Source organism: Anguilla anguilla, chromosome 11, assembly GCF_013347855.1.
Source record: "Anguilla anguilla isolate fAngAng1 chromosome 11, fAngAng1.pri, whole genome shotgun sequence".
NCBI lineage: Eukaryota > Metazoa > Chordata > Actinopteri > Anguilliformes > Anguillidae > Anguilla > Anguilla anguilla.
The window spans coordinates 36302855-36414602 of record NC_049211.1 but is presented as its reverse complement, the minus strand read 5'-3'; the positions used below and the strand labels follow the sequence as shown (position 1 = coordinate 36414602).

At 43.1% G+C, this 111748-nt stretch overlaps 2 protein-coding genes and 2 long non-coding RNA genes across 11 annotated transcripts; 1 reads left to right on the top strand and 3 right to left on the bottom strand.

Moving 5' to 3' along the window:
• The first annotated feature begins 13598 nt into the window (after positions 1 to 13598).
• Positions 13599 to 53532, top strand: LOC118208109 (sodium- and chloride-dependent GABA transporter 2-like). 6 transcript variants are annotated; one of them, XM_035382417.1, is made up of 16 exons: positions 13599 to 13762; positions 28784 to 28983; positions 32006 to 32077; positions 32204 to 32338; positions 40751 to 40891; positions 41926 to 42013; positions 42626 to 42758; positions 42855 to 42989; positions 43769 to 43872; positions 44439 to 44563; positions 44826 to 44938; positions 45579 to 45716; positions 46087 to 46189; positions 46545 to 46645; positions 50100 to 50133; positions 50418 to 50563. In XM_035382417.1, exons 2-16 carry the CDS (start codon positions 28788 to 28790, stop codon positions 50441 to 50443), a joined length of 1644 nt encoding a protein of 547 aa, XP_035238308.1. In that variant the 5' UTR covers positions 13599 to 13762; positions 28784 to 28787; the 3' UTR covers positions 50444 to 50563. The 6 variants fall into 6 exon arrangements, with proteins under 6 accessions (XP_035238308.1, XP_035238305.1, XP_035238306.1 ...); XM_035382414.1 differs by lacking the exon at positions 50100 to 50133 and adding an exon at positions 52660 to 53532 and having other exon boundaries at positions 13600 to 13762; positions 50418 to 50588; XM_035382415.1 differs by lacking the exon at positions 50100 to 50133 and adding an exon at positions 52660 to 53532 and having other exon boundaries at positions 13600 to 13762; positions 28763 to 28983; positions 50418 to 50588.
• A 755-nt stretch (positions 53533 to 54287) lies between these two features.
• LOC118207235 lies at positions 54288 to 54887 on the bottom strand. The gene is made up of 3 exons (XR_004761342.1): positions 54823 to 54887; positions 54529 to 54648; positions 54288 to 54368 (listed from the first exon to the last, which is right to left on the bottom strand). It is a non-coding gene; the product is annotated as an uncharacterized LOC118207235 (long non-coding RNA).
• A 212-nt stretch (positions 54888 to 55099) lies between these two features.
• Positions 55100 to 55675, bottom strand: LOC118207233. Of its 3 annotated transcripts, XR_004761340.1 has the most exons (4): positions 55634 to 55671; positions 55459 to 55546; positions 55291 to 55410; positions 55100 to 55156 (listed from the first exon to the last, which is right to left on the bottom strand). It is a non-coding gene; the product is annotated as an uncharacterized LOC118207233 (long non-coding RNA). The 3 variants fall into 3 exon arrangements; XR_004761339.1 differs by lacking the exon at positions 55459 to 55546 and having other exon boundaries at positions 55291 to 55458; positions 55634 to 55675; XR_004761341.1 differs by lacking the exon at positions 55459 to 55546 and having other exon boundaries at positions 55148 to 55204; positions 55252 to 55458; positions 55634 to 55675.
• Positions 55676 to 64736: 9061 nt separating this feature from the next.
• Positions 64737 to 90594, bottom strand: fkbp5 (FKBP prolyl isomerase 5). The gene is made up of 11 exons (XM_035380788.1): positions 90380 to 90594; positions 76924 to 77059; positions 75686 to 75830; positions 73239 to 73381; positions 71813 to 71927; positions 70386 to 70542; positions 69885 to 69975; positions 69702 to 69785; positions 69333 to 69518; positions 67124 to 67363; positions 64737 to 66872 (listed from the first exon to the last, which is right to left on the bottom strand). Exons 2-11 carry the CDS (start codon positions 77026 to 77028, stop codon positions 66774 to 66776), a joined length of 1365 nt encoding a protein of 454 aa, XP_035236679.1. The 5' UTR covers positions 77029 to 77059; positions 90380 to 90594; the 3' UTR covers positions 64737 to 66773.
• Positions 90595 to 111748: the final 21154 nt, after the last annotated feature.

Below are 111748 nucleotides of genomic sequence, written 5' to 3'. Positions count from 1 at the left end.
ATCATCAGGAATGGGTTTTTCCAGGTGGATTTTGATCTAGTTTTCTGTGCAATGGATTCCATTTTGTTTTGTGTTTTCGTGGCTATGAGGCATTTGATTCACTTAAAGTCTTAAGGTCTGGCTGTAAGGTTTGATCTGGGCATCATGACAAGTTTTACTTTGGAGGCCAGGTTTGAGGACTCAGGATCCAGTTCCAGGATGTTTTGTTGTTAGAGCAGGTGTGAGTGGGGGCATCATTGTTTAGGATAATCAGGTTTAAGTAGTCAGTGATGTCCCTGTGATTTCCAGCACTGTTTGCTAAGCTGCTGAAAAAGTCTGTGTGTTTTGCACTGAAATTCCCCATGGTCTCTCAAAAAATGTATCTTCCTTTCCTCCACTACCACCTCTTCTCCTCTGTGCCCCAGAAACCGATCTTTGTGTCCTCCCTCCCTCCAGTGTCCCAATATTGGAGGAGACGAGTAAAGTGGCTTCAAACTCAGCTCCACACCTCCTCTGGTGAAGGATACATCGATGTATGCTACCGCTGTAGTCTTTTCACATTTCTGGGTGACGTCATCATGCTCATACCCCCTGGGATGGATCAGATCCACAGGCCCACAATTCTGTTTTTTTTTTTGTCGTTGCCATTTTCTCCCCAATTTAGTTGTTATACCAATTCCATGTGTGTATCACGGTCCTAGTCGATGCGCTATCCTCTGTCGGTCTGGGGAGGGTGTAGATTACCACATGCATGAGGAGTTTCACTGGGAGAGCGTAACGCCTGCGGAGGTTCAAGCTATCTCCCCCAGATCCCCTCCCCGCTGAACAGGCTCCCCGACCAACCAGCAGGAGTCGCTAATGCAACGATCAGGACTCATACCCTCACCGGCTTCCCACCCGCGAACACTGCCAATTGTGTTTGTAGAAACGTCTGACCAAGCCGGAAGTACCGCTGCCGCGGATTGAACCTCTGTGGTGGTAGGCGAGTGCTTATACCTCTACACTACCCAGCCAACTTTGCCTGACCAAGCAACATGCTTTTTTCTTTTGTTCCTTGTATGTACATCTTCACTGTACAAACTGTTGGTTATTCAAGATATTACCAAAAACAAGTAAAATGACCGTTATCCCAGGAAGAAGCAGATCAGAATTTCCGGTGGGTAATTAGATTTATACAGTTTAGAGTGGGTACATTTTGCATAATGTCAAAACTGGAGAACTGCCTCTGATTGGTGATAAGAGGCTGTGCTTCATTCCGATTGGACCATTCAAATTCAAACCCATCCTATCTATTCAAACAGGTTCCATTCACATTGAAATTGAAATACAACAGGGGGGCTCGCCCCCTTCCCCCCCGGGGCCCAGCGGAAACTTCCCAAACGCAGAATACACAAAAATGTCTGTTTCCCAAGTTGCTAAGGGCAAGTAAAGTATGTGTCTTGTACTTTATCATATTACACAGAATATAGGAGACATTCCTATGTGTGTTACTATTTTATCATAAATTCTTTTAACCTTACTCCATTATTTCAGGCTCATATAGTATCCGCAGTCCTTAGGCTATTAGACCGGAAATTCAATCAGTTTATACTACTATCTACGATCATTCTATTATATTACTTAGGTTATATATTCTGTTGACTATATTGTGTACACGTCATATAACAAACATATCACGTAGGCCTAACACAACAATACGTTATTCTGCAGACATTCAAGCACTTCACCGCACACACATAACAGTTCCAAACACAAGATGCAAATTGAGCTCAGCCCATGGCAAAATAGGCCTAATGCAACAATACAACATGTTCTGTAGACATTACAACACCGATGGAGCTCCGAACAAAACAACATTGAGTGCACTTTCATGCAATCACTTGCATTGAAAAACAACTTTCACACACTTTGGCACACAGCCCAAGTTTCACAATTTACCGTGTTTTTCTGAAACACTTAGGGTACTAACAGCAACCAACATGCCCCAAAAACCAGCAACACCAAAACCTGTCCAACAAGTTATTAAACAGATGCTCCCTCGTCTGATGATTCCGAACCGAAATGTGTTTTTGTGTCCTCTCCCGACACGCACGTTACTAAACAGCTTGGAGATTATTGTGCTCCATGTCGGGTCTAACCCTTGTAAAACTATTTAATATGAAGCAATAGTGTGGTCCGGAGCCAGGTGTCAGCATCAGTGAAGTCCGGAGCCAGGTGTCAGCCGCCTTGGTGGTGTCTTCAGGTGATGGGCATGGTTTGGCCCGGGAGTGGTGGAATACCTGCAACTCGAAGGTCAGACTCAGAGGTTAATAACACTTGGTGGGGTCCTTGCCATCGGGATTGGAAGGACTTTGGATGAGGGGCCCTCATCATGACCCATTGCCCAGGTTCATATTCCTGTGCTTTCTATTCCCCCTCCTGTTGGGGAATATTCAACAAAATGGTCAGCCAAACATGTCATTCGCTGTCACAAAACACCAGCGACCTGTAAGAATTTCAAAGGAGTGAATGTGAATGTTAATTACTGGATCATCCAGTCTTCCCTAAAATGAAGAACCATTGTTAGTTCATTACTCCCTTCCCCTCCCCCATTTGTATTGGGGGCTCTGGCCTTAAGTCAGGAGTCTCCACAACCCACACCTTCAGGGGCTCAGGCAGTGGGGGGTCAGGAACACGAAGAGCAGTAATTACATTACGCTCTGGATATGGTATATTGTGCACACAACAACACATTATTCCGAAGCTTCCAGACACAAGACAAACAAACAGGCAGATACTTGCTAGCGCAGCGCTCTGATCAAAGCTGTTACACAGGGTTGCTGCACATTTTTTTTGGAATCAAATTTAATGTTTTAAGACCTTTTTAAGACCTCAACTGAGAATTTTATACCCTTTCCACAGCAAACCAAATGCACATTAGGGCTGAGCTTCATGTTTAAAAAAAAAAATCAATTTGACGATATGAGTAGGGGTATTTTTCTGGATAATTTTGTATCTCGCTCACCTAATACTCCAGGTACGGTACAACCTCCGTTCCCTGGACTAAGGCCAAAAACTCAGCCTGCCTCAGCGCAAACTCACAAAAACCTAAGTGAGAGACTACTCCCTTGTATCTCACTCTAGGCCGAGGCGTGAACCCTCACTCTCCCCGGGACATAAAAACGCAGACAAGAGTACGCTTCGTAGGTATTTCTAAACCTACTACCCAAGATATGAAAATAGTTTGTCACTTTGGACCGCGGGTTGAAATGTCAACCTGCCGCGGTAACGTACTCACAAATACTCAAGTTAGAGACACTCCCTTGTCTTTAACTCTGAGCCGGGGCACAAAAACTCACTCTCCCCGGGACTAAAAACACAGACACGATATGCGCTTCTTAGGTATACTCGACCTAATACCCAGCCGTGAAAATAATTAGTCACTCTGGGCCGCGGGGCAAAAACTCAGCCTGCCGCAGCTACGCAACCACGTATTCACCATTTTGATGTGAAAACTCACTCTCCTCAGGTTAGGATGAACTTCACCCTGTCACAATATAGCTATATTCCAAATACATATACAGCGCTGGTACATTCAAACAGTAGCTGATACAAAATCAGTTAAAACATAACATCACCATAGACACGTTACAAAAAGATGCAGCTTTTAACCACAAACAATTCATTGCTTCTACACCGGTCAAGTTATAGTATAGCTCCTTAACCTCCCATAGGGCCCTGATGTTTCTCATTTTAACCACTATGGCATACACAGCTTTTCCTTTCACCCCTTCAAAGCTACCCAGACCTGAAGTGGCAAAGGACAGCAGCTTCCCTTCTTCATCCCAATTTTTCCTCCCCTCGTGGCTCATTAAGGACCCCTGTACTGGGGGTGGCAAGGAGCTCAGCATCTCCCCCCTCAGCCTCTCCAGGAGCCTAACTGATGTCACTCCCGTCTCCTCTGAGGTGTCTTCCACCCAGTGCTCTTTGGCTGCCTCAGGTGGCCTAAAGTCACCATTCCCTCCCTCACAAAGCGGTTCCACAGAGTCCACACCAACGGTATCAGTGGGTTATGGAAGATGGGCTCCTCCCACACCCACGGCACCGGCTCTGCACCCCCCTCACGCATCGGCCGGAGCAGACGCCAGGCCTTCAGCACTGCACTGTAAAATGGAGACAGCCCTGCGGTGTTGAAACCCTCTTGTCTCATCAGGAAAAGCTGGCGGCCCAGCCCCAAACCACCAGCTAACCGTAACAGAGCCCATGCTGGGACCCTCCAGCATATGTCCACCCGGTACAGCAGCCTCTGCAGGAGAAGGTCAGATTCACTCCTAGGAAGCAGGAGAAGGTCAGATTCACTCCTAGGAAGCAGGAGAAGGTCAGATTTGCTCATAGGAAGCAGGAGAAGGTCAGATTTGCTCATAGGAAGCAGGCGAAGGTCAGCTTTGCTCATAGGAAGCAGGAGAAGGTTGGTGCACGGAGCAGCATCCCCAGAGCGAGTGAGCAGCAGCACCAGTAGGGAGATCCCACACACCACAGAGTGCAGCACTAGCAGTGTGTGACAGAGGCTCTGTTCCAGCTGACCATTAATATACAGGCTAGTGTTCGCTTGGCCCTCTCACTCACACAGAATTAAATCAAAGACAGTTTTACAGCACAGTGCTCGATTATTACCATAGCTAATGTTAATGATCTACACATGTTCTGTGGAGCACGGTTTGCTGTGAGAATGTTACTTAACACTGCTCATCATGTTATTGCCTCGCTATCTGAAAATTATTCTTAAACTGCATTGACCAGCCTCTTTTCTGTTCTCTGCTCTAAGATTCATATTCAAGCTGTTCCTTGTTCATAGAATATTCAGTCAATATGTTCATGAAGGAGTACCCACACCCTTCTGAACAGTAGTATAATTTCAGGCCACTATCTGCCATCCAGTCTTAGTAAGATAGCAGTGGTGGTATTATCCATGAACTGTTCATAAAGAGGATCATGTTTGAGTTTGTAACGTATACAGAGAAACCCAGCCAGGTTCTTCTGCATTGTTTATATGTCCAGCACAAACAGAGTAATCAGTGCCTGACTGGCCTGTAACAGGTTCAGAGTAATCGGTTAGTGACTCTGGCCTGTCACAGGTTCAGAGTAAGTGGTGACTGACTCTGGCTAGCTGCAGGTTTGCCACAGCTCCTCTGAACATATGGGACTTTATGGATGTTGCACTGACAATGGCTGGTCTGGTATTGGTTTCTGCGAGCACTGACATTGTGAGCTCATAAGTATCTAATGCAGAATCTAAAACTCTTCCATCGCTGGCTGCTGTGAGAACTGACATACTGTATCTTTTAAACAATAATGGTGATTAAATTTTTTTAATTTTTTATAAAAGAACAAAATATTTCAGCTATAGCCCGGGATCTGGCAGCCTTGTTTTCAGCCAGTGAAAATGTAGAAGCCTTTTGCCTGGGGACTCTGGAAGAACAGAGGTCGCAATATATAGAGGCGTCACTAGGGGGGTGTGGGGGGTGCGGACCGTACCGGGTAACACTAGCAGAGGGGGCTGACACCGAAATGACTGGCAATACATTTTTTGTGCAGTGTTTTGTGTAGCAACGGATTGAAACAGCTAATTTCTCTGATGCAGTTTACTGCAGCTTGATTTAATTAGCGGTACTAATGTGACGAGAAGCGCTTTGTCGTTTGAATGCATAACATGCAATTCCTTACGCCCACACCCATTTTTGTTTCATGCAAAAAGCAGCTCAAAGTGCTGTACAAAAACATAATGTAAACATAATGTAAAAACATTTCTTCTCGTGAACCATAAGTCCAAATGACACGAAATTTGCAGGGCAGGTCCACGGGATATGCATGAACCTATCCCGTGGTGAAATTATTAGGCAATCAATTTTAAAAATTTTGCAAAAACATGCTGTGGCAAACACGCCTGCCACAGGCCACCGAAGTGGCTTTCCTTGGGGCCCTCCAGCACAGAGACACAGGGACATGATGTTCCAAGCAGTCCAGATTTATTAACGAGGGTTTGGCAAGATGTTACAGCCAAAGTGAGCAGATGTAACCCAGTCATGACCGAAGCTCCCTGGTGTGGGTGGGGATGGCAGATTTAACCTGTGCGCAGTGATTACCTCACTACACACAGATGCAGCCACTCCTGTTCCTGGGTCCAATTAGCCTGGCCAATTATCCCATTGGCCAGGTCTAATTAGCTTGACCCAGGGCAGGTGTGGCTGCTTAACCCAGCCATCCCCACACCACATACCCCCAACGCCAAACTGAGACCAGGGAGAATCACTGGCCGAAGCCTACCCCCCCCCCACTCCCAACAAAGCAAAAGACAAATAAAAATAAACACTCTAAACACGCTGAAAAAAAAAAAAAAAAAAGTCAGGGTGGGTGGCCCCGGAACAGTCCAGTACATGCTGTGGCCCTCCTTCGGACGACAAGGCAGCCCTTCTTCCTCCTCCCTCCCGGAGCACGGGAAGTCCTGGGCTGCTCTGCTGGCTGGTGGGGGCGTCACCGGCTTGAGCTGTTCCAGGGGCTGTGGTGGGGTGGCTGGGCTGGTGGACTGGCCTTGTGGTGCTGGGGACCAGGAACCCTCGTGGCTGTGGTGGCCGCCAGTCGGCTCTGCTGGCGGGCGGCTGCAGGCTTATCCCCTCATGGGCCCCGGGCAAACCAACCAGGCCAAAACAAAGAACTAAAAAACAACCAAACGGACGAGAAAGGAAGCAAAACGGCGCGGCCACCGCTCGTGCGCCGCCCATGGCTGACCCGCCTTCCCGGCCAAGTCCAGCTCACGGCGCGACCACCTCTCGTGCACTGCCCGTCGCTGACCTGCCTTCTCGGCCAGGTGCAGCTCCTCAGCGTCCCAGCTGAGGATTGCTTCCTTCCCCTCCCTGGTCATCTTCCGCTCCCCATTTTTGGCCCGGAGGATCCGCCCGAAGCCCTGTCGGGAACACCTCAGCCGCCCCTCCTCCAGTGTGCTTCCTGGCTGGCCCACCTGTGCCTCTTTCTTGTGCCGGAGAAGCCCCACGTTGGGCGCCACTGTGACAAACACGCCTGCCACAGGCCACCAAAGTGGCTTTCTTTGGGGCCCTCCAGCACAGAGACACAGGGAGAAGATGTTCAAATAGTCCACATTTTATTGTACGAGGGTTTGGCAAGATGGTAACGCCAAATGAGCAGATGTAAAAACCCTGTCATGACAGAGAGCTCCTGATGTGGGTGGGGATGGCAGATTTAACCTGTGCACAGTGATTACCTCACTACGCACAGGTGCAGCCACTCCTGTTCCTGGGTCTAATTAGCCTGGCCAATTATCAAATTCTTAACCAATTATCCAATTGGCCAGGTCTAATTAGCTTGACCCAGGGCAGGTGTGGCTGCTTAAACCAGCCATCCCCACACCACACATGCAATTTGTCAGGGCAGCCAGAAACATGATGGTAAACATGTCTACCAAGTACCAATAAGCACCATCACTCTACACCTCATTGCTGCCACCCAGTTTGATCTATAGAAGTGCAACATGTTACAGACGTGTAGCTGGGGATACTATACAATGTCAACTCTTTTGTTCATTCCTTCCCATTATTATTATTATTAATTACATTTACATTTATATAGCACTTTTCCAAATGCTCAAAGTGCTTTACAGTGAAGGGGAACTCACCTCACCCACCACCAATGTGTAGCACCCACCTGGGTGATGCACGGCAGCCAATTTGCGTCAGAACGCTCACCACACATTAGCGAAGGTGGAGAGGGAGAGAACATTTCCATTCTGTGGAACCCAGTCCATGCAGCTCTATTTTATTTTGTTCTGCTTGCGTGTTTGTCTCAACATAACGGAGAAAGTGAAGCGCCACTGAAAAGCAGGGGAAGCTGGTCAGCTGAAACCGGGCAGCTATGAGCGGTGAACTGAAAAGTTGCCGCTCAGTTTTGCTTTCTTTTGTCTTTGTTATTTTAGTTTGTTGTTTTAGTTTATTGTTTGTGCCTGGAACCCATGAGGGGGAAAGGTAAAGATGTTTGTTTATTTAATTTTGTGTTGGTGTGAGTGCGTGTAACTGTGTTTCGCCCTCCCTGGGGTGTCAAGCTGGCGTGTGACAGACTTCTTCGGCCATTAATTGGAAAGCTGTCAAACAGACATAGATGTGTTATTTTTCAACTGACAGTCTTTGTTAAAAGGAATCAGTGTGTGGTCTTAAGAAATAATAATAATCTTTACCTGCAAATATATAACACCTTGCATACAACATGTGGCAGGAAGTGCTTCACAGTGGAGAAGAAGGCAAAAAACCAGTTGGGTGTACTACGAAGCAGGATTACGGGGTTAGCAAGCTAACTTAAACTCTAAACCTGGTTTTCTGTATCACAAAACTGACTAAATCAGGGTATATCGCTATGGTAAAGCTACACAGCTAACCTGGTCCCGGGCTGGTTATGTTCAGGCTATCAGATTGAAACATATAAAAGCACCTACCTTTGACCAATCAGCTCTTCAGAACAAGGCATCTCCATTTCCCTGAAATGAAACATACAAACAAAAAAAGGAATATTCTTTCCATGAATAGTTCATTTTATGTAGAAAATTACTGGACAATGAAATGCACATTCAAGGTGATTATAAAAATTCCAAAATTAAGATTACATTTCCAAAAGTATTTGGACATCTCTTCTGATTAGTGGTTTTGTCTATTTCAGCCACACCCATTGCTAACAGGTGCATAAAATCAAGCATACAGCCATGCAATCTCCATACACAAACACTGGCAATAAAATGGGTCTTACTGAAGAGCTCAGGGACTTTCACCGTGGCACTGTCATAGGATGCCACCTTTCCAGCAAGTCAGTTCGTCAAATTTCTGCCCTGCTAGCGTCTTCTTGTACGTCGCTTTGGATAAAAGCGTCTGCCAAATGAATGTAATGTAATGTAATCTAGCGCTGTCCCTGTCAACTGTAAGTGCTGTTATTATGAAGTGGAAATGTATAGGACCAACAACTGCCCTGCCACAAAGAGGCGGGCCACACAAGCTCACAGAACGGGTCCGCTGAGTGCTGAAACGGGTACCGTTTAAAATTAATCTGCCCTCGGGTGCGACGCTCCCTACAGAGTTCCAAACCACCTCTGGAAACAATGCGAGCACAAGAACCGTTTGTCAGGAGCTCCATGAAATAAGTTTCCGTAGCCGAGCAGCCGCACATAAGCCTAACATAACCACGCGCCAATGCCAGGCGTCAGCTGGAGTGGTGTAAAGCACACTGCCGTTGACATTGGACTCTGGAGCAGTGGAAACGCGTTCTCTGGAGTGATAGATCACGCTTCAGTCTGATGAGCGAATTGGCGTTTGGCGGAAAGCCTGTACTATGGAAATCTTAATACTACAACAAACAATCGCATTCTAGAGAACTGTGCACTTCCAACTTTATGGCAACAGTATGGGGAAGGCCCAAGGTTTTTAAAGCCCTCAAAGACATGGTTTGCTGAGTTTGGTGTGGAAGAACTTGACTGGCCTGCACCGAGCCCTGACCTCAACCCCATCTAATACCTTTGGGATGAATTTTAACACCGATTGTGAGCCAGGCCTTACATCCAATATCAGTGCCCTACCTCACTAATGTTCTTGTGGCTGGATGGAAGCAAATCCCTGCAGCCAGGTTCCAAAATCTACTGGAAAGCCTTCCCAGAAGAGTGGAGGCTGTTACAGCAGCAAAGGGGGGCCCAACTCCATATTAATACCCATGGTTTTGGAATGACATGTTCAACAAGTGCATATGGGTGTGATGTTCCAGTGTCCAAATACTTTTGGATAAGCAGTGTATTTACTGTATCAGGTGGACTTGTTGACTGTGCTCCTGCAGCATGCCTTTCAAAATAAAAGTAAATGGCAAACGTTTTTTTTCCCCTGGTACAATTATTGGGAGGTGGTACAAGTTTAACTGTTTCCAATATTGGGGGCAATTTTCCCCCACCCTCACCCTACAATGATGTACACTTCTATGAGTGATTTGTGTTCTTTGTATCCGTCCATATTAGTCTTTTTCCTCAGGTGAGAAATACGCTGCTCGAGCAGGCAATCCGTGCTGTATTCCTATTGGCTCATTTTTTGCCGATACAACCACTTTTATGGGAATGCGAACAGAGCCTGCGCTCTCTTAGCAAGTTGATAACAACCCACGTGATTCCAGTTAAGCCTGGTTGTGGTTGTTAGGTTTTGGGAAGTCAGCTAACACAAAGAAACCCTGGGTATGTTAGTGTTCCTTCATAGTACACTCCCTGGGTCTAATAAAACAAGAGAGGAAGGAAGACACCAGTAGCTAAATATTTTCCCCACGTGACTATTTGCTGAGGCTAAATATTTGAGTGCCGACAGTCTGTAAGCTATACCTGCCTCTAGGTTATTGAATTTTTAGGAGGTAGCTTTTTTGCTTTAAGCTTTTTTGAAGCAAAGCATGAGGGAAATATACAGTTCTTTTAGAATACAGGTTGAATCCATCTTTGTTTAGTTAAAATATCTTGACCAAATATTTTTACAAGATTCATAGTTACACTAGCTGGGTTTACATAGAGCCTAATATTCCGATTAAAATTGGTTTAAAAGCCCAAGCAGAATGAAAATGCTCCATATAAACACCTCAATCAGAATAAACAGGCCCAAACCGATTTCAATCGATTGCAGAGGGGTAGTTTAAACCTTTTCATAAACCGAACAAAAAAAAATATTGTACCATGTAAACGATGAACGGATTATCTTCTGGCTGCGTTCTTTCTGCGCATGCCCACCGTCTTGACGTAAATGCGTGGTGATGGACGTTTCTCTCCACTGATCAAACACGTGATGTAGTCATCACTTTTGCGCATGTCACACAGCTGTTCTGATTAAATACGTCGGCGCATGTAAACACCAGACCGTATTAGATCACATCCCATGTAAACAGTTGACCCAAAATCTTCAATCGGAATGATTTCAATCAGAATGAAAAAAAGTGTGCATGTAACCGCAGCTCCTGTGTGGTACCTTGGGGCGATAGATGGGGTGGGGACAGAAAAAGCTTTGGCCGTCATCCCATAGACTGGTTGGGGACCAGGGGACCAGGGATTGCCATTCTCCGAGAAGCTCATAAACTACAGTGGTCACTCGAGGTATTGCAGTTTAGTAAGCTACTGGAAAAAACTGGGCCTAATAGCCAATTTTCCCATTGTAGTCCATTCACTGCTTAGTTGAGCATACCGCGCATGAACGAGTATGAGGCTGTGATTGATTCATTGATGTTGAAAATGGATGAACTGAGGCAGCTGCATGCACAGAACTGCTGTATCAGAATAGGCAGAGTATTAAACCTTGACCGAGGATTACATGAATCCAACGTCATTATTGTTTTGATTATATTGTCATTTTGATATTATTACTATTAATATTACTAATAATAATTTTACCTGCCGTATCTTTCTTGTGCCCATTGTTCATGGTGATGAATCATGACAAATACATAAATAAGTGATAAAGCTGGCATATGTACCTTTTAAATTAAGATCCTATTACGCTGATTCCACCATATTATTTTGACTACATTGTCATTCTGATATTGCCACAGCCTACTATCATTATCTCCACCAGGCGAGAGCCTGGAGGGGATTATACGTTTGGTTGCGTGTGTGCATGTCTGTGTGTGTGTGTTTGAGTACCTGTCTGCAGCTAATCTTGCATACTACTGGGCCGATCAGCCTAATACTTGTTGTGCATGCTAACAGCAGGCCAAGGACGTGAATTCTCAAATATTTTGCAAATCGGTCAACGACAAGTATTTTATTTTAATTAATTTCCATCATTGTCCATTGAAATACATTGAGTGCTAACTCCTCACTCCTCCTCCAGGGGCCGCAAGTAATCAACAACTGCTTCCGTTTCAGTTTTTTCCCCATTTCCACTAGGGACAACCAATCATGTCTTGTTGCCACAGATTCAATGTTACAATCGTGTCTTCTTGTTGCCACAGATAAGAAAAAAATGATGAATGACGAAATGTTCTTGGAAACGGTCTTACATACAGTTTACGATCGTACGCATATTTCGTGAATGAGGCCCAGTGTGTTCATGTCTGTGAATAACTGTTACATAACGAGTATTGTACCTTACAGAACCTGTGTTTTGTAGCTGTTCCAATTACCTTCGGTATGCACTTATTGTGCGTCACTTTGGACAAAAGCATCTGCCAAATAAATGTAAATGTAAGGTATGACATCCCACTTAACCAATTGGTTAGAACTCAGACCGGAGCTTCATAAAAAATTTTTTACTCAACTGTAGGCTACGTTGTGAGTCACTTGTGACATAGACTGATACAGCTGTTTGGATTGAACAGACATTAGATGGGACCCAGAGAATAATGTAGTCTTGTGATAGATTTTCACACCTAGAACCAAAGTGAAACCACATCATCTTATATTTATTGACAGCGTGACAAACTCATGAAGGGGCACCCTAGAAGGGCACTCAATCATTTTTTTCCCATGTGAAGGGCAGTCGCAGTCGCGAGCAATGCAATGCATACATTTTTAAAATGTTTATTTTGTCGAGTGAAGTCATATGTGCATATTCTGTTCTTCACTGGATGGGAAAATGAGCTGAAACACATTGGGAATTATGTGCTGCCAGAATAATGTATTTAGTTGATGACCTGGCAGTCAAGAGCTGAGTGCTTTGCGTTCATTCACTGCTGTTTCACTAGCAGTTATAAAAGCGGAATATTTTGTCGAGTGAAGTCATAGGTGCATATTCTAAGAGCATCTTTTAAAAATCAAAATCGTATTCTTTTTGGGTAACACTAATAAATAATTAACTAAAAAAATAAGGAGATGGTGATTCGTAAATGTGCCTCTGACCTCACACCGGTGCTTGAACGTATGTAATGGAAAACTGGGGCTCGTTCAGCCCCGACAAAACGTAGCGAAACGTTTATTTAAACGGAAACGGTGGTGCCTTGAACACCCTGTTGTGTTACGCAAGCGTTGCAACTATGGCAGCTAAAAGGCCATTCTTTGCGTTTCGAGGGTGGGAATAAGTATTTGCATAGATGTAATTAATGCCGGAAGCATTTCAGAGAAGCACTGGCACTCACTGGATGGGAAAATGATCTGAAACACACTGGGAATTATGTGCTGCCAGAATAATGTATTTAGTTGATGACCTGGCAGTCAAGAGCTGGGTGCTTTGCGTCCATTCGCTGCTGTTTCCCTAGCACAGTGGTTCTCAAACTCGGGCCAGGAAGGGCCGGTGTGGGTGCAGGCTTTTATTCCAGCCAAGCAGTTACATACCTGATTCTACTAATTAGTAAAGACTCCAAAGGTTGATTCGTAGAATCAGGTGTGTAACTGCCTGGTTGGAACAAAAGCCTGCTCCCACACCGGCCCTTTCTGGCCCGAGTTGAGAACCACTGTGCTAGCAGTTATAAAAGCGGCTTTTCTTCACAATTGGCAAGCGGGCTCAGCACTTGCCGGGGGAGGAGGGGCCGCTCTTTTGAGTACGCCTCATCGTACGTGAATCCCCTCCCTCTTTTTGCCAAAACTGAAGGAGGCCTTGTTGCGTCTGTAGCTCCGCCCCCACTCTTACACACAAGTGAGCGTACACACCTCCCCGCATGGGCACTCTCGGTGCCGGACCGATAGAGACAAGCGGGTAGCAGCTAAGTTGCTAGATTCCGGAAGGAACACAGTACGTTGACCCAGTTTTTAGCGACGCACTTTCTCTTTAAGACCAAGCTCTGAGGTGAAGACAGACTGATTCCGAAGGTACTTTCTGCTTCTCGCCGTTCGTTTTTCCTGTGTGCGACTCCTTTGGGTGCTCCTTTGAGTGTTTGTCTTTTTATTTGATGCCGTTTTAGCCGGAGTTCTGGGGATGTGAGTTGAACTGTAAGGTATTTGCACAAACAGCTTTTGGAATGTTCATCACACCTCCCCTAGCCTATTTTTTCAGAAAGTTCACTTCGGCGGTGAAACTGGTGTTTGAACGGTCGCTGTAGCGAAATATAGGCCAAAGGTCACAATTTCCAGGCTCTCCGCTACTTCGGCTGCAAGTGTTTGTAAATCTTCCCGTTGAGCACCCGGTTATGTGGTCAAATCCGATGCACCTCAGCCCCGTACCGTGACCAAGTTTAGCCTGATTAAACTCGTCTCTCTGCACAGATATTATGTAGATGTAATGGATTATACACCTGCGTCTCGTGGCAGCCTTATAATCGTGTTTATTAGCTGCTGCTGCTGCTACAAAAGCCAAAGTTCTACCAAATTACTAATTTATTTATATACACAGTCATTCATATTAACTTCGATTGATGGTTCAAGCTTCAGTTCAGTCTCTCTTTTTCCAAACCTTAAAGATATCAGTTCCCAAGCCGATTTTGTTATAGAAGACGCACTATAAGTAGTTTTCAGTGATAGTCTTGCAATTAAGAGTAGTTTCCCATGCTGAGAGGGGAGTCCACAGTTTAGCCAGACTTGTCACTGGTGCGGGAGTCCAGGAAACTGAAATCTGTGAATTCTTTGCTGATGTTTAATACTTTTTTGCATTCACAAACTGCTGAAAAATATTTTAAAATGATTCTTGCAACAACAAAAAAGAAACTTATAAAAGCCTGTGCCAAAAGTGCCCTTGGTTAACTGGGTGTTCGTTATGTAAGAAAAACCTTAAAGGGTAATTACACCCTGGATCACTTATTTCATTTTTAAACTGTAAACATGTTTGTATGCCTACATTATAATGACACTTAATCCATACCGTTGTTTCACCATTTCTGAAATGTAATTTTATCAGAAAAAAGGTCAGAAACGTCTTTGTGTTGCTATCTAACGTTTTATCGATCTTTTCTGCATTCCACACTGGTCCCACCACAATCGATATGAGTCCCTCTTTTCTGAGTGGTATGTTAATAAATTGTATCCTATTCCACAATATGTTTCTGAAAACATTTGCAGCAAGAAATAGGCCATGTAATTGCTGAATCTTGATTCATATTTGATTTGCGACGCCTTGTTTGACAGTTTGATCCAAGTTTCACGAGCATGCGCTGTATAAATAATTTGCGCATAGATTACGTTATGCAGATGAGATGGACACACCTACTCCACCCACACCAGGACACATTTTTCAGAATTTTGTAGTAGGAAGAGCCAGGCTGAAACTGCGTGCAATTCAAGAGATCAGGGATTGCCTTGCTCCGTGAAGCTCATAAACTCCAGTGGTTACTCGAGGTATTGCAGTTTAATAAGCCTCTGCTGCCACAAAGCAAATTTCCCCATTGAAGTAAGAACGCATTTTTGAGCCATGGTTTCCCTTGTCAGATTTCTAATGCTTTTTCCCATAGGGATTTCGTTTTAAAAAATATTGATTGTCTTATTTATTACTTTAACTCGCAGAAATGTTACAAGCCACATTAGAAATACCATTGTCACAATGAGCCACTTTCTTAAATCCTGTAGCTAGTCAGCAGTCACAGTTCGTCAGACCTTTTGAAAGCTTTGGAGCGTGCCCCTGTCGGTTAACGTAATTTCTCTGCCTTTACCGTGAACCTTCATGTTCAGGTACCGAGTGTGCACGCTCTGGTGCAAAAAGCCCATAGTCAAACATGGCAGCCGCCATGAATTGGCTTCTTGTGCCAATGAGTAGTTTCCGTAGGAATCCATGGAACCGGTAAACGGAAGCTGTCTGCAGTTCTTGTATATCTCGATGGTGCAATTACTAAGTCTTGTGAAATCTTCTACATATTACATGTAGAAGATACATATTACATGTAAACGCTACTCTTTCCAATTTTGTGCGAGTAAGGCAAGCTAAGTTGAAAATGCCTAAGCATTGCCCCTTCTCTGGATGCTGTTTCAGACATTGGAAAAATGTTTTTATAAATCAAAATATTTGTTACTCGCCCTTACTCTGAACTGCATAGTATGTATGACATGAACCCCACCACCACCGCTACCTGAGGGACACTTAAGTAAATTACAAACTGAAAAAATGCTCTTATAATGAAAAAAATAGTTCCTGATTTTCATTATGAACTTCTGCATGCTATGAACTCCTAATAAAATAAAAAACTACTAAATGTAAGGCTAACATGTTTTGTTTGTTTGTTCATACTTTTTGCCCCCTCTTTGTTGAAGCCCCACTTTACCTTTGTTTTATTTGTATAAGCTTGGATACATTAAAAAAAAAAAAAAAATTAAAAAGCTTCCCTGGGTGGAATACATCTTCAGCTGTTATGTTCTTACTTCCCCAAGTTGTATTTTGTGAAGTCAAGCTCCTGCAAACAGGGCCGGATCATGGTCCTGTGAGACCCCTGGGCACGTCTTTTGGAGCCCCCCCAACAACAATATTAAATGATAACCACTAAACGGTGTGCTAGTGTGTAACAACACCAGAACGTGCATTTTGCGTTCTTGTTCATTTGGGCTTGCTAATAAGCTCTCAACAAGGTTTTTATTCCCAATTTGTGCCTTTTCTGCATCAATTTATGGTGGAAATGCTTCTTTCATGTTTTTATCGGGGGGGACAAATGCACATGTTCTAAATATTGAGGGGGACGTATCCCCTGTGCCCCCCCCCCCCCCCCCAAAAATCTACACCTATGAGCTAATTAATTTCTGATAACAAGCTGAATCATACGGGCAGCTAGCTAGGGAAAATGGGAAGCTAGCTAAAATAAAGGGATAGCTAGTTACGGTAAGTCAAATAACGAAGGGCTTGCCATAATATGACGCCCTTCAAACTGTCCTGTTATGCAGAATGAACTGACTTGTTGGTGAGTATTGTATCATGTCACAGCATATTGTAGCGTGCCAACCAGTGGCTCAGTTGTACACTGTACTCTCAGAGAGGCTCTCGTTTTAAGCATGCACTGTATGTACCAAGGGGCCCAGGTGTTACGCTCGATGTATGCACCGAGGAGCCTGGGGGCCCTAGTGGTCAACTCACACTGTAAGCACCCAGGGACCTGGGGGCCCTAGTGGTCAGCTCACGCTTTAAGCACCGAGGGGCCCCACATTGTAAGTGCTGCGGGGCCTGGGGGCCCTAGTGGTCGGCTCATGCTTTAAGCGCGGAGGGGCCCAGGGACCCTCACACTTTAGATGCCAAGGGGCCTAGGGGCCCTAGTGGTCAGCTCACTCTTTAAACACCAAGGGGCCTGGGGGCCCTCACACTGCAAGCGCCGAGGGGCCCAGGTGCCCTCACATTGTAAGCCTGGCCCACGCACTGCGCGCAGCCTGAGGCTTGGAGACCCCCTGGCAGTCGGAGGCCCCAGGGCACTGGCCCCACTGGCCCGGTCCATAATCCAGCCATGCCTGCACCTGAGCTGGGTGCAGTCTAGAGCAATGGGGAGACACAGCACCCCCTGCTTGTACTGAAACATTTATTGGAACACACACTTGGTGGAGGGGCAGGTCACATACTGGAGTCATGCGAGCCAGTGCTGGCTGTGTCATTAGCCAACAACCTGGGTCTGTAATGTTTTAACTATAGAAAGGCCTCGCCACAACGATGTCCAGGGCATCAGACGTATCCAGCATTACATCGTCGATCATTTCAGCGCCAGCAGTGATCTGATTTCTTAAATATTATATAACCATAAATTGCAAAACTATAAATACATTTAAAAAAGAACACAACTGAATCCATTTCAGTGTTTGTATTTTTAATTTATAGCAGTTTCCTTATATAGGCTTAGGGAAATGTATGTAGGCATATTACAGGAACACCGAGAACCGCAAAAACATGCAAGTTGTTAATGAAATACAAAGTGCAACAAAGTGCAAAGTCACTTCTTAGGTCGTAAAGAATTTAGCGCGTCTTCGTCCCTTCTCCTTGGACTGCGCCTTTACATATTTTATACACATTTTACAGCGTATAAATTCCACCGAGAACGCGCAGCTTTGGTGGTTTGCTGGGACCGCACGCACACAGATCGATTACATTTCACGCAGTTGTCATGTAGCTGCTCTATTCAGTTTATTCAACGTTTCAGAGAAACTGAAAATATGTCTGTGGTATTATGTCTGCGGAGTTGTAAGCTTATTTCTATAACTACAGCGTCCCACCCTAAATGCTTTATTAGCCTTATCACACAATTGCAGTAAATTACTTTCGTATGATTAAAAATGCTAAATTAATTTTGATAGCGCTTGATTTTGATTGACGTTTCATAACAAAGCGCCGGTCACTCGGTTGAATAGCGTGCCGGAGCAGGCAAAAACACGTTTGCACCTGGGTAAAAGCCTATTGTCTTTTGTCTGGAGGGGGGGGGGGTTTGTGAAGAAAATGGCACAAACTTGCATGCATTTCTTTACTGAGTTGTTTTTTTCTCATTTTAATAACAGTTATTTTAAGACCAAATATTTAGGAAAGTCGTGGAAGGAGAAGGACATAGCATTTACGGCATGGAGTAATTTGAATTTTAAAGTCCCCCAAGCCCGATGGCGTCGTTCTAGTGTTAAGGGAAACTGTCACACGCTCTCTAAGAGCAATTAGAAGGGAATGTACTTTAAGGCACGAATATTTTTCACCTTTACGAAAGCTTGTCATTTAGTCATTAGGGAATTATTTACCTCCAGATATGAATAGTTGTACACATTGGCAATTGTCTTGAGCGTCACTTCCTGGCACCGGCACAGGCACATTTTATATGCTGTTGGCAACGATGAAAATACCATGATAAACTTTAATTTGTTTCATAGATAAAATACAACACTAAGTGCTTCACAGTTCAGGAAAAGAATAAAAACAAAGTTAAAACAAACAACAGGATACAAGACTACACAATAAATACAGTAGTAAAAACGAGGAAATTAAAACCAGGGAGAGAAAAAGAAATACAATGAGAAACAGGCTGTCATTAAAGCCACATTACAGCCTCCCAAGCTATAAGGAAAATGTACGTTGCATTCAAAAGGCATATCAGTGCGTTTGGATTTCCTGGCCATGCAAGGGTGAACACTATCAGGGAGGTTCCCATGCAGGTAAAGTTATCATTGGCAAGAGGGTTTCACAATGGCGATATGCACACAATCACTAATAAACAAATGCTTTCATAGCGTTTCCAAATGTCCTGTGAGGTCAACCTCTAAGTTGTCCATTGCCTAATTGAAAATGTCAATTTTCAGTAAAGAGGCTACCTGTTTGCAATATATTCTTATGTTGAACTTGCTGCCAGCTCCTTTTTGAAGCTGCTGTCACATGCACTGAAAAATAATATTTAATGTGTCAGTGTGGTGGCATTATCAAAAGTCTGTATAAGGTGTGGTTTTCAGAGATGTCATTAATGCCTAAAGCATGTGAGAGAAGTGCTGCCACAGGATGGGAAAAGGAGCTGAAACGCTGATTTGGGCATCACGTGCTGGCAGTGCGTCAGAAACACAGGGAGCACACACACCATTCCAGTATATGTGCAGATCTACAAATACTGTACTTCTGAGTGCTTCTGTTGCAGCCAGCGTCAAGCCAGAGATGACTCATTTTATGGTGTAGAGCTGTTTGCGTCCCATGCAAGAGAAGTGCTCTACAAGCAAAATGATTTACTCAGCAAGTCAAATGGCTGATATTGCTTGGAAAGCTTAAATGTTCAGTAATGGTGTTGAGTACTGGTGGTTCAGTAATGATGTGAGGTGCTGGTGGTTCAGTGATGGTGTTGGGTACTGTTGGTTCAGAGATGGTGCTGGGTACTGTTGGTTCAGTAATGGTGTTGGGTACTGTTGGTTCAGTGATGGTGTTGGGTATTTGTGGTTCAATAATGGTGTTGGGTACTGGTGGTTCAGTAATGGCGTTGGGTATTTGTGGTTCAGTAATGGTGCTGGGTACTGTTGGTTCAGTAGTGGCGTAGGGTATTTGTGGTTCAGTAATGGTGCTGAGTACTGTTGGTTCAGTAATGGTGCTGAGTACTGTTGGTTCAGTAATGGTGTTTGGTACTGTTGGTTCAGTGATGGTGTTGGGTACTGCTGATTCAGTAATGGTGTTGGGTACTGTTGGTTCAGTAGTGGCGTAGGGTATTTGTGGTTCAGTAATGGTGCTGGGTACTGTTGGTTCAGTAGTGGCATTGGGTACTCTTGGTTCAGTGATGGTGTTGGGTACTGCTGATTCAGTAATGGTGTTGGGTATTGTTGGTTCAGTAGTGGCGTTGGGTATTTGTGGTTCAGTAATGGTGCTGGGTACTGTTGGTTCAGTTATGGTGTTGGGTACTGCTGGTTCAGTTATGGTGCTGGGTATTGTTGGTTCAGTTATGGCGTTGGGTATTTGTGGTTCAGTAATGGTGCTGGGTACTGTTGGTTCAGTAATAGCATTGGGTATTTGTGGTTCAGTAATGGTGTTGGGTACTGTCGGTTCAGTAGTGGCGTAGGGTATTTGTGGTTCAGTAATGGTGCTGGGTACTGTTGGTTCAGTAGTGGCGTTGGGTATTTGTGGTTCAGTAATGGTGCTGAGTACTGTTGGTTCAGTGATGGTGTTGGGTACTGCTGGTTCAGTAATGGTGTTGGGTACTGCTGGTTCAGTAGTGGCGTTGGGTATTTGTGGTTCAGTAATGGTGCTGGGTACTGTTGGTTCAGTTATGGTGTTGGGTACTGTTGGTTCAGTAATGGTGCCGGGTACTGGTGTTTCAGTAATAGTGTGACGTACTGGTGGTTCAGTAATGCGGTGGGGAGCTTCGGGTGTGTATGAAAGTTTCAGTGTTTTTTTTTTAAATGTCTATTTAATATATTATGGCTGGTAAGGCCATCTGATGTGGAGGAAGTAGTTTAGGGAAGTCGGTTGTTCATGTGTGGACAATGCGACTGGTCAGATATGTGGGAGAGATTAAAAGGTTGAAATCTATATTATGTGGTGAGTGAATTAACAGGGTGCCTTGATCCCCTTTGAAGTTGAGGCCCATTGGTTTCCTTACTTAATCTTACTGAATTACCATCTTCATTCCTTTTTAATGCATTTCTTTCCTGAGGAGATGTGTGTCTGCACTAGTTAGTCTAGTGTATACACACCCAGTGTTTCTCCATATGATTAATTTATTTGGGCAGCTCGCCAAATCAATTTCCCCTGGCCCAAAATTTTTTTTTTGGTATTTAATTGCTTATTTCTTTATGTCAATGTCAAAGTGAGGTACATTGGTTGGAAGGACAGTCGTGGACTATATCTGTGCAGGGAATATTGATGTTTTTCTAAATCTAAAATTTAGCCATTGTTATGCATGGTTTCTTCAAAAGAATGTACCCTCTGCCCTAACAAAGACTGCAAAGGTGTCAACATTATTTGGATTAATGCTAGCTAGCGTTTAGCAAGCATCAGCGTTCACCCAGTTAACATTAGCTTAGATAGCTAATGAAAACGTTAACTTTTCACTTTTGACAGAAATTAGTATAGGAAAATTATTCTTTAAAAAAAGAAGGCGAGAGGAGGAGGAGGGAGAAACTACATCTCAGATAGGTTGGCATAATTGTAACCCTTACTAACAGAAAGGCTAAAGACATTCAACCTCAATTTTTCGCTAATCCACACATTTTCATGTTACCCTAATTGACTTACCACAGACAATGTATGGTATCTACTTTTTTCCATTAGAGGTCATTTCAAATAGCTACGAGACGGATTTATTTGAGCTTTTATGTACTATATCAGATTTTTAGTGGGTCAAAAGTTTACATACACCTCCTTGTTCAGACACAATTTTTCAGTTCAGTCCACACATTTTCTATAAGATTCAGGTCAGGGCTTTGTGATGGCCACTCCAGTACTTTCACTTTATTGTCTTTAAGCCATTTTGTTACAACTTTGGAGGTATGCTTAGGATCATTGTCCTGCTGGAAGACCCAGTTGCGACCAAGTTTTAACTTTCCAGCTGATGTCTCGAGGTGTTGCTTCAGTATTTCTAGATAATCCTCCTTCCTCATGATGCCATCTATTTTCTCAAGTGCACCAGTCCCTTTTCCAACAAAACACCCCCATAACATGATGCTGCCACCCCCATGCTTCACAGTTGGGATGGTGTTCTTTGGATTAAAAACCCTACCCTTTTCCCTCCATATATAGTGCTGATTATTATGGTCAAACAGTCCAGTTTTTTTCCTCCTGGTGATTACCTGCAAACTTCATTCTGGATTTTTTATGCCAATCTTGGAGTAGGGGCTTTTTCTTTGCGCGACAGCCTTTCAGGCCATGGCGATGTAGTATTCTCTTAATGGTGGATGTAGGTACTTTGGTACCTGATGCCTCCAACTCCTTCACCAGTTTCTTTGTTGTTGTCTTGGGGTTCATTTTAACCTTTCAGACCGAAGTTCGTTCAGCCCCGGGAGTTAATTTCTGCCTCCTTCCTGAATGACGCAGTGTCTGTGTGGTCCCAAGATCTTTATATTTGCATACAATTGTTTGTACAGATGCTCGTGGTACCTTCAGTAGTTTGGACATTGCTCCTGAGGAGGAACTGGACTTGGGGAGGTCCACAATTTTTTTTTTCTGAGGTCTTGGCTAAGTTGCTTGAATTTTCCCACAGTATCAAGTGCAAAAAGACAGTGGCTCTAAAGGTAGGCCCTTAAATACAGCCACAGGTGCCAATTAACTCCCAATGAACTCCTAAGATACAGTCAACTTGGTGTATATAAACATTTGACCCGCTGGAATTCTGATATAGTGAATAAAAGCTGAAATAAATCTGTCTCTAATCGATTGTTTTAAAATTGTCTCTGATGTGAACAAAGTAGATGCCCTAATTTACTTGCCAAAATAAATGTATGATAACATGAAATGAGTTGTGAAAAACTGAGTCTGAATATTTTTAGCCTAGGTGTTTGTAAACGTTTGGCCTCAACTGTATCTGTAACTGAGGTTATCGCAGGAAAAGTTGTTTTAGTTTGGGTTCCTTTTGCATTGTGTTCATTCTCTCTGTTGCTGGTACAGCTTGATGCAAAAAGTGCCATACAGATTTAATTTTCATCTGACATGGCCAAAGTAAAAATAAATAAATAAATACAATTCCCGAACATAAAATATTAAGTGCTCAAACACAAAACGTGAACTCTGTCTGCGTAGCAATTTTATAACCTCTTGATAGTTTCAATACAATTTAATAAACAGTACAAACAACCCGCCCCCACCCCCCAACACACACGCTGGGTCAACCTCCATAAATAAATTCCCAACCTGTGGGAAATGCGGCACACCCAGTACTGGCTAGGCTAAAGTATAAAGCTAATGTACATAACAAACATTGGCTAGGCTAATGTTCAGGCCCAATACAGACACCACTAGGGTACACTGAGGGTGTCAACTGGAAGAAAAATAAAAATTGAACATTGCATTCAATATTATATTCTAATATTTATTGTAAAAGTTACATAATTATTGCAGTAAATTTACAGAAAAACAAAATTGTGTTTTACAACAACCTGAAATAAACAAAAAAGCAACATCTGCATCATAATTTATAATATTTTAGCCTAACAATTAAATCCTTATTTTTATTTTGACCACATTTTGTAGAACAACATGGGGAAAAAAATAAAGTACAGTGTGGCCATTGACAGTTTGGCAGTCTGTATTAGCACTGTCCTGTCAGAGAATATTTGGCAAAGACACAAGATGCTCCACTGGGCTAGAGTAGAGTACTGAGGGCTTTCTGTTTGCAGTTTTCTCCACCGAGGTGCAAACCCACTCTGCTTGACCAGAATCCCCTGGAGTGCTCAGGCGTTTCTGGGCTAGGTGTACAGTATTTCTGAGGACTTCCACCAGAGAGGATTCTGGTAAACTGGTGGTGGTTCTTGCTTTCCGTGCATCTTGATCTCTTGCTATACAACTTCAGATATGATTTATTTATTTTGTAAATGCACAATCTGATGGTGAAGTAATATTTTTAAATGTGGAAAACCTTAGATTTTCACGACTCGCCTATGATATCATTAAATATTCAAATGTTCAAACTGCAATTTGAAAACATTTTTTTTTCTGTCTTCTGAATATTTGAGTTCTGACTAAATATGACAGCCCAGGTGTACACATGCTGTAATGGTTGTTTACTTGATCAAGATACGTCACTTTAATCATCTCCACTGTTCAAATGTAACAGGTTGTAAGCGTGTAGCGTCTGTTTGGAACCTTTTAGTATGAGGTTACACGGATGCTATGTATTTACACATTATAATATCTAATTTAGAGCATGATCAAAAGTTTTGGCCACATGTAGCCTATTACTGCTTTTCTCTTCGCTCAGACAAACATGATGTTCAGTCCCTGCCATTTTGAGTCGTACTGCCTGGCAGTAGCACAATGGCAGCATTGAGTGCAGAATTCTAATGTTGATGACACCACCTACACCCCTGCAGTAATCTCTGCTGTGGAATGTTTCAGCGTTTCTCCAGGATGCAGACAGTCTTACTGACTGACTGACTGTAGGACTGACTGACAGACTGATTATAGGACTGACTGACTGTCAGGCCCCATTAACACCCTCCAGCTTCCTGCCTGAAGCCTGCTTTCTGACTGGGTGGGTGTGGCAGCAGTTTGTTCTTCATTGTTAGTGGGGTGTGGCCAAAACTTTTCACATGCGCTGGTGACTTGCTGTGTGCTTTGGCTTTGAGGCACATTCGTCTGAGAATTTATTTAACAAATCTGCGGCTGTTCTTTCATAGGTGTGTGAATGATCTTCTGAGGATACCTGACCTTTTGAGAGTGAGAGGCGACGCCGTTCTCCAGACTTTGCCGCAGGGTATCGTCGGTGGGCTTCAGGCTGGGGGGGGGGGGGGGGGGGGGGGGGGGCGTGAGAGAGATATAGAGCGAGAAACGTAGAGAGTGAAAGACAGAGAGAGAGAGAGAAAGAAAGAGACTCATTGACTGGGGTGTGCTTATACAAAATGACTGGTGGCAAGATCCTGTTTGTGTTTTATGCTTTTTCTTATGTTGAAAAATTTAGGAGCACACTTATGTATCCCAATTCATATCCCAAAATTATTTTTCCAGTTGGTACATTTTTCAGGAGCAATAGCTCCTAGCATGGAGGCGCTGTAGAACCCTGCCTGTACCTTTTATCTATTCCGATTACCAATTCGATTCTGGTTATCTAATCCGCTTCTTATTGAATCCTGTTTCCGATTCTTGTCGTATTGTTTCAGTACGAAAAGAAACCAAGATGTGTTTTACGCAAAAGCCACCTTAATTTTCAGCAGATTTGGGCTGTCATTTCAGCAAAAAAGTAAAAAAAAGAAAAAAAAAGAAAAGAAAAGCAAACGTGTCCTCTCGCTTTGAGGAATGCTCAACACAAACATTTACAACGGCTGAAAAGGAATGTAATCCCTTCACAGTATACATGGTCGCCATTCGGTGACATTAATTTAATAGAAACGGAGTATAACTAATCTTACCATGTATAACTTGGATGTTCGCTGTTTAGCGTTTGCTTATTTTTTAATCCTAGTTCGATTCCGTAAGACTAGTATTAGCTGATTCTGGAGCATTATGACTGACTTGGGACATCGAAAACTGCATCCTTTATACTTTATTATGCCATGCTTCGTCATGTTCGATGTACTTCGTCACTTGCATTAAATTATTATTAGCTGAGCAGTGGGGTAGCTGCTGCGCCTGTGTTTTTGGTGTGTCTAATTTGGCGTATGCTACGTCCTACAGTAGTACTTTGCAGAGGTGGGGAACTCGAGTTGCAAATTTGAGGACTTGCGACTTGCTTGACACATTGATAAAAGGCTCGACTTGACTTTGACTTGGTATTCATGACTTGAGACTTGACTTTGACTTGAGGCAGATGACTCGAAAGGACTTAACAGTTTTTATTAAGCTGAGAATAGTCCATTTGCATTTTTCTAGATATTGAGCATGAACAGTTAACGTTTTGAAACATGATTCAGTGACTTTTAGTGCAGTGCGCGCAACCCAGGCTTAAAAGACCAGCTCAGGTCAAGCAAGTCACAAGTCAAGTCACCATGAAAGAAGCCCTTAAAACAAGAGAGAAATGGGTACAATGGCAAGCCATGTCATGAGAAAACTGCACCCGTTAGTTAGTCTCTACAACTAGGGATGGGTATGGTTAGGATTTTATCAATACCAATACCACTATTGACACTGCTTATCGATACCAATACTTATCAATACTCTTATCGATACTTCCTAATTTTGAGTGCAAAATACATGTTGTTAAAAGAATTATCAGTACTACTTTTATATTAGTTTGGGCAAAAAATATTTTTGTTGATAAAATGAAATAGATTGTTTTCTCAGACAAAACATGAGGATGGGACCAATTGATACAGATACTGTAAATGTCTGGTAGTTCTTGATACTTTCTGTTTCTGTTGGTCTTCACTAACTTAATGGGAATATGACTGTAATATAGTGTGTGTCCACCAATCACTAGTTATTGCTACCTTTGTGAGCTGCAGGTATGTTTTTCTTTCAAACATCCTTCCTAAAAATATAGGCTGCTCTGGTTACATTAGGTTACACTACTGACATTTTAAAATCACTTATTAAAACAGACTGTATGATAGCATATAATATTGGTATGCTATTTCATCTCTATGCATTTTGTCATTTTTCCTTTAATTAGGCCTTCCATTGACAGTTTTCAACATAGAAGATAGTGAGTGACGATAAAATAGAGTTGAAATCACTGATTATGTTGTGGAGGGTGATTAGCATGTTTGGATGATCATGGCAGTTTTTAAATCTTTATCTAAGACCCTTTCAATGCCGAAATAGATTATACCCGCAACGGTTTCCCACAAATTGCGCGAAAACGAAACATAGTGCAGTGCAGTGATTGGTTCTTGGAGAGATGCACATGCCGGTCTGTGTATAAGTGAACCACATACCTTGGTTGCACTGAGGAAGGGAATAGTTTATTACGACACTAACACAGTTGACAGTAACTGTGTTAAAAAAAGTAAACATTTTATTTTCAAGGCAAGACCATTGAGAAAAACTAATATATGACAAGATTTACTGCCTAACAAAGACTAAGACAAAAAAAAGAAAGAAGATTGATCCATATCCAAAATGCTTGTACGAAATGACCATGGTACTAGGAGTCTGTTTGGCAGATTCTTTCTGAATGTACCTTCAGGCTCTCCTTAAATGTCATTCCTGCTAGACTTCTCACATTCTGCACTATGCTACATTTGACCATATAAGGTCTTACCTGGCCAGTATTCTGGCTCTCGCTGTCACAATCGACGGACCCCCCCCCCCCCCCCCCCCCCCCCTCTTGTAGTAACAGACCCCCCCTCCGGGTAATTTTGCACCCCTCCCTCTCCCTGCAGGTGCAGTTTTTGTACAACTGACATGCTCTTATGATTGAGTGTATATTGCATAATCACCTGTATGACTTCCTAACAGTTTCATTTGCTACATTCAGATAGGAGGATATGGGATTAAGGCTATTTCAAACCGTAATCCCAACCTTCACATATATTTGGGCATGTAGGGCTGTTCACAGAAGTCTGCCTCTTATCAGACCCCTGAAGGAAAACAGACTGTTTACTGTGCTGACAGGGAGTCAGCAAGTGTGATAGAGTGCTATGTTGCAAAACATCCTACCGTAATACAGCGTAATCATGTTTTGTATTATTGGAAAGCCGATGTCATGGATAACAAGTTGGTGTCTTGGCTACAATGGTTAACCCATTGTGTCTTTATTTGATGACTTGGTGTTTTACTTGTATATAAGGAGAGAAGTGCGATGGTTCGGGGAGACTCGTCAACATGGCTATGCGTCTAGCCATTTCACCACTTGCAAAAAAAAAAAAAAAAAAAAAAACGTTTTCAACGTACGAAGTAACGGTAGTAAAAAAAAAAAAAAAAAAAAAAAGAAAAGTAGGTAAACCGTAGAAAGGCCACAGCGGTCAGCTGTTGTCACTTTTTAAGAAAGTAAATAAATCTGCCGTCCTGAAATGCATATGGCTCCCTGTTTGTGAGTCTTGGTAAACGTATATAATTAGGATGTCAATATTACATACGCGAGTAAAGTTATGAACACCTACTTCATTAAATGTCCATGAACGGCTTTGCAATAAAAAGACGTTCTTCAATACTGTCATTTGCTTGCGCTTTGAAAGAAGGTAGCCCAGTAAGCAGAAGCCTGAATATAAATGGAATGTAGATGTGTAAAGGCCTGTAAATGTAGGTTGACATGTTTTGACATGGTTAGCCTTAGGCGGGATTCGACGCTAAGCCTTATCGGTGCTAAGGCAACAACGTTACCAATGAGCCACCAACAAAGTAGTTGCACTGGCCAATAATTTTCTTGGTGGAAATTATACATGTCCATTTTGTGTGTGTATGTGATGTTTTGATTGGCTGGTGTAGCTTAATGTCCAATGGAGATACATATTGTTTGTGGGCTTGGAGCATTGTGATGATGCAATCAGGCAGGAAAAAGAAGGAAAAAAAGGCAAAATCTCCTAAATTTGGGGGTTTATTGTACAGAGGTGAAGTTGTTTCTGAATTCTGTCTGTTGAAATGGAATCAGAATGGTACAGAAATGAATGTTTTTAAGCACTGAGAGTCTGTGGTCATTGTGGTTATTTCTGTAGGAAACCTTGAAAAGTCCAAACTGTCTGTGCTGTATAGGTATGGGGCATGCCGCCCTGCTAAGGCATAACTTGGCGGGATGGCATACCTGCCGATGATCATGATTATCGTTTGTTATTATGATTAATGTTGATGTCTTATGAGTGCCTTTAAACCATTCTGAAACCTCTAGAACCCTTCACTGTTGGAACACTGTTGTCTACATTTTCTGTTCACATATATGTAACCATAACCAGCGACTGTGTTCCTCTCAACAGCATTATGGCGAAGAACTGTGAGCTGGAGGTGAAGCTTAACCTGCCCAATCAGGTCAGCTCCTCGGCACAAGCAGTGCCCAAAATCCATGAGAGGGCTCAGTGGGGCAGTAAAGTAGACTTCCTCTTGGCTGTGGCAGGACAGATTATTGGCTTGGGAAACGTGTGGAGATTCCCATACCTGTGTTACAAAAATGGAGGGGGTGAGTGCTGGCCATCGTGGAAAAAAACCCTGAAAACAACAAACCCTGCTTTTATTCCTAGTTTCTTCTCTCTGCTCATCTCCCATCCTGGACTTGCTTTCTGCTGGCTTTGGTTTGTATCAGTATGAATCATGTCTTTTGGCGTTTCCACACTTTTTAACCTTGGCTGCCTAACATTTACTGTTCTTTTAACACTTGCGTACTCTTTCACAGGGAGTGCTCATCTAAGCAACCTTTTCTTCCCACTTTCTGAATATGACCTCTTGATGACTGTTTCAGGGCCTTTGGACAGTACACATGTTGCAAACCATTTTTTTTTACCAGATCTAACTGTGTTTTGCATTTCGTACTCTGGGTTCTAGCCTCTGGGAGCTGGGCACCTGCTGTTTTGTCCACGTGTTTAGTTTACAGCTGTCCTGCCTTCACATGTACATATGTAAAATTCTGCTTACTACCTCTGTGTTCTGTCAATGTTGGATGTGTCCCTCTTCCGTTGCTGCATGTTGGCCAACGTGGACTTTAATTTTCAATTGTCTACATCATTCTCAATGTGTTTTTCATTATGACTTTTGGTCTTCATGTTTGTCTTTTTCTGTGCCTGGTATATTTTTGTTTCTCTTTCTTTTCTTAACCCCCAATCTGTGACTTTTCTCTTCTGTAGTCATTATGGCAGTAAAGCTTCATCTGACTCTTTTCATTTGAAACAAACCATCAAAGTAGAAAAAAATTGGTATTTGGTATGTATGGAAAAATTGAAAGAGATCATATCTTCATTATTTTGCAAAAATAATTGCAGACTTGTCACTGACCGTCACAGAAAACACTGAGAAAGAAGCCCCTAACAGAAAAGATGCAGAACATCTGCAGAGCACATTTTCTCTGCCACTCCCCAGTCAGCTTTTACATTGGACAACCAATATACCAAACAGCCCAGAGATTCAACCCACAGACAGAAGCTCTAAACTGTAGGGCTGCAGTGTCTACTGCTTTTCACTGCATGTTGTGCTCAGTTAGTCATTGATGGCAAAAGATTCCCACGCCTTAATAATATCCCTCTACATAGTTGTGGATGGACTGTTCTTGCTGACATCATCTGATCACATTCTGCATTGATATTCTCAGTCACCTGAGGAAGAGTTGCTCTTCTGTTTTTCCTTACATATCGCACTAATGCATGAGCATCACTGTCATCGAATATGCGTTTTCAACCACAATTTCCGACCCTATTTGGTGATGTCTTTTCCACAGATGTAAATGCAGGTGTCTCTTTAGTCACTGTTCCAATTGAAACACTAGCCAGTTGAACAGTCTTTGTGACTGAAGTTCCTGCCATATGTGTGCCCCAATAATGAACCCTCTTTCCAAGTCACTTAGATCTTTTTCTCTTGCCATCTTGATCCAAAATTGTGGTCAGCTGGGCCTGCTCAGCATTTTAATACATGCCACAGATCATGATAGGATGCTAATTGCTTAATTGTATCATGCTGCACACCTGTATGGAAGCATCTGCATTCGTTATGTTTCTCCACTCATTTATTCAGAGTTTTCCTTTAATTTGTCACCTGTCTGTACATCAAGCACAAAACCACAATGACCGTAAACGTTTTAAAAAGCAATCAGTTTTGTGTTTAGCACAGTACATGTGCTGGGTGACAAAATTTGATTGAAGTTGGGTGTCCTTCTCAGGGGGGTGGCTGACTTCCAGGACTTCACAGGCTCAGGTTAGATGAAGGCATGCTTGACTGTCTAGTTAAACATGCACGTGTGGGCTTCACCCTAACTTGCTGCGCATGACCATTTCCGGGGCCAATGGCTGTCAGTTTGCATGTGTAAATGGCTAGAATAGTTCACCTCACTTGAAACTGAGTTGTAGTGCTCGTTGTTCCAACTTTAAATCATGTGAGTTGTGTAAACTTTAAATGTAAATTTCTCTTAACTTGGAATAATTGTTGTCAACTCAACTTTTTAAAAAGTCCAGTTGACTAAAATGGAACATTTTTTTTTTTTTTTTTTTTACAGTGCTCATGTAAACAGCTTAAAGAGTTCACCTAACTTGAAACTTTCGGTTGTGGTGCTAGTTGTGCCTACTTTCAATCACTTAATTTTAATTTCTCATCAACTCTACTTAAAATAGATCCAACTGAAATGGAATAAAATGTATTCAGAATATCTGTGTACAGTGTACCCTGTGGATACCATATTTCCTCCAAGGGCACTTCACCTCATGGCCCACCACAGTAGTGCTGGATAAAAACAAATGTTAAATGAAGGTAAAATAAAACCCTGTTAATATACAGCAAATTCAAACATTTTAAACATAAATACAATGTCATGGGATTGATGCCTGATATAATATAATATGATTTGTTAAAGGCAAACCATTTAAACTGCACAGGTGATACTGTACTAACTCCCTTGCGACTCAAAATGTAGTCTGCCTTTTTCAAACAAGTTTCAGGTTTACAAACATTTGCAGAAGCCATATCTTGTATGTATGTGTAGTAGGTATATATTTTTCACTGGAATGGAGTAATTGCTTTGTTGTAAAGGTATAGGTATTTTACAGGAATGGAGTAAATGCTTTGTTATCCTCTTTGTCACCTTGAGCAGCAGCCGTGGTCTTGTTTATAACGCGGTGCCATAGGTGAGAATCTGAACGTACTGTTGACACAGCTAACAACCCCTCACACACAAACCTCACTCTCTTCAGTGCTGCTTCGCTCTCAGGGGCGTAGCCTTAGAGCCGTACTTCAGTACTTTCATAAACAATCATTCTTTTCTAGTACAATCAAAATGCTGTTGGTGTGGATGCTTTTATAATGGCACAAAGGTATGAACCGTACACAATGTTAAAACAAGTCCATGAATTACATTGTGTGTTTATTATAAGACATGACAAAAACCACACAACCTAAGCTCAAGTAGATGTTTGTTCACTAGCCACCAATATAGAGTGCAAAATTACTTTCCAAAAATATCCAAGTTCCTAAATGTTGGCTATGTAACTATTGTTTTACTACAGGTGATTTCATTCGCTTGGAAGTAACTCGTGTTGGATTCACTCATTCCCCCAGAGTCCTTTGCTTTGATTCCAGTGAGAAATAATTATTTTGTGATACTCTGAGCTATTTATTCCTGTCTTACTTTTTGCATTTGTTTATGTTGCATTGTGAGCTAAAACCTTCAAATCTTCTAATGAGTTCTGTTTTTCTCCTAAAAGGAGTATTCCTCGTCCCCTATGTCCTGTTCCTTTTTACCTGTGGGATTCCCCTCTTCCTCCTGGAGACTTCGCTGGGACAGTACACTAGCCAGGGGAGCATCACCTGCTGGAGGAAGATCTGCCCCATCTTTGGAGGTAGCACACCCAGCATCACAAAAGGAATTTTAGCAATGAAGCTCAGTCTGAACCCCCAAACCCACTAAAGAAGCTGACCATGATTGTAACGATGCATTTCTGTGGTAGGACCTTACTGCACATCCCATGCATTTCTGTGGTAGGACCAAAGGTACAATACTTCCCCTAAAGGGAAGATATACCATTCAGAATGGCCAAGAGGGGGGCGCTCAAAGCGCAGTAAGAACAAAAATGAATGTGAGTTGATGGGGAGGATAAACCCAAAATCACATATCGTTTAAATTTGAAGAAATCCCGGGCTGTATTTTCATAAGGAGTGTGTTCATTTGTTTGTGTAATTAATTTGATATGCGCCATAGTTTCTGAAAAAAATTGCAGTTTAATTGCTTATACTGAGTGATGTCAGTGCTTGATTTATGGCAGATGTTGGTTTTGCTTTACGGTAGGTTTTAGAGCTATTTTAGCTGATCAGTTTACATAGGTATGTGTTGTTGCAAACGCGTTCAGACTCCAAAGACTAGGCAGATCTCGAGGAATACTTACTGCTTTTATTGCAAACCAATCTTCCCAATACACAGAGGATTAGACTAACTCCGAAGCACAAACTGCAAGCCCTTTTATACTGCACAACTGTCAAAATACAAATGTAGGTGTTACATAAACTAGCCCTTCTGTGCTAGCTAGCTACAGTACAGTCTATAAGACACACACGTGGACTTTATACTTGACAGTACTTAGCTAGCCTCTCCATGGCTAGCTAAATTGAACAGACTGCTTCTTACTGAACGCCTTTTGTAATCTCTCTGACTTTCATTCACCTGGTCCTGGACTGGGCTTCTCCTATCTGGGGTAGGACTTCCAAAAGTAGCTTATGAATATACTAAATAAGTCAGGTTTATTATTTATTGGAATGAGTATAGTATTGCAGCCCATATTATTGGTATTTTGTTTCCTGTCTTGGGGTCTGGGGAAGCTAAAAAGAGAGACCACTCCAGCAGTACCGGCAGTTGGATCCCAGTCTTGCCTGAGCCTGGGAAATTCAGGGCGGCCCTATTGCAGATTTTTTTTAAATAAAACCTTTTCAAATTGTGATTGGCTTGGTAGACATTGATCAATAGCAAATCAACCAGAGAATCATTGTATACTATTACTAAATTCAAAAACCCATTGTAGCAAGAGCTATTTGATTTAACCGACATACTAAAAATATTACTTTGAGTCATGATATGTTCATTCTTTTATATTCCTTATAAGCAAATATGAAATTATGAAACAATAAAAACAGAAAATCTGACAAATACAATTAAACGAGAGTGTTTCATTACCAAAATCATTATTAATGAGGCCATATAAGTGCCAAATAAGTTTAATAACCTCAAATAACCAAGCCTATAGCCCATAGTGATTGCAAATGGCTTGACCAGTGTTGCCAGACTTGAAAACTGTGAACCCACCCAAAGCCATTTATCCCTGCACAATAACAAGTAAAAAAAAGTGTCCTAATTGGGTGGGATTCTTCACAATCTGGCAACACTGGGCTTGACTGATAAGGAGAATGCTAATTAGGTGTGATTGCTGCTATAAGTGGACTATTGTGATGCCTGCGTACTCTTATTGTGATGCCAGGCAGAAATTCCTTTTGAATCCCGTCCTTTACACATGCTTGTGGGCAGGGCCCATTTAAACTGATCTACTGAGAACGAATGCAGGTTTCAAACTTTCTGGGTTTACCGTCTCACCTCCTTTCCTCCCCCCCCCCCCCCCCCCCCCCCCCCCCCCCCCCCCAGCAGGCCAGTCAAGTTCTTCCCCACCAACCTTGGCAAACCATTTTTATATGTTATATGCACCTTGCTTTGTGCATGGGGGCATTGTCATGCTAAAAGAGGAAAGTGCCTTTTAAAAAACTGGTGCCACAAAGTTGGAAGTCGGAATTCTCTAGAGTGTCATTGTATGCTGTAGCATTAGGATTTCCCTTCACTGGAACTAAAGGGCCTAGACCAAACCATGAAAAACAGCCCTAGACCATTATTTCTCCTCCACCAAACTTTAGAGTTGGCGCTATTCAGGCCAGTACAGTTGGCACTATGCATTCGGCCAAACCCAGATTTGTCCGTCAGACTGCCAGATAGTGAAGCGTGATTCACCACTGCAGAGAATGCGTTTCCACTGCTCCAGGGTCCAATGGCAGTGTGCTTTACACAACTCCAGCTGACGCTTGGCGTTGCGCATGGTGATCTTTGGCTTGCGTACGGCTGCTCGGTCATGGAAACCCATTTCATGAAGCTCCTGATGAGCAGTTCTTACGCTGAGGCAGTCTGGAACTCTGTAGCGAGTGTTGCAACAGAGGACAGACTATTTTTACGCGCTACACGCTTCAGCGCTTGGCGGTCCCGTTCTGTGAGCTTGTGTGGCCCACCGCTACGCGACTGAGCTGCTGCTCCTAGACGTTTCCACTTCACAATAACAGCACTTGCAGCACGGGGAAGCTGTAGCACGGCAGAAATTTGGCGAACTGACTCGTTGGACAAATGGCATCCTATGACTGTGCCACGTTAAAAGTCACTGAGCTCTTCAGTACTACCCATTCTACTGCCAGTGTTTTCTATGGGGATTGCGTGGCTGTGTGCTTGATTTCATGCACCTGTTAGCAATGGGAGTGGCAGAAATAGCTGAAACAACCAATCAGAAGGGGTATCCACATGTAGTGTATGTTTGCCCCATTAATGTAGTAATGTATTTTTATGGGTCAGATAAGGTTCAGCCAAATAAGTATAATTTATTTCACCATGTAAAATAATATATATTTTTTTGTGAACAGTTTTCTAAACAAAATAATAATACGTTTTATTTGTGTTTTTCCTACACCCAAAGCACTGGAGGCACACAATTATTAAAACATATTGGACAGTCATTTTTTATCAATTGATAAGGGTAACACTACTGAATTGCACATTATTTCCAATATAAAAGATGGTAAGATGAAAAAAGATGGTAAGATGAACAAACACAGGACCAAGTTACTGCAAATAATTTAGGAAGCATTGGGTAGCGTTGAATTGGAATACAGCTTGTTTAATTTGTGTGAGCAAAGATAGCCCGTGAATTGTTTGTTGCAACTTGGCCGCATTTTCACATCAATGGCAAATTACATTTGGCAGCCCTAGATTTTGCAAGTTTTAATTAACGGCTTGCAGACAGCACTTGCGTGCGTGACTTGACGTTTTTGTATGTTGAAAATGTGTTTTCGTTGAGATATTGATTCACATGCTTCAGTGGACACTTTTATATTGGCATATTACCAAGCATAACATTTGCTTTTAAAGATAAGAATGAAACGGCAGTTTTCCGTTCTAAGAGACTTAATCCCGACCCAGCCAGCTGCTGAGGTGTGTCCATACCACGGAAATCGCACCGGGACTGAATCCTCTGGGACAGGGTCAGAGAACAAGATCCAGGGCTAAACCGAGCTGGAGCTTTCAAACACAACATTTTGCTCTGCGTAACTCCGCAGGGCGGTATTCTCTCCATTACAGAAGAGAGCAACGTAGCATTTTATTTATTTATGAAGCTTTACTTGCTAAACGTCCTTTGTACCCGACCAGGCTTTTGACCATCAGAATGAGAAGTCATTGAACCAAGATCCCAAGTTTGAATCACTTCAGATGTGCCTAGCGCTAGAACAGATTTTGGTAGTACTCCTTTTAGAGTAACTGCACCACTTACGTGGTATGAACATCAGGATACACTGAAGCTGGCTTCCCTGGTACCTGTTGAGCCCTTCAAGATTTTAGTGTTGAAAATGATTCTAGAAGAGGCCAAATGTACTTGTTTTGAGTGATAATTTTGAGAAATTATATTTGGTATATTTTTCCGGTATTTTTGGTATTTTATTTATTTACAGAATATTTTACTATAATTTACTATAATCACATAGAGATTTAATTACTATATTTGTTATTGTGACTGTGTTTTTGGTATAAATTGTAAACCTATGTGATGTTAAAACAATGCTATAATGCTATTTATGAAAGCTTTGTTTGTACACAGGGATCCCCTTGAAAACAGATGCAGCTTTCAGTGGGATTTCTCTGAAATAAAGGTTAATCAATAAATGTTCACCCCAACATCACAACCCCTGAACAGTGTGACCCACAAAAAATGGCACTGCGGTGGAGGAGCTTGTCCCAATTCTTATGAAGAAGTTTCCTCTCTCCTTGTTGCCTCGTCTCCTCTCTTCCTTCGTGTGTCCTTGTGGCGTGTTCCGAAGGAACCAAGGAAAGGATGCGAGGCGAGGAAACGAGGAGCCCTGCTGGGGCCGGCTGTTCTGTTAATCACATCTGCTACGGCTATCAGGCTGATGGTATGATAAATATTGCCAACATGGTTTATTGGGTTTTATGCCCTGTAACTCTGGGCGCAGTGACTACTGTGGTGGCACCAGTGGCCTTATTTAATTATAGATACAGTGGCATCCAACAGGGCACGTATTTTTAAACCGATTAACTAGGGGGGCGTTAGTCATTTCTAAATACCAAAAAGTAAAATACTCTTTGCACCAGTGTTGGTAATATAAAACTGGAAAACAGGAGTTTAATTGCTCAGCTGGCATTGCGAACACACGCCTCCTGAACACAGGTCTCTTTCACGCAGTTAATGAGGTACTTCTGCGTTAAACTGGCGAAGCCTTGGTCCCTGTGCATAGTGCACCTCTCTGTTTCACTTCCTTGTTGGGAGTGTCACTTAAATGATTTAGTAGTACAGTGATATCAGTTAAATTCTTTATTTTGAATTAATATTGAGTTTTCTGTTAAATGCAGAAAATATTATGTGATGCTGAACCTCTTGTAACCCCCCTCAAATGAAACTACAGTCACATTGAATATCCTATTACAAAAGTTGCAGCTTTTTAAAGGGACAGCAGACAGGCCAGCTCTCCTTTCTATTATATATTGACAGGGTACAGCATAGAGAGAGAATCGCAGGTCTGGAAGTCTTTCTATTGTATATTGACTGGATAAAGGATAGAGAGAGAATCACAGGTCAGAAAGTGCTCTGGTGGAGATCAAACCCCAGTCAACGACCCGAAAGTCCTGTACCTGTGTCTCGCCCAAAGCTATTCACTGTTCTTTGCTCATCATAGAAACAAAAGTAAATAATAAACTGGTTCTGGATTGTTAGGAATATTTCTGTTCTAAACCAGAACGATTTCTGTTCACAGTGTAACCAGGGGATTATATTTCAGCCTTTTTAACTCAATTTCCATGCCATCTTTAGATTGAAGTGTTACTCATCTTTAAACTGGATTTTCTGCTGTTGGTGTAGTGGAGTTCTGAGATGTGACCTCTGGAGCTCCAATAGGAGTTCCGTCTTGTTGTTCGAAACAGCTGGGCCAATCTTATCTCTTATTGAATGGGTGGGCCGATCGTATCGCTTATCGAGTGGCTCGGCCAATCTTATCTCTTATTTAATGGGTGGGCCAATTGTATCGCTTATTAAATGGGTGGGCCAGGCAGATCACTTGTTGTTCGGATTGGCTGGCATGGATTGTAGTTCTAAACAAACAGCAGACTCCTGTTACTTTACCATGCATATATTTTGTGGCCTTCATTTTTAAACTGCTTTGCAATGCAAGTTAACATGATGTTTTTACTTTTATGTTTACACAAGCGCTTGATCATTGATTATACTCTAAGGTTTATTAAATAAAATTGATAACTATTTAAACAGAATTTTCTGACAAACACTCTCAATGGTTGGCAAAATATTACCAAGTCACATTTGAAAAATAAATACTTAGTTTGAGAAAATTGTGATATGACTTGAGATCATTGTATTCCTTGATAATGAGGATAGTAGGGGTTGTGGGCGCAGGGTTGTGCGGCGGTGTGGGCGTGTCACTACATGGCCCATTTGTGTGATGTCGTGTTGTGAACTTTAACCCCCCCCCCTCCATTTCCTGTTTGCTAAAAAAAAAAAAAAAAAAAAAAACCCAAACCGAAGGAAGCTTCTTGCTATCATTATTTTGCAGCGGAGACTGCCAGCCAGACGCAGACGAAGCTGAGTACACGAAATAAACCAAGCGAGGACACAACTGGGAGAGTGTCATCGTTTGGTCCATGAACTCCATAGTGCTAGGTACAATAAACTAACATTCAAGAACTGCTTAATATGACGTTCGGAATTGATATTTAGCTAGTAGCCTAATTATTGTTTCAGTACTTGTCCCATTACCCGGCACTGTCAAATCACGATGACAATAATAAAATCAAATCTTAGGAAATGAATCGCGTCAGTAATTCATCTGACAGTTGCTTCGTAAACAGCGGACTGCTACATGGTAATTTAAACAAATTGCGTGATTGGCCACTGCAGTGTGACGTCGGGTTGCGTTCCGGCAAAAGTTGATTCTGGTTCAACTTTCTTGCCGCAGCCCGCTGCGTTTTTTTCGGCGCCCCATGCGATCAACCACTGCCGCAGCCTGAACGCACTACCCCCATTCAAATGAATGGGAAGACTGCCGTTTTTGCCGCACAACCCTGCGGCAAGCTGATCTGGTGTGAATCCAGCCTTAATTTGTCTTTGGGGAGGCCAGTCAAAAGGGCATTGCAGCAGTCTTGCTGACTAAAGTCTCACCGTGGCTATGCTAACACCCAGCTGGCTTATCTCTGTTTTTGGGTTTGAAGCCAGGGTGCCCAGTCGTGAGTGAACTACATTTATTTTTAATGTCGGACCAACTAGTGAAATTTCCATCCTACTCTAATTGACCCCCAAAATCGGGGGTGGGGGGCGCTTTGCATCGGTCTCCGTCACTTCATCACACTGTTGTGTTATGTGTCAACCAATTATATCCTGGAACTGTCCGTCACACAACAAGTTAACTCAGTCTGGGTCACACGCCTGGCAGGAGTGTTGGGTACACATACAGGAGGTACCAATAAGTCATTTAAATTTTTTTTAGTATCTTTATTTAGCCATCATGAAATAGCTGGGCTACGATGCGGCAGTCCAGAGGAGACATCGCTACCTCGTTCTCTTTCGCACGCCAGTAAACCCCCACCCACTTAACACCTGCCGTTTGGCCGAGGGGGAAAGCTACCCGACCTCAGCCTTTCTACCTTTTTTTTTTTTTTTTTTGCCAAGAATCATCACACATCAGGAAATACTTCACTGATTTCAGTTTGCCAGGCCTTTAACTGCATTCATACCACCAATGCTAGGCATCAAGTAATTGTCCCCCCCCACCCAAATTAACTTGGAGGTGCTGACATTGCGTCATTGGTGGGGAACAACATGTTTACTATTGATTTTCTAAGTTTAGTAAGTTAATGTTCATCCAATCATTTATATCAGTGAGGCAGCTTGTTAAAATAGAGATGGTGCTTTGATAATTTGGCCATCACAGACAAATAGAACTGAGTGTCCTCAGCATAGGAATGAAAGTTCACCTTGTGCATAGGAATGAAAGTTCACCTTGTGCATAGGATGATGTCACCAAGAGGCAGCTGTGGCGAATATCGGTCTTACTCATTTTAAAATGACAGGGATATTTAAAATGTGTCCATTTTAACAATCCTCACACGTCACTAATTATTTAGGTGTAGCAATAATTGCAATAAGTAATCGGTTTCATAAAATTACTTTTATCTAATTCCTATTATTGCAAATCTAACCATAAATTTTGAAATTAAATTAATTATAAAATGACCAATATTGTTAGTCAAATATAATGAAATCAAGGTTTAATAGATAACCTGGAAGGATTTCTTGGAAAGGCTGTGCAACATAAAAACAAACATGAGTTAATAAAAATTTATTAAACAAACAAAAATACAGAACATACATGAACTAGTGTAACCAGGGAAGCTAAGAAGGACGAGAAAGGAGAGTTTGTATAAGTGTGTGTATGCGTGTGTATGTGGGCGTGGGCGTGCGTGTGCATACGTGTCCTTTGTCTGAACAACGGAGAAGGCATTTGTGTAGCCTGTAGGGAAATCGGTGTGGCTGAATAACTTTGGCCTATCGCTCCCGGTAGTGCTGAGGAGGGAAGCGTAGCTTTGACTCGTAAGCGATACGTGCAACTAAGCCGGTTATTCGACCACTAACAACTACACTGTTAGTGACAGTTAAAGAGTTAGCAGGAGTTTTAGCCAGAGTGTTCGCTACAGCATCACTCGTAATGCCAATATGGATGTGTATGAAGTCATTGATAATTCTTCATGAATTATAATTGTATCATTGTATTGAATGTGTTTTTAAAATTTTATACAGCCCATTGAGCATGGGAAAGGGATAAATAGAAATGATGATTATTATTATTAGTAATAGTTTTATTATTGCAATGTCAAATGTGCACTGCTGTTCTGTGCAGAGGAGTTGCATGGTGGTCATTGCCTGTTTTTCTTACTCTCTCAGGACTGGGCTTCGGGAGTCAAGTGGTGGTTCTATACTCCAGCATCTATTACATCATCATTCTGGCCTGGGCATTCTTCTACCTGTTCTCATCATTCAGCACGGAGCTTCCTTGGGCCAGCTGCGGAAACACCTGGAACACAGGTACGAGATCATTCAAGGACACTGAGGGGGTGTTACCAAAAAAATAAATAATTTATACTCATTTCCGGGGTGTGCATGGTCCCAGAGCACTAGAGATGTTTCTGTTTTTTGCTCCATACAAACCTGTAACTACATTTTTGGGGATACATAATGGAGCCACAACGCAGGACAAATTGTGGTTCAAATTTGAGGACGATAATGCTGCCAAAAATGAGTATTCTGCATTGTTTTTCTAAGCTATGTCTATGGTAGGTTTCCAAAAAGGCCGTTTGGAGATTCCAAAAGGACTCTTGGTAAACAAATGATAATATGGGTCTTTAGAGGTGTAATATACTATATATTGTATACTGCATGCTCATGGAAGCAGTGTGCTGCAATTGGCTTTCCCCCTACCTGTCACCCTCCCCCTCCTTTGCACCGCCCACTCCTTGCCCGCCCCCTCCCACCTCTGGCAGCAGGTCTGGAAGATTTTAGAAAATAACTATTAGCTATCTAGTTCACTAATCCATTTATTGAGGTACATTTGAGTCAAATACCCCATCCACATGTCAAACACATCCCACAATTACTCATGCCACATTTATCATTCAAAATACGACCTCCTTATTTATAAGCATACTGAATAAAAATGGAATTCTTGAGAATGTATTTAGATTCTCATCGATCTAAACTCAAGTCCTTCTTTGAACCTTTTCCATAGCCTGTGTATCTTTCTTGTAGTACGGTCTCCAGAACTGCCCACGGCAGTCAGTGTGGTAACTTCCTTTGGTTTATAGTCAATACCTTTGGCTATAGATCTCGGTTTGTTGGTATATTGTGAATGCAGATGGGTCGAACATTCTGTTCTCCTCATTATGTATTCTCATGTTCTAGATGGGCTGAATAGCCTGTGCTCCTCATTATGTATTCTTATGTTCTAGATGGGCTAAATGGGCTGCCTTATTGTGTATTCTTATTTTGTGACAGGTGCAGCCATATTATGACCCTACAATTACACATGTATTTATTCTTTTGTTGTCTTCCAAACCCTATAGAATCCTGTGTTGAATTTAACCAGAAGAACCTCTCTGTCAACTGGACACTTTCAGCTAACACAACTTCACCATTGAAGGAATTCTGGGAGTAAGTTATTGAAAATGACTTCATAAACAGAAACCTGGAATGATATATTTTTGGGGTCATGGATTTGTGGGTTTGAGGGATTGCTCTGTGCGGCTGATTTACAAATAAATCAATGTCTACCTTTGTCATTTTTTATTGTAATTAAAAAACATTTGGAGGGACAGTTGTCATGCAAGCTTGAGGCAGCACTTTGCCGGACGTAACCAAGGTGTGGTTTGTGCACGACGTATTTTGGTCCTAGGCTCAGGGCATAGTGCCCTGCCTTTCAGGTGCTTACAGGTCCCTGTTATCAGGCAAGCCTGCCTCAAGCCCTGTTAAATCCAATCACTAGGTTAGCACAGAGTGCAAATCCGATCATTAGGTTAGTTCCATGGAGACCAGGTTCCACAGTGATGGGTTCCATGAAGACTGTTTTCACAGAGTCTGCTTCCAAAGAGACTAGTTCCACAACTGGAATTTCACAGTGTCAGTTTCCATGGAGATGAGTTCCACAGATTTGGTTTCCACAGAATAGGGTTCCACAAAGATTAATTTCACCGACTGGTTCCCTAGAGATGAATTGCACAGTACTTAGTTCTCCAAGATAAACGGATGTGCCTTTTCATTTTCCAGGAGACAAGTGCTGAATATCACAGGAAATGTGGAGGAGCTGGGAAGTGTACGATGGGAGCTTGCCCTGTGCCTCCTGCTGTCCTGGATCATCTGCTTCTTCTGCGTGTGGAAAGGAGTGAAGTCCACAGGAAAGGTGAAGTCCCCCTGGCTTAAGGCCTCACAGTGACTAATAATGTGGGCTAATGGAGGCTGTGTGGATTTGTGCTGAACTTAAGCATTTTATCCCCAGGTGGTGTACTTCACTGCTACTTTCCCCTACGCGATGTTGGTGGTGCTGCTGATCCGGGGGCTTACCTTGCCTGGAGCCATAGACGGCATCATCTTTTACCTGTACCCAGACCCAACCCGGCTCACTGACCCCCAGGTAACGTTACTTTCCCCAATTAACCCACACCCAGCCTGGCTTACTGACCCTCAGGTAACTTTAGCTTCCCCATTTAACCCAGACTCAACTCACTGACCCTCAGGTAAATTTACCTTCCCCATTTAACCCAGACCCAACCCAGCTCACAGACCTTCAGGTAACATTACCTTCCCCTTTAAACCTGGGTGGCCTCCCTGCATGCATCACAAGGCCCCTCCAGCTCATTTGGACTGCGGCTCTGTATCTCATAACCGGCCTAATGCATGGCAAGCCTCTCCTTGATCTCCCTTCATAACCAGACATTGTTACTCCTTTGCTCCTGAAAGAAAATGCACCTGTTTACACTGAAACTTGGCTCAGCTAAGGGTCAACTTTTTTTTTCATGGGTTTACAAGCCTGACCTATGCAAAATATAAAAATACATCCTCCAGCCCCTTTGCTTCTTAATGACACTACATTCTCTGTCTCCCTGTTGTAGCTGTAGTATGGCATTTTTATGTTATGTTATAACCTTGCACATTGACTATTAATAACTGTGAACCTGTTCTGTACCTTTAATCTCAAAGCTGTTTGTGTGTGTGAGTGTGTGGTTTTTGGCTGGACCGCAACAGCGGGGCCAGCCCTATAAACGCGAATATCTGACTGACTGAGTGACGAAGTTACACAATTGGTCAGCCGAGTTATGCAGTTACACCATTGGTCGGCCGGTCCAGCCATATACTAGGTTTTGACCTAGTCTTGTTTTAAGAGGAATTCATTCCATTGAGTTTCAATTGCAGGTGTGGATGGATGCTGGGACACAGATATTTTACTCCTATGCCATTTGCATTGGGTGTCTGGTAGCTCTGGGCAGTTACAACAAGTACAACAACGACTGCTACAAGTGAGTGTATCTAACCATCTCAATTAAAACCAACACATCCACAGCAGCGGCAGTCTGCATTGTTACAAAACTTGGCACGCAGAGTTGTGGAATTGATAAAGACTACCAGTGTGAATTACATCTCTGGATCTCTTGTGTTTGTATTGTTACTGTCAGTCTCACCTGGAAAGAGTTCAATCAGTTAATCAATTAAACCTCATCTGCTTTTCAAAACATTGATAGCACTCTGCCAACCAGATCAGTACTCTTTTGGGTACGACACTGACACTAATCTGGCAACCTTCAGAGCAGTACTATGCTGGGCAGAACATTGATGCTAATCTGACAACCCTCAGATCAGTACTTTGCTAGACATAATGTTGGTACCAATCTGGCAACCCTCAGGGCATTACTATGCTGGGCAGAACATTGACACCAATCGTGCTACCCTCTAATCAGTACTCTTCTGGGCAGATCATTGTCACTAATCTGGCAACCCTCAGTGCAGGACTGTAGATTGGCTATGGAGGAGAAACCACAGTGTGCTGAAATTAGTTCGTGACAGAGTTGGGTTTCCTATGTTGCAGAGACTGTGTGTATCTCTGCTTGCTGAACAGTGCAACCAGCTTTGTGGCTGGCTTTGCCATCTTCTCCGTGCTGGGCTTCATGGCCAAACAACAAGGAGTGGACATCTCTGGGGTGGCTGAGTCAGGTAAGAACTGCTGAAGCAAATCAGAGCTGAAGCCAAAATATCTGTATTCCAGACACTGTGATCCCTGGGCCTTGGTTTAACTTGCCAATTTCAACCACAATATAGACTGATTTAGTCAGAATTGAAAAACTGACCAGTTGACCAGGTTGGTCACCCTGAACCGAAAGCCTGTGCCAACCCCCCCTAAAGGTTCCTCCTAAGGGGTTCCTCCACCTTGCGCTGGGGTTAGCACATGATGTTAGCTGCAGCTTCTGCCCTGCAGGGCCCGGCTTGGCCTTCATCGCGTACCCTCAGGCCGTGGCCATGATGCCCCTCCCCCAGCTGTGGGCCGTCTGCTTCTTCGTTATGGTCATCCTGTTGGGGCTCGACAGTCAGGTACTGCTCACAAGTAACTGGGCTTTATGTTTATAGCTTTATTTCTTTCATTTCCATACTAAAGACTGGCTGTTTGGAGTACGTCTCACAATCCCTGTGCTTGAAACACCTTGATGTTCTGAGTTAACGCTAAATCTGTGATGCTCCCGAACCACAGACTTTAACAATGTCAGAGGATCGTCTAACTGTGTTCTTTCTTCAGCACTTTGCCATTTCGCGAACTGGCTGATTGGCGCTTCAGCTATAGGCCGTGCTATCGCAACTTAACCTGCGCACATAGTTCTGCTTGATTTCTGTATTTAAACGGAAGCAGTGCCAGTTACCTGATCTTTGTATGAATCATTTATGATTTTCATAAGAAGAATGATCATTTGTTTTGGTGAGAAGCATCGCAGCTGAATTTTGAAATGCCTGCACACGAGATGATGATAAGGTGGTACAATGTGTATCCATATTTAGAACTGATGGTGCTGTAGTATGATTGGTTTAACAAAATGAGTTATGATTCATTGATCAGTGTGATGGAGTCATAATTCAAGTAACTGGGCTCTGATCGAGATGATGGAAGTGTCATGATTAAGGCTGTGTGTCACAGAAAATATTGTCACGGAAGCCTCATTCATTTTTGTGTCCGTCTCAGTTTGTAGGTTTAGAAGCTCTCGTGACATCCATCTCAGACATGTACCCCGCCTTCTTTCAAATCGGACACCGGCGAAAATTCCTGCTCCTGTTAATCTGTGTGGTCTGCTTCTTAATTGGCCTGTTGATGGTCACAGAGGTGAGTGGATGTTAATCAGTGTGATCGGCCTGTTGATGGTCACAGGTGAGTGGACAATCAAATAACTTTTTGGAGTGCACCAAAGGCGCTTCCCTCCCCTTGGACCCATATCAGCTTCTGCAATGTTGCACCCTTCTTCCTCAGGACTAGAAGTGAAGATGTACATTGTGATGTTCTGGAGTAACATTCAGCCCCACAGGTTAAATCTGTTTCTCCAAGGTTTCTCTTAGGTTAGATCACAGGTTTCTCCAAGGTTTAAGACAGATGATGTGACATAGTGGTGAAATATCTGATGGGGACTGTCTGGATGAGTATGATGATGCATTTCATTCAGATAATTTTCTCACTCTACTTTCTCTTTCTCTCTCAGGGTGGTCTGTACATATTTCAGCTGTTTGATTACTATGCCTGCAGCGGAATGACACTTCTTACTTTTGCCATTGTTCAATCTATCGCCGTGGGTTGGATTTACGGTGAGTGGAAATGTGAACCTGATGACACCTACACAGTGAGTCACATCTGTGAACCTGATGACACCTACACAGTGAGTCACATCTGTGAACCTGATGACACCTACACAGTGAGTCGCATCTGTGAACCTGATAACACCTACACAATGAGTCACATCTGTGAATCTCAGAACACCAACACAATGGGTCACATCGGTGAACCACATAATACCTACCCAATGAGTCTCTTCTGTGAACCTCATAACACCTACGCAATGGGTCACATCTGTGAACCTCAGAACACCTACATAATGGGTCACATCTGTGAATTCATAGGCTGTTGTGAGTAATTTAATTTGTGCTATATTTTGCCTCCTAGGTGCGGATCACCTCTACGATAACCTTGAAGACATGATTGGCTATAGGCCATTGCCTCTGATAAAGTACTGTTGGCGTTATGTAACACCAGTTGTCTGCACTGTAAGTGTTTGTACAACTTAAGCAAGCCTTGCTTATTAGCCCGCATGGCATCTGTCATAATTCATATTCATAATGCACATGTGAGGTGCTGAATGAGGTACGTGGGTCTCAGGATATCTGGTGTGGAACGGTGATGTGCACTGGGCTGGGACTGTCCCAGAGACCACTGGGGCCCGGGGAACTGTGTGTTAATTCACTGAGGACACAATGTAGACTTCAACCTTTTAATCTCTCCCACATATCCGACCAGTCACACTGTCCACACGTGTACAACTGACTTCCCTGAACTACTTCCTCCACATCACATGGCCTTACCGGCCATAATGAATTGCATAGTATGGACATTAACAAGACCAGGTTAAAACCTAGTATATGGCTGGACCTAACAGTGTTTCCTGTAGGATTTTTTCATTAGCGGGGGAAAGGTTTTTGTTGTACCTGGGTGGTGCGCACGTGCCGCTGGCATCAGAGTGAATATCAATAGGTCATTTAAAAATATGAAATAAAATGACACTTGACCTCAAAACAAACATTAGATCATATATATTGACATCTGTATATTCATACATAATGCCTCTTTGACCCACTACTTACAGAGGGAACTGTATATTAGCCTCAGTGGCAAAGTTTGCAGCCTGGCTGAGAGCCATGTCTTGTCTACGCATTCAGGGTCCTAGCCTGTGCTTAGTCTTCGTTTTCTCTCCTCTCTCCTGTCCTCCTCCACACTCCTGTCCACTCATCTCTTTCTGCCCTCTCTCCTGCTTCACTCTGCTCTCCTCCTCCACTCGCCTCCACTACTCCTGCCTGTGTACTTGTCTAATAGGGTTACATTTGAGAATGAGTAACGTTAGATAATTCTCTCACATCACAAATAGTTGATCACGCAACCAGTAAGAACATTAAAATATTGTAGTAGCCACTACTAAGGTTACGTATTTTAGAACTAGAAGGCATTCTTTCCCTTCAAAACTTTGGGGCAGAGCTAAGAACCTTGAGCCCCTCTCTAGTGAAAGTAACGTTAGAGCGAGAGCACATTATCGACCACCCGAGGGGCAGGACGTGTATCGACCACCTGAACCGCTAGTGTATTTATTCATAATTTATTACAGAGAACTGGACACCGTTACCTATTAAAATGTAAGTCCTGTAAAAATACACATAATAAACTGTCTAAATGTGAAAAGCCAACTTCATACATATATATTTAGTTATATTAATACAGCCTTGTATTAATGAGGTGTCAGAGGATGAGGTGTAATTACAGAAGGGCGAAGGCCTGCAGGCATCAGAATACTGAAAATCATGAATTCTCTTGTCAGAGCAAGTTTCAGTTTGTTTTCTTTGATTCCTTTTACCAGAATCTGTTAGTATTGGCTGAAGTCCCATTTGAGTAAGTGTTTAGCAACCACATTGTATAGGGACAAAGTTGCGTCTTCCATACTTCCTTGAGGTTTATAAGCAAATTGATGAGGATCTAAGTGCTGAACAATTGAATTAATAAAATAATGGATTAAAACCCTCTCCATACACTTTGAAAGAATGGAATTGAGTGCTGTTAGTCTGAAGTCTGAGGTAAACAAGCTCCATTTTTTTTGGAGCACAGGAATTATATTTGTTAATTTCCATATTTTTGGAATAGCGTGTTCATAGAGTAAAAACAGGAATAACATTGCCAACACCCCCTTTAATTGATTAACACAAGCCTCAGTACCTAACCCTAAGGGCATCCTGGGGCCTTCTTTGGCTTAATAACTGCCAAACTTGCTGCAACCGCATTTTCTGTAATTGTTATCGGGGAATATTCAGAAATACTACTGCAAATCCTTCTACGTTCATTTCTATGTGTGTGGAGGACTTGGGAAGATTCACATTAACTTTGTTACCAATTCCTCAAGTTAAATGGAGAAACTACAGGGCGAAAAGTATGTGGACCTCTGACATCCAACATCCCATCCAAAATTATGAGCATTAATATGGATTTGGTCCACCCTTTGCTGCTATAACAACCTCCACTCTTCTGGGAAGGCTTTATGCTAAATGTTGGAGCATTGCTGCCGGATTTATTTCCATTTAGCCAGAAGAGCATTTGTGAGGTCAAGCAGTGATTGGGCAGTTAGGCCTGTCTTGCAGTTGGCGTTCCAATTGATCCCAAAGGTGTTGGATGGGGGTGAGGTCCACACCATTCATGACAAAACCATTTTTACATGGACCTCGCTGTGTGCCCAGGGGCATTGTCATGCTGAAACAGGAAATGGCCTTCCCCAAACTTCTGAGGAATCACAGAATCATTTAGAATGTGATTGTATGCTGTAACAATAAGTTTTGCCTTCAGTGGAACCAAGCAGCCAAAACCAGGCTTCTTTTTTTTGAAGCTCACTCCCTGGTCTTGTTGAGAGATGTTGCTCACTAGCACCACTGCGATTGGCTCCAGTATGGGCATTTCCATATCCGGTTTCCATCTACAGTTGAGGCCAAAAGTTTACATACACCTAGGCTAAAGATATTCAAACTCAGTTTTTCAGAACTCTGCACATTTCATGTTACCGTACATTTCTTTTGGCAAGCCAATTAGGGCATCTACTTTGTTCACATCAGAGGTAATTGTAAAACATTCAATTAGAGACAGATTTATTTCAGTTTTAATTCATTATATCAGAATTCCAGTGGGTCAAAAGTTTACATGCACCAAGTTCACTGTCTCTTTAAACAGTCTGGAAGATTCCAGAAATTGATGTAATGACTTTTAGAAGCTTCTGATTGACTAAGTGTCATAATTGGGAGTTAATTGGCACCTGTAGCTGTATTTAAGGGCCTACCTTTAGAGCCACTGCCTTTTTGCCCTTGATACCATGGGAAAATCCAAGCAACTCTGTCTCAGAAAACAAATTGTGGACCTCCACAAGTCCAGTTCCTTCTTAAGAGCAATTTCCAAACAACTGATCAATCATCTGTACAAACAATTGTATGCAATTATGGCTAAATAAATAGCTTTGGTGTTATATTTTTGGAGTATCGTTCAAGCGAGTCTTTACCTATTTAACAATTTTTTTAATCAAATGAAAGACCAAGGTTAATTAATTTGGTTATACAGGGATCACCCAGAGCTGAGTTTGAGAATCATGTTTTAAGGTACTTCTACGATTATCTTATATTGAGTGCTACTAATTTAGTCATGATGGAATGATTTATGTTTAGCAATTAATGGGAGTGCACACTGCTTTAAGTGTTGGTCGTTATTCAAATGACTAATTTCACTAATGACTAGAGCCAGGTCTGAACGACTTCAGGCTGTATTGTAACCTGTTGTACTGAGTCTATTCTTTCACCTGTCAGCTATGAAGGACACATGACTGTCTTTTTAGCATATATGAAAAAGGTTTTGTAGTGGTGTGTACCTCCATGTTGCTTTTTGAAAAAGGAACAATATTTTTCACTTCTTTCATTTTTTTTTAAGCCGAAGCACAAGCTGGCCTCCTTAGTCTTTCTCGGTGAGATTACAGGATGATGTCTCTTCATGTATTTATTTACTTCTGGCGGTTTGCCTTACTCATTTACTCATTGTTTTAACCAAGCGTGAGTGACTGTTTAAAATTATTTTAAAAGACAAAAGCACCTCATTTGTGTAAAAGGACTGATTCTCAAGTACTATTTCAGAACTTCAGTAGCTGTACAACATTTAAAAATGTAGAGGATAGTTGTCGTACCAGTTGCCCTTATTCATAATTCATCTCAGTCTCTTCTCCCCCCCCCCCCCTTTTTTTTTGTTGAACAGGCTACCTTAATCTTCTCCTTGGTTAAGTACAATCCCCTCAAGTTTAACAACACGCAGGAGTACCCCTGGTGGGGCTATGCCATCGGCTGGTTCTTCACCCTCTCCTCTACATCCCTGGTGCCCCTATACATGCTGTATGCTGTCATTGTCACCCCTGGATCAATGCGACAGGTACGTACATTTGCCCTGTGGGCAATACCACGGGTAGGTTTATTAACTCCAGGGGCAAATACCTCATGTACCCTTACTGACCCCAGGGGCAATACCACAATTATTGCTTATTCACCCTGGGGGCAATACCACAGGTATATTTATTTACCCCTAGGGCAATACCAAAGGTATATATGCTGTTAGTTTTGATGTATTTGGTCAAATTAACAAAGCCTTCTCAACGGCCAGAATGTTTAATTTTAGACGAGCCAATTTTAACAAGATGTGAGCAAATTTAATATGTAATATTGATGTGGTGCAGCTTCTTGACTTACAAGACAGTGAATGAAAAGTGTAGCAGATTCAAAAGGGTTATTCTTGAGGCACAATGTAAATTTATTCCAAAGGTAAGGAAATGTAAGTTAAAATGTAAGAAGCAGTGGATTAACAAATCCATATGGGAGAGTTTGAGAAAATAAAAATCTATAAAAATGATAGCACTGAGAGTAATAAGGCTGAATATTGTAATGTGTGTGCTAAGGTTAAAAAGGAACTATGGGAAGCCAAGAGGCTCTTTGAAAGGCAAATTGCTCATCATGCAAAACAATAATCCTAAACGTTTCTTTCAATACTGTAGTAGGAAAGTCAAAGAGGATATCGCACCACAAATGAAGAAGTAGCACTGCTTCATAAGAATAAAGATATTGCTGATGCCTTAAATAGTTACTTTGAGTGTTTTTCTAGAGAGAGGTTACTAATAGACCGGAGGGCATATTCAGTACTCAGTACTCTTATAGCATGAAGAAGTACTTGATAAATTACATAAACTAAAGACAAATAAGGCAGAAGGCCCTGATGGCATATCAGTACTCATAGAATTGGGTGAGATCATCTTTAAATCACTGGCAAGTATTTTTAGACAGTCTGTAGAAACTGGAGAAATACCTGAGGACTGGAAGCAAGGTAATATCATACCAATATATAAGAAAGGGGACCGTACTGATCCAGGAAACTACAGGCCTGCCAGTTTAATTTGCATCACATGTAAAATACTGGAATCTATCATTAGAGACAAGTTAGAAGTGTTTCTTTAAAATAACAGCATCTTAAGGGATAGCCAGCATGGTTCTGCAAGGAAAGGTCATGTCTGACTTAGCGTCTGGTATTCTTTTGAAGAAGCTACCAAGTGTTTTGATTGTAACATGGCTTATGATGTTATATACATAGATTTCCAAAAGGCATTTGATAAGGTACCACATGAGAGACTTGTTAGTAAAATGAAGAGAGTAGGAATTAGATGAGGTATTTCATAGTGAATTCGGAACTGGCTCCAGGGTAGGACACAAAGAGTACTAGGAGGGATATTATCTGAGCAGGGAACTGTGGGAAGTGGGGTCCCACCAGGATTGGTGCAGGGACCACTGCCCTTCCTCATTTATATCAATGACCTTGACAGGGACATAGAAAGTAGATTAGTCAAATTTGCAGATGATACAAAACTGGGAGGCGCATCTAATAGTTTGGAAACTACTAAAGTAATCCCAGAGGATTTAAACAAAATTCAGAAGTGGGTGGAAACCTGGCAAATTAAATTCAATATAGCCAAATGTAAAGTTCCTCATGTGGGAAATAAAAAAAATTAGGCAGGATTACTTTATGGGAGGAACAAAATTGGAATGTCCTCAATTTGACCTGGACATGTGTTTCCACAAATTATTCACTAAAAAGATTAGAGTTTAGCCTTTGAGCACAAATGGGCTATTTTTCTACGATTGTTAAGAGTTTAGGATTACACTGTAATGCTATAAATTGTCATGTAAAAACACTCCACAAGGTCATGGTAGAATATTACTGGGAAAAAGCAGTCATTCTTGTTAAATATATATCAGAATAACATTTCTTGGAACAGCGATTTATCAGACCCGTATCATTCTGGTTTATGAGTACATTTCCCTAAAACGAATTCAACACTGAGCATGCAAATATTTATCTACCAGGTGGACCGTTTTAATGGCACTGTCTGGCAAGACTGCTGGTGTGCTGTGGGTTAATGAGAGTTTGTCTGCTTGGGCTGCCTTCTGTGCCCCTACAGAGACTACGCTGGCTCTGCACCCCTGCTGCTAACCTCCCGGGTTCGAAGGCGAAGAAGGGCCCCCACAGAACCCCGTTTGAGCCTGAAAAACTCCCCATCCAGAGCATGGCCCACAACGAGGTTGCATTGGACAGCAACACTGGGCCTCTGTAGAGCCCCCTCCCTCATGCCTCCCCCCACCCCCACCCTGCCCCGCTCTCTTCTCACCATATACTCCAAGTCTTCCAACAACAAGCCTGCTAACCGGCTCAGGAGCCCTGCCGTTGTGTACAGGAGGTGGGATGTGAGGACACGGCTTTACACAGACTGGATCCATGGGCAAGGGGCAGTGCCAAGCGCCTGTCACACCAGCAGTGCTACACTAAGAACCACACAGTGCTACACTAAGTACCACACAGTGCTACAATTACGAACAACTGGAGATCTTCAGTTACCTGTTTTTTTGTTTTGTTTTTTTGTAACAGACTTCAGGTGTGACTTGCTGAATGGGCCCTATCAAGTCAGTCCATCAGAACTTTGTCAGCTGGTCCAGAAATGTGACCTCGAACCCCTCGAACCCCTCTGGACCGCCAGCGCTAAGCCTGCGCCCCGCGGGTTTGCAGGCCGGTTGCCCTCGGCTGCGTCTCAAACGGCTAAAATGCAGGCAGTGCTCTACGGCAGGAAGGCGTTCAGACAGATCCTGAAGGCAGCTTCGGTGCATCCTTCACCGGGCCAGGGAAGCATATCCCAGAGGTCTTCGCGATTAACGCAGGCTTCTTAATGGCGGCTGAAAACAGCGGCAGAGCTCGTTTACAAGTGTGCAGAGTGTGAGTGTGCAGAGTGTGAGTGTGCTGAGTGTGAGTGTGCAGAGTGTGAGTGTGCAGAGTGTGAGTGTGCAGAGTGTGAGTGTGCAGAGTGTGAGTGTGCAGAGTGTGAGTGTGCAGAGTGTGAGTGTGGAGAGTGTGAGTGTGCAGAGTGTGAGTGTGCAGAGTGTGAGTGTGCAGAGTGTGAGTGTGCAGAGTGTGAGTGTGGAGAGTGTGAGTGTGCAGAGTGCGAGTGCGAGTGCGCAGAGTATGAGTGCAGTGGGCAGTGTGACTGCGCAGCGTGCAGTGTGTGAGCGTGCAGTGGGCAGTGTGACTGCGCAGTGTGCAGAGTGAGTGTGCAGAGTATGAGTGTGCAGTGGGCAGTGTGACTGCGCAGTGTGCAGAGTATGAGTGTGACTGTGCGGTGTGCAGGGTGAGTGTGCAGTAGGCAGTGTGACTGCGCAGTGTGAGTGTGCAGTGTGTGAGTGCAGTGGGCAGTGTGCAGAGTGAGTGTGAGTGCAGTGTGTGTGTGCAGAGTGAGTGTGCAGAGTATGACTGTGCAGTGGGCAGTGTGGAGTGTGAATGCAGTGTGTGAGTGTGCAGTGTGTGAGTGGGCAGTGAGAGTGTGCAGTGAACTTGATCATTGGTAGTAATTTTTTAAAATTCATTGGAATTATGTATTTAATGTTTTTAAGCCATGGCAAGCTTTCCATGGACTAGCCAGCTATCTTGCTTGTAATCACGTACTGTAATCACGTTATTTTTCTGTGATGACATCCTGCCTTCAAAGTGTGTCCAGAATTCCTTGCATTTTGAGGTTCCTTTTCCGTTAGGACACTACCTTCAGAGTGAGCTCACTGCTAAGGGTGTAGGCAGCGAGGCAGCTACCTACAGAGGAAGCTCACTGCTAAGGGTGTAGGGAGTTACCTTTCAGAGGGAGCTCACTGCTAAGGGTGTAGGGAGTTACCTTTCAGAGGGAGCTCACTGCTAAGGGTGTAGGGAGTTGCCTTTCAGAGGGAGCTCACTGCTAAGGGTGTAGGGAGTTGCCTTTCAGAGGGAGCTCACTGCTAAGGGTGTAGGAAGTTACCTTTCAGAGGGAGCTCACTGCTAAGGGTGTAGGGAGTTACCTTTCAGAGGGAGCTCACTGCTAAGGGTGTAGGGAGTTACCTTTCAGAGGGAGCTCACTGCTAAGGGTGTAGGGAGTTACCTTTCAGAGGGAGCTCACTGCTAAGGGTGTAGGGAGCGAGGCAGTTACCTACAGAGGAAGCTCGCTGCTAAGGGTGTAGGGAGTTACCTTTCAGAGGGAGCTCACTGCTAAGGGTGTAGGGAGTGAGGCAGTTACCTTCAGAGGAAGCTCACTGCTAAGGGTGTAGGGAGTTACCTTTCAGAGGGAGCTCACTGCTAAGGGTGTAGGGAGTTACCTTTCAGAGGGAGCTCACTGCTAAGGGTGTAGGGAGTTACCTTTCAGAGGGAGCTCACTGCTAAGGGTGTAGGGAGTTACCTTTCAGAGGAAGCTCACTGCTAAGGGTGTAGGGAGCGAGGCAGTTACCTACAGAGGGAGCTCACTGCTAAGGGTGTAGGGAGTGAGGCAGTTACCTTCAGAGGAAGCTCACTGCTAAGGGTGTAGGGAGTTACCTTTCAGAGGGAGCTCACTGCTAAGGGTGTAGGGAGTTACCTTTCAGAGGGAGCTCACTGCTAAGGGTGTAGGGAGTTACCTTTCAGAGGGAGCTCACTGCTAAGGGTGTAGGGAGCGAGGCAGTTACCTACAGAGGGAGCTCACTGCTAAGGGTGTAGGGAGTGAGGCAGTTACCTTCAGAGGAAGCTCACTGCTAAGGGTGTAGGGAGTTACCTTTCAGAGGGAGCTCACTGCTAAGGGTGTAGGGAGTTACCTTTCAGAGGGAGCTCACTGCTAAGGGTGTAGGGAGTTACCTTTCAGAGGGAGCTCACTGCTAAGGGTGTAGGGAGTTACCTTTCAGAGGGAGCTCACTGCTAAGGGTGTAGGGAGTGAGGCAGTTACCTTTCAGAGGGAGCTCACTGCTAAGGGTGTAGGGAGTTACCTTTCAGAGGGAGCTCACTGCTAAGGGTGTAGGCAGCAAGGCAGTTACCTACAGAGGTAACTCACTGCTAAGGGTGTAGGGAGTTACCTTTCAGAGGGAGCTCACTGCTAAGGGTGTAGGGAGCGAGGCAGTTACCTTCCGTTTGAGACGCAGCCTTTGAGGCCTCGGGCCTCTGCAGGGACACAAACCAGGGCCAGGAAAGCAGTCAGACACAGTCATAATCCTGTGCATTATGACTTTTTAAACAATTGTGTTTTGTAATTATTTATAACTACTTTGCTTTTTTGTGTTACCGGTATTTCTGCCTCTAAAATGGAGCCTGACAGTATTGATTGGTCTAAATAAGGTTTGTTGTAAAATGAAAATAACAAAAAACATATCAGTATATCTCTCAGAGCAAACATTACTGTTTCCTGTTTGAACAATTGCATCAATGTCATGTTATATCATAGCCTGAATATTAATTCACAAAAGACAAAAGACAGGCAAGCATTTATTGCTTGAATGCAGCTGGCTGTTAACTGCAAGGCTGTGAAAATGTTGTATTCTGTTTTTGTGGAAAATGCAATAATTTAAAATCATGTTTTATTCTGATTGCAGCGTAAAGTACAGGACTAATTCCTCGGGTTATTTAGACCTCTATTATTATCTGTTTAAAATACAACTTTTAGGCTTGCAGTCCGTATGAAATAATGTGGGGGAAACTTTCATGCCTTTAACAAAACTGATGCTTATCGTCGAAGCCGGACTCATACAGCCAACCAATCCTCATAGAAAACATTGACTGTAGAATGGGTAGGACTGAAGAGCTGTGACATTCAGTGTGGCACTGTCGTAGGATACCAACATGTCAAAATGTCATTTCTGCCCTGCTACAGCTGCCCCGTGCTGTTGTTGTGAAGTGGAAACGTCTAGGAGCAGCAGCTCAGTCGCGTAGCGGTGGGCCACACAAGCTCACAGAACGGGACCGCCGAGTGCTGAAGCGTGTAGCGCGTAAAGATTGTCTGTCCTCGGGTGCAACACTCGCTGCCAGGCTGCCTCTGGAAGCAATGTCAGTGCAAGCACTGGTCGTCAGGAGCTTCATGAAACGGGTTTCCATGGCCGAGCAGCCGTACACAAGCATGCGCAATGCCAAGCGTTGGCTGGAGTGGTGTAAAGTACACCGCCATTGGACTCTGAAGCAGTGGAAATACATTCTCTGGAGTGACGAATCATGCTTCACTATCTGGCAGTCTGGCAAATCTGGATTTGGCGGAATGCATAGTGCCAACTGTACTGGCCCGAATAGTGCCAACTGTAAAATTTGGTGGAGGAGGAATAATGGTCTGGGGCTGTTTTGCATGGTTTGGGCTAGGCCTCTTAGTTACAGTGAAGGGAAATTTTAATGCTACAGCATACAATTACATTCTAGAGAATTGTGTGCTTCCAACTTTGTGGCAAGAGTTTTGGGAAGACCCTTTCCAGTTTCAGCATGACAGTGCCTTCATGCACAAATTGAGGTCCATAAAGAAATGGTTTGCTGAGTTCAGTGGGGAAGAACTTGACTGACCTGCAGACAGCCCTGACCTCAACCCCATCAAACACCTTAGGGATGAACTGGAATGCCAACTGCGAGCCAGGCCTTATGCCCAACATCAGTGCCCAACCTCACTAATGCTCTTATGGCTGAATGGAAGCAAATCCCCAGTCATGTTCCAAAATCTACTGGAATGCCTTCCCAGAAGAGTGGAGGCTGTTTCAGCAGCAAAGAGGGGTCCAACTCCATATTAATGCCCATGGTTTTGGAATGAGATGTTCAAATACATACGGGTGTGATGTTCAGATGTCCATATACTTTTAGCCGTGTAGTGTAGCATGGAAATGTAAATAGAAACGGGCTGAGAGTAATCATCCATTTAAAGGTAAGCTTACTGAAGACCTGGTTCTCCTGCTATGGTGCACCGCTGCCAGCTAGATGGTAATGAACGCAGATCCCTAACCGATTAAACGCTTGCATACCCTGGGCAATGCAGTCGCCAAACGCACGTTCCCCTATGGAGTTAACGGCCACAGTTGGCACTGACGTGGTCCAGATTCGGTCCGAGGCCGTGAGGCTCACCCTTGCACCACAGCGTGGTGTGTGAACTGAATGAGCCATTTGGCAGCCCCAAACAGACATGTTTCTCTACAAAGTCTTCCAACTGGATTTGGGCGACCCAGGGGGCTGCATTTTAGGAGTTTTAAGTGACGCGACCCATGGTTGGGAACTGGTTCCAAAACATACTGTGCTTTTTTGGTTTTAATTTGTATTGACAATGAGTCTGTTTAACATGAATATTAATTGTTGTGGCAACCAGCTGCTGTAGCTGTCATTAAAGCACTGTCGGTTGACTTGGGAGCAGATGTTGCTACTGAATTGAAACCGGGATTAGGGATGCACCGATATTAAAGTTTCTGATCGATTCCCAACCTCGGCCGATACCGATTTGTTCGGTGGTTCTGCTTCCATAAGTTTCACGAAAAACTATTTTAAAACTTTCCATTCTAATAAACACTTTTAATTATACAACTTTCAAGTAATGCAACAAAGTTAAACATTTTCTTATGACATTAATTCACATACTTCCAACTGAAAGTGAATTCCCCCAGATACTTTTTCAGGCCTGGTGGCATGCACTGTGAAAGCCCCAAACAGACGCAGCATGCTGGGTGGCCTATTGGAAAACGGAGAGAAATTTTGTTTTGTATCTGACAGGCAAGTGAAAACCACCTCTTGAATTACAGGTAAACAATGGACTATTTTTTTTACTTTTGATTGACAGGACGTAGTCTGAGCAGGCCCTCGGTTGTTTTCAAACTATCGTCTTATGGCCGATGGCAGTATTGTCGGCCAATAATGATCTGGGAAAGAACAATCAGTGCCTCCCTAAACTGAATTTTATGACCTTTAATAAGCTGGTATTTAAGTTTTATTTAAGTTCTTTTTTAGAATTTGTCTGACTGTCACACTATATACACTAATTTCATTGTATAGAATTACTTGGTGTCACATTGTACTTTACTTAAATATCATCTGTGTTCTTACTCATTTGCTGATTTTCCTTTACACAGTGCATGTATAAAGATCAAATCAATGTCAATCCTGTTTCTTTTAAGTAAAGAGCAAGAATGAGAGTATTTTAGAATTTTAATCATAGTCCATCTGTTTTTTTTCCCCCTTTCCCTAATTGTGAAAGTGTCTTCATTCATACAGGAAAGCTAATTATTTTTCTAAACATAAAGGCAGCAATGTGAGTGCCAGGCAGTGCACATGGACTAGACTATTGGATATGGTTCAGGATGAATGCAGGATGAATGAGACTTTTTTTTCCAAGGCACAGTGTGTACTATACAGTTTACAGGCCTGCAATCACTAAGTCTTTTCCGTTCAGACCTATGGGGAGCACACACAGACATAGGGGTTTCCCTGGTGTCCTGGCTAAATTCCCAATCTGGCTCTCTCCAACTTGCCACTTAATCATCCCCTCATTTAAATGGCTAAAAAAAAAAGTTCTCTCCCTCTCCACCTTAGCTAATGTGTGGTGAGCGTTCTGGCACAAAATGGCTGCCGTGCATCACCCAGGTGGGTGCTACACATTGGCCGTGGGTGAGGGGAGTTCCCACTCATCACTGTAAAGCACTTTGAGCGTTGGGAAAAGTGCTATATAAATGCAATGATTAATTCATTCATGAATATTTAACTAGACAGGCAAGTATTCCTTCAGCTAACCTAAGCTTGTTAAGTCCCAGAAGTAGCCTGTACAGGCCTAAGGACGCCACTGGACAGGGAAACCGCCGGAACATTAAAGGGTTAAGAAGCATGTGTGTGAATGTTGGGGCTTTATATTCCTGCATCGGTTTTTAAACACTGGGGCTTCCTACCGGAGTGGCCAAGTGTGCATGTCGTTATAGTCACGCTGGTACTTCCTGATCGCATGGTGCTATTTGGGCGCTGCCATTTTCGACCTGTTGTGCTGTAGTGGAATTTCAGTCGGGAATTTTCTGTCAGTTTATTTATTGTACCGCATTGATGTACATCCTAATGTGTCGATTTCTCAAACTCAAAGATATTTCACCTTTATCATAATTTTGTATTTTAATGAGTATTTTGAGCAGTCTAATAATTATTATTGTGATTATTATGATTCTCCTTATTTTTATAGCTAGTGTTGTGGTTGTTATTGAATTGTGACAATTGTATATTACAATATTCTTATATCTGTTCCTTTTCAGACAATACACACACACACACACACACACACACACACCTGTGTGCACCTGTTGACTGTACCTACGTACTTGGACGTGCAATAAACAGTAAAACAGGATTCCTGACTCCTTTGAGCTGACTGACACCCCATTGGGGCAGCTACCATTTCCTGATCTAGCCTATTAACCTGTACTGTATATAGTGTGTTGCTCAAAGACATAAGCAACTATATATCAAGAGAACTTTTTGGGTGGGGGGAGATTTATTTGGGCGGGTCGGTATGGGAAACACTGAATGATGGATGGAGACTGATCTCTCATTTTTACTGTTTCAGTTTGAATAGCTCCTGTGGTTTGCCTTTGTAAGGCATATTCCCAAACATTCTATTCAGACCTAGTATATGCTACCTTATGAAACTAAACTGACATAGAAGATGTCTAAAGTTAGTCTAATTGCCGTGGTCATGGGTCATAATGCAGTTCACCCTGTGCCCCACTGGGGGATTCAGTGAGACAGGAGGTCAGATAACGGCACCTCAGGCCACTGGTTTGGAGCATTGGTCCTCTCTGGCAGGACAGGATTCGAATCCTGTTTGGTTCAATTTGGCTAAATACCTTTGCTGGTCTTTTGGAAACGACTCCCCGTCGTTTCATGATATATAATAAAAGACTGAAGTAGGAATGTGCGCTAGTGAGATCTACGATGGGTCCCTATTACCACCATGAGAGACGCAGGACTGTTTTCCCCTCGCTGGCTCTGCCTCCATCCTGCCCTCTGCCTATCACATGTTGCCGACTGGATGTATTTTGGGGACAGGCTTTGCTTTGATTGGCTCAAGAACCTGAATCATCAAACTTCTTTCTTCTAATTGGTTTATTAGTCCTCATGTATTGGAAAATTTCTTGTTGTACTCTATAACTCTGTTATCAAAATAAAAAAATGAAAAGTACAAAAATTTAATCACAGTCAAAAAGAAAAAAGTATTTGTTACTTTCCACCTCTGGGGAATAAAATTTCCCCCTCACAGTAGTGGTGATTTGTACGTGGAAAGGAATTCAAGCTGTAGATCACTACCTGGAAAGAAGCTTCCATGCATTTTTAGTTTGGGAAATTTCATCAAGATCCACTAGGTGGCAGGTTGGGATTACTCTCTTTAACACTCGAAGAGCGATTTAGCAGAGGAAATGTGTCGCCTCAATATGCATTACCTTTTTTTTCATTCAATCATTTTTAATTCAAAACTTAATCTCATTTTGTTTTATATTTGTTCATTTAAATCCCCCCTTTATATTTTTCAAGTTTCTTATAGATTTGGCAAATGTAGATTTAAAAAACAAACAAACAAAAAACCTGTAGCTAGAAAGCCCTGGTTTGGCTACTTGATATTTTCCACTTCCGTAGATGGACAAAAAACTTCTGCTGGAGAGGATTGTAGTTGTAATTTTCCATTTGGAAAATCATTTTAAAGGGAAACCCACCTTTAAAGACTTGTATGGCTTAATATGTTCCAAATGCCCACAACTATAGAAATATGTTGTAAAAACCACAGAAAAGAAAAAAAACCAGCCTTTTAATAGAAATTTTGACCTATGGAGATTGCCATTATTTTAGATGCGCAGTGCACTTTGGGTAGATGACGTAAATGGTTGCACTGGAGGTGAACTCAAGTTGTTTTGTCCAGCAGTTGCGGTTATTAATAGTGAAAAATATCAATACAATGCCACAGAATGTGTGTGTGATGTGATACATGTGTGTCATCTTAATGTATCAGCAGGTATTGTCATTTAGGGATTAGTGTATGCATTTAAAGAAGGTATTATCACTGGTTTAAGATCATATCGTAACATTATTACTGATCCAGCTCGTATACATACAATAAAGTTACGTCAATTAAATTAATGGGGATTCATTTCATTAATTTTTTTTCACCAAAAACGATAGTTTGACCCATATGGTAAAGTGACTTTGAACAGCTGATGCTATAAAGTGCAGTTGTTTACAACAGGCAACTATTCTATCTCTATTGGCATAGTCTTACGGCCACCTCTCGCCTCCTCCGATCTTCATCGTTTTTTTGTCCTCACTGCTTTCCTCCTGAGTAATGTTCCGCTCTGACTCGAAGAGAGATCATAGACTGCGAGACCCGAGGAACCGTTTGCCGTCACTATCCAGAGTGCACTGCGACGGTAATAACGATGGTGAAGTACGAGCTAAATGATTTTAAAACATATTTTAATAACTGAAATCTTTCATGTGATTTTAATAACATATTTATGTAATTGAAGACATTTACACCATATTAAATCCGACAAGTCTTAACAGGCGGGGTTCCTACAATGTTAGCAAGTCTTTGTAGTAATCGAATCACTGATGTATACGTTTAGAAGATCTTGACGGGCCATTGCTCCATGTGTTGACAGGAGTCTGTGCTTTGCATGATGGCACCATCAAGCCTTGGTGGGTGTTTGTGTTGAATATATACTTGACTTTAAGGACAAAATGGAGGGGCTCCAGGGGCTGTTGGATGCTCATTCACTTTAAGCACCACACTGTGGTGCACGGATGAGCCCCAAGATCTTGAATCAATCCTGATCGTGCCAGTGCTGTGACCAGTTGCTCCATAGGAGGCAATGCGCAATTGACAGTTGCATCCTCCAGGGAATGGAAGGATTCAGTCAGTTACGGCTTTGCGTTCACTGCCGTGTGGCTGGCTGATCGGGCGCCCATGGACTACAGTGCTAAACCACATGGTGGACTACAGTGCTAAACCACATGGTGGACTGCAGTGCTAAATTACATGTGAAACTCTTCAGCCATCTCCGCTCTATACCAGCTTAGTTGTAGTTTGTGGGGTGAAGAGAAGCATCCGGCTACACCACGTGTTTTGGGGGAGAACCGTGGACATCTACACCCTCCTGAATGGGTAGTGAGGTGTGCAGCATGAACATGGCTGCAGTTTCAGATGATTTTGGGCAGGGATTGAAGGGGCACCAAATAAATTTTTTTTAAAAAGAAGAAACTGAGCTTTAGGAGTTATTTTAGTAGTTGCATTTGAACAGTTGGTCCCGTGCAATTGCATAGCTTTGGAGATGAGTATTTCAGATGTAAACCATGTGCTTTTGACAGAGCTGGATAATGCCTTAACTGCTGGTTTCACATAGATGGCACAATACATTTTATTCTAAAGAAGCATGTGAAGTAACAGCAATAACATTTGCATTTTTAATTTATTCATCAAGTTTTTTTAAACAATAACTACCCCCTTTAAAAAACCAAAAGATGAAAATAATAGTAATAGTTATTCCGGTGGATTTTTCTGAAGAGTCGAAACAACTCGCATCCTTGTGAATGTATGTTTGTATTTATATGCATATTTAAGTATGTGTGTGTGTGTATGCATGTGTATTCATGTGCATATATATCTATGAGTGTGTATGAGTGTGCTAGTGGGTGCGTGCATTTATGTACATACAGATGGGTGACAAATTAAAGGAAAAACCTGAATAAATGAGTGGAGAAACATAATGAATGCAGATGCTTCCATACAGGTTTACTGCATGATACAATTAAGCAGTTAACATTCTATCATGATCTGTGGCATGTATAAAAATGCTGTCCAGGCCCAGTTGACCTTGATTTCGGATCACAATGGAAAGAGGAAAAGAGCTAAGTGATTTTGAAAGAGGGTTCATTACTGGGGCACGAAAAGACTGTTCAACTGGTTAGTGCATTTAGACCTATGGGAAAGACATCCGTAAATATGGTTGGAAATTGTGGTCAAAAGAGCACATTCAATGACTATGATGTTCATGCATTAGTGTGATATGTAAGGAAAAGCAGAAGAGCAACTCTTCCTCATGTGACTGAGAAAATTCAATGCAGGATGTGATCAGACTGTATCAGCAGGAACAGTCCATTGACAACTACATAGAGGCGTATTATAGTAGGGTTGCAGTGCATAAACCTCATTACAAAGACAAATGCACATTTGAGAGTTCAGTGGTGCAATAACCACGGGTACTGGTCTACAGAGATGTGGAAAAAAGTGATATGGTCAGATGAGTCATCCTTCACCATATTCTCGACAAGTGGGCGAGTGCATGTGTGGCGTACACCAAGAGGATGGAACAGGCCTGAATGCTTGACCCCTACAGTGAGGGGGTCCGGTGGCTCTGTTATGCCTTGGGAGGCATGGTTTGGGTCCACTTGTCCCTTTAGCGGGAAGGGTCACTGCAAATCAACACAAAGTTATTCTGAGTGATCACCTTTATCCTACAATGAAACATTTCTATCCTGATGGGAGTCATCTCTTCCAGGTTGACAATGCTCCCATCCACAGGGCATGAGGGGTCACTGAATGGTTTGATGACTATGAAAATGATGTGAATCATATGCTATGGCCTTCACAGTTACCAAATCTCAACCCAATCGAACACCTATGGTAGATTTTGACCGGCGTGTTAAGACAGCGTTATCCACCACCATCATCAAAACACCAAATGAAGGAATATCTATAGGAAGAACGGTGTTCCATCCCTCCAGTAGAGTTCCACAGACTTGTAGAATCTATGCCAAGGCACACTGAAGCTGTTCTGGCAGCTTGTGGTGGCCCAACACCTTACTAAGACACTTTATGTTGGTTTTTCATTTCATTTGTCACCCATCTATATATGTATGCAAGAGTGTGTGTTTGTGTGTGCGTGTATTTATGTGCTGAGGACACTACTAAGTGTGTATGTAAGCATGCATGTGTGTGTGTGTGAGTGAGTGTGCATGTGTGTATGTGAGTGTTCATGTGTGTGTGTGCATGTGAGTGTGCATGTGTATGTAAGTGCATATGAGTGAGCATGTGTGTATGAGTGTGCATGTGCATGTATGTATGTGAGTGTGCATGTATACGTATGCATGTGAGTGTGCATGTGCATGTGAGTGTACATGTGCATGTGAGTTAACATGTGCATGTGTGCCATTCTCTACTTCCCTGTCACAGCCATAGTTTCAGGCTGAAAATAGGGTTTAGAGTGATTTATTTATACACAGTCGGATGTTCAGTGTTTCTTCATCTCTAATAAAGTTTATACATGAGTCCAATAGGGATTGAGTGTACGCTATCAGAGTAGAATGACCTGTATTAACACTGAACAATTTAAAGTGTACTAGAGGCCACAAAACAGAGGGTATCAATGATGGTCAATGATCTTTGTTTGAAGATTCCACAATAAGAACTTCACTCATTACAGTACTTATAGGATTGTATCACCCAAAACACTCACTTAACTCACCTTAATGATCAAACAGTAAGTAGTCAAAGGTTGCACTGGTGATGGAAACACCATTTTTTTCTTTTCCTGCTTTGCTTAGCAAGATTATGTAAAGTTTTCCAACAAAAATTTACAAAAAATGTTCATTTCCATGAGCAATCATGTCTCGTCTCATCCATCGTAAGAGACCCTTTCGTCTTTCCCCAGACAAAAGAGTCTCTTATTTCACATCTGATATAAAATACAATAAAATAAATTTAAATTAAAAACCAGAACAACAATGGTGGATGTGCTACCTGGAGTATACTTCAAGCTGGAAAGGGGGCTGTCTCAGCCTATTACCAAATCTGCCCTTCTCAACAGAACCATCACACTCTCTCTCTCCAGGGCAGGTGATTCAGCAGAACCATCCCACTCTCTCTCTCTAGTGCAGGTGATTCAGCAGAACCATCCCACTCTCTCTCTCTAGTGCAGGTGATTCAGCAGAACCATCCCACTCTCTCTCTCTAGTGCAGGTGATTCAGCAGAACCATCCCACTCTCTCTCTCTAGTGCAGGTGATTCAGCAGAACCATCACACTCTCTCTAGCGCAGGTGACCATGACATCATTTCTTGTCACCCTCAGCTTGTGTGGTTAACCTTCCAGCTGAAGTAGGGGTGTACGCACATCAGGGGAAAAAAAACAGGGGTGCCTGATATAATCTGAGAAAGGCTGGTGTGGGCACAGGTTTTGTTCCAGTGCAGGGTTAAAACTCTAAAGCACCGCGGGGCTATTGCAAATGTTGATTTCTCGCCAGAGAAGAAATGGTTTGATTGCGCTGAGGGGATCCACGTGAAACCGGACCTAAGGAAGTGGACTGAGAAGCTGAACGGTTCAGAGTGGCCCTGGAAACCCAGAGAAAGAGCTGCAGGCCCCTGGGGCCCGCACTGACGGAGCACAGCGTAGCCACAGAAGGGATATCCAATGAGCTGAAACCCTGCTTAAAGCCTGCAGCCAGCCCATCCTGGCCCTCTGGGCTGGCCTCGGCATGGGGCAGGTCCACGGACCGGACAGCTCCTGGAAACTGTGTGGATCCAGATGGCCACTTGACTTGACTCATGAGGACTTCAGCCTGTGGTCCAGGAACCTAAATATACAAATACTAAATCTAATGGACACCCAACGTGTCTGTCTGCCCCTGGCCCCTGGCACCACCCAGCCAATTATATCTGAGGACTTTCCAGATCCCTACCAGATTAAAGCCCTGCACATTCAATTGCTGACCTCCACCCATTACACACAGTATTGAGGCAACTTCATTTGCAGGATAAATAACAACAATAATAATTATCATAGTCATCATTATCATCATCATCATCGTCATCAACTGACAGTCTGGGAGCTGAAGCCTGGAGGTCCAGGGTGCAGAACACAGGAGCTGTGGACCGTGCCTGGTTTGCAGGAACACCAGAGCAGCTGCAGAATCTCACTTGCTCCATCCCTGGCGTGTAGGGCGGAGCGGAGCGGGGCGGGGCAGGATGGGGCGGGGCGGGGCGGGGCAGGGGCTTAAGAGTTTTGGGTCCTGTCCACAGTCCTTTAGTGCAGCTGAGTCTGCAGAGTTGTCTGGGGAGACCTGCCCCCCCTCTCTAGCACATGTCTCAGAATCTCAGGGACACTCTTGGTGTCTGAGGGACACACCTGAAGTCTCAGGGACACGCCTGGTGTCTGAGGGACACGCCTGACGTCTCAGGGACACTCCTGGTGTCTGAGGGACACGCCTGACGTCTCAGGGACACGCCTGGCGTCTCAGGGACACTCCTGACTCCGATGCCGCCGCTTGATGCCCAGGCCTCTGTTTTCATTGGACCCCCCACACTCCTCTTTCCTCTTCCTCAAGCGCCCCACCTGCAGAGAGGTCAGACAGAGGACAGAGAACATACATTCATAATGTCTTCATCCTACCGTTGTACATTTGATCACCACCAGGTGGCCAGTATGCTGCTGGGAAACCTGGGAAGAAATTAGTCCGAGAAAATCTTCCAGGTTTACACTAAAGATGAAAGACAAAGAGCATGTATACCCTATATATTTCAAGAGTAACACAAAGCTCATCCTTGACTGTAGTGATTGGATGTCAGATTCGGGGCTGTCCGCACCTTGGCGTCGTGTTCGGCGAACTTCTGGAACATGTTTGCGTAGGTCTTCTTGTCCTGCTCGTGGTGCTCCCGGATCTTGCGCTGGCAGAGGGAAATCTGCGTGCGGGCGGCTCTGTTGCTAGGGTTGACCTCCAGAACGTGCTGGAAGTCCTCTATGGCCAGGCTGAACTCGTTGCGTAGCAACCGGGCCTCTCCTCTCCGATACAGAGCCTTCTCATTCTCCCCATCTAGCTCCATAGCCTAATGCACATACACACGCACACACACACACACACACACACACAGTCACACATACACACAAACACACAGGGTTAGAGTTTTCTTGATTTGTTGACAGTTAAAAAATGGCTTTTCACAATTGAAAGTATTCTTTGGTCATCCACTACTGTGGTCTACCAGGATGTTTAACATTGCTGAGCTCATCAGTGTATTCTTGAAACCAAACAGGTGACTTTGACAGACCCAATGTTTTGGCTATGTCTCTGATTGATTTGCTCAGATTTTTCAGCTTCACAATGGCCTAACTTATTGGTCACTTCTGTGGTCCTCATGTTGAGAGACAACAGCAACTCCAAATGCCAAATTCCACACCTAGAATCAACTCTGTGTTTTGTTAGCTTTCGTCTGTATCAACTAATGATATAATGACACACAACTGGCCAAAAAACAGCTGAGCAGCCAATTGTCAAATTACTTTTGGGGGAAAATGGGGGAACTATGTTTCAAAAAGGGCTGTAGTTCCAACACAATTCACCTGATATGGATGTAAATACCCTCAGCATCTAAAAATGTTTCCAATATAAAAAAGCCCAGACACTCTGTCCTGTTTGCTCAAGTAACTTGACCCCCTGTGTCTTTATCTAACCACCTCACATATTTACATGGAGGTGTGTATAAATAAACATCAACATGACACATAAACCAGTATGGACAGGAATGAATTATAAATACCTATAATTAAAGAGAAGATTCTGAAGGATATGTTTTCAGGCCATTTGACCCGAGCATGGGTCAAATGGCCTGAAAGTTCTATCTTTGTTTCATAGAAATTTCCCCCCCAAGTTTGATCAACATTCAGCAATTTTACAACTAGAATCCGGTAGTTTTTTTAAAATCACAGGTTGACAAAAGATACACTTGAATGATTAATAACTTCTTTGACAGGAAATGGTGAAGGGAAATGATGTGTTTATCAGCTGTAGTAGACCTGGGGAGTGAAGTAGTTCTGAGAATTCCCAGTTTAGAATTAGACCATGAGAGCCACGGCAGAAGGATTCTCCATAATATCCCATCATTCTAAAAAACGCATCACAATCTGCAGCTATTTCCCACCAACATCTCATCTGCTACTACATGTGTGAGCCATCCAGGCAACCACGGCCAGATATTTTCTTATCACCATATAGATAGAATATATAGTTTTAGCAGTTGTGCGTTGTTGCAGTTTTAGCAGCTGTACTCTGTTGCAGTTTGAGCAGCTGTACTCTGTTGCAGTTTGAGCAGCTGTACTCTGTTGCAGTTTGAGCAGCTGTACTCTGTTGCAGTTTGAGCAGCTGTACTCTGTTGCAGTTTTAGCAGCTGTACTCTGTTGCAGTTTGAGCAGCTGTACTCTGTTGCAGTTTGAGCAGCTGTACTCTGTTGCAGTTTTAGCAGCTGTAGTCTGTAGCAGTTTTAGCAGCTGTACTCTGTTGCAGTTTTAGCAGCTGTACTCTGTTGCAGTTTTAGCAGCTGTACTCTGTAGCAGTTTTAGCAGCTGTACCCTGTTGTGGTTTTAGCAGCTGTACTCTGTTGCGGTTTTAGCAGCTGTAGTCTGTTGTAGTTTTAGCAGCTGTACCCTGTTGTGGTTTTAGCAGCTGTACTCTGTTGCGGTTTTAGCAGCTGTAGTCTGTTGCAGTTTTAGCAGCTGTAGTCTGTAGCGGTTTTAGCAGCTGTAGTCTGTAGCAGTTTTAGCAGCTGTACTCTGTTGCAGTTTTTGCAGCTGTAGTCTGTTGCAGTTTTAGCAGCTGTACCCTGTTGTGGTTTTAGCAGCTGTACTCTGTTGCGGTTTTAGCAGCTGTAGTCTGTTGCAGTTTTAGCAGCTGTACTCTGTTGTGGTTTTAGCAGCTGTACTCTGTTGCGGTTTTAGCAGCTGTAGTCTGTAGAAGTTTTAGCAGCTGTACTCTGTTGCAGTTTTAGCAGCTGTAGTCTGTAGCAGTTTTAGCAGCTGTACCTTGTTGCAGTTTTCCACAGCCTGGGAGTACTCTCGTAGTCGTAGGTGGCAGAGTGCCAGGTTGAGCTCTGCCACCAGGAGCAAGGAGTGGACTGACTGCTGCTGCTCAGGTTTCAGACCACACTCCATCTCTAGCAGAGTCACGATGCGCTGGTACTGGATCACCGCCTGCTGGAACCGCCCTGCCTGAAAATGGGGTCACCACATATTATCACCAGAACATTACCACATTACACTGCAATCCAGTCCCACACATTATCACCAGAAAATTACCATATTACACTACAATCCAGTCCCACACTTTACTCCAAACCAGGACATTATCACATTATTGTGTGTACTGAGCAGTGCAATTGCATGATCTCATACCTTAAAATACTGGGTTCCCTTCTGCCTGAGCTTCACTGCTAAATCCAGCTTCTCCGTCACATGCATTTCCCAAGGATCTTTGGACTAAAAGGGTGTGGAGGAAGTGAATGAGTCTCTTCCAGGGACACAATAATAATGTATTTACATGAGAAGAAATACATCCAATGCAAAGAGAAGTCTCACCCTCTCAAAGTCCTTGAGCGTCACTTCATACACCAGGTCTGCGTTTGGCCCAATGCCAAACTCAGGCTTTCCTTCTCTCCCAAAACCATACCTGAAAAAGTTTCACAAAGACAGTTAGACCACACGGCTGACTGAGGAAAGCAGTGTTTATGGGAAAGCATTTGCACAGCTGAAAGTTTGATGCTGAAATGACACTGAACATAACTGAGACCATAAAGCCTTTTTTTTGCCGAAGTATGGACTATATTGAGATCTGTTAAATATGGAAGTGAAGAGATCTGAATATTAATTCTTACATATCATAACTGCCATCCATATTACATTATATTACAGGTATATGCAATGTATACAAACACAGACACACATGCACACGCTCTCACTCACACAGATGCACACATGCACGCACACACACATGCACACACTCACTCAGTCACAAACACACACACGCCACACTCACTCAGTCACACACACACTCACACACACACACACACACAAACTGACCTGGGTTTGAGGTGGAGCAGGCAGCATTCTCCTTTCTGCATCTTGTCCATGGCTCTGTCCACCCCCAGGGGAACGTCCATGTCCACTGCCTCGCCCACCACGAAGCACAGGTCTCGTGAGTCAAACACCCTGCCCGCACAGCTGCCCTGGAGATGCACTGTCCAATCACACAGCAGCATGAACACATTACATTACATTCATTTGGCAGACGCTTTTATCCAAAGCGACGTACAAAAGTGCATTTTCATGATCGTAGACAACTGCACAGTGAACACAGTGTCCAACCACAAAGCACTCTGTATGTATAACATTGTCCAATCTGCTGGCAGCAGAGCAGTATTGGATTCCATTACCACAGTGCACGTATGTGCTCACATTGCAGGTATGTGCTAACAGCGTAGATATATGCTCACAGTGCATGTATGTGCTCTCAGTGCAGGTATGTGCTCACTGCAGGTATGTGCTCACAGCGTAGATATATGCTCACAGTGCAGGTATGTGCTCTCAGTGCAGGTATGTGCTCACAGTGCATGTATGTGCTCTCAGTGCAGGTATGTGCTCACTGCAGGTATGTGCTCACAGTGCAGGTATGTGCTCACTGCAGGTATGTGCTCACAGCGTAGATATGTGCTCACAGTGCATGTATGTGCTCTCAGTGCAGGTATGTGCTCACTGCAGGTATGTGCTCTCAGTGCAGGTATGTGCTCACAGCGTAGATATGTGCTCACAGTGCAGGTATGCACTCAGCATATGTGAGCTCACAGTGCAGGTATGCGCTCTCAGTGCAGGTATGTGCTCACAGTGCAGGTATGTGCTTACTGCAGATATGTGCTCACAGTGCAGGTATGTGCTCATAGTGTAGATATGTGCTCACAGTGCATGTATGTGCTCTCAGTGCAGGTATGTGCTCACAGTGCAGGTATGTGCTCACTGCAGGTATGTGCTCTCAGTGCAGGTATGTGCTCACAGCATAGATATGTGCTCACAGTGCAGGTATGTGCTTTCAGTGCAGGTATGTGCTCTCAGTGCAGGTATGTGCTCACAGCATAGATATGTGCTCACAGTGCAGGTATGTGCTTTCAGTGCAGGTATGTGCTCACAGTGCAGGTATGCACTCAGCATATGTGAGCTCACAGTGCATGTATGTGCTCTCAGTGCAGGTATGTGCTCACAGTACATGTATACGCTCTCAGTGCAGGTATGTGCTCACAGTGCAGGTATGCACTCAGCATGCGAGAGCTCACAATGCTGGTATGTGCTCACAGAGTTTAAGGCAGCTTAAGGCTACTATATAGATATTGTAAAATGAAAAAAATGTTCCAAAGAACGAATTTATAAAATATCCAGACAAAATTATTTTTAAATGAAATGAAAACCAAACTAAAATTGGAAAGCCTCTAGGAGCTGGTTCACACCAACTGTCTTACCATTGACACTTGCACCTTCATTTGGGTTACTGAAGCCATCCCCCTTGACTTTAATTCTCCTGAGGATACCACCATCTTCTGTCAGCAGCTCACCTTTGAAGTTGAGAAGTTCGACCTGAAAGAGCAGGCGGTGATGTTAGGGTGGATTTAGGTTGGGGTAAGGTTGCAGTGTCTTCAGAGATTGTAGTTGGTGGTCTACCGAGTTCTAAAATGAAATGTTCCTGTCCTATTGTGTTAATACTTCTGTGTATACTTCATAGTAGGACTAGCAAAATAGTGTGGTATTACTTTGCCAATAAAAGGCAGATAAGGGACTAGACCAATCACAACAGACATTAGTAACAACCAATAGAACAACAACAATGATAACTGAAGGGTGCCCTGAGGGTATGTAGGAAGTAGTATCCAAATTAGCCATGAAGACCAAGACCTTCACAGCTACTCCATACCATTAAAGCATTCAACCACGAAGACCAAGGTGCATTCACAGCTACTGCATACTGTTAAAGCATTCAACCACGAAGACCAAGGTGCATTCACAGCTACTGCATACTGTTAAAGCATGCAACCATGAAGACTAAGGGGCCTTCACAGCTACTGCATACTGTTAAAGCATTCAACCATGAAGATCAAGGTGCCTTCACAGCTACTGCATACTGTTAAAGCATGCAACCATGAAGACCAAGGGGCCTTCACAGCTACTCCATACTGTTAAAGCATTCAGCCATGAAGACCAAGGTGCCTTCACTGACTATTTAGGGCAGAAGGACAGTACATATCAGGAGAGGACATAAAAGTGATTCAACATCCCTTTGAGCATCAGGTCAATCATTATGAAGTGGCTATTTATATCATGCTAGCTCAGGCATCAGAGCATAGGGCAAGATCAGTTCAGTGCCTCTGTATCACTTCATGGGTCTAGCCCCCATATTATTACATACAGCTATCTCTGCTTAATACCTCTATATGAGTATATGCAATTAGCTATATTGAATGCCGCTATATCGTTATAAGCAGCTAGCTCTGCTTAATGGCGCTATTTGAGTACATACAGTTAGCTCTGTTGAATGCCACTATATCATTACAAGCAGCTAGCTCTGCTTAATAGCGCTATTTGAGTACATACAGTTAGCTCTGTTGAATGCCGCTATATCATTACAAGCAGCTAGCTCTGCTTAATGCTGCTATATCAGTACATTCAGCTAGCTCTGCTTAATAGTGATATATCAATACATGCAGCTAGCTCTGCTTAATAGCGCTATATCAGTACATGCAGCTAGCTCTGCTTAATAGTGCTATATCAGTACATGCAGTTAGCTCTGGTTAATAGTGCTATATCAGTACATGCAGTTAGCTCTGCTGAATGCCGCTATATAAGTACATGCAGTTAGCTCAGGCATGTTGGGTTAGGGTTAGGTTTACCCACCTCAAACAGTAGTGTCGAGTTTGGGGGGACTTTTGGGGGGCTCCCTGCAGCTCCGTAGGCATATTCCGGCTTGCAGAGGAACAGGGAGACTTCCCCTTTCTGCATAGTGGCCAAACCAACATCCCAGGCTTTGATGACCTGACCTGTGCATATTAGGAGGAGATGAGTCACATACTGCACAATATCCCAGTCTTTTAAACACACTACAGGGGCTGTACTGGAATTTTAAAATGATGGCATGTGTTTGTACAAAAAAAAGAGGTACTCATGATAGCATTGTGTTATATATATAGTGCTTAGCTAACCCAAAATCAGAGATGTATTTATTCTTAATTGAATCGAGTCTGTTGTTGTTAAATGGTAAAAGAAGACCTGGGAGATCTGGGCAGCAGCCAACAGCTATGTCAATAGCTGTACAACTGAAGCTCTTTCTGTAGTAGTGAGTGGCTATAAGGCAGAAGCTCTTTCTGAAGCAGTGAGTGGCTATAAGGCTGAAGCTCTTTCTGAAGCAGTGAGTGGCTATAAGGCTGAAGCTCTTTCTGAAGCAGTGAGTGGCTATAAGGCAGAAACTCTTTCTGAAGCAGTGAGTGGCTATAAGGCAGAAACTCTTTCTGAAGCAGTGAGTGGCTGTAAGGCTGAAACTCTTTCTGAAGCAGTGAGTGGCTGTAAGGCAGAAACTCTTTCTGAAGCAGTGAGTGGTTGTAACGGTGAAGCCACACTATATGCGGCCCCGCCGCGCGGCGGCACCGCCTCCATTCATTTTGAATGAGAGGTGGCGGCGGGTGGCGGCCAGACCACGCAAGGCATGTTGGGATTGCCGGCGGCGCGGCGAGAGGCGGCGAAGCCGCGGGGGAGATGGCAAAAATTCAACTTTGACCCCCTTGCCGCGTCACGGTAACCAAACTGATTTGATCTAATGATCCGTCAAGTAAATCGTCCCTATTTTTTTCTAAATTTAGTTCCACATTCTATCGTTCCACAATGGAGGACCTAACTCGTAATTTCCATATCGGGTTTCCCAACTTAATAAAATCTCCTACAGAGACATTGATAAGAGGAACGCAGAGTGGAGAAGTCTCTGAAATTGTCGGTGGCTCTGCAATGTAGCCTAGTTATCGCCGTTAGCTACTATCACTGTCCAGTCTGAATAAAAATAATTTTTGCAGTAACCTAGCTCTGAAAAATGTTAATAAGCTGCTTAGCTAGGCTGTCTAATGTCTAGCTATAGTAAGTAACAACAAACAGTAACAAACAAAAAAAATCTTCCCAATGTATGAGTTGCTAGTTGTTCGTTTCTACCAGCCACCTAGCTAGCAAACCAGATATAATTTTGAAGGCATTATCTGGCTAATTAGCCAGACAATGTTTTTGTTGTTGGTTGTTACTCACTAGCTAGACATTAAACAGCCTAGCTAGGCAGCTGACTAACATCTTTCAGATCTAGGTTACTGCAAAAATGATTTTTATTCAGACAGGACAATGAATATGAAACACGATATTAAACCCGGTCAACATTTAACAAACACAACTGTCTGTCAAAAATAGGTGACATGCCCACAAACAGCCAATTGTGGGGACACGGCACGGCGACAGGCGGCCGTCGCCGCGTATAGTGTGGCTTCACCATAAGGCTGAAGCTCTTTCTGAAGCAGTGAGTGGCTGTTAGGCTGAAACTCTTTCTGAAGCAGTGAGTGGCCGTGAGGCTGAAGCTCTTTCTGAAGCAGTGAGTGGCTGTTAGGCTGAAACTCTTTCTGAAGCAGTGAGTGGCTGTTAGGCTGAAACTCTTTCTGAAGCAGTGAGTGGCTGTAAGGCTGAAACTCTTTCTGAAGCAGTGAGTGGCTGTTAGGATGAAGCTCTTTCTGAAGCAGTGAGTGGCAGTAAGGATGAAGCTCTTTCTGAAGCAGTGAGTGGCTGTAAGGCTGAAACTCTTTCTGAAGCAGTGAGTGGCAGTAAGGATGAAGCTCTTTCTGAAGCAGTGAGTGGCTGTTAGGATGAAGCTCTTTCTGAAGCAGTGAGTGGCAGTAAGGATGAAGCTCTTTCTGAAGCAGTGAGTGGCTGTTAGGCTGAAACTCTTTCTGAAGCAGTGAGTGGCAGTAAGGATGAAGCTCTTTCTGAAGCAGTGAGTGGCTGTAAGGCTGAAACTCTTTCTGAAGCAGTGAGTGGCAGTAAGGATGAAGCTCTTTCTGAAGCAGTGAGTGGCTGTTAGGATGAAGCTCTTTCTGAAGCAGTGAGTGGCAGTAAGGATGAAGCTCTTTCTGAAGCAGTGAGTGGCTGTTAGGCTGAAACTCTTTCTGAAGCAGTGAGTGGCTGTAAGGCTGAAACTCTTTCTGAAGCAGTGAGTGGCTGTTAGGATGAAGCTCTTTCTGAAGCAGTGAGTGGCTGTAAGGATGAAGCTCTTTCTGAAGCAGTGAGTGGCTGTAAATGCTGAAACAGCGGCTGTTGAGTACCTATTCCAAGGTTGAAAGTGAAGGGCTCCTTTCGGTCCAAGCTGGAGTCAAACTTCTTGCCATTGAGCAGTTTGCCAGTGTAATGGACAAACATCTTGTCCCCGATCATCGGCCTTTCAGTCTCCATGCCTGGCCGCTTCACAACCTGCATCACAGGAAACAGGTTCTTTAGACAAACGCAGCATGCAGTGATTTTACTCTCAAAAAGCACCACAAAAACATGTGCAACCTGCTGGTTTTCATTGTTTATTTTTCATTCATTTATTCTGAACATATACAGGAATTTTCAAATGAATACCTTCAAAAGAGCATCAATAAGGGGCAGTGACTTTGGGGAATTTTCAGTAAATTCATCACAACTTTAACTACTGCCCCCTAGGTTGGACAGGGGGGGCAAGCAGATTCCTCTCCCCCCCCCCACCTCCTTAGATTTTTCTCACCATTGTCCAAATGTTTTTCCCAATGTTCCCATTTCCAGTTTCTGTAAAGCATCTTTGAGACAATGTCTCTGTTAAATGTGCTATACGAATAGATCTGAATTTAACTGAATTGAATTTCAATCAGGACACATTCCCTTCAGTGATCTTGTCATTAATCAATGCTTCTGAGTGAGTCGCAATGGAGTACTGAGATGCCTTTGGCAAACAGTAATTATATATAAAACGAAGGTGTATATATAATCCGCATTTCATCAGCATCATCACCACCATAACCTGTTTATAAGAGAAGAGTATTAACTAATAAGCTTGTTTATAAGAGAACAGTATTAACTAATAAGCTTGTTTATAAGAGAAGAGTATTACAGAATAAACCTGTTTATAAGAGAAGAGTATTACAGAATAAACCTGTTTATAAGAGAAGAGTATTACAGAATAAACCTGTTTATAAGAGAAGAGTATTACAGAATAAACCTGTTTATAAGAGAAGAGTACTACAGAATAAACCTGTTTATAAGAGAAGATTATTACAGAATAAACCTGTTTATAAGAGAAGAGTATTACAGAATAAACCTGTTTATAAGAGAAGAGTATTACAGAATAAACCTGTTTACAAGGGGAAAGTAGTATAGAATACATTTAATTCAATATTTCAAAAGTTTACATTTACATAATTATTTAAATTTTGTTGTTTAAAATATATTTCAGTTCCCCCTGTTGCTCTTCTGAATCAGGAAAAGGTACTAGCAAACCTGGTTTGATATGCACCTTAAGGACTGGCAGGCCTTGTTTGATACGCACCTTAAGCACGCCTTGGTCTTTCCTGGGTGTGATGTCCACCCCATGCGAGGTAAAGACAGCAGTGGAGCACTGCCCTTCCTCAGAGAGCTCTCTGTCAGTGGTCATCTTTACTGCACTCAAACATGCCACAGTACTGCTGCAGAGAGAGAGAGACAGACATTAACAGACATTAATGTGAGTACACACACACACACACATATACACACACACGCACACATGCACGCACGCACATACTCACATACACACGCGCACACACACATGCACACACGCATGCACGCACAATCATGAATTTAATTATTATTATTATTATTATTATTATTAACAGCAGTATTGTTATATTGTTGTCATAGCCACAAGAAGGAGCTCTGATTCAGCGTGGCTGAATCTTTTCTCGACTGGCTCCAGAAGGGTGCGCTTTGACGGCTTCACACCATGACCTGCTCCAGCGCTTTACCTTAGGAGACCTTTCAGTGCATGGAGACCGAATGACATCTGCCACGACTGTGGAAGAGTCAGTTTCTCTAGAGCAGTGGTTCTCAAACTCGGTCCTGGGGGACCCCTGTGTATGGCTGGTTTTCATTCCAACCTCAACAGCAATCCCAGAATTTTAACAAGCTTTTAATTTTTCTTAATTAGGTGCTTTTCATGTTTTAGAGCTGGGGTCCCCAGTCTTATCCAGAAAGGGCCAGTGCGGGTGCACTGATTCTACTAATCAAGGTGCTTAGCAATGACTCTAGTGATTGATTAGTCGAATCAGGTCTGTGCACCCACACTGGCTCTTTCTGGAACCCCAGCTCTAGAACATGAAAAGCACCTAATTAAGGAAAATTAAGAGCTTCTTAAAATTCTGGGATTGCTGTTGAGGTTGGAATGGAAACCAGCCATACACAGGGGTCCCCCAGGACTGAGTTTGAGAACCACTGCTCTAGTGAGCTCCTCAAAAGGTGCAAGTAGAGTCAACATGTTTTACCTTTAATGTGGATTGCCTTTATAAGATCATGTTGAAATTCCAAATCCTGAACATGTTGCACTAGCTAGTTATTCATCAGACTATTACCGAGATGTTGTCGAGCCTCTTCACTTTGATTGCCGACTATATTTATCTGAACTGGAATACACAGACGAAGAGCTAAATTAAATTTGTTTTAATTGTGCGCAGAATAGTGTAGCTTATTGCAAGTTCAGACAGAATTATTTTTTAATTTTGACAAATAAGTTATAACATTCACATTTATTTTCACTTGCCAATAACAGGTTTAGATAAACTGGACTTGCTTTAATGTACATTGAACCTGTAGCATATCTTGATATGCCCCATAGACGCTGTGGTGAAGCTGCTGGCTACTGGTAAGCTACAGTTACGTAAAATACTATCAGAACCGAGAGGATTGAAAAATAAAATTACAAAAATGAGACCCAAGTTGAAAAAACACACCTCTAATGTCCGCTTCACACACTTTGTATTGGTTCCAGACGGCGGACATTTTGGGAAAGACACAGCGGCAGCATTCCAGCGCAGCTTAAAACCGGCCAAAATAAAAAATAAAACTGCAGTTCACCGATTTAATTTTATTTAATCAACGGATAATTGTTCAGGAAATTGGTCCACAGTTTTGGGCTTGAGTGCACCCTCTTGTGAAATCGCAACGGTTAGCTAATTTAATTTATCCCTTGTCCTTGTGTGGGCTCAGACAAAAACACCTTTTCACGCTAGGCTGAGAAGATAGCTGTAGCTAACCTCTGCAAACATGGCGCACGGGGGGGGGCGTTCCAACCGCTCATTTTTTTCCTTTCCTTGCCTCGTTTCCTAGTATGGAAGGAACTCAGAGACAAAGGAGGAATAAAATAAGCGACTGGAATGCACTCGCATTGACAGCGTGTGATTCCGGACATCAATTTCACACCGTTTTTGACCCATTTGGCCTACCGGGCAAAGAAAGGAAGCAAGGAGTAAAAACATAAGCAGTTGGAAAGCACCCCTGGTATCTACATGTGTCACACATCGCTTCCATGAGCTGGGTGCTTTCAGAAAGGTTGTAACTGAATGACTCATTTCTGAGAGTCTCATTTGCTGATGATACGATGTATATATAATTATGAATGATTCCCAGCACCTGATCTTGAGAAAAAGTTAAGGAACAAACTTAGTAATTACTTATTTTCTACGGCGGACCAAAAATGTCAAAATTGAAAATAATAAAACGTATAAACTAATAAATGAATAAACAAATACATAAATAAATATACATGCAAGAAAATGCAAAGATAAATTAATGTACACAGAAATAAACGTATAACATCTGACATAAATGGGTATTTCTGAATTTATTTATTTCTGTATTTATTTGTTTATTCATTCATTTCTGTTCATATTTATTGTTCCTTATTTATTTATTTATTTCTTGATTCATTTATTTCTGTATGTATTTATTTTTCCTTATTTATTCAAGAAATAAATAAATACAGACATCTTACATTTAACCACTAATATTGACACTGAGACATGCAGATCTTGAAAGCCAATACATAGAAGTATTTAACTGTGTTAACCCACCTGGGGTGTTTCTGCACTTATGACTAGCAATCCCAGCAAGCTAGCATGCTATATTAAAAATATGCAATCTGTTAGTCACAAAAAGTGACTATTTGGATTCCTTGACATACAGCCCCCGAAAAATACATCCGGTAAAAAAAATTAACTTGCATATAGCCAAAACAGACATTTATTTGGCAATATCTCCCAAAATATTTATTTAAATTTCTTGCCATTTGTTGGAGACCAAGAGAGGGTAATTCTGAGTGTTTAACCCAAAACATGATGCTCAAGCTCCAATGCAACCACCCAAATCAATGTAGTAATACCAACCGGTTTTGAAGCCAAGGCACATGTAGTCAATCTACACACTCTGGTATCAATCAACCAATAGGAATAAGGCGACACCATGATATACTTTGAATGACAGCTCCCTCATTATCATATGGAAGGAGAAATACAAAAATAAATAAATAAAGAAATAAATAAATACGAAAATAAATATAAACAGAAACAAATGAATCAATAAATAAATATGGAAATAAATAAATGCAGATTTTATCAATTAATTTATTTCTGTTTACATTCATTTATTTTTACATTTTTCTTGCATTCACATTATTTATTTATTTATTTATTTATTCATTCATTCATTCATTTATTGAGTCATGTATTTATTTATTTATTTATTTTTAATTTTGGCATTATTGGTCCTCCATAATTTTCAGTAAACCATACAAACCATTTTCCCATTTGATATAAATATTGCATTAATTATTTTAAATTATGACAGCAACCATGAATGAAACAAATTCATCACACCTTTCTTCTTTCTCAGAAGGTTTGTCAAGATCTTTTAATCTGTTCACCAGCTTTTTCCAGTTTGATTTCAAGACAATTAAGACTCCAAACTGACTCTGGCATATTTATCAGACTAAAAGCCAATTGCATTTGATCAGTGTAACTTTGATCGGTGCCCAATGTATACAGACGGGTGACAAATTAAAGGAAAAACCTGAATAAATGAGTAGAGAAACATAGATGCTTCCATACAGGTGTACTGCATGAAACAATTAAGCAATTAACATCCTATCATGCTTTGTGGAATGTATAAAAATCAAGAATCAAGATGGCAAGAGGAAAAGGAGGGTTCATTACTGGGGCACGAATGGCAGGAGCTTCAGTCACAATGACTGCTCAACTGGCTAGTGTTTCAATAGGAACTAAAGTGACATCTGCATTTACATCTATGGGAAGGACGTCAGTGAAAAGAGACTGAAATTGTGGTTGAAAGCGCACATTCGATGACTCTAATGCTCATGCATTAGTGCGATATGTCAGGAAAAACAAAAGAGCGACTTCCTCAGGTGACTGAGAATGTCAATGCAGAACGTGATCAGACTGTGTCTGCAAGTACAGTCCATCCACAACTACATAGAGGGGGATATTATAGTATGGTTGCAGTGCATAAACCCCTCATTACAAAGACAAATGCACATTTGAGAGTTCAGTGGTGTGAAAACCACAGGCAATGGTCTACAGAGATGTGGGGAAAAAATTCTATGGTCAGATGAATCATCCTTCAACGTATTCTCAATGAGTGGGTGAGTGCATGTGTGGCGTACACCAAGAGAATGGTACAGGCCTCAATGCTTGACTCCTACAGTGTCTGGTGGCTCTGTTGTTCTGTGGGGGGCATTTTCCTGGCATGGTTTGGATCTGCTTGTCCCTTTAGAGGGAAGGGTCGCTGCAAATCATTAAGTTGTTTTGACTGATCATCTTTATCCTACAATGAAACATTTCTATCCTAATGAGAGTGGTCTCTTCCAGGTTGACAATGCTCCCATCCACAGGGCATGAGGGGTCACTGAATGGTTTTAGGAGTATGAAAATGATGTGAATCATATGCTATGGCCTTATAGGCAGTCACCATATCTCAACCATATTGAACGCCTGTGGGAGATTTTGGACCGATGTGTTAGACAGCGCACTCCATCACCATTATCAAAACACCAAATGAGGGAAAATATTTTGGAAGAATGGTGAAAATCTATGCCAAGGCTCACTGCGGCTGTTCTGGTGGCTCATGGTGGTCCAACACCTTACTAAGACACTTTTTGATGGTTTTTCCTTTAATTTGTCACCTGTCTGTACATAATCATGTGTCCACACGGGTCATGAAGAAATAGAGATATTTCATTGGATAGGGATTTCACTAGATACATATTTAATTTAATTAAAATTTCAATGAATAGATATTTCACTGGATACAGTGAAATATCACTATAACACAGACACACACACAAAAACACACACACATACACACAACCAAACACACACAAACACACACAAAAAAACACACACTAAAAAAACACATACATGCACAAACACACACTCACACACGCAAACACACAAACACATACACACAAACAAACACACACAAAAAAACACACATACATGCACAAACACACACACTCACACACGCAAACATGCAAACACACACACAAAAACACACACACACACATACACAAACACACACACATAAATCAAGATTATTTTCATGAATCAAAATTATCCCATGCTAATCTAAAGCAGGGCTGCAGAGATTCCTGTTACAGTTTTTGGTGGAAAATGGCAGGGAAAACTCCCAGCATACACTTCTGTGAACAGCTGAACAACATATCTGCATAATAAAATGTCCTAATTAATCTTTAATAAACCAGTCAATAATTTTACTTTTAGCTACAGCCCATTCTATGGGGAAAATACAAACCTACATCATCTTACAAATCTTAAAATAACCAGATTGCATTAAAAAAAAAAAACATCCATCCATCATCTAAACCCACTTATTCCTGGGAGGTGCTGAAGCCTAGCCCAGCATGCATTGGATGTGAGACACCCTGGACAGTTCGCCAGTCCATCACAGGGCACGCACACCATTCACACACTCATATCGAGGGGCAATTTAGACTCTCCAGTTAACTTACCCTGCATGTCTTTGGACTGTGGGAGGAAACCCACGCAGCAAGGCCCTGGCCTAATTTGACTAATTTGATCTAATTCCCACTATTAATTAATACACTAATTGATTTCCAGATTAATTTCCACTATATTCAACATGATAATACTCAGCCGAACTATTTCACTCAGGTGTAGCACAATGACACACACAGGGCCTGGTTGTGTGCTGAGTCACTGACTCTGTTTTGAAATGCAGTGACATTTCGTAAATTCACAGTGTTCATACAGGACAGGTCCCGAAAGCCAAACTGCAACTCAGGACTGGAACAGATCTAATATATAAAAACAATCCTGACTGTGTGTGTCTGTGTGTGTGTGTGTGTGTGTGTGTGTGTGTGTGTGTGTGCCTATGATAGTGTCTGTGAGTGTGTGTGTGTGTCCGCTATATGTGTTTGTGTGTGTGTGTGTGTATGAGAGAGAGGGAGAGAGAGAGAGAGAAAGAGAGAGAGAGAGAGAGAGGAGAAACAGACTGTGTGTGTGTGCGTTTGAGAGAGAGAGAAAGAGACTGCATGTGTGTTTGAGAGAGAGAGAAAGAGATTGTGTATGTGTGTGTGTTTGAGAGAGAGAGAGAGAGAGTTAAAGAAATTGTGTGTGTGTGTGTGTGTGTTTGAGAGAGAGATAGAGAGAGAGATTGTGTGTGCGTGTTTGAGAGAGAGAGGGAGAGAGAGAAAGATTGTGTGTGTGTGTGTGTGTGTGTGTGTTTGAGAGAGAGAGAGGGGGAGAGAGAGAAAGAGATTGTGTGTGTGTGTGTGTGTTTGTGTGTTTGAGAGAGAGAGAGAGAGAGAGAGAGAGAGAGAGAGAGAGAGAGAGAGAGATTGCATGTGTGTGGTGACCCTGTTTGTGTTTCTGTTTGTGTGTGTAGCGGAACACTCTGTTCCTTCAGTGACTGGCACAATATGATCTCCTTCAGCAGTTTCAGCCTCATCCACACAGGCCCCACAAATGTCTCAAATTCTCTTTTAAGACTTCTCTTTTTAGAAAGTAAATAACACAATTAATAAGCGACAAAAGATGTCAATTTTCTTCACAATAGAAATTATTTTGATGAAGCTTTCTGTTAATTGCTTTAGTTGACTGGAAATATTTTCTATCTCCTGTTAAAGTGTAACGTTTCAGTAAGGAGACACGTTGCACAACACAGTCACCACTCCGCTCACCTCACACGTTTACTGAAAAAAGACCCTTCCAAAACAACTGTGTGTCTGAGATGCAATTACAACACTTGAAATGTTCAAATCTTGACACTGTTCACATTACACAATTGTCACTATTCTCAAAGAACCATACACAGCGCAGCTGTTATCTACGATTCCGCCTTCCAGAATATTCTGCGTATAAGAGCTGACTGAGGTCTGCAGCGATGTCGCGATACCCGCAGTTAAACTGGACAGATTATTTCACAACCGTGGCACAGTCGTGGCATTCTAATGTAACATTCCGTCATAACTAACCGCTTCCTTTTTATTGCCAACTGGAGGAATAGCTGGTCACTTTATTTCCAGGAGCAGAAGCATGTTTAGCAGTGTGGTCAGTACAGAAACTGTGATATAAATCTATGTGGCGTTTGCATGTTCTCTCTGTGTAATATTATGTCGGTGTGGGTGTCTGTGTGGTTTGCATGTTCTCTCTGTGTGATGATATGTCTGTGTATGTTTCTGTGTGAGTTTGCATGTTCTCTCTGTGTAATATTACATCTGTGTGGGTTTCTGTGTGGAGTTTGCATGTTCTCTCTGTGTAATATTATGTCTGTCTGGGTTTCTGTGTGGAGTTTGCATGTTCTCTCAGTGTAATATTACATCTGTGTGGGTTTCTGTGTGGAGTTTGCATGTTCACTCTGTGTAATATTACATCTGTGTGGGTTTCTGTGTGGAGTTTGCATGTTCTCTCTGTGTAATATTACATCTGTGTGGGTTTCTGTGTGGAGTTTGCATGTTCTCTCTGTGTAATATTACATCTGTGTGGGTTTCTGTGTGAAGTTTGCATGTTCTCTCTGTGTAATATTATGTCTGTCTGGGTTTCTGTGTGGAGTTTGCATGTTCTCTCAGTGTAATATTATGTCTGTCTGGGTTTCTGTGTGGAGTTTGCATGTTCTCTCAGTGTAATATTACATCTGTGTGGGTTTCTGTGTGGAGTTTGCATGTTCACTCTGTGTAATATTACATCTGTGTGGGTTTCTGTGTGGAGTTTGCATGTTCTCTCTGTGTAATATTACATCTGTGTGGGTTTCTGTGTGGAGTTTGCATGTTCTCTCTGTGTAATATTACATCTGTGTGGGTTTCTGTGTGGAGTTTGCATGTTCTCTCTGTGTAATATTACATCTGTGTGGGTTTCTGTGTGGAGTTTGCATGTTCTCTCAGTGTAATATTACATCTGTGTGGGTTTCTGTGTGGAGTTTGCATGTTCTCTCAGTGTAATATTACATCTGTGTGGGTTTCTGTGTGGAGTTTGCATGTTCTCTCTGTGTAATATTACATCTGTGTGGGTTTCTGTGTGGAGTTTGCATGTTCTCTCTGTGTAATATTACATCTGTGTGGGTTTCTGTGTGGAGTTTGCATGTTCTCTCTGTGTAATATTACATCTGTGTGGGTTTCTGTGTGAAGTTTGCATGTTCTCTCTGTGTAATATTATGTCTGTCTGGGTTTCTGTGTGGAGTTTGCATGTTCTCTCAGTGTAATATTATGTCTGTCTGGGTTTCTGTGTGGAGTTTGCATGTTCTCTCAGTGTAATATTACATCTGTGTGGGTTTCTGTGTGGAGTTTGCATGTTCACTCTGTGTAATATTACATCTGTGTGGGTTTCTGTGTGGAGTTTGCATGTTCTCTCTGTGTAATATTACATCTGTGTGGGTTTCTGTGTGGAGTTTGCATGTTCTCTCTGTGTAATATTACATCTGTGTGGGTTTCTGTGTGGAGTTTGCATGTTCTCTCTGTGTAATATTACATCTGTGTGGGTTTCTGTGTGGAGTTTGCATGTTCTCTCAGTGTAATATTACATCTGTGTGGGTTTCTGTGTGGAGTTTGCATGTTCTCTCAGTGTAATATTACATCTGTGTGGGTTTCTGTGTGGAGTTTGCATGTTCTCTCTGTGTAATATTACATCTGTGTGGGTTTCTGTGTGGAGTTTGCATGTTCTCTCTGTGTAATATTACATCTGTGTGGGTTTCTGTGTGGAGTTTGCATGTTCTCTCTGTGTAATATTACATCTGTGTGGGTTTCTGTGTGGAGTTTGCATGTTATCTCTGTGTAGCCTGCAACTCTTGAGTTAACTTTAATTCCAAAATTCCCACCCCCTTCAGAGATTGTTCTTATACTGAGGCAGTAACCATACCCTAATACCCTTAGCCAACAAAATCTAATGGTTTTTGAATAATTAAGTACCTTCTAAGGGTAAACATACTAAACCGCAATTCCTTTAAAAGAATAACTATGATTTACTGTTCTGACAGTCCTACAAGAACCTGAAAGAGAAAATCCAAATCGCAAAAGGGGCTAAATTGGGATTTACACATATTCTCAACCACAATTTGCACATGAATATTTGGAATGCTTGAGTCTAACCAAATAAAAATGTGAAGTTACGAGAGGTCATGAGAGGATGACATTTTTTGGCTAGAATGCTAGGAGTGACAGGGCGCAGGCGTGGACAGAGGGAGCAGCACAACGGAGCGCGCTCAGTAAAGGCCTCGCGGTCCGCAGGGTCACTGAGAGAGCAGCACCACGGAGCGCGCTCAGTAAAGGCATCGCGGTCCACAGGGACACGGAGAGAGCAGCACCACGGAGCGCGCTCAGTAAAGGCCTCGCGGTCCGCAGGGTCACTGAGAGAGCAGCACCACGGAGCGCGCTCAGTAAAGGCCTCGCGGTCCGCAGGGTCACTGAGAGAGCAGCACCACGGAGCGCGCTCAGTAAAGGCCTCATGGTCCGCAGGGTCACAGAGAGAGCAGCACAACGGAGCGCGCTCAGTAAAGGCCTCGCGGTCCGCAGGGTCACTGAGAGAGCAGCACAATGGAGCGCGCTCAGTAAAGGCCTCATGGTCCGCAGGGTCACAGAGAGAGCAGCACTACGGAGCGCGCTCAGTAAAGGCCTCATGGTCCGCAGGGTCACAGAGAGAGCAGCACTACGGAGCGCGCTCAGTAAAGGCATCGCGGTCCGCAGGGTCACAGAGAGACTCCAGGCCCTGGTAAAGAGGTGGAGCTTCCCCGGACAGCTTCACACTGCACACTCCTTTTACAACACTGTAGTTATGTTCATGTGTACATTTTTTAGAACACTTTTGTTCATATTGAATCAGAGCTCTTTCACTGTGTGGGTACGACAACTATATAACAATAACGCTGTTCAAAATAATAATAGTAATAATAATAATATTAATAAAAGTATCTGAATGTATTGGTAACCTATAGAGCAAGTAAACTATATTTTATGTTTTTTTTTTGTTACCTGTTGCTTTAAAAATAAAAAGCCTTTAAAAATCAGCTATTGGAATCTGAATCAGATGATTTGGTTTTTAAAAATCGGCAACTGGAATCAGCCATAAAAAATAATGATCAGTGCACCCCTAGTAATTAGGGCTAGACAGGTAAGTATCTTGCTTGTTCTATTGCTGTAGGAACTGTGTAGCCGATCTAGCTAGAAAATGTTAGCTAGTGAATTATATATTTTAATTATAGCTATGCTGTATGTTGTTATCTCATAGCTCATCTGTAGCTATCTAGCTATGTTTATAGCTACTTATGCTGTTCAAGTGAAAAAAACAAAACAAAATGCACACTGTAGTTCCGGATGCATTTAATACTGTTTATTTGGCCGACGTTTCACCCATAACTCTCTGGGTCTCAAACAAGCAAAAATGCCAGTGTCTGCATTTATGGACTTTCATTAGCCCATAGCTGTAAATAAAAACTATTTTCTATATTCATTGTTTACGTTCACTATTATGATATTATGTGTTTTATTTCCTACCCGTGAATGAGACATGATGCGCTGCAGTGGCCCTACTTTTCAACGCTCTTGCCCTCTCTCCAGTACTCAGATGTCAGGTAGCGTGTATTTGGAGTGTGTAGAGGGCTGGGCTTTGGAGGGAGGGGCTTTCTATCTCTCTCCTGCTCGCCTCCCCAAACTTACATACTGCACATTTAGCTAAGCAAATGCACAACATCCATACAAACATGAGTGTGTCTGAGAGAGAGAGAGTCTGTATGTGTATATGTGTGTGAGAGGAAATGCATGTTTGTGTGTGTGTGCATGTGTGTATGTGTGTGCGTGCATGTGTGTGTGTATGTGTGAGTGCACATGAGTGTGTGAATATGTGTGTACGTGTGTGTGAGCATGTGTGTGTACGTGTGCGTGTGTGCCTGTGTGTGTCTGTGCGTTTGTGTGTGCGTGTGTGTGAGTGTACATGAGTGTGTGAATGTGTGTGTACGTGTGTGCGTGCGTACGTGTGTGTGAGCATGTGTGTGTGTACATGCGCATGTGTGTGTCTGTGCGTTTGTGTGTGCGTGTGTGTGTCTGTGTGTGCGTGTGTGTGTCTGTGCGTTTGTGTGTGCGTTTGTGTGTGCGTGTGTGTGAGTGTACACGAGTGTGTGAATGTGTGTGTACGTGTGTGCGTGCGTACGTGTGTGTGAGTATGTGTGTGTGTACATGCGCGTGTGTGTGTCTGTGTGTGCGTGTGTGTGTCTGTGCGTTTGTGTGTGCGTGTGTGTACCCCGCTTACATTAATGCAGGTGAGTGGGGGGGATTATGTGCCCTCTTTAAGAGGAATGACAGCAATCTCCCTTTCTAGAATTTGGGGTCCCATTAGGGCTCAACATGGGCCGGGGTGGGGGGTGGGGTGGTGTAAAAGGGGATGCCCTCACAGGAAATGCATATACATACATCCTGATTACCTGTCACTCATTCTCTCAAGGGGCACACTTTGCCCGTCCAGCCCAAATGGCCCCCTGTGGCACTGCTCACGGCCTCACGCCAGAGACGGCGGAACAGCCCGTTTGGGCCCCCGGAGCAGATAGGACAGGTCACGCTTCTGCAAGACCCTCCACCCAGAAAACCTTGAGAGAGAAAACCTGCACGTCGCCCAGGACCTGCTTCTGCCGAAACCAGAGTAGTGCTGGTTCAGTCGCTGCGGTGACACGCTGTAAAAAGCACGTTTCACACGCCAGCTCAGTCATACTCACCCTTTCACCGTCTTTCACATGCTCACCCTTTCACCGTCTTTCACATGCTCACCCTTTCACCGTCATTCACATACTCACCCTTTCACATGTTCACCCTTTCACCATCTTTCACATGCTCACCCTTTCACCGTCATTCACATACTCACCCTTTCACATGTTCACCGTTTCACCGTCTTTCACATGCTCACCCTTTCACCATCTTTCACGTGTTCACTCTTTCACCATCTTTCACATGCTCACCCTTTGTCTTTCACATGTTCACCTTTTCACCGTCTTTCGCATGCTCACCCTGTCACCTTTTTTGTACAAGTCTTTGTTTCTGCTACAAATCTTTCAATTCTACGACCAACCAATATGCTTGTTGTTAGCTATACACATTTACATTTTTCTCACAGCTATATTAATACTGTTCTCATTGTTATTTTGCAAGCGTTCAATAATAATTTCATTTCATAACTTGAGTTCTGGAACTTTTTATTTTATTTTGTGCTGTCAACATTTTAAACAGCTCACAGGACTTGTTTCATGAATGGGTTAATAAATATCATGCTTTGTTCTTTTTTAAAATTTCTTTTTACATAAAAATTCTATTTCACCTTTTATGTACAAAACAAGTTTCATAAATTTTAACATTGTGTTAACACTGGATATTCTACTTTAAATGAATAGCAGTTGGAAGAAAGATTACATATCTTCGTTTAATTTCGTATATGTCCAAGACGAGTCTTAACAGAAATGATCACGATTTCACGATAGGTCAGGATTTCTTGGCTATTGTAAATTAAGTCGGCTTTCAACTTTATAGTTCTATGAATCTAGAACTGTACAGTAATTATACATCTTTAATTATACATCTTTACTCGATATCTATTGAAACAATGAACATCAAAAATACACGCATAAATGAATAAATTAAAAGAGAACTGTATGGAGTTATTTATTTTTGCTTGTATTTAATATGATAATATTCTGAACTTAGCATAAAATAATTTACTTCTGAATTCGGTTCTATGCAGTTCAGTAATTTACTATTTTTTATTTTCTTTTATTTTAGCTGTTTCACATAGGTACAAGGCTCGGGATTTTATAAGGATAAAAGATAGAGACGGAAAATGAGACCGTATGAGTCCTTTCAGTTATCTCAAGTTACCACGGCATAATGACACCAGTTTTTTTATATTAAATAATCATGCAGCTAGCCATTACATCTGAGTTACAAGCAGAACAGCCAGCGGTGTTCAGTACGTAAGACATGACACACGCGTGGGAGATGGAGGCTGGGTGCGTTTACAGGTTATTCACAAGCGTTTGACAACTAAGCTATGTCCACGTTTCCCTCACCAAGTAAGACAGACAGCGCACACAGACCGACATAGGTTATCAAACGTTATGAATACAACGTTACCTAACTCAATAGAATTGGACTAATAACACAGCAAACGTTAGATAACGTACGGCTTTGGGGGGAAATTACTCCGAAAGTGCATTTCAATCACCAACACACAAGCAAACGTATAATAGCATATATAGCCTACTCTTCTTGTAAAATATTTTACAGACTATGTAGCCTATGTATTTATTTACGTTCAGTTCTCGAAAATCACTCGTGGAACCTGACAACATAGACAGACAGCTATCAATGAGCTGGTTTTTGTTCCGCGAAAATAAACGTGTTAAATAAAAACAATATTACAACAAAATAACAACGATTATAACATATATTCACTTACAGATTCTTGTGTATCCTGGCTGCTTCTCCGCTCGCCTGTCCGACGCGATGCAACTTGAGCGACTGTTGCCGGTGAATGATGACAGTGTTTGAGTGAACTGCGAGTACTCAATGTTCTGCAGCCAGGACGGTACGTTCACTCTCAACCCTCGGCGCTAAAAACGAACAACACGTTCGCTGAAGCCACACGGAGGAGGGAGGCTGAATGAGGCTGGGGGGCGGGGAGGAGCGACAGGGAGGGAGATTTAGTGTAAAAATTGAGGGCAGGTCTTGGAGAGCAGCCACAAAGTAACACAATGTACCGGCTGTACCGTAGCTGCTCTGATCGGAACACTGTGTTCTACTAGACACCCTGACCTGTAACCCATTACGCGCCAGCTCACGCTACACGCGCACAGACAGCGGCTGCTCAGGGCCTCGCGGCAGCTACAGCCGCGCATTGTAGCGGTGGGTTCTGAGTAAATTTACGCCGTCCCCCGTCCCCCGTCCCCCCTCATATACTAAAAAAATAAATATGTAATAATAATGAAGATAAGTAAGTACTGTGCTAAAAGGCAGCGCATTTAATTACCTATTCAGATCTGATTAGAATGTAAAATTATTATTATTATTATTATTATTATTATTATTATTATTATCCAAAATATCTTACATGAGTACAGATCCCACCAAAGACAATGGCATATCTTTATGAAACTTTGGTTAAACATTTTTACTGTAACTAAGAGTTTATGAGTTTTAATTTTAAAATCATCTACGTTTTCTCATAACCTTTCTAGTGAGATTCACAGAGGCACAAAGGAATCAGCTGACTGGCCATTCAATTAAATGCTGTTCATATCATGAAACAGGTTCTTTATATATGAATTATTACATAACAGTATGTTCCTGTTCCCAGCCCACCACTGTGAAAATGAGAATTGGTACTATTGTAGTATGAAATATTTGGATGGTACCTGATGTCCTAACAGACATCCTTTTGACAGAATAGTGAGGAAGTTGTATAGTTTGATGTTCTCTTGAGTTTTTTTATACCATTATTAATTAGATGGATCTGAGACAGATGCGTGAAAGGGCTTCCGTTCTTCAGCTTCAGGGATTAACTCTATATAAACATCTGGGGCCTCCCAAACACCACACCTGAGGATTGCAGCAGCAGTGCACACCTGATATTTAGGATTTAACAGGGACAGTGCACATCTGAGATTTAGGTTTTAAAAGGGACAGTGCACAGCTGAGGCTGGTATATTCACAGGGACAGTGCACAGCTGAGGCTGGTATATTCACAGGGACAGTGCACAGCTGAGGCTGGTATATTCACAGGGACAGTGCACAGCTGAGGCTGATATATTCACAGGGACAGTGCACAGCTCAGGCTGGTATATTCACAGGGACAGTGCACAGCTGAGGCTGGTATATTCACAGGGACAGTGCACAGCATGACAGAAAGAAGCCCCCCAGAAAGACTGGGAGAACAGAGGAGAGCCTGGAGGTGCAGTTCTTTTGGTGGCTAAATCTCACACCTGTATGAATCTCCTCGTATGGTCGGGGTTTCATCCCATATTTTTCTGTACTGTGATCCCATCTCTGTCTGTAACCCCCTGTGTTCCACTCCACCCATCTGAAAAAAGTGGAAAAACAGGAGGGAGAACAGTGTTATTACACTCGAGTGCAGCTATAAAACCCACTATAAAAACAAAGACACTTTCCATGCCCAGACTTTTATATTAATGCATGTTTAGGACATTTTCCCCCACTTTTTGAACACAGCTCAGCCTAAGGCTGGGTGAAGCTCCCTGCTTATTCAAACATCATTGCTTTCAACTGCTGCAGCATTGATATATGACCACACAGTATAGTTCGAACACAAACTGCAAATGCAGTCAGAGGAATATTGGTTCATGGGATTTGGAGTCTTGCACAAATGTTCTTCGGTGAAGTAAGATGAATATTTGTTCATGAGAGCTGGAGACTTTCATTAGAAAAGTATAAGAAAATCCAATATGGTGGGCCTCCTTAGTAAGGATCAACATAAAGAAATATGGCAATGAAAATATGACAGATTGCAGGTGGGATGCATGTGTACCACAAAACAAAGTCACTCTTCAAGAGAACTATGACAGAGCAATAGCCTGCCTACAGGAGGTTTAAGACAAATAGGTTCCATTCTTTGCTTGTGTAAATAAAGACATAGCACTTTGCTGCTCTGTCACAACCTCAGTTAAAAAATACTTTCAGTAGCAACAATTAACAAGCCAACTAATTATAAAAGTTGTGCAGCAAATCAAATATGACAGAAGCTATGTTAAACCACAATTTAAGAGTTACTTGAACACACACTTGAACACTTATGTGATAATTTGAGGGAGAGTATAAATAATCATTAAGCTGCTATGAACAAACATAACACTAAAAGTTGCAATCCCTTCAAGCAGTTGCATTTTTTCTTCTTTCAAACAAAGCTCGCTGTGGGTTGAACAGCAAAAATTTATTTCTGGGTACTCGTATATGGAATCATATTTCTGCCAAATCTCAGAAGAAAAATGTAAACTGGAAAAAGAAAGTGAAATGCCCCATTTTACTATTTTATTTATTGACTAGAATGTGAATCGTTTTTGGTGGAAGGAATGTAGATATGCAACACTCAGCCCTGACAGTTAAAGACAAAGTTCTAAATTATAAATTACAAAAGTATAATATCTTTGATGATGTCACCAGGAGAACGTTTTACTGTCCAACCCACCTGTCCTCCAATGCCCTTCTACTTTGGCTCTGGTTGTGGCTCAGAGAAGAGGAATGAGAGAAAGGAGAGAGTGAAACAGAGTAACAGAGGACTGAGAGAAATGAGAGAATGAAACAGAGTCACAGAGGAGTGAGAGAACGGAGAGAGTGAAACAGAGTATGTCCCTGCACCCACACTTGACGGAGTTTGAGGACATTCCCCCAGTCTGTAAGATGTGTGTCTTCTGCCTCCTTCAATAAGAAAACAGGGGTTCCATATCTTTACAACTTTATACTACAGCAGTCATTTATCACTGAGAAAACCACACTGAAAGTGAGCCAAACAATGGCCATGGTCATCTTTTTATGACATTTTTTTACCTTCAGTTTTTACCCTGTGTTCCTTATCCTCCAGTGCGGATGTGGCCCAAATAATGTTGTGTGGAAAATAACCATTTACAGATTTATTGTTGTTGTTGTTCAAGGCCTTTTTCCGTGTTTGACAGCAGGGTTGTGCTGTTCTGAGCTGTGCAAGTCACATCAAGTCAGCTTTATTTATAAAGCACATTTAAAACCAACTGGCACAGATCAAAATGCTGTACAGCTTTAATAAATAAAAACAGACATACGGATAACATGTAAAACAATTACACAAAGACAATGTACCATGATGCAAAGGATCTCAATCGGATTCAAAGGCCCGGCAGAAAAGATGGGCATTCAACCAAGATTTAAATGTCCACCATACAGCCAACGTCCACCGTACAGCCAACATCCATCATACAGCCAACATCCACCACACAGCCAACATCCACCGTACAGCCAACATCCACCATACAGCCAACGTCCACTGTGGGCTTGCTGTATTGCCATTCCACTGATGAGCACACCCTGTACCAGAAACATGCAAAACCACCTTGATTACAATGAATCCCTCATTCATTTTTCATTTCGCAAATAATGCAAATAATAGCGACAGTAAAATTAAATCTCAAATGAAAATCAACAAGAAAGTGTGTCCACTGCATTGGAAACATTCCACCCCAGGCTTCAAGTTTTTCAGAATTCATTAGCAATATAAATACATCACGTTCAATAATTAAAGAAAAAGATTTTTCTTTAATTCAATCACCATTGTGAAAATGCTTATGTACCTTGTAATTAGTCGACGATCTGCTGGTGGCTCACAACAGATCAGGTGCCTTTCTTTAAAAGCGGCTTGAGAGTGTGCCAAAGCAAACAGCTGAGATTGTTTCCCTCCTCGCAGTGTCAGTGCCTTTGACTGTGCTCTGTGCTGATCGCAAAACCGAGCACCATCACATCCTGTACCCAGAGCTGTCCCCTCAGGGCTCGGCCCTGCCCTCCATTTAAACTACAGAAGGCCGGGCGCCAAGTTCCCACATACAGCTACATGAGTATGTAAAAAAAAACACCAAAGCGATGGGTTAACGTGCGGCACTGCATGCCGTCATTCCTCAAAGCACACGGGGAGGTGTCCAGGCCTTTCTGGCACGGGCAGCGCGACGCTGCCAAGCTGGCAGACCTGCACGGAGCACCGAGCTCTCCGCACCGGTGCTGGGTTTGACAACACGTGCAACAGGCGGGTCGTGAACACACCCCGACAGCCCCAGGATCGCCACGGAGCGGCGTAGCGTAATGAAGGCCCCGCGTTCGCCGGCTGTAAATCAGCCCTGCGGTGGGAGGACGCTGACACGGCCTCTGGACCGCACCACCTGTTGGGCGACCAGCAGCAAGCCTTCCAGCGCGGCACCTGAGTCCTCTCCCAGTCTGTGACGCAGTGATGACTCATCATGGGCGGCTGTACTTCCAGCCACTGACTAAGCTGTGTGAATGGCAGCGAGGTTCATCTTTGTAAGTTTACTTAATGAAAAATAAATGCTAGGTGTCAGAGGTTCCTATTGACAAAACAAAATATCACGAGCATATTTGCTCTTATGGAATACTTGTAAAACAACAGCTAATGACATGATGAATGAAATACTTACACATTCATTAATTACACATGACAAGGCCAGCGAAATCCTCAAAATGAACTCGGGTAACAGTACATCCACTGACTTGGGTAACACAGGTAACAGTACATCCACTGACTTGGGTAACACAGGTAACAGTGCATCCCCTGACTTGGGTGACACAGGTAACAGTGCATCCCCTGACTTGGGTAACACAGGTAATAGCAGCATTCCAACACATTCGACTGTTCTTAAAAACCATTAGCTACATTCCCCTGCCTGCAAGAAATCAACAGTATGTCATACCGCTAATAAAAATTGACAAGCCTGAAAACGTAACAGGACTGACAGTCTTTATACTCAATACTCGCAGAATATTCGGCTGTAAAATGTAATTATAAGGTAAGGTTAATTATATTTATTACATAGCAAAATGTCTAGTGTTAATTCAACTGTAACAGAGTACTGAAGGCCCCGCTTTCGCCGGCTGTAAATCAGCCCTGCGCAGTTTGAGGACTTTGTTTTCTCAAACCTCCCCTTCACTGCAGCTGCATCTTTTAAAGAGCTAATAAACTTGATGTTCTTCTATTGTATACGAGCCAGAACAGCTTTCCATTCTGCGCAATATGGAACATAGCGTTTTGCCAAATTACCATGCCTGAGAAAAAACTTTTTCAGCCTCAGAATATTAACAAAAATAATATTAATAATATTAACAAAAATAATCATTAAAAAGTTTCCACAAGTGACAGACATAAACCACACTGTCTTATAGGTATTAGAAGTGTTACACAATCGAAATTCAAAATGCGCAAAGAATGTAGATTTTATTTCTAATTTGTGAAGCTTTGGAAGTTTCCATGAAAGTGCACTTTTCCATTATTGTCCTAAGCTAGGCCCTCATTCCTTGGATCTTTTAAAGATGAGTTTACTTTCTTGTAATTTTTAGTCTACTTTGTACTGGTCTCTCTCAGTTCCCTGAGAGTCCACCTTTAAAAAAAAAAGCCAAGAAACTCTCCTGTAAATGCCCAGAAACCAGCAGAACCATCGCCATGACAACGTTCTTACGTTATTAATGTTATTAGTTTCCTCAATATTATTGTAAAATCTTAGTTGCGTTTGAACGGTGAAATGAGTGACCATAATTTGAAATTAAAAATGTATTAAATTGTTTACATAACACTAAATTAGCATAGTACCCCTCATATTTTATGTGGGCTATAAGATGCTTGCGAGGTTTAGACATAAAAATTGGCATATTATTACTGTTCAAAAGGATCTTTACTGTCATTAACTTTGCTTGTGAATTGCCCAAAAGAGCATCTCTTATGAAATTCATGAATATAGTGTTATTATGTAAATAACATTAACATTATGCATAGCGTCTAAACGGAATGCTTGTCTGCATGATTTTAATTTGAGTAATGGGTATTGTTTTAATCCCTATTCCCCCAAACTGACAAAATTTGGAGCAGATAGAATTGTCAGCTGGGTGGGGGGTTCATTTTTCAACATGGTGTTTGAGTATGGAAACTTATAAATGGTGTTTGAGTATGGAAACTTATACATGGTGTTTGAGTGTGGAAACTTATACATGGTGTTTGAGTGTGGAAACTTATACATGGTGTTTGAGTGTGGAACCTTATACATGGTATTTGTGTGTGGAAACTTATACATGGTGTTTGAGTGTGGAAACTTATACATGGTGTTTGAGTGTGGAAACTTATACATGGTGTTTGAGTGTGGAAACTTATAAATGGTGTTTGAGTATGGAAACTTATAAATGGTGTTTAAGTGTGGAAACGTATACATGGTGTTTGAGTGTGGAAACTTATACATGGTGTTTGAGTGTGGAAACTTATACATGGTGTTTGAGTGTGGAAACTTATAAATGGTGTTTGAGTATGGAAACTTATAAATGGTGTTTGAGTGTGGAAACGTATACATGGTGTTTGAGTGTGGAAACTTATACATGGTGTTTGAGTGTGGAAACTTATACATGGTGTTTGAGTGTGGAAACTTATAAATGGTGTTTGAGTATGGAAACTTATAAATGGTGTTTGAGTGTGGAAACGTATACATGGTGTTTGAGTGTGGAAACTTATACATGGTGTTTGTGTGTGGAAACTTATACATGGTGTTTGAGTGTGGAAACTTATACATGGTATTTGTGTGTGGAAACTTATACATGGTGTTTGAGTGTGGAAACGTATACATGGTGTTTGAGTGTGGAAACTTATACATGGTGTTTGTGTGTGGAAACTTATACATGGTGTTTGAGTGTGGAAACTTATAAATGGTGTTTGAGTATGGAAACTTATACATGGTGTTTGTGTGTGGAAACTTATACATGGTGTTTGAGTATGGAAACTTATAAATGGTGTTTGAGTATGGAAACTTATACATGGTGTTTGTTAATGGAAACTTTTACATGGTGTTTGTGTATGGAAACTTATTCATGGTGTTTGTGTGTGGACCCCCGACCTGGGTCAAATTCATATTTGTTTTGGATTCAAATACTTGCTCTATTTATCTATTGATCTTGCCTGGTGCAACTAAGCTTGCCCATATGACCAGAAGGCGGGGTTTGCACTTTTGAGAGTATTTCATTGGTTCCAATACACCAGACAAGATCAGTAATGCTTAGAAAACTATTTGAATCCAAAACAAATACGTATTTGACCCAGGTCTGGTGGACCCATATCATTAGTGTTTGAGGGTGGGACTATATACATAGAGTTTGTGTGTGGAAACCAGTGCTGTGAATGCAGCAAAACAGATGCTTTTAAATTTGACATTTGCTGAAGCGATCCCAAAGTCTTTATACATGCTAAAATTAAATATTTAAATATCTATTCAGGCTGCTAAAAGAGATATAGATTGGAAAACACAAGAACACAAGTAAATAAAATCATAAATTAATTTATATAAAATAATTATTATATAATTTGTTTAAATAAATAAAATAAAAAAGCATGTATGTATCTGCAGGTAGTTAGAGTGTGTAATAAACTAATTGTAAATTATGTTTATATTGCTCAAAGAATTTACATTTACAACTCAGAAGTAGCCATAAGGATGAAACAGTAAAAACAGGTTAAATAATACTGTGGTTGTCAAGCAGGGTGACATCACCCAGAAGATCAAAGTTACAAGCTTGTTATGTTTAATCTTTCCCTGTTTAACTAAAAACATCAGTTAAAAGTTCATTATTTTGTTTAAAAGAACAACTATTATTTTTCTGTTCACACAAAATTGCTTCTATAATGTAGCATGTGACAATATGATTTACGCTTGTAATGGAAATGAGCACGTGACTATCATCATTTGAACAGTAAAAGAGATTTCCCTCTGTTAAATAGATTTCCCTTTGTTAAAGAGATTTCCCTCTCTTAAAGAGATTTCCCTCTGTTAAAGAGATTTTAATTTCAATGAGCCAACATGCATAAACACAGGGTAAATTAAATAAAGAATGACAAATAGCCTGGAAAACAACAAATATCTTGGATGAGTATTGCTAGTAAACTATCATATGAATGGTACTAGTACAGATGTCATGTTTCTCATGTAGGTAAATGTAAGTACGAATGGTATTGCTAGTACAGACATTATGCTTCTAATGTAGCTAAATGTAAATATGAATGAATATTACTAAAACAGATGTCATGTTTCATATTTTTCATGATGCTGATTTTGTTGAAAGGCAGCTACACCAATGAGGATTCAACTCAGAAGAAAGCAGTGTGTGTGTGTGTGTGTGTAAAATAACCATGAAAAAAATAATTCAACAGCATTTACAGGAGACACTGGCATAATATTTTTATTTGATCAGAATTAGTAAAAATATGCAGTGAATACATTTCTCTGAGAGATGAGGTTTTCTGTACATGCCCTGAAAATAATTTAAAGAGAAAGGGCATCTCTTTTAATGAAGAACAACCAAATAAATTATTGTCAACACAGATAATCAAGTAAGCCGGTCATTTTGTTGTGTTGCCCTGAATACTTTCTGCATGTCATTAGCGTAAGCATGAGCCCCAGTGGGGTGGGGGGAACAGGAGCCCCAGTGGGTAGGGGGAGCAGGAGCCCCAGTGGGGTGGGGGAACAGGAGCCCCAGTGGGGTGGGGGGAACAGGAGCCCCAGTGGGTAGGGGGAGCAGGAGCCCCAGTGGGGTGGGGGGAACAGGGGCCCCAGTGGGGTAGGGGAACAGGAACCCCAGTGGGTAGGGGGAACAGGAGCCACAGTGGGGTGGGGGGACAGGGGCCCCAGTGGGGTAGGGGAACAGGAACCCCAGTGGGGAGGGGGAACAGGAGCCACAGTGGGGTGGGGGGACAGGGGCCCCAGTGGGGTGGGGGGACAGGAGTCCCAGTGGGGAGGGGGAACAGGAGCCCTGGTGGGGGGAGAAAGAGCCTCCCTCCCTCTCACACTGTAACAGTTTTGCCTCCGACTGAGAGAAGCTGCTGGTGACGAAGCAGCCATGCAGCTGGCAGGAGGCCAAGACAGGCTGGAACAAAATGTACTGGTGAAATACAACAGTGACACAGAACACACACATTATACACACAGACATACACACACACACACATTATATACACACACACACACACACACAACAGCACACACAGACTCACACACACATATACACACAGAAAGACACATTATACACACACACACACACACACACACACACACACACACAACAGCACACACAGACACACACACACATATACACAGACACACACATTATACACACACACACACACACTACCGCACACACACACACATTGTACACACGCACACAGACTACTGCACACACACACACACACATTATACACACAGACACACACACACATTATACACACACACACTACAGCACACACACACACACACACTATAGCACACACACATTACAGGACACACAGACAGACACATTATAGCACACACACACACGAACACGTACACACACTCACATGAACACACACAAACACAAACACACACACACTACGGCACACACACACACACACACACACACACACACACACACCTACAGGAGGCTTTGAGGGGCAAAGTTGTGGTTAGCCAGGCCTAAGACAATGCAGGTTTCAGTGAATATGCAGATAGAGTACATATAACTCCATTACAGAACATAAGGTATGAACACTGTCAGAGCTGATTTCACACTGAACATTTTGTTGTGTTCTGACATCACAATTACTGCTGCAGTGAATCAAGATGCAGACAAGGAAAAATGGATTCCTTTTTGAAACAATTTCAAAAACCAACCATTGGTTTCCTGTTTTGTCTATGTAACTGGCCATCTACACTTATTCATAAAAACATTGCACAAATACATTATTTTCTTATACTAGCATTCATTGAATCATTTACTGCATCTGCTTTGCAAATATGTTTCACAAGATCAATATCTGCATATGAACTAATATCTTTCACAAACCACTTTAGTGAGATTTAATCTTACGCAGCAACTCAAATTTGAAGACCTTGTACCTCTGAGCCGGTGTTCCCCGGAGTTTGACCATTGGTCCTCCGCTTTTTGCCCTCTATACCAACTCTTTTGGCTCATCTCCTTCCATGGCCTCTCCACACAGATGACACACAGTTCTGTCTCTCCCTCCTTCCCTCCTGATACACCGGTCTCAGCCTTGCACCTCAGCTCGCCTTACAAGGCATCTTGAGCTGGGTGTCAAAAACCTCACCTGAAGCTTGACAGGGGCTGCAATTAGAAGAAAATGAAAAGGAAGTCCTCTCCGCCAGGGTGATTGACAGTGCGGTGTCACCCTCTTCATCTGCCGGGAGTCCCCGAGCGGTTCTGGAGAACACGGTGTCCCTCTCTGAGAACAGCACGCGGCGGTGTGCTGGGGCGTACAGATTCTTCCTGTACTACATCCGGAGAACGTGCCTCCCATCCCTCCTCCTCCTCCTACACAGCCCAGCTCTCTCAGTCCAGGGCCAGAGGTGGGCAGAGACGTACTGAACGTGTGTACTTGAATAAAAAGTACAGTTGCTTAACCCCTTCTCCTGAAGCATTTAGGCAGAAGATTCTCACCTGGGTGTACTAGGTGGGCAGAGTACTGAACGTGTGTACTTGAATAAAAAGTACAGTTGCTTAACCCCTTCTCCTGAAGCATTTAGGCAGAAGATTCTCACCTGGGTGTGCTACTCTTACATGAAGCCATACAGCTTTGTGGCAGCAGAGAGCTTAAGGCGTTATGACGTGTGCCATCCAGATTATGTATCAAAATTTAGAAAATGTGAAGAATTATTTATACGACAAAAATGTACATAAACATGCAACTGTATCGTTTATTTCACAAAATTCACACGAGCTTTAAAGACATGTACTCTCTTTTGTGTTACTTCTGTGTTAATTTAAACACATTTTGTGTCAATAAGTTTTTGTGTTTCAAATAAACAATTTATGTGTTTCAACACAGACTGTGTCAAAAGTAACCCAAATTGTGTTGTCCTTAACTAGACATGGAGGTGTGTTAAAAATTTGTGTTATATGTAGTTTTTAACACATCTATTTTGTGAGTGAACTTGTATAGGTATAGGAAAAAATCCCATTGAAACATATTTTGATTTGATTTTACAACACAGCAAAAGGAGAAATAATGGGGCTGAAATTGTTCTGAAGGGACTGCACTGCCCCCCCCCCCTCCCCCCACTGGGAGAGGGCCAGGTCAGTGTATGCAAATCCCCCCAATAACATTATTCTGTTATTACTGTTTGTTATCTGATGTTCCTTGCCATGCTTTGGCAAAATTTTGCCATGCCAATAAAGCACTTTGAATTTGAGAGAGAGAGAGAGAGAGAGAGAGAGAGAGAGATCAGTTTTAATCACTTGCCTACACTTAATGAAAACACAACCTACAATTCTGGTTACCTTTAACAAAACATGCACCTCAGGATCGTTTGACTTACAAAACATCTTTTCCACGTGTGGCGAATGAAAATTACTGACTATATTGGATGGTATGAAGCATTGTGTGAATATAATGTGCTTATATTAATTTAGTAGTATTGAAACTCTGCAAATGCACTTTACATTTTTCACTTTTACTTTAGTTTTAAATTGCAATTACAAAACTGACGATTAGAAAATAACCACACCGGTGTAGGCTCATGCATCGTCTGCCACAGGGTTAAACTGAACACTGCCCGAAGCCCACTTTCTTCTTTTATTTATTTATTGCAGCGCTAAATAAACTAAAGCGACTGTGAACTCTGACTTCCATCTGTGACAGTTTACGCTCCTTTTGTTGTTCCCTGTGTTTGGTGCGGCAATCATCGTCAATCCTGTGCCTTCAGATCACGACCGCAGAATGTGAACCTGCGGTCTCCACCAGCGTGGAGTGTCACTAAACTAAGAGTCTAAAGCCGCAATGAGTACACGGCACCATGTTCGGCAGTGGTTCGATTTTGGGTTGGGTGAGTTGGCTCTCTTTATCAATTACACCCCCAGCTGATAATGAAGGCAAGCCACGAGAGAGCAAACTGGATGGGCCAATGGGATAAGCACACAGTGTGCACCCAGTGCTCATGGGAGTTGTAGTATTATGCATAACCTCAAATTGACTTAATTATGGTGGTTTGTGGTCAAGTGGGACACTTTTTTGGCAAATCGTTCTGTAGACCATCAAATTGAGTCAAGACCTATTCAAATGATTCATTTTTTTTATTTAAACAAGTTCTTATCCACATACTTATGGTGAAATAAATCATTGTTTGTTTCTAAATAAATGTTACCTCATCTGTAACCTGCTTAACCAGTTTTATTTGCTGTCTGCTACGTTACACCAGGCGGGCCAGTGGAGGATGAGCTCCCCCTCAATAGCCGGGTTCCTCTCGAGATTTCTTTCCATTAGGCAGTTTTTTCTAGCTGCCGTTTGAGGGTTTTTTTCCCCACTGGGAGTTTTTACCTTATGTACTTATGTTATTTGGGGGTTCAGGTCAGGTGCCCTGTTTGCTCTTTTGGCCTTGCTACTCTGTAAAGTTTCTTTGTGACATTTCTCTGTAAAAAGTGCAATACAAATAACATTGAATTGAACTGAATGATATCTCTTTAAACACCATCTGACACCCTTCCTTACTAAAAAAACTAATATTTATATATTTATATGATATATCAAAAACAATACATTCAAATTGCATTGCAAATCACTATATATATATATATATATATATATATATATGCACACACACACACACACACATAAACTATACAATTCTGTGACAACAGTTTGGGGAAGGCCCTTTCCTGTTTCAGCATGACAATGCCCCCAGGCACACAGCGAGGTCCATTCAGAAATGGTTTTGTCAAAAACACTGGGGGAAACACTTGACTGGCCTGCACAGAGCCCTTACCTCAACCCCATCCAACACCTTTGGAATATATTGTAAAGCCAGGCCTAATTGTACAATCAGTGCCCTACCTCATGAATGCTCTTCTGGCTGAATGGAAGCAAATCCCTGCAACAGTGCTCCAATATCTAGTATAAAGCCTTCTCAGAAGAGTGGAGGTTGTTATAGCGGCAAAGGGTGGACCGACTCCATATTAATACCCATAATTTTAGATGAGATGTTGGATGGCAGGCATCCACATACTTTTGGAGATGTAGTGTTTTTATATAATTGTTCATTTCATTCTCTCCTCCCTCCAACAGACCGTCTCCTTCCCTTCCTACCTGTAAGCCACTCTCCGTTCTTTGTTTTGTTTATTCTCCCTCTCACTTCCCTGTTCTCTCTCTTTTCCTTTGTTGTCAAGTCTTTAATTGAACTGCAGAACAATTGTCAGCTAAAGGCCAGACACAGCAATCTGCTAGATTTATACAAGCAGAACATAGAAAGTTTGAGAAAACACACACTTACAAAAAGTGCATATCACGGTCATCGGAACAACTACAAAACACAGGTTCAACATGGCAACACTGTTCAGAAGCACATACCACTCTGAACAGTTCTTCTCCAAGCTCTCACTTGCAGGACAGACCGACTTGTCCCGTTCCTGACTCACAGACAACAACTAGAGGACCCAGCTCAGTGTGACAACAACATCAGTGCCACCGGACATTCCAAAACCGGTTGAGGCAAAGTTCAGTCAGCCATTACAATGAAATTAAGGTATGTTTGGTTTCAAATCTAGTTTACACATGGACGTTCAGTCAGCATAACATGGAAAAATGTGTCTGTAATTAACATGAGAGTTCATAGCAGTCTATGGCCCTCTGCCGTATATGCAAATATTAATCTGGCTCCAGACAGGAAAAGGTTCCCCACCCCTGCCATAGGCCTTCCATTTTATGAATCAATTTAGCTCAGCTATTAAGGGAATTTTGTAACAATACCAGTTTCACACGCTGTCCTAGATTTAGCAACCTGAAAAGGTGTCGCCTATCCCGGAGTTTGAGTCTGAACAATGGGTGCAGTTGTAAGCAGCACAAACTGGCATTTTGATTTAAAAAAACGGTTACGTATCACACATGTACCAACACTGAACAATAGTAATGGAATAACCTTGATTAAGGTTAGCTGACATACCACAGTATTCTTAACCAATCAGGATATTGAATAATATTGCTTTTAAAAGAACAGGACAATAAACACTCAACGTGCGGTTATTTTATTTGGGATCAAGAGAACAAAATATTCCGACACTCTTCTTCAGAAGTTCTTCTTCAGTTTTAAAAGGCCTCATTAATATTGCAGTATGCCATGGGGAAACACGGAGGGAGCTTTTATAGGGTTTATAATCCTGTAAGGGATGCTGGCAGGACAAATTAATTAATTAATTTGTTTGTTCATCATAGGCGACTTCCGGCAGAACTGCAAATATGACAGCAAACAGCATTAGAACGGCAATTGGGCTAATGCTAATGCGGTTTTTCAGCCTAATTTTAGTCTTCATTACCAAGGATCACCAAGATATCCCATGATCTTTAGCTCAATCATAATTGTTTTAATATATTATAAATTATAGTATTATTATATAATTGATATGTACTATATTATAATTATACTGACAGAGCTTTTACACACTGAACTGGGTAATATTACTGACAGAGCTTTTACACATTGAACTGGGTAATGTTACTGACAGAGCTTTTACACACCGAACTGGGTAATATTACTGAGAGAACTTTAAAGTGGCAGTACACCCAATAATGAAATAAAGAAATGTTTCCACTTACCCAGAGTACTATCTATCCATACAGATTGTTTCAACATTGTTTTAACAGTGTTGACACTGCACCCCATAATACTGGCTTGCTTTGGTTAAAAACTTTGCGCAGCTGTTGCGTTTTTCAAATGGAAACGTTTGGTGCTTTCAGCACAAAAACTCGGTCCTGTTGAGGTCTGTTTTTTCAGGGTGAGCTGCAACTGATACCTAGAAAACTCATCGAATCTCAGCGAAATGTCTGGACGGATAGATGACACCCTGGATAAGTAGAAGCACAGCCTTGTTTCATTTTTGGGTGCACTGCCCCTTTAACACACTGAAGTGGGTAACGTTGCACAGAAAAGGCTTGAACACACGGAACTAGGTTAAGGCACACCGCAGTGTGGCCTCTAAGCTTGATGACTGAACGTCAGTTAGCCAGTGGGAGGGGCAGGCCTTCATTCCCCCCTAGATTAGTTTGGGCAGATGAGATTTCACCGTGGTTACATTGTGTTCTTTTGCCATGTCTATCTGAGGCAGTAAAGCGTAAAGCTGCTCCGCCTGCAGTTATTATGTCAGAGACCACACCTCCCTGACGTCAGGAGAGGAGCAGGGGCAGGCTCATCCAGGCAGAGTACACAGCTGAGGAATCACACTTCAGGCACGGACGCACTAAGCAGGGTGGTGGTGAGACTGCAGTCGCAGGGTGGTGATGTTGAGACTGCAGTATTAGGGTGGTGTTGAGACTGCAGTATCAGGGTGGTGGTGGTGAGACTGCAGTAGCAGGGTGGTGTTGGTGAGACTGCAGTCGCAGGGTGGTGGTGGTGAGACTGCAGTAGCAGGGTGGTGGTGGTGAGACTGCAGTAGCAGGGTGGTGGTGAGACTGCAGTAGCAGGGTGGTGGTGGTGAGACTGCAGTAGCAGGGTGGTGGTGGTGACACTGCAGTAGCAGGGTGGTGTTGAGACTGCAGTAGCAGGGTGGTGGTGGTGAGACTGCAGTAGCAGGGTGGTGATGTTGAGACTGCAGTATTAGGGTGGTGTTGAGACTGCAGTATCAGGGTGGTGGTGGTGAGACTGCAGTAGCAGGGTGGTGTTGGTGAGACTGCAGTAGCAGGGTGGTGTTGAGACTGCAGTAGCAGGGTGGTGGTGTTGAGACTGCAGTAGCAGGGTGGTGGTGTTGAGACTGCAGTAGCAGGGTGGTGTTGGTGAGACTGCAGTAGCAGGGTGGTGGTGGTGACACTGCAGTAGCAGGGTGGTGTTAAGACTGCAGTAGCAGGGTGGTGGTGGTGAGACTGCAGTAGCAGGGTGGTGTTGAGACTGCAGTAGCAGGGTGGTGGTGAGACTGCAGTAGCAGGGTGGTGGTGGTGAGACTGCAGTAGCAGGGTGGTGGTGGTGACACTGCAGTAGCAGGGTGGTGTTAAGACTGCAGTAGCAGGGTGGTGGTGGTGAGACTGCAGTAGCAGGGTGGTGTTGAGACTGGAGTAGCAGGGTGGTGGTGCTGAGACTGCAGTATCAGGGTGGTGGTGGTGAGACTGCAGTAGCAGGGTGGTGTTAAGACTGCAGTAGCAGGGTGGTGGTGGTGAGACTGCAGTAGCAGGGTGGTGTTGAGACTGCAGTAGCAGGGTGGTGGTGAGACTGCAGTATTAGGGTGGTGTTGAGACTGCAGTATCAGGGTGGTGGTGAGACTGCAGTAGCAGGGTGGTGTTGAGACTGCAGTAGCAGGGTGGTGGTGGTGAGACTGCAGTAGCAGGGTGGTGTTGAGACTGCAGTAGCAGGGTGGTGGTGAGACTGCAGTATTAGGGTGGTGGTGAGACTGCAGTATTAGGGTGGTGTTGAGACTGGAGTAGCAGGGTGGTGGTGCTGAGACTGCAGTATCAGGGTGGTGGTGGTGAGACTGCAGTAGCAGGGTGGTGTTAAGACTGTAGTAGCAGTGTGGTGGTGGTGAGACTGCAGTAGCAGGGTGGTGTTGAGACTGCAGTAGCAGGGTGGTGGTGAGACTGCAGTATTAGGGTGGTGTTGAGACTGCAGTATCAGGGTGGTGGTGAGACTGCAGTAGCAGGGTGGTGTTGAGACTGCAGTAGCAGGGTGGTGGTGGTGAGACTGCAGTAGCAGGGTGGTGTTGAGACTGCAGCAGCAGGGTGGTGGTGGTGAGACTGCAGTAGCAGGGTGGTGGTGAGACTGCAGTAGCAGGGTGGTGTTGAGACTGCAGTAGCAGGGTGGTGTTGGTGAGACTGCAGTATCAGGGTGGTGGTGGTGAGACTGCAGTAGCAGGGTGGTGTTGGTGAGACTGCAGTATCAGGGTGGTGTTGGTGAGACTGCAGTAGCAGGGTGGTGTTGAGACTGCAGTAGCAGGGTGGTGGTGGTGAGACTGCAGTAGCAGGGTGGTGTTGAGACTGCAGCAGCAGGGTGGTGGTGGTGAGACTGCAGTAGCAGGGTGGTGTTGAGACTGCAGTATCAGGGTGGTGGTGAGACTGCAGTAGCAGGGTGGTGTTGAGACTGCAGTAGCAGGGTGGTGGTGGTGAGACTGCAGTAGCAGGGTGGTGTTGAGACTGCAGCAGCAGGGTGGTGGTGGTGAGACTGCAGTAGCAGGGTGGTGGTGAGACTGCAGTAGCAGGGTGGTGTTGAGACTGCAGTAGCAGGGTGGTGTTGGTGAGACTGCAGTATCAGGGTGGTGGTGGTGAGACTGCAGTAGCAGGGTGGTGTTGGTGAGACTGCAGTATCAGGGTGGTGTTGGTGAGACTGCAGTAGCAGGGTGGTGTTGGTGAGACTGCAGTATCAGGGTGGTGGTGGTGAGACTGCAGTAGCAGGGTGGTGTTGGTGAGACTGCAGTAGCAGGGTGGTGGTGTTGAGACTGCAGTAGCAGGGTGGTGGTGGTGAGACTGCAGTAGCAGGGTGGTGGTGGTGAGACTGCAGTAGCAGGGTGGTGGTGTTGAGACTGCAGTAGCAGGGTGGTGGTGGTGAGACTGCAGTAGCAGGGTGGTGGTGAGACTGCAGTATTAGGGTGGTAGTGAGACTGCAGTATTAGGGTGGTGTTGAGACTGGAGTAGCAGGGTGGTGGTGCTGAGACTGCAGTATCAGGGTGGTGGTGAGACTGCAGTAGCAGGGTGGTGTTAAGACTGTAGTAGCAGGGTGGTGGTGGTGAGACTGCAGTAGCAGGGTGGTGTTGAGACTGCAGTAGCAGGGTGGTGGTGAGACTGCAGTATTAGGGTGGTGTTGAGACTGCAGTATCAGGGTGGTGGTGAGATTGCAGTAGCAGGGTGGTGGTGAGACTGCAGTAGCAGAGTGGTGGTGGTGAGACTGCAGTAGCAGGGTGGTGTTGAGACTGCAGCAGCAGGGTGGTGGTGGTGAGACTGCAGTAGCAGGGTGGTGGTGAGACTGCAGTAGCAGGGTGGTGTTGAGACTGCAGTAGCAGGGTGGTGTTGGTGAGACTGCAGTATCAGGGTGGTGGTGGTGAGACTGCAGTAGCAGGGTGGTGTTGGTGAGACTGCATTATCAGGGTGGTGTTGGTGAGACTGCAGTAGCAGGGTGGTGTTGGTGAGACTGCAGTATCAGGGTGGTGGTGGTGAGACTGCAGTAGCAGGGTGGTGTTGGTGAGACTGCAGTAGCAGGGTGGTGGTGTTGAGACTGCAGTAGCAGGGTGGTGTTGAGACTGCAGTAGCAGGGTGGTGGTGAGACTGCAGTAGCAGGGTGGTGTTGAGACTGCAGTATCAGGGTGGTGGTGGTGAGACTGCAGTAGCAGGGTGGTGTTGGTGAGACTGCAGTAGCAGGGTGGTGGTGTTGAGACTGCAGTAGCAGGGTGGTGGTGAGACTGCAGTAGCAGGGTGGTGTTGAGACTGCAGTAGCAGGGTGGTGTTGAGACTGCAGTAGCAGGGTGGTGGTGGTGAGACTGCAGTAGCAGGGTGGTGTTGAGATTGGAGTAGCAGGGTGGTGGTGAGACTGCAGTATTAGGGTGGTGGTGAGACTGCAGTATTAGGGTGGTGTTGAGACTGCAGTAGCAGGGTGGTGTTGAGACTGCAGTAGCAGGGTGGTGTTGAGACTGCAGTAGCAGGGTGGTGGTGAGACTGCAGTAGCAGGGTGGTGTTGAGACTGCAGTATCAGGGTGGTGGTGGTGAGACTGCAGTAGCAGGGTGGTGTTGAGACTGCAGTAGCAGGGTGGTGGTGGTGAGACTGCAGTAGCAGGGTGGTGTTGAGACTGCAGCAGCAGGGTGGTGGTGGTGAGACTGCAGTAGCAGGGTGGTGGTGAGACTGCAGTAGCAGGGTGGTGTTGAGACTGCAGTAGCAGGGTGGTGTTGGTGAGACTGCAGTATCAGGGTGGTGGTGGTGAGACTGCAGTAGCAGGGTGGTGTTGGTGAGACTGCAGTAGCAGGGTGGTGGTGGTGAGACTGCAGTAGCAGGGTGGTGTTGAGACTGCAGTAGCAGGGTGGTGGTGAGACTGCAGTATTAGGGTGGTGGTGAGACTGCAGTATTAGGGTGGTGTTGAGACTGGAGTAGCAGGGTGGTGGTGCTGAGACTGCAGTATCAGGGTGGTGGTGGTGAGACTGCAGTAGCAGGGTGGTGTTAAGACTGTAGTAGCAGGGTGGTGGTGGTGAGACTGCAGTAGCAGGGTGGTGTTGAGACTGCAGTAGCAGGGTGGTGGTGAGACTGCAGTATTAGGGTGGTGTTGAGACTGCAGTATCAGGGTGGTGGTGAGACTGCAGTAGCAGGGTGGTGTTGAGACTGCAGTAGCAGGGTGGTGGTGGTGAGACTGCAGTAGCAGGGTGGTGTTGAGACTGCAGCAGCAGGGTGGTGGTGGTGAGACTGCAGTAGCAGGGTGGTGGTGAGACTGCAGTAGCAGGGTGGTGTTGAGACTGCAGCAGCAGGGTGGTGTTGGTGAGACTGCAGTATCAGGGTGGTGGTGGTGAGACTGCAGTAGCAGGGTGGTGTTGGTGAGACTGCAGTATCAGGGTGGTGTTGGTGAGACTGCAGTAGCAGGGTGGTGGTGGTGAGACTGCAGTAGCAGGGTGGTGTTGAGACTGCAGCAGCAGGGTGGTGGTGGTGAGACTGCAGTAGCAGGGTGGTGTTGAGACTGTAGTATCAGGGTGGTGGTGAGACTGCAGTAGCAGGGTGGTGTTGAGACTGCAGTAGCAGGGTGGTGGTGGTGAGACTGCAGTAGCAGGGTGGTGTTGAGATTGGAGTAGCAGGGTGGTGGTGAGACTGCAGTATTAGGGTGGTGGTGAGACTGCAGTATTAGGGTGGTGTTGAGACTGCAGTAGCAGGGTGGTGGTGAGACTGCAGTAGCAGGGTGGTGTTGAGACTGCAGTAGCAGGGTGGTGTTGAGACTGCAGTAGCAGGGTGGTGGTGAGACTGCAGTAGCAGGGTGGTGTTGAGACTGCAGTATCAGGGTGGTGGTGGTGAGACTGCAGTAGCAGGGTGGTGTTGGTGAGACTGCAGTAGCAGGGTGGTGGTGTTGAGACTGCAGTAGCAGGGTGGTGGTGAGACTGCAGTAGCAGGGTGGTGTTGAAACTGCAGTAGCAGGGTGGTGTTGAGACTGCAGTAGCAGGGTGGTGGTGGTGAGACTGCAGTAGCAGGGTGGTGTTGAGATTGCAGTAGCAGGGTGGTGGTGAGACTGCAGTATTAGGGTGGTGGTGAGACTGCAGTATTAGGGTGGTGGTGAGACTGCAGTATCAGGGTGGTGGTGAGACTGCAGTATTAGGGTGGTGGTGAGACTGCAGTAGCAGGGTGGTGGTGAGACTGCAGTATCAGGGTGGTGGTGAGACTGCAGTATTAGGGTGGTGGTGAGACTGCAGTAGCAGGGTGGTGGTGGTGAGACTGCAGTAGCAGGGTGGTGTTGAGACTGCAGTAGCAGGGTGGTGGTGGTGAGACTGCAGTATCAGGGTGGTGGTGAGACTGCAGTAGCAGGGTGGTGGTGAGACTGCAGTATTAGGGTGGTGTTGGTGAGACTGCAGTAGCTGTCAGTGCTGTCAGAACAATTCTCTGTGGCTCCAGTGCTGTCATAATGTATTCATATACTTGCTGTTAAAAAGGCGGAAATAACATCCCACATAAATTTAAATAACAACTTGCGTTTTTTATGTGCATTTGCACTCATAACTTGCTTATTTTTCTCTCTCTCCGAACAAGTAATGGTTTAATCACTGTCTATCCCACGGCCTCACAGATGTAGCCTAAGTGTGTGTGTGCTTGTAAGTGTATGTGCGTGTAAATGTTTATGTGTGTATGTCTATGTATGTATATGTTTGTGTGTGTATGTGCGTGCAAGTCAGTATATGTGTGTATATGTGGGGATGTGTATGAATATATATATATATATATATATACATATATATATATATATATACTGTATATATCCTTGAATTTATATAGCACTTTTTCCAAATGCTCAAAGTGCTTCACAGTGATGAAGGGGAACTCACCTCACCCACCACCTATATATATATATATATATATATATATATACATTGGTGTGAGTGTGTGTGTGTCCGTGAGCATTTATTTGT

Bases quoted from the DNA above. Each gene is read 5' to 3' on its own strand.
- fkbp5 (XM_035380788.1), bottom strand. From the start codon at position 77,028: ATGACCACTGACAGAGAGCTCTCTGAGGAAGGGCAGTGCTCCACTGCT. The intron at 73,382-75,685 runs GTACTCAACAGC...TAATATGCACAG, and splicing joins CACTTTCAACCTTGGAATAG to GTCAGGTCATCAAAGCCTGG. The intron at 70,543-71,812 runs GTAAGACAGTTG...GTGATTGGACAG, and splicing joins TGAAGGTGCAAGTGTCAATG to TGCATCTCCAGGGCAGCTGT.
- LOC118208109 (XM_035382414.1), top strand. From the start codon at position 28,788: ATGGCGAAGAACTGTGAGCTGGAGGTGAAGCTTAACCTGCCCAATCAG. The intron at 42,990-43,768 runs GTAACGTTACTT...TTTCAATTGCAG, and splicing joins CCCGGCTCACTGACCCCCAG to GTGTGGATGGATGCTGGGAC. The intron at 45,717-46,086 runs GTGAGTGGATGT...TTTCTCTCTCAG, and splicing joins GCCTGTTGATGGTCACAGAG to GGTGGTCTGTACATATTTCA.